This window comes from Argopecten irradians, chromosome 8 (assembly GCF_041381155.1).
Source record: "Argopecten irradians isolate NY chromosome 8, Ai_NY, whole genome shotgun sequence".
Taxonomy (NCBI): Eukaryota; Metazoa; Mollusca; class Bivalvia; order Pectinida; family Pectinidae; genus Argopecten; species Argopecten irradians.
In genome coordinates this window covers 32,258,704-32,371,972 of record NC_091141.1, presented here as the reverse complement: position 1 = coordinate 32,371,972, position 113,269 = coordinate 32,258,704, and the positions used below count along the sequence as shown (strand labels likewise).

Below are 113,269 nucleotides of genomic sequence, written 5' to 3'. Positions count from 1 at the left end.
CAGCTGTTGTCATATATTACGCAGGAAATCTTGCATATGTTTGGTGTTGTAACCTCATCTTAGGCCATCGATATGTATTTTCTGATGTTATTAATGTTTTTAATAAACCTTTATATTTTGCTCCGGAAAGGTAGTGGGCCTTTAAACATCATACTTTCAAAAAAAAAAAAACAACAAAAAAAACGTAAATGTAAGTATTCTTTCCAATATTAATGTCGAACACGTATTGTATAGGAAATTTATTACGCTGGCCAAAAATCGTCGCGATTTTTCCTGAAACGCGGATAATTAATCTTAACATCATTGAATTTTCGTGTTCGAGCGTTGATGGTATATTTGTGTAAATCCTTTCTCAATATTTTGCGCATCACATTTTCGCGATCATATCATCTCGAAAAGATCATCCCCGCGATCGTAGTTGGTTACATGGTATATACAATAAAACATCATACAGTTTATTGATTTCCCTTTTTCCTTTTCGTTTTTTTTGTTTTTTGTTTTTGTTGTTATGTTATCCAAAAAGGACATATGTAATAAATAGCCTTTTAGGCCTGTGTACGCATTATAAAATCTAGTAACATATACTTTTATTCTGATTAGCTAACTATTTTACGTTACTCATTTTTATCCTTTGAACCACGGATACCTGTTTTATATAAAATTTCTTGACATCTACCTTCCCTCTCTCTTTCACTCTCTATTTCCCCTTATTTTCCCTTTACAATAACAGATATTTCATGCTGTTAAATTTTGTTGTTCATGGAATGTTTGTGTTATGTGTTTAAGGAAATAACTAAACACACGGTGTCTGACCGGGTGGTGTAGTACAACTCGCCTTTCGCCCAGCTGGCCGGGGTCCGATCCCTGGTACGTTCATGGAAAGGTCAGGGGTCACTTGCCGATCACGTAGATTTTCTCTGGACACTTCGGTTTTCTCCCACTCTAAGACCCCTCGCGCACTTACATCCGGGCCATCGAAAGTAATTTATATAAGTTTTATAACTTGTTTCGCAGTCGAATTGAAATAAATAAAATTTATTATTATAACTATATCAGAAATGCTAGATATTTGTTTGTACTACATAAACATGTTTCATTAATAATATTAATTGCTCCGTAACTCTATTTTCCGTACAAGTCCCTTCAATATCAGATGTAATAGTTAAGTGGTTTCTGTTATAATTACTGATTCCTCTAACAACAGATATTTTCCCTCTTTCTAAAAATAGTTCTAGTTATATGAAGGAGGCACTCAAAATATGCATGTTATGCCAGATGAATCTTATAGAGAAAGTTTTAACTATTGTGGAATGTTTTAGAAATAATTGAGAGCTATGATTCACGGAGCTTCACATATTTTGGTGTTGAGTTTTTGGTTTTCGACTGTCGGTACAATACTGATTTTAATCCGTTAGATTTTAAACTTTGAAAATAAACACTAATTTTACCACACCAAGCACGGTCTAATAACAGCCAACACATCTGGGGTGTCTGTTCGTGATAGCGAGGAATCACAAAGTCTCACACCATACTTATTTCCTTGTACCGGGTAAACTGCATCATCAACACAGCAATTCATTTCAGAAACAAGTCGCAGATGATAACTGTCTGTTTTAAATGTAGAATAGAATAAGAATCGAAATTCAGGCCAATAGAATAAAACAACAGTTTCCTGTGTGGTAGGCCTATATATTCCTTTACCGCTTCTCCATGAAGATGGTACATACCATTCAACACTCGCCGAATCGTCTGTCGAGCGGTGCATACCATCATAACAAAACGGGGGTGAAGAGGGAAACAGTTTGTAAAGTTTCGAAAGCCTAACTCGCGAAGTCTCAGGTTTCGGTACACTTCTCGCGATCTCGCAACTACACAGGAGCCTATACCGCAGTTGTCTATAAAAGGTAAGCGGGGCTTAGGTCGTTCACGAAAAGCGAGAACTTTCGGGATTTGTGCGTATGTGTCGTCCACTGCTTCTGTGAATACTGGGCTCTGAAGTTAGCGCAGCAATAGAAGGGTTTCCTCTTCGTCGCAGTGGTATGTAGTTGTATTGCCGGCTTTTTGGCTTTTACTTTGAATATTTTCTACTAAAAATTGCTTCTTTTCGCTTTGCTTTTTTGTGATAATATGTTTTAATAATTGTTTTTCATAGGTTAATGCATTCACATATTTTAAACTGAAATATTATATTTTCATATGTATTTGATAATTGCTTTTTTATAAGGAAGCATTTATACTGAGGCGTATTTATTTATAAGTTTAGCATATTTCTGATCCTGGAATCACATTTTAGCATTTAGAATTTTATGAAGAAATCTTAATGTGCATTTAATGTTGCCGTTGCTATTATATATGCCAGACATTTAGGTGGTTTTTATTCCATTAATTTGATGTTTATGGTTTTGGTATGCGGGTAAACGTTGCATATGTCGAAGCTCGTTATTTTTGCTTGTGTTTACATCACAATTTCTAGCACTACCTGCTTTCATATTTACACCACTCGTCAAATGTCTATTGAAATAATTTATTATTTATGATTTAAACCTAGACACATGTTTAATCTTTTCACACTTTACATTGAACATATATAGCTTCTAAATGGACTATTGAGCTCTCTATGATATCGTTGATCATGAAAAGATATTTATGTATTACTTGTATAATTTTGCTTCTTATGCTATACAATTCCCTGTCTAAGTGGGAAATAGGGTAATTGTATATTAGCAAATTGCGATGGAATGCGGAAGTCAAGTTTGGGTCAAGGTTAGGTGTCCTAATGTAGGGTGTTATGGTTGATTAACACCAGACAATACTAAGTTATCATTCCAAACAAAAATATCCTCTTCAGTCTTGCCACGGTTCACCACAAAAAACATTTCGACTTTTTACCTACTATACTTAATTACAATAGAGTAACGTCATATGTTATGTATATCGTATACTTTATATGAAGCTCAAAAAGTCTGCAAACTTGAAAAGCTCAGCACAATCGTAAAACTCAATGCTCCAATTTTCAGAATCAGAATTAATGAAATTAATATTATAAAGCTTAATTCGTAAAATGGTTTCACAAATAATGCAGAATTTTAATATTATAATGATGGGAATAGGTAATAATAATTTTTCTTCCTGAGTTGTAGTTATGGTAAAAAGAGGGTTCTAGAATATTTCTACATGTGTAATTATGAATTTTGTTATCATTAATAATTACCATTGACAAAATCACAAAAGATATTGAAGCCGAATTATATTTGCGAAATATTAAGTATTGCGTAAACATTTGTAATTAAGTAATTACTATTACTCATTGTTTCAAACTTTCCATATAAAGAAAAAAAACTTTAAAAACTTAAATAGTTTTTTTAGAATTATTGTACTCCGGATATGTCGACGTTTTTCTATGTTAGACTTCGAGATACTGGAGTACAGTTGTGCTGTGCATTACACCACTTCCGCGTTAGGCGATTAGCGTTTCCTTCCTGCTGATGTTGCACTGTGCACTTGGCGTTGTCTACCACTTCCACGTTGGCTGGAATCTGTGTAATGTGCTAAATACTCTATGCCTGTCAACTCGAGTTATGCAGTTGGTGTACTTGTTGGTTCACATGCTTTAAGCATTGTCTGCTTTTTGTTTTCGTTATTGCAGATTGATATTTTCTATGATATTCAGCAGGATGTGATGAAGTTTAAATACTTATCCATTAATGGAATTCTTTAGGATATAGTACTCTCTCATGGAGTTCATCTATACTACATAATGCTATTATGCAAAATTTAATTAATATCGTTCGCCACAAAGGTACATATCAAATGTATCAAAATGTATAAAAGAGATAATGAATTTGTATCCAATTTCTTAGGACATATTTCTTTCCGAATGATATGCTGTCCTTTCTATATATATACTAAAAAGCTTTATTAGATTTCTCAAATGAAAGAAACCCCTTTGAGTTTGCGAAAAAATCTATCTCGTAATTTTTATACCGTATCGCTATATATTGAAATTTTCTTCCATGTGCTATTTATTTCCGCGTTCAAAGTAAATTCTCGTTAGCCACGAACGAACGTTGGTTTACAGTAGTTGTGATTTGTCGTTGTTTCATTATTAGATTATCACAACAAAAAATAAGCATATATAATATGCATAAATAATAGGCATAAATGATGATCATAAATGATGAGCATAACTAAATGCAAACGTTGCGTGTTGACTCATTAGAAATTTCAAAAAAATATAATACCAAGTCAAACCAAAGCAAAGTTAGAAAGCAAAAGCAAATCTACATTGATGTATATGTAATGTCGATTTAATGAAATATAACAGCTGTAAGGCTTAATAGCCGATAGAATCTTATCATTATAATCATAACTCTTAATGACATATGAGATATTAGCTCCTCTATAAATGTCAAACACCTCTACCGCGACTTCTATAAATAATATGAGATGATGTTAAGACTTCAAGAAATAACACTTGTGATATTAGCATCTCTACAATTGACACTTGTTATATAAGCATATCTATAGATGACACATGCGATATAAGCACTTCTATGTATCACGTGATATCAGCATATCTACACTTAACGTGCTATAAGCAATTTTGTAAATAGTGCATGTAATATTAATTTCTCTTTAAATGACACGCGACGAGGTATCCGTGCCTTTATATTCATTATACGAGATAATAGCACCTGCTTAAAATGAGAGACATCGGCAAGTTCATCAGTAATTTCTAAAGCTAAAGTAGTATCAATGGGCATCGATTAACGTAGACTAAAGTACTAATAAATAAAAAGAACACAACAAGTAGTATATTACACATTACATCTTCCATATCAGATATACGTTTGTCTAACATTCGCTAAACCCAACCATCACGGAACACTAAGATACCAGGCGAATGATGTACAATGATATTTAATGCCTTCATCTTTTTTACAAAATGACTCATACGTTCAAAAATAACTCTTAAGTGTGTTTTCGTGATTTTAAGCAATAGCAATACCTTTGCACCGAAATATCTGTTTTTGAATCGCGATAAATCATCTCAGATTTTTGGCATAATGTAATTTGTGATATAACACTCCTAGCCCACATATTACCACATCTATAAAATTCTCTAACGAGGATATAAAAAATAGACACATTATTCAAGATTTGTGTAACTGTGAACTATGCGATCAACTCACATTTCTATGAGCAAGCATTGCCCATCCTCGAGATTGCAAGGGTTACTATCACTCTCGTAATATCCACCACTGGGATATGTTATATCAAATCTGAAGGCTACCATGAGACAGGTAGTTTGGTACTTGATGTGCATCATAATAATTGAATAACGGGACATAGTGGTTAATTGTGTGACATCAAAGTAAGATGTCGCCCTTTGTAATCTTTAAATGACGTTTCTGCTAGCCTGTGATAGGTCAGTTTTTCTCATGAACTAGCTTCAGTTTTAGATAGTCAAAGGGCGGATATAAGGACAGTTATAGTAACTCCTAGCGTATCGAGGATAGTTTTCACAAAGAAGTGAAAATGCAATCCCATGCCTTTTGTTATTATGGATGTGATATTGAACTAATTGGTTTAAGAGAAATGTATTATAATTGATCGCGGAAATAATCAATTGTGTATGCATGTGTTACACCAATAAAACTCTCGAAACCCCCTCCTCGTAGAAATAACATTCAAATTATCATTAAGTCGTAATTAAAATATATTTCTTAAGATACCATTTTATAAGGATAGGACAGAACAGTCATACCTTTATTATTGTTAAGATATTTTGGCATAATTATGCATCAATGTAAATGTGTAGCAGTAAACTGTAGTGTATTCCGCAAAATAATTTAATGAATTCTATTTTTAGAAATGAAAACCTTACCAAAAACGTCTCGATGGATGAGATTCCATGTTGGCGTCAATAGCAACAACAGACTTTAAAATCAAAAGATAATTAGGTATTTAATGGTGCACCAAGTAATATGCGTTTATATAAGATCCGTTTTAACCATCAATTTCAAAAATGTTTTACTTCTTAATTAAAAAAAAAAAAAAATGCCGGTAATCATATGCTGCTGAGGTCATATGTTTCAATTTTGCTATGTATAAACATGTAAAATGTGTAGAAAATGCATTCATTTATCTAAAAATTGAAAATTATACTCAATTTACACAAAATAGCATTTCCTTCTTTTCCTAAATAATGGATTATGATATCAGATTTATTAAAAGTTGCGTCAAATAAAACTTTCAAATAAATTTAAGATTGGAATTCAAATAAACAGCAGGAACATATGTAGAACTTTTCATTTTATAATGTATAGTGTCTGTATGAGTCATCCTTCGCGCAATGCAAGCGAAAACAGGTATGTTGCCAAGTTCGTATGTAAATAAGGCAAAGCAGAGGAGCTGGAGAGAATAGGTATACGCGAATAGCCTCCTCCACTCTCCTTCCGTCTGCCATGTTTCTCGCTATCTATGATTAGTATATCGAAGAAGCTACTGCTGTTTGTCTAGAGATGTTAATTGCTTCTGAGAGTCCATTACTTGTGTGGAAACAAGGAAGCGCGCTGGGATCCTGTAGATAGTGAAGAGGGAGATTTATGTAGATTAGTGTAGGAGTCTGTCTCTATAGTTCTCTATAGGCTTAATGAAGTTGGTCAGTTTCCGATCTCTATCCCTTTTAATCTTGTATATCAGATAATGTATTTCCTTTGCCACAAGAGTTCAGATGAACATTCTGATCTCTGTATCTTTATGTAATCATTTTACAATTCTTTGTACCTGTTATGTACTCATATTTGCTGACTTAGCATCTACGTAATACCTCACGCGACGGTATATGATGGTAGGAGCCCACAGGGCATGTTTCTTCCCGGTAACGTCAAATATCAGAACTCTGCAAGCGAAGCAAGTTAGATTTGGCAACTCATACGTCTGTAAGAAAAAATCTAAATATGCAAACCAATCAACAGATTCTGTGGTGTTAGGGCTCAAAACTTCTTCAGTGAGAAATAAGACGGTTTCAATTTTGCCTTTGATTCATGTCAATTTTACCTTCAATACCTAAATTGATTTTCGATCACGTTTATAATAAGCAAAGAAGGAAAACAGCTGATACTTTCCTTCCCTTTTACGCGCCTACATAGCTGGGATGTTTCCGATTCGTGGTTTGGTCCTCTCTTGATACAATATGGCATCCGACCAAATATTAAGGCTGAGATAGCAATTATGTCTGTTTCTTAATTACACGAACTACGGAATGGTTTTAAATATCATCCATTTGAAACAGTAACGGTATATTCCTTTAGCTTTTGGAACAAGACTTTATATAATACAAATTCCGTTTTGGCGTCGATAGCAGCAACATACTTATAATCAAGAGAGATTTAGGTATTTCAGTAAATATAGTCTTATATTTAATTCCGTTATTACCGAAATTTTAAAAATATTTTACTTCTAAAACGTTTTTGTAGATGATTCAGTTTCCCTATATACACATGTTAATGTGTGAAACTAGATATTATGTAATATACATGCTTATTGCATATACTCGTACATCATACCTCATATCCTCTTTCTTAATTTGTGTACCATACAATTTTGACACTCAAGAAAGCGATATCATTGGAAGGTGACTACACCTCAACCTTCAAATAGAGGTATGCAGATTATGTCAAACAGTATGTTAAAATGTAAACTTTATTTATTTTACATCGATTGAGAAACAAGTTATACAACTTATGTAAATCACTCTCGATGGTCCGGATGTAAGCGTGATCGGGCAGGTGACCCCTAACCTTTTCACGTCCGTGCCGGGGAGCGAACCCCGGCCGGCTAGGTGAAAGGCGAGCGGCTTAACCACTATACCACCCGATTACCCAACAGTATGTTAACAACTATCTTTTTTAAAATTCAACTCTTCACATGTGGTATTTAAAAAAACATGGAAACTGATATTCAATAAAATAGAATTAAAATTTTTCTTAACATTATTACTGTTCCATTTTTCATGAATCGAATGCAAATTTGCTGTTTTTACTTTAGCCTGAAATACGCATAGACCATATAATACAATTCACGGCTTACCTAAAAGTTGTATACATAATTGTCTTCACTTATATAAAGCAAACATTGTTATTATAATTAAAAACAACAGACAATATAAATATTAATATTAATTAAAAATTGAATAATTTGTATATATAAACCATATTGCATTTCGAACATTTTCGTGAGGATGTTTTCCATGCAACTGTACCACACACGTATGTGTATGCTTTTAACAGCTGCATCATTTTAATCTATGAAACATTGTTTGTATGGCAGCATTCCCAGTGATTGCATAAGTGCAGAGAAAACAACATATCCCATCAAGTCAAAAACACATGGAGGCAAACGATATCCTAATGGCGTAAGATGTATTATGTTTAATGAAAGGACCCTCACTTCTATCTACGAGGTAAATAAATTGGGGCACTTTACAATAAAAAAATGTCAAAGAGACTTTACACTTCCCCACCAGAATTGTGCGCATGAATCTTTCATCTTGTAATGAGTTATCCATACATTGCTAGTAACTTAGAATCATACTATATTACGATGCCAATATATCTCAACTCAATATCCTAAAATAATTATGCAAATACAACTAAACCTGTCTATAAAGACCACCCAAGGGACAGACAAACCTGTCTATAAAGGTCGCCCTAGAGACAAAGAAAAGGTGGTCTTTATACATAGATCAAATTGTGTTATAAATGACTATGTTAGGCCCTAAAAATTGCCTTTATATAGCAGGTGGTCTTTATAAGGTGACTACTAAGGCAGATTTGTCTGTACAGTTAACAATGTCAAGTTTGAACTTACAGAAATATCCAAAACCTTGTATGGGAAATAAATTAACATAGATGAACAAGTAACATTATTTCATTACACTACCGTGGTAGTAACGAATACTTGATGAACATTATGGCCGAGTCGAATTTGAACGGTTGTTCATTTTTAAGATTTTTCCAAGATTCTGATATTAAAGTCAAAATAACTGTATAACAAGGTGAACTTCAAACGTAGATACAATGTATATACAAAATAATGGGTAACTTATACATACTACCATAAAGATACTTTCGTATGAGGTAAAGAGTAGTGATAAAGACAAGATAACACAGCATATTAATCAATAGGAATTAAAAACATATAAGATAAAATGTTTTGTTTCTATATCTTTGGCATATCAAACGTTGCATTATTCAATAGCTAAATATTTTTACTCATTATGTTTTCATTTATATTGTATTAATTTTATTGACATTCAATAATTATTCATTTGTATTGTATATCGTTTGCATTTTATTCCATAATTTAGCATTTGACCAAAAAAAACCAACGTTAAAAAAGCAACAAATTCATGTATAACACAAAGTCACCAGAAAACAAATAAGATTTGGTTCTATAAAACAAATTCACTGAATTAGATTTGTATGCAGCCAAACCGCATACAACATGTGCACATAATTCCAGGTTAAATGCTTACTTTACAAAACATAACACATACTGGCAGACGACCCTAAAAGCATTTCTCCATAGCGTTGTGAAGTTAACGTTCCGTTAGATAAGACAAAAATCAAAGAGATCCTATCGTGTGGTATCGTAGCATCCATTAACAAACAAGATTCTGTTGATAATTAGCATAAAGTTTTTTTTATAGAACATAATGTTTGGAATGCACAATATTTCTTGGATGTAGAATATAGTAATTTGTAACTACATAGGGGAGAAAAGTTGATAATTAGATATACATTGTATCATTAAATAATGAATTAAACGGAATGTTGATAATTGACTTTAAACTTATTAGGTATATTTCATTCTAGACGTTTTGCAGTTAAGACATTGTCCGTTGATTAAACAAAGAAAACTTAAATAATTGGCATATATCTTTGTGGGCGTGTAAACAAGTAAATCAAGACTCTTAATGAATAGTATTTTACAAAAGGCGTTTATTATATCCTTTTTGCTGTATCTTATTTTGATGGGTTAGAGACCGTGATGTTATTCTGCCTTATTTCCAACACAAATGTGATACTCTTATCGTTTGAGCACTTACTGTCTAAAATCAAATATTCGTGAGATAATTATTTTTCAAGATCCTTGTTTTCTTGTTAACTGAAATGAAACTAGTCTAAATGCTTACTGAAAGGAAACTAGTCCAAATGCTTTCATTTTTTCGTTCGGTAGTTTTTGTTTTCTAATGCTAAACTTCACCTAGGACAATGGTTGTTTTTGTTTTCAATATGTTTCAATAAGGAGAATTGAATTAGGATAGGGTGAAATATTGAATGCTTACCAAGTATAAGTCAATGAAAAAATGTATAATTAAATCTATAAAAGGTATTCATTGTATGAAAAATGCTTCAAAGGAAAGTTGTTTGATGAGAAGTTGCGAGAGATGTTTGGCAATGTCAGTTTCGTTTTATGGTTAATAATTGACGGGAACAGAAATACCTATACCTTCTCTAAATGTTGGAAGGAGGCCAGGAAATATGTCTTGAATCAACAAGTTCTTCAGTCGTCTGCAACATCAGACACTTTGTGGGGGAGAGGAGTGGGGGTGGGGGTGGGGATGCAGACTTGATTTGATTTTACCCCCCCCCCCCCCCCTGTTATCAGGAAACACATGTTACATTATCACATTTGAAAGTGTTATGTTTAGACTTTTATGTAGAAATGCTATCACACAGTGTATCTAATTTTATTTTTGTTACTTATTGACACTTTCTGTTGAAGGTATCCGAAACCTATGGATATTTATACGTTGTCTGGAGAAACCTCAACCTCCCGAAACATACTGACACACGCAAAACATTGCATGCATGAGAGACCGTCCTTAAATAATTTGGCTGTTAATGGGGTAGCACAATCAACCTACCAATCAACACAGAAGATATTTGTTTAAATGCTTACAAAATACAATATAAATCCATAGCCTGAATGTGTCACACAAAATGTATTGTAATAATGGAATAGGTAGCGGGCCTTTCATTCATTCATATCTTTATTCCTCCGTAAAGTAGAGTTACACGAACAAATTAGGATACAAACAACATAGGTGCAAGGTACTAAAACAAAAAATGAGATAACATATTGAAGAAAGGGGAGAACACAAGACAAAAAAAGTAAATAAAATCCAGTTCATGTTAATAAGAAATGAACGTTAGCAATGGGAATTTAAGGAATTCGTAATCAGCGATGATTATTTTTATAACCTACGCAGGGTCATTACATCCTGGTAAATGGTAATGTACTATATTGCGGATAATCATTTTTTTTCTATCCGTATTGGTAAAATTAGATTAAACCATTTATCTTAAAATTGTAAGAACGGCACTAACAATATTTTCCGAATCATATTTTTTTGGGCGGGTGAAATCTGATTGATCGAGATTCACTTTGGTAAGCGTCCTATTACCAACAAGAGCCGTAATCCGTTTGCAGTGTTTTTACTTATGTCATCAATACAAGTCACTCAGAGCCATTAACAAGTAATAAAAATTACACAAAACTTTAACTTGCTTTTTATTTGATTTTAAACTTAAAAATAACATTGAACATGAATTTGAATTCTAGATGTTAAAACATGATAATTTTTACAACGCGTACCCTATAAAGGATCATATGAGATTTTTAAGATAAAATAACCACCACTCGCAAAAGCCTTAATTAATGCTCAGAAAAACAAAACTAAGAAGATCAGCCGGCACTTATAATGATGACGTTACCAATGTATTAATTTTATGTGGAAAGACTGAAATCTGTTGTCATGGACTAACTGTTCTGATATGTGTAAAAACTCAATCAAATGTGTATGAATTGTTTATGGATCTGTTTTAGTTTAGAGGTATGCCAATTTTCATGTCGTTCATAACTTCATAAATTAATTTTAAACCCGAAACATGTGACGCACGTGCTAAACGTATTAACAAAAAGTAAAGAGGGTTAACTTCAACATATGTATAATATGAATCAATCATTTCATTTAAATAAAAGAAGAAGCGCTATTTTCTTCACTATTAACAGTAAGCAGAGGGATAGAAAATGACTCAAACATGTGGCACGCGCCTACAGATAGTATGATATTCATACGCGCGCGTGAACACAACCGCGCCGACTCTACCAACAACAAACGATGCAGTATTCATCCTTATCTGCACGTACATACTCCTTATCGCTGACGTATCACATGCGCGTGAAAAAACTGGGAGATAATTTCTTTCAGTCGTCTGCGTAGTTTGTTGGCAACTTTTCTCCTATATGAGTATCACTATCTATTGCAATGCCTGGGTTCACCCCTCTCACATACGATCACCGATAAAAGAATAACATGAAACTCGTGTCTTACTATTAATCCGTTTCCAGGTTTTATCAACTGTTCAATTTTAGTCCCGCAGAGTTCCTAGGTAACTACCGTACTTTATCTACTTTATGTATTTAATACTCTGTTGGCGGTTCTGAGGCTTGTTAACATGCTATATATTGTATCTGTATGCCAAAAAGAAGAAACATTTGAGCAAAGTTTGTTCCAAGAACAAAACATTAAGTAAGAACATTTGAAAACAGCCTGAAGATTAAGGTTTACAGTAAAGAACCTCAGATTGACCCAGTTTCTTAGATTCGTAACTTTAAATACACTCGTACTCTTCCGGGACGCTTGTTCCGTGTTAACTCAGACATTGACATTCTAAAATTCATTAGTATTTGGCGTACTTATATAATTGCAAGCCATCAATAGTTCAAATTTTTAAAAAAATCCGGAATCTTATGCAGTATTGTTTTATGAATCATTCTCGTCGTCCTGGAGTGTAACAAGAAGAATGCGTTCACATTTCGTTTGATGTATATCTGGCATATAATTCGTTTTGATATGGTTTATGTCAATATTCGATGTACCGTATTCTCGCTTTATTTTTATATTAAATACACATAATTGAAAATATAGACAATATTAGATTAAATATGAAAGCAAAATAAAAATAATGACTTTAATTAGCGTTGAGTTGATAAAATGAACACCTGTCTACCCCTAAAAGCATCAGTTGGACTCTCCCATAAGATTTAATAGACAACTGTCTGCCCCATACAACATTAGTTGAACTCATCCATCAGAAGGGCCAGATGAGAAACAGACATTTCTATGTAAATATGTATCTATTTTGGAAGTTCTCGATCACGTCAGCACAGGCATGACTCACGCGCGGCTTTTACACTCAGAAACAGGGCCGAGGACAATTCACTGATGTTTTGTAAACATATTTTCATGTCTGTTCTATTTTTAGATATGCACGTTCATATCTTTTCTGTTTGAGGATTTTGTTGAGTCACGCAAAATCTCTTCAACTTTATCTTTCTGTGACATGTATAGTTTATTGGAATATTAACATTCAGATTAAAAATCAATAAATATATCTTATATACTCTAATGATGTTCTCTTAATAACACATTTACATAAGAAGACAGCTGCAGAAACAACTGTACAAATACACATTATATAATTATTGTATATAGGTAACAAACTTGAAACACTGCAGGTGATATGCAGAAGGAGATACCTGTAATGCAGTTTTTTTAGTGTATGGTGATGTAATGCTGCTTTGCTTCACTTGTTATTGTTGAGCTCGATTGACCTACGCTGAGTTCATTGAACCGTGCCAATTAATTATGAATTAATAACGAGCCAAATCTACCCAACGATTTGATGATAATTGGGTTTTATTTATATCTTTTCAAATCATAAAGAATACTATAAACTATGTATAATAAATTCAAAGAACTACATGTACATTTCACAGTTTTTGAAATGAAATTACATTTTCAAATGAAAAACTCTTTGAATACATTTGTAGTAATTACAAAAAGATTTTCATATATAATATATAAAAAATAAAACAAAACATATTATATAAGCGAATGCGAGTCAGTGGAACTTTCCTATCCCAAGTAAATGAAATTTGTTTTAACCAAACAACGTATTTACAGGTCAAATTTTCGGTTTTCTGCATCCGCAACTGATTTCTTCAATCTATCATCATGAGTACAAGAGCGCAAAAATCTGGAGCCGCATGGGGCATTGAAAAGAAAATGGAGGAAGTAAGCGTACATGTTATCATTGTGGTGTTTCATTTTCTATACACAGGATAAGAACAAAGCAAACCGTCAAGATGAGCACACGAGCAAAAAAATCCGGTGTAGCGTATGACATCGAACGGAAGATGGAGGAAGTAAGAGATAATCTAGGTTGATGATGCGCTTGGGAAATACAGACTTAGTGTTCGTCATATGAATAGTAGAGAAACATTGCAATGACTATGATAGAATTTAATCATTCATTTTTGTATGAACCTTTCCCGCATTAATAATGCAATGCACAAGAAATTCTTTATTTATTCATGCTTATTTGCATTACCAAAATTGCTTTTCAAACATTTTTTGGTCGTTTTCTGTACGTTGTTTTTAACATGAATAAGATCAGGATTAGTTTTAAATACAGTTTAGCATACGGAATTTACTACTGCTAATAACGAAAACACCTCTATTTTCATTGAAGAACACTAAGTTGTATCACGGCATCAATTATAATATAATGAATGCTGTGTTATTTGGTTGAGGATATATGGTATTTTTCAAGCTGTCACACAATTGTGTTCTGTAAAAAATATTTTCTGGAAAAAAATTGTTATAGCAAGATATGTTATAACATTAAAAAAAGATTTTGTACAAATGTTTGAAAAAAGGTGAAAATATTTCTCCAAAAACGTTCTCATCCATATCACGCAGTGTTCATCAATATTATGATATGATTTTCTTGTAGTGACTGCTCGACAACACTCAGGGATGATTGGCACTCTCTAGAGATGCACGTGTTTTGTCTACCCTAATCACTCATGCGTGACCTGTGTCTCTGTTCACAGTAACCCCTATCCCTCATCATCCATCATCGTCATCAGCGTAAAGATGTCTTTCAGATCAAATAAGGCCGGCTTTGCTTATGAAGTTCAAAGAAAAATGGAGGCTGTAAGGAAATCTATCAAGTACAATAAGTTGTTTTTAAGACATGCACTTAACATAGTCAGATAGTAGTACGAATAAATTATTCAATCTTTGCATATAGAGTTACCTCCCTTGAAGGTAGGTATAAATTTAGACTGGTTCCTTATCTTAGTTCCCTACTCTCCTCCAGACGGCGCTCTGCTCAGTGAAGCGTACGCAAAGGAGGTAAATATAAATGAGGTGGGAACCAGTCTATTATGCATTGAAACGTCAATATCTTGGGAGCGAAACTTCCGTTGTTTTCTTTGACGGTAGTATGACGGTACTTTCGCAAACACATGACGTCACAATCCATATCTAACCGAAAGAGCAGATAACTCTATAAAATGCAAATACAGAATAGTGTAATAGTAAGAGCATGAATTATAGCTATTTATCACGTAGAGTTAGATCACTGTTTTTAGATACCATCTCAATATACACCCAGTATAGATATTGATTTACGTTTTTATTTAAAATACTTACGTCTATTATTATTCTTATTTGTCCGTTACATATTCAAATTGCGCTTTAATTTCGAATATCTGAAGTTGTCCAATATATTTGTACATAATAGATAAACTAAAAACACTAGAACATCTCGTTACCCCAAAAAGATTTTCGACACTTTGATATAACAATACAAGGTGTCTGATTTTTTGGAGTCGATATAGATATTGTCATTAGTTTTTTTCCCTAAAATATTATATATTATAAATATTGCTCAAAATAGTAATGCAATAAAATTTTATACAATTATAACAAAATATTCCTGATAATCATATACAGCTCTCGGAGATGGTAGAGGAAAGGTTGTAGTATATATGTTGAATAAAGTACACGTAGAGATTGAGTTAAATGCATGTTAAATGTATAAAAATAATCAAATATAGTTTTGAATTCTTGGAAAAGTATACTTTTTTCATATATGTATCACGCACACTTTTTAATGTTTTTTCATGAAATCACCTTTATAATAATACCCTTTTTGAAATGCAGTTCTTATTTCTTGTTTCTTCTGGGACCTTTGGGTCCTTTTCCCATATCAATGTAAAAATTGGAACATTTTTGCATTATATGATTACGATGGAAAATCAATTTTCCATACAATATCATATAAAAAATATTGATAGACATCCTTGATCAGCCATTTTCTCATTTTATAAGCAAGTGCACTGGTGGAATATATTCACGGAACGACTTGATTTCAAAAGTTATATGTATACATGCAGTAGTAATCACATCATGTGCTATATGTTATCATTGATGTTTCGAAGATAAGTATGCAAATTAAATCCCTTGTGGTATTTCCATTGCTATTTGATTTCGTTGCACTTCTGAAAGCATCTTATGTTCACACAGCATGCGCGTTCACCATTCATGAGGTATGTTGCATACCTTTCACAATCTATTTTCCAAACCGTGACGCATCTTTGATCAACATTACTTGACTTTAATTAGCAAACTCTATCACATTCGACTTCTGAAAAAAAACCCGAAGAAAATAAAGTAAAGGGACATGACGTTAATCTACAAAAAATGAAATACAACTTTTAACATATTGTTCATGTGGATATTTACGCGAGGAAAAATGTTCAGCTAATTACCCGATGTTCGCCATTTCTCCCGCATGTATCACTTTGTTTAAAATGAACTGTATAGCTAAGAGTCTGAAGGTATATCAATCGCGAAGATAATAGCCGAATCGCTAAAATAATTAACTCTCGAAAATATCCACATTTAACATTTCTTATTTACTTGAAAAGGGATAATTTATTTGGATTTTGGCAGTCCTTATTATTTTGACATATTTGTATGTGACACAAACAGATAATTGTCTCATTCCAACCCTGAAATTCCAGAATTACCGACCTAATTCAAAAGTTCGTAAACTCTTGATATCGAAGGTGGCCATATATTCAATTTGCAACTGTAGATATGGAATATAGCAGTGTTTCCTTAATATGCATATACTGTATGTTATATATATATATATATATATTCTGTACGTTTAGTTAATCTAGAAACTGGCGGAAAAGCATAATTCAGTTTACAATGGAGTTACTTTTACTCCACTATTGCATATTTATGCTTCTTCGCTATACCGTACCCTTAGTCATATTACCATCCTTTGTGTCCCTCTCATTTACTAATTGTTTACCACAACTTACACATATATATAATTATATATAATTGTGATAGATATGTGGTTTTGTGTGTTGCACTGCAAATATGTTATTGGGAACGTTATAATTTATGCAAAATATAAAGCATCCAAATTAACAAAAAAAAACTAAAAAAAAAATAATAAAAAATAATAAAAAAGCGTGATGTCCTGACTTCAAGGAAATTGATTGTAACTCAAATTTAATACCTTCTGAAATATACTATTTGCAGTGTAACTATGATTTGATTTTGAAAATATATTTACATTTAAGGCTAAACTTGTCGTGATTGGTGATCTAAAACGGTTTGAGCATTTTTTATTACTGTAATCATATGAATCCCAACCCATTTTCTTTCATAATGTCAGCCTTTTTAACAATTTCTTTCTTCAAAATAACTTATCATACAATACTTTATTCATTTTATTATGTTTTTAAATTAAGAAAAATTATATTGAATAGATGTATACATTTACATATTAAGTATCCATTGAATAATTAGTTGCATTGTTTTTTATGTTTAGAACATTAGAATTGTTATACTATAATTCCGTTTTGTGATCTTCAGAACATGAACAGCTTTATTAAGGGTTTAAGTTACAAGTAAGTCAGGGACGGAGTTGAAATTTTGATTTATCTGCTCTAATGAAAGTTGGAATAATGTTTAACAAAACGACCCCCGTAGCAGTGCGAAAACTAGTTCGCATTCTACCGTAACACATTGGTGGTATTGACCGTTGTAGGTCGATTCTGAACCCATGCCATCGAGTAAAAGCAAAAGTAAAATTACTCATATCTCTCTTACAGTAGCGTATTTTATCTTTTAAGATGCATGATAATGTGTGAAAAATCATTTACTTTTACAAAAGAGCCAATTAGCAGCTCACATGTATGTTGTCTTTGTCGTATTGCTTAACCAAATTGTCCCTTTATTATTATACAATTATTCAATATTGTACAAAATCATATAGAAGACTTGGTCACCACCAAAAGAATGGAAATTGCGGTAAAAAGTTTGACCGCACCAAAGTTTTTCGTTCGGAGACTTCGATTTATATCAAGATTTAGGCCGAAGATATCCATACAGCCATTCAAAACCTGCAATGCATTACAGTTTGGAATTGGTTAGGAATTTCGGAATTATGCAATAATATAATATTTTAATGTAATACCATGTTTAACTTAATCTTGTAATTTTCGGCAATTAGTTTTAAGATGATGATGTTCCGCTGATAAGCCCCCTATTGTTTATGTACAGAACTACGATCGAGAGGAAGCACAGGGAACACCGAAAAAAATCATGACATGGATCAACGAAGTGATGTCATCCAACGATAAAGACTACAAACCATTAGTAAGCAAATTTTGATTCAAGTTTGGGTAGAAATAGTTTGTGTTGGTCATCAAGCAAGGGATATAATCGCTTGGCTTCGCTTTAAATCTTTCACATTCCCTCCAAATATTTTGATAAACAATTAGTCATGAATTCTCAATAGTCAATTGAATCATGAAATGTTTATTCCTCACGGTTTTTATGCGTAAATATACGATGCAAAAAGAATAAAATCAGCGCTTGACTTCGATGATGTCTCTCTGATATGTTTTTATAATGATTTGAACGTTGAATTTGAATTTGAACTGAATCATTGAACTTGAAGTCATCGCGATTTTGGCATGTAAAAATACTTTCGTCTTTGCCACCATATTTTCAACTTCTTGATGAAAATAGTGTGCTTACAAATAATCAAAACCGCAAAATTGAATGCACGCGAAATCAGTATAATTTATGATACATCTGATAAACATTTTATTAGCTTAATAATGGGCAAGTTTGACATTTTGTACATATTTTTTTACTCATTTTTAAAAAGTTCTTTAGACATATATGTGTATTGTCTTTATAACATTTTCTGAATTTTGAGACAAAAACAAGACGTAGGCAATTTTGGGAAAAAATACCTCGCAAGTTATTTTGGAAGATTTTTTTTAAAAACATTATTGAATTGTATGACTATTCTTCTGAATCCGTTATATATATATACATGTATACACATTGTCTGTATCCCCTGCTGCATAGCTTTTGTCAAACGTTTGTATAAGAGAACACTAATCTACTGTTAAAGTGGAATTTTTCTTGACACTGATATTTTCGCCCTATATGTTTTCATTAAATTTCCGTGAAAATGGCAACACCCAAACATATTATTAAATTAATTGTTTTCAAATGGGTCGCAGCACAAAAATAATTGCGAACTATTTAATGTATTAGCGCAAAAAATCCATACGCGAAAATTTCCACATTTACAGTATGTGTTCCTATGTGCGCGACAATTCACTATCTTTATGTTGATTTGTATGATAATTTCTCTACAGCCACTAGGTTTGTATGGAGAAACATGAGAGCCAGTTGTACCAGTGCGCAGGTATACATAATTTGATTCGACCACCACAAGAGTGCATTTTGGAACACCACTATTATCCAATATTTTATCTGATACCCCCAAAGTCTCAAACCAGTCCATATACCCATGTAGATGCTTGTGGGCCTTAATGATACGCCATCTGTGTTTAAATGTTAAATTTGCCATGACAACAGGACGTAGTTTCGTATTTTCTCAGCGGAAGAAAATGTCATGTTTCCAGTTGTAGTTACTATTATCAAAATATTATCTGATGGTCTCATTTATCTTGCAAAATAGCCAAATATCTTAATAAACTTTAATTAATCTATGTAAAATTGCTTGCTGTTTAGTCAATTTGAACGTAACGCGTTTTCATAATAATTCATACGCTAAAAGTTCACTAGTAACAGTAAATATATATACGACTTTTAGTGCAATTTTTATTTCATTACAAATCGATAAGTAAATATAAGTATGATTTATATTTGGATTTTGTCTACATAATCATGATTATATTTTCCATTTAATACACACTGGCGTGTTGTTATCCATTTTCCATCCAGAAACAACTTCCAAAACCTTACGTTGACACTAGGATACGATCATACCTTTCCTCTCTCTAACATGTGAACGAAAAAAAAAGTTTCATTCTATTAAATAAAGGGACTATGTTTAGTTCTTAAAACCATTAGGTAAACATGTACAAAGTTGCTTCACTACAAACATTTTAGACATCAAACTGATTGCTAATGTTTTACTATTGTCTATAGCTCATCTATACTGTTAAATTTGAAATATGGTATGGGAATTTACAAATCGTATATAAGATATGTTTACCTCACATGAAATATTATAAGACTGTTTCATATGTGGATATTAGGGATAGTGATATTCTACCCTTAGCACACCTATGGCTTGCCGAGGGTTTCACAACATTTTGTTATTCTGCGAGTAGAATACCCCTACCTTTCATATCCACACATGAAAGAGTATTTTTCTCTCTCTCATATTTCGACGTTTTATTTCAATTTTACAACTATGATATTTCATCATTTTTAAATAAATAAGAAGAAAACCGCGACTACAAGTCAACTCTCCATACATGAAAATTACGTGACACTTTCAGCGCAAGTACCATAGATAGATTGCATCTATTATAGTAAACCCAGTATAGTTTCTGAAAAATAAATTGTACCGAGAAAATAGAAATTTTGTTGACGATGTGACGTCAGGATGCTGTATTGCATAGGTAGCCATGCAATACAGTCTCAGACGACTTCAGTGTATTGCCCGAGACCAGCCAGTATTATACCTGTAGGTATGAGAGAAATTTGTTTCTGTACACTTATATCACCAACCTTCTCCTTTCCATGTGGTCATTCACATCTGCGTTTGGATTTTTTTGTTTTGAGTGAACTGTGGATTTATTTTTCAGTGAACCCCCGTTACCCAATGTGATTAAGACAATGCATTATAGTATTCATCACTCATGTAAATACGGGAGCTGGAAGCTAAATGTCTGTCAAGTCATTTTTGACATTAACTTAAAGATGTTCCACCGCTGACAGAGTATAAATGATATTCATTATTTGAACAATAATTAGTGTTTATTCTTGTATACATAAGTCTAATTAACACAAAAAATAATATAAAATAATTTCTTTTGCCTTTGGGTCATGCGCAATACTTCATTCCATATCGGATATAGTGCCACCGACTTTTTTCGGGATGTAATTGATCATTTTTTTATATTTTTAACTTGAAGTAAAATTAGAAGCTCAAACTTTTCAACGGCGGTAATGATGTAAAGTACGTAACTTTTGTTATTGAAGAAAAATGCTAAATCGTCTGCTGCTGTTTTTGGATAGTGAAAAAATACCATTTGTCAGCGGTGGAGCATCTTTAACATTCAAATTTGGTGATTTCATTTTTGTAAAAATGAGATGACTAAAAATGATAAAAAAGGATATTGAAAACAATAAATAAAATAAAATAAAATAAAAATGCATAAATGAAAGAAAGAAAAGAAAAATCTCTTTTTTTTTACAATTTGGCAAAAAACTAATATTATTTTAATATCATATTAATAAATGAGTGGTTTATCATTCGACTTTAAAAGTAGAAACGTATATACAAAGTCTATCGAATTATGTGTTTTAATCTACAAGAATCAGGCATATAGCTTTCCAATCCGATCATGCCTTCCTTAAGTTTATAATGTATAATATCAATACCCATATAAATCAATGTATGGTTTGAATATAATTAACCGCTTGGAACAACCCTCCCTTCACACCTCATAACCTGATATTTATTTTTTAGGATGAGAAAGAGTTTGACTGGAAATCGATCTGTACCTTTTTAAGAGATGGTGTCGTGTTATGCAAGTAAGTTTGACATCATCTGTAAAAATAGGTAGTGCAGGGTCTTTCTGTTGCTTGCATTGCATGACTTCCACATCCTGATTAATGCTTAATATAACCTAGCTTCTGGATCATAAAAACTCTTTGGCCTAGCCAACCAACACTCATGTAACGTTTTGTAACGTCATCAGTGATTGGCTAAATGAATTTGACTTATCATTCACCATCACAGTCGAAAAAATAATTCCTTCTGATTCGTTGGCTGGAATTTTCATTATGAAATTTCGATGTAAATTGGGTAAAATACTGACGTCGCTGGTAAGATCTGACAAATAAATCAAGTCCTGTATCCGTTTGATTTAACGATTATATTTCAAACGAACTAACATTATCGTCAACGTTTGTACTCGTATTTTTACATATAACCTAATAATCATAGTCGCCGCTTTCAATACCTTGAAAATTAATGCTAATGTTTAGATAGCTTGCCGTCTTTTCTTAGTCTGAACTTCAGTTATTGAGACTCATCTTTGTGTGAACTATTGAGAAAAAAAATGAAAATAGTATATTTGTTTCACAACACCGACGTTTTATACTAAAATACTTCTCTCACTATAAATAAGAGACAATGATCTGTGCTTTTAGTGAGTACATTTCCCATTTTGTATTTTAATTTTACACCGCTGAATGATAGCTAGAGGTGTAATACTTTTGATTCGAAAAAGCAACTAGAATAGGCTCAGCCCGAGGCTGATGAAATTATTGCTGGTTTTCCTATATATATTCTAATATGACGGATAATGAATGTCAGATTTTATTTATCATATGACTAATATTTGCCTTGGTGTCTTCCCGTTTGGAGTTTGCTCCTAATTGATCAAATAATCGATCAGTTGAGATTGATCGTAGTGAAAAGAAAGTAGTTTCCCACACTTGAAGTGCCTACCATTTACGAAATCAACCAATCACAATGCAGATAAGATATATTACGCGTGTATAACCCAAAAAGAAATATGAAATCAGGGATTCGGCATTGGTTTATAGTAACAACCTATTAAATATCTCTATTAAATTTATATAATAGTGACTTTACGGATATATATAACACTTCTATTGACATAGTTTAGATATACAATGAAGAGTCTGTAGACATCTTAATTCCTCTATATTCTTTTATTGTAATTAAGATTAATGAGTTATCTTTAAAGGCCCCCTACGTTTCCGAAGCTGTAAAAGAGACATTTAGAAATGTCAGCAAATGATATTGTATAACATCTTTCAAGTCTATTTGAAAACATAATAATCAAAAATGTGTTGACAAAACCATCAAACTTTACATTTCTTCGTGTTTTATTTTAGATTCCTCAATGTTTTAATGGAAAAAGCTGGTTGTGGCAAGGTATCCTTCTCGAAGAAAGTAGCAAACAATTTCGCTGCTATGACAAACATTGAAAACTTCAACAAAGGCTGTGAACAATACGGCCTCGCCAGAGAGTTCTCCTTCCAGAGTGGAGACTTATGGGAACTCCGCAAAGGGCCATTCTATAACGTCATTAACTGCTTACACAGCCTAGGGTTCGTGGTAAGTGGCAGATTGAGTATCTGGAACGTAGGCTTCAATAAATGAAATTATAAACATTAGGTTACACGAAGGTTAGTTTTCATACCATCCCAGACATTCCAGGGGTTACTATCACTGTCATGATATCCGACTCTAGACTATGTTATAGCGAAATCGAATGCATTTTAGGGAAACAATTCTGACCAATTAGAGACGCTACAGAGAGTGGCGCCTAATTTCAAAACGCTATACAATGTACCGTTCTCATCTGTTGCCACACACAAAACCTTTAGTTTTGCTATGACATAGTCTATTGGTTGATATGACGACAGTGATAGTAACTCCAGGATTATCGAGGATGTCTTCATAACTAACGTTAGTTTAATTAAAAATCAAGGTTGCTATAACTTGAATATTCTATTAAAAAATAAAATGCATAACATTCCATTTGACATCGTAACTAAAATATAAATATTGCTGAAATAAATCAATATTTTTTGTGATAAAAAATGTTAAATTTATTGTTAAGAGATAATTAAGTGTTTTTAGGGGTTTATTTCGCTGTCGAAGTTCCATAATCAAGTATTATTGATTTTATTGTAAGGTGGGAGATACATGTACTTACCTGCTATTTTCTATTTTCAGGCCAATTCCAGATCCTTTATTCCAGGGTATACCGGGGAAGTCACGAAATACATGGATAGGGATTAAACGCAGGAATCAGCTACATGACGTCACCACGTACTGCCATACATTTAGAAAATTTATAATTTCAACTATCCGAGTACGAAAGAAAAGAAACTTAAAATGATGACTTTTAATGTGAATAAGTCCATTTTGTGAACATAACTACTTCATGGAATCCTGGGAAAATAACAAAAATGGCATTTCTGTGACAAACGTCATGGCGCCACGTCATCAAATTGCAATGTGAACTTCTGTTTATTATTTTTTTTCTGTTTTCTTGGCTTTTTTGTCTGTGTCGATGTAGGCCAGAAGGATATATACGTTTGTTGTTGTAAATTATTGTCGGGAAACATTTGTCTTTCCGATGAAAAACAAAAGTATTGTGAAATTATGTAGAGAGAAGTGATGGTTCTGGGAGCCCGGTATATCGAATCGCTGGTTAATCAGGAATTGTGAAAATGATTGCGGAAGAACCAAGCCGTGAGCTAACTAAATACACAAACTACAACGGACGTTGTTTGGTCAGGTGGAACAGTTCCAGGATAAATCTCGGACAACATAAATAGTGATGTTGTAAACTGGACATCTATTGTAACTTTTGACTGAATTACAAGATCAAAAAGAGAACGGAGACCGATTTTAATGAGGTTTATTCTTCATCTGACATCGTTCTTGTTGATATCAACACGGGAGTAAGTATCCAATACATCATATAGATTAGACAATGGAAATCGTCTATATCATTATTTATACAATGAAACTTGCTTATGAAAATAAATATATCATTATTGTTTTACTGTGTTGATTTATTATTTGATGAAATGAATGGTAGATATTTAAAGATGCCGTACCGCCGACAGAGCATAAACGATACCCATCATTTTAACAATAAATGGTATTTAATCGTGTATATATAGGTCAAACTAACACAAAAAGTAATATCATTTTTTTTCACTTCTGGTGCATGTGCAAGATGTAATTCATTCCATATAGGTCATAGTGCCGTGGATTTTTTCGGGATGCAATTAATTATTTTTGATATTTGCATCTTGAAGTAAAATTAGAAGCTCAAACTTTCAATGGTGGTGATAGTGTAAAGTAAGAAACTTTTGTACCTGGAGAAAAATACTAAATCGTTTGTTCCTGCTTTTGATAGAGAAAAAAAAACAATCGACAGCGGTGAAGCATCTTTAATGGATAGAACTCAATTTCCTTCAAAAGTAACATACTGAAAAAGGCCAGCTAAACTTTTGACCCAACGTGACATACATTTTCAACTAAATGAGCAATACAAAAATGTATACCAATCATTTTCAATAGAGAATTAGTTGTTCGCTTCTATAATTCATGAATAAAGGAAAACTTCTTGGTGTCTTCGACGCACTATAAAAAGGGCAAGATGACACAACACGAATATACCGCAGCCTCCCAATTGACACACCACGCACTCATACACGCATATATGGGACGTCGTCCTTACATGACCCTGGCTGTTAATAGAACGTTAATTAATCACGCAACCAAATAATAACAAAGGAAAAATCGAATCGTTTTGATGTATGAATTATCTTAAAGTGGACAGTCGGGCAAGGAAGGCTAAAGTCGGTAAAAATGGTCTGAATGTATCGAGTATAATTTCTTATGGAATAGAAAAATAAACTTTCTCATCAAAATCTGTCTGCGTACGTAGAAATTAATTTAAAGTATAGGAATCCTAAAACGTCCTCCCGGCTGACTATGTCCGTGGTTACATTTCCACGCAGCCTCGTTTCAATGGTTTAATCTGTTTTAGTTCAACGGTCAGAACTGGGAAACGTAAGCAGATCTTGACCGTCGTATTATTATGTGAGAACTGTGGGAAGGCCAATGAACGCATTTAGATTGGTTTTCTTTGCCCGACTATTCACTTTAAGACATCCCTATATCTATCCTTACCTAATCATATGATCAAAATCAAGAATAAATTTTAAAATGTTAGTACATGAACAAAATAGGAATTATACACGTAATCTTCATTGCGCTTTAGAACATTTTCTGAGCCTGTGGTAGAATATCCCTATCCTTAATATCCATATACTAAAGAGTCAGATAATGATTGAAATTTTATTTTTGATATGACATATAAAAGTTAAATTGGACAAGTAAAGAGAAGTAACTCTTTAATACTTGCATATTTTTACATCCTCAAACAAAAAGATATATATACAATATTTATAATATTTTGTTATTTTTTTACACCTTTTTCTACAGAGATTGGAAGACAATTTTTTCAGAATTTTGAATATTGTAACAAAACAATGGAAATTGCCTCAAACATAATTAATACGACATATCATGTGACTGAACTGAACGTCACACCAACTTCAGTGTGTGTGGTTCCTAACCACAGTAAGGATTGCAGAAGGCAACACGTGCACATCGTCGATAGAAAGCGTCCCGATGTTACAATTTTTGAAAGAACAATAAAAATTCTCTGTTTTAAGAAGTCGATACAAAATTTTCACATTTCTTAATCTAAAATCCTGTAAATTGTTATTTGAGAAATCAAATGTTAATTTTTTACCCAACAAGGTATTACATAAATCAAGTTATTTATCTGGTATTGTGTCATCGAAAGCAGTCGTAAGGTAATGGATCTTGATTGGTTTTATTTGAAATTCAGATGTAGCTAGTAGTTACGTAATACACAACCATGCATAACGAGACAGTAATTAGCTTACCTTTTTATGTTCAAACATGAGATCTTCACAAAAACACCAGCAGGTATATCTAAACGTGTTTGTACAGGGTTGTTATGAAGTCACATTTAATGGGATCCAACATGTGTTTGTTTTTTCTGTGAAGTAGTTTGCTATATGCGTAATATATAATTTATTATTTATAATATTTTTAATATGAATTATGTCATAGGATACATATCTGATACACACATTTATATCCTTGGGAACTAAATGCAAAGACACACCAAATGCAAATATAATATTTTAACGAAAATCAGTCAAGTCTCATTCAGAATGTTGCTCGTTCACAATCCGGATGCAGTATATTACAGCGCGGTATTAAAACATGTCGGTTTTTTTAGTTACATATTTCACAGCACAGATGAATACAACACTTGTTCTCTTAATTTCCCAGGCAGTTCAGTCTGATGCCTTTGGAAGCTATATGGGTTTTTTTTCAAATGACGAAGTGTAGGTTACGTGTTATCATTTCAATTTGATGATTATAACCTGTTAGATCCTTTATCCATTTGCAGATGTAAAATCACTCGATAGTTTTAAACACCGTTCAGATTTATACTGTATAATGGATCCATTATAAAAGTTTAAAACAACCCAAAAAGAAATCAAACTTTTTCAATAGCATGTTTAAGTCTAACGAATAGAATTGAGAAACTATCAAAGGGGGAAACCAACATTAAAACATGAAATACGATCTGTTTCAACAACGCCCACCTGCCTAATTATGTTAGCTGTATATAATATTTATGTATTTCTGTACAAATATAAATCCAAACATTGCAAATGTCTAAATGATCTTCTCTGTTGAAAGAAAGGTTACATTATGGTGTGCATGAATGATTGTAACTCAAAGTTAGCCATTTTACACATTGTGCAAATTAACCAGAATTTTACTGTCATGACCAAACACACGACAATCTTTAATATCCATTACCTTTCCGCAACAAAAAACAGAAGTTTCCGAAAAACAATAAGAATATGGAAATATATAAATACCACTTAATATAATGCACACGTTAAAAATAATATTCAAAATCGATTGTTTAAATATAAAAACTTTGCAGTGACGTTAAATATAATAGATATATGTCGTGTAATGGTTCTGAACACGCGATTCATCGTTTAAATAAAAAACATCAATTAAAGCAATCCGACAATGGCTTAAGTTTGCTGAAATCAGTGAAACCTCGACACGAGACATTTATCTTGTGTCCTTGACAACAGTCGTGAGGTAATGGCTTTTGTTTGGTTTTATTTGGCATTCATAAGTAGCCAGTTGTTACGTAATACACAGCCATGCATGACGAGACAGTTATAAGCTTTTTATTTTCAAATAGGTGGGCTTCACAAAATCACCAGCAGGTATTTCTTAATGTGTTTGTAGTCTGATATGATATTTTAAATTATATTATCAAATTATAACTTAGGCGGATAAGTACAAAGATTTTGCACTTTTGAATAGAATTGTGACACTTCGCATACATGTAAAAATCTAACAACATTCAACTATCTACTTTCTTTCTTATATGTGTTGTGCCAAAATCTGCTAGATAATCACCAGTATAGGGAGTGGTTACCAATTCATAGTGCAATTATGATTTAACATCAAACAAAAATATGCTTCAGAATATATAATGGAATTACATATGGTCACCATGTATATTTAAAATTACAAAAGTCCCTACTTCGATAGCCATTGCTACAGGTTGGGAACGTGTTTTTCCTATAAATGTATAGATCTGCTAAAATAGAAACACAATTAACGTTTTTATGAATATCAAACTAAAAGGCTGTTTTTAAAGACGCAATTATGGTAGGTAATACAGAACCCAATAGGTCAAAGTTCGAACACGAAAAACACATTGAAGCGTAAGGACGTCATTTACCTGACCCAAAAATATTTGATATGTCAAATAGTATATTTGCCACTAATCAGACAATAATTCCGTTAATAAAAAAAGATAATTGAGAAGCAGTATTATTGTTTTTGAACATGCGATTCATCGCTTAGATAAAAGTATCAATTAAAACAATTAGCCCTTTATTCATGATTTCCGAAATTAGAGAAGCCTCAAAGCAAGACGACTGACTACTATCTTTGTCTTCAGGTGTGATATCGTCGGTTTTGTTTACCTTTTATCTGGTTTTTAGAATGTTGTCAGTATAATCATACATGTCAGGGCAGTAGTTATGTCATACCTTTTCATTCACAAACAGCCGGTCTATACGAATACATCTGCAGGTGTCACTGATCATGTCTGTGCATGGTTGATATAAGATATTCGGTAATTATGTAATTTAAAATGTACGAATGCTCCCAAACTGAAAGGAAAATGACTTTTAAATGTCAAAGCTCTGCTGCACGTTTTGTATCATGTATCTCACGAACCAACGATTTAGAGCCTATTTAATCTTGTATACACCATCGAGATCGCATATTTACACCGATTTTATAAACTGTAACATATATAAAATTTTAATGTCAAAATTTGCCACGCAGGCATGAAAAGAAAATAGATGATGATATTGCTAAGATCTGGTATGGTGTTGTCGGTTCATTGTTATTAACCCTCTGTTTTAAGTTCCATATATGATTTTTGATTGACTTAAAAGAGAAGGTTTAGCAAGACACCAGATGAAATATTTAATTTAATTAATAACTTTTAACTTTAACACAAGATTAAACAAAGCAAAGATGAAAGGGAAATCCTGTATTTATCATATAATTGATCATTGGAAGTTAAAAAATAAAAGAATACATCAAAATAAATATACTGAAAGTATTATTCTCTCATACCTACCGGCGTAATACGGGTTTATCCCTAGACTGTTAGGGTCTGGTGGCCAGTCTAGTTTATCCCATGCCATATTCTCATGTCGCGTGATGCTGTATTACATGGCTACCCATGGAATACAACCTCGCCATTTTTCTGGGTCAACGAAACTATTACTTTTTTGTGAATTTTTACGTTATTATTTAAAAGAACTATGTCCGTTTTACTATAAAATATGCAAAGAACAGGATTTGGAGGGCTATCATAATTGTAAAATTGTAATAAAACTTTGAGGTAGGAGAGAAAAATACTCTTTTATAAGTGGATATGAAGGATAGGAATATTCTACCCTCTGTAGATTGTGTGACCTTCGGGTAGAATATCCCTATCTTTCATATCCGCACATGAGAGAGTCTGGTTGTATTTGACCACAATGTAACTACGCATAACCTACATACAAAGCTTAAAGCATTGTGTGTTATGACAAACAAGCAATGAACTCAATTACTTTATAATTACTAAGCAAATTAATGTATGTTAGATATAACGATAATATATATAATGTGTCGCTGTTTTTTCTGGAAATTTGAAATATTTTTGTGTGAAACTTTCTCATGGTAACGCTGTTTCAGCTGTTCTTTGCCTCAGATTTGATTCTGGTCTGATTTACGTAGTCGTCATGATTACTAAATCTGAGAGTTAGTTATTATGTTGTTAATTCGTATGACCTTGTGATAACAAGATGTTTCCTTCCTTTGAAAAAATGCCGCCGTTAGTAAAATGACACCAGTTTGTGTATCGTTTTAGTCCCTTCGGTAGCAAACTATTAGTGATTTTATACGTTATAGTGGTTGTTGTGAAAGTTACACGACCCGCGTTATAAATATTATCTGATCTTTATTGTATTTATTTTAATCAAATTGTTCCGAAGGTGATGCTAAGAGTGGAATTCACGTTTAATGTTATAAAATTAATAGTCTAGTTTCCAGGAGGCATTATTGAAAGGTAGTGGGCCTTTAAACAATATCTTTCAATCGCAAATTTGTTGTCTGATAAGTATGCCTGTTTGGAGAATTTTGGCAAAGCATGTGTTTTCTGATGTAATAATTATACTCAATGGACCCATTCTATTTCCACAGAATAGAAGCATAAATATATTACCCCTATCCTCAATATTTTGAGGATCACAATGCCGCATTGTTCTCTATTTTTGACAGTTTCAATGCTTCATACAAAAAGTTATGATGACTTATAATGAACATTTTGCGACATAAAATGTTTGTATTTAATTTCAAAAAGCTATCACTGCATAACAACTTAATATAATGTGCACGTTAAAAAATAATATTCAAACTCAATTGTTTAAATTATATAAAAACTTTGCAGTGACATTAAATGAAATAGAGATATGTCGTGTATTGGTTCTGAACATGCGATTCATCGTTTAAATAAAACATCAATTAAAATGATCCGACAATGGCTTACGTTTGCTGAAATCAGCGAAACCTCGACACAAAATATTTATCTTGTGTCCTTGCCAGCAGTCGTGAGGTAATGGCTCTTGTTTGGTTTTATTTGGCATTCATAAGTAGCCAGTTGTTACGTAATACACATCCATGCATGACGAGACAGTTATTAGCTTACCTTTTTATTTTCAAACAGATGGGCTTCACAAAAAGACCAACAGGTATTTCTAAATGTGTTTGAAGTGTTATATGATATTTTAAATTATATAACCATGTACTACTTAGGTGGATCATCACAAAGATGTTGCACTTTTGAATAGAATTGTGACACTTCGCATACATGTAGTACATTGTTCCTGATCATTAGTCATATATAGATTCATTCACTAAACGTCATTTAAGCCACCATCTTGAAATCCAATTAAAATCTAACATTATTCAACCATCTACCTTCTTTCAAATATGTGTTGTGCCAAAATCTACTAGAAAGCCACCACTATAGGTAGTGGTTACCAATTCATAATTCTATTATGATTTAAATACGAACAAAAATATGTTTCAGAATATATAATGGAATTAAAGATGTTATCATGGATATTTAGAATTACAAAAGTCCACACTTCGATAGTCATTGTTACTGGTTGCGAACGTGTTTTTCCTATTAATGTGTATATCTGCTAAAATAGAAACACAATTAACGTTTATAAGAATTATCAAACTAAAGGACTGTTTTCAAAGCCGCAATTATGGTAGGTTACACAGAACCCAATAGGTCAAAGTTCGAACACGAAAAACACATTGAAGGACAAGGACGCAATTTACCTGACCCTACATGTTATACAGGATAAACGCATGATCAATATTCACTGTATCAATTTTCGAGTCTATTTTGTGTGTGTTTTGAGTTACAAATTTAATCTAAAGAATAGGAAAAAATGTCCAGATATTTGAAAATGACATGTGTGTACTGATTTTGAATGCCTTAATAAGTAAAACAAAATATACACGAACATCATGTTATCGAACATTAATGGAAGGCATGATAGGATGCACCGTTAATGACATGAAATAATCGACACTAATATACATTTCATAATTTTTCTGAATGCATATTATGTAGAAAAAATAGCAAAAAATATTTGATCTGTCATACAGTGTTTTTGCCACTACGTTAAATATAATCCTATCAATAATCCCGTCAATAAAAAAGAAAATTGAGAAGCAGTATTATTGTTTTTGAACATGCGATCCATCGCTTACATAAAAGTATCAATTAAAAAAATTAGCCCTTTATTCATGATTTCCGAAATTAGAGAAGCCTCAAAGCAAGACGACTGACTACCTGTTATCTTTGGCTTCAGGTGTGATATCGTCGGTTTTGTTTACCTTTTATCTGGTTTTTAGAATGTAGTCAGTATAATCATACATGTCAGGGCAGTAGTTATGTCATACCTTTTCATTCACAAACAGCCGGTCTATACGAATACATCTGCAGGTGTCACTGATCATGTCTGTGCATGGTTGATATAAGATATTCGGTAATTATGTAATTTAAAATGTACGAATGCTCCCAAACTGAAAGGAAAATGACTTTTAAATGTCAAAGCTCTGCTGCACGTTTTGTATCATGTATCTCACGAACCAACGATTTAGAGCCTATTTAATCTTGTATACACCATCGAGATCGCATATCTAAACCGATTTTATAAACTGTAACATATATAAAATTTTAATGTCAAAATTTGCCACGCAGGCATGAAAGGAAAATGGATGATGATATTGCTAAGATCTGGTATGGTGTTGTCGGTTCATTGTTATTAACCCTCTGTTTTAAGTTCCATATATGATTTTTGATTGACTTAAAAGAGAAGGTTTAGCAAGACACCAGATGAAATATGTAATTTAATTAATAACATAACTTTAACATAAGGTTAAACAAAGCAAAAATGATAGGGAAATCCTGTATTTATCATATAATTGATCATTGTAAATTAAAAAATAAAAGAATACATCAAAATAAATATACTGAAAGTATTATTCTCTCATACCTACCGGCGTAATACGGGTTTATCCCTAGACTGTTAGGGTCTGGTGGCCAGTCTAGTTTATCCCATGCCATATTCTCATGTCGCGTGATGCTGTATTACATGGTTACCATGGAATACAACCTCGCCATTTTTCTGGGTCAACGAAACTATTACTTTTTTGTGAATTTTTACGTTATTATTTAAAAGAACTCTGCCCGTTTTACTATAAAATATGCAAAGAACAGGATTTGGAGGGCTATCATAATTGTAAAATTGTAATAAAACTTTGAGGTAGGAGAGAAAAATACTCTTTTATAAGTGGATATGAAGGATAGGAATATTCTACCCTCTGTAGATTGTGTGACCTTCGGGTAGATTATCCCTATCTTTCATATCCGCACATGAGAGAGTCTGGTTGTATTTGACCACAATGTAACTACGCATAACCTACATACAAAGCTTAAAGCATTGTGTGTTATGACAAACAAGCAATGAACTCAATTACTTTATAATTACTAAGCAAATTAATGTATGTTAGATATAACGATAATATATATAATGTGTCGCTGTTTTTTCTGGAAATTTGAAATATTTTTGTGTGAAATTTTCTCATGGTAACACTGTTTCAGCTGTTCTTTGCCTCAGATTTGATTCTGGTCTGATTTACATAGTCGTCACGATTACTAAATCTGAGAGTTAGTTATTATGTTGTTTATTCGTATGACCTTTGATAACAAGATGTTTCCCTCCTTTGAAAAAATGCCGCCGTTAGTAAAATGACACCAGTTTGTGTATCGTTTTAGTACCTTCGGTAGCAAACTATTAGTGATTTTATACGTTATAGTGGTTGTTGTGAAAGTTACACGACACGCGTTATAAATATTATCTGATCTTTATTGTATTTATTTTAATCAAATTGTTCTGAAGGTGATGCTAAGAGTGGTATTCACGTTTAATGTTATAAAATTAATAGTCTAGTTTCCAGGAGGCATTATGGAAAGGTAGTGGGCCTTTAAACAATATCTTTCAATCGCAAATTGGTTGTCTGATAAGTATGCCTGTTTGGAGAATTTTGGCAAAGCATGTGTTTTCTGACGTAATAATTATACTCAGTGGACCCATTCTATTCCCTCAGAATAGAAGCATAAATATATTACCCCTATCCTCAATATTTTGAGGATCACAATGCCGCATTGTTCTCTATTTTTGACAGTTTCAATGCTTCATACAAAAAGTTATGATGACTTATAATGAACATTTTGCGACATAAAATGTTTGTATTTAATTTCAAAAAGCTATCACTGCATAACAACGACACTACCACTTATGATTTCATACTTAATATAATGTGCACGTTAAAAAATAATATTCAAAATCAATTGTTTAAATATAAAAACTTTGCAGTGACATTAAATGTAATAGAGATATGTCGTGTATTGGTTCTGAACATGCGATTCATCGTTTAAATAAAACATCAATTAAAATGATCCGACAATGGCTTACGTGTGCTGAAATCAGCAAAACCTCGACACGAAACATTTATCTTGTGTCCTTGCCAGCAGTCGTGAGGTAATGGCTCTTGTTTGGTTTTATTTGGCATTCATAAGTAGCCAGTTGTTACGTAATACACATCCATGCATGACGAGACAGTTATTAGCTTACCTTTTTATTTTCAAACAGATGGCCTTCACAAAAAGACCAACAGGTATTTCTAAATGTGTTTGAAGTGTTATATGATATTTTAAATTATATAACCATGTACTACTTAGGTGGATCATCACAAAGATGTAGCACTTTTGAATAGAATTGTGGCACTTCGCATACATGTGGTACATTGTTCCTGATCATTACTCATATATAGTTTAATTCAATAGAATATCATTTAAGTCGCCGTCTTGAATTCCAATTAAAATCTAACAATATTCAACCATCTACTTTCTTTCAAATATGTGTTGTGCCAAAATCTGCTAGATAGCCACCACTTTAGGTAGTGGTTACCAATTCATAATTATATTATGATTTAAATACAAACAAAAATATGTTTCAGAATATATAATGGAATTAAAGATGTTATCATGGATATTTAGAATTACAAAAGTCCACACTTCGATAGCCATTGTTACTGGTTGCGAACGTGTTTTTCCTATTAATGTGTATATCTGCTAAAATAGAAACACAATTAACGTTTATAAGAATTATCAAACTAAAGGACTGTTTTCAAAGCCGCAATTATGGTAGGTTACACAGAACCCAATAGGTCAAAGTTCGAACACGAAAAACACATTGAAGCGCAAGGACGCAATTTACCTGACCCTACATGTTATACAGGATAAACGCATGATCAATATTCACTGTATCAATTTTCGAGTCTATTTTTTGTGTGATTCGAGTTACAAATTTAATCTAAAGAATAGGAAAAAATATCCAGATATTTGAAAACGACATGTGTGTACTGATTTTGAATGCCTTAATAAGTAATACAAAATATACACGAACATCATGTTATCGAACATTAATGGAAGGCGTGATAGGATGCACCATTAATGACATGAAATAATCGACACTAATATATATTTCATAATTTTTCTGAATGCATATTATGTAGAAAAAATAGCAAAAACATATTTGATCTGTCATACAGTGTTTTTGCCACTACGTTAAATATAATCCGATCAATAATCCCGTCAATAAAAAAGATAATTGAGAAGCAGTATTATTGTTTTTGAACATGCGATTCATCGCTTAGATAAAAGTATCAATTAAAACAATTAGCCCTTTATTCATGATTTCCGAAATTAGAGAAGCCTCAAAGCAAGACGACTGACTACTATCTTTGTCTTCAGGTGTGATATCGTCGGTTTTGTTTACCTTTTATCTGGTTTTTAGAATGTAGTCAGTATAATCATACATGTCAGGGCAGTAGTTATGTCATACCTTTTCATTCACAAACAGCCGGTCTATACGAATACATCTGCAGGTGTCACTGATCATGTCTGTGCATGGTTGATATAAGATATTCGGTAATTATGTAATTTAAAATGTACGAATGCTCCCAAACTGAAAGGAAAATGACTTTTAAATGTCAAAGCTCTGCTGCACGTTTTGTATCATATATCTCACGAACCAACGATTTAGAGCCTATTTAATCTTGTATACACCATCGAGATCACATATCTAAACCGATTTTATAAACTGTAACATATATAAAATTTTAATGTCAAAATTTGCCACGCAGGCATGAAAGGAAAATAGATGATGATATTGCTAAGATCTGGTATGGTGTTGTCGGTTCATTGTTATTAACCCTCTGTTTTAAGTTCCATATATGATTTTTGATTGACTTAAAAGAGAAGGTTTAGCAAGACACCAGATGAAATATTTAATTTAATTAATAACTTTTAACTTTAACACAAGATTAAACAAAGCAAAGATGAAAGGGAAATCCTGTATTTATCATATAATTGATCATTGGAAGTTAAAAATTAAAAGAATACATTAAAATAAATATACTGAAAGTATTATTCTCTCATACCTACCGGCGTAATACGGGTTTATCCCTAGACTGTTAGGGTCTGGTGGCCAGTCTAGTTTATCCCATGCCATATTCTCATGTCGCGTGATGCTGTATAACATGGTTACCATGGAATACAACCTCGCCATTTTTCTGGGTCAACGAAACTATTACTTTTTTGTGAATTTTTACGTTATTATTTAAAAGAACTCTGCCCGTTTTACTATAAAATATGCAAAGAACAGGATTTGGAAGGCTATCATAATTGTAAAATTGTAATAAAACTTTGAGGTAGGAGAGAAAAATACTCTTTTATAAGTGGATATGAAGGATAGGAATATTCTACCCTCTGTAGATTGTGTGACCTTCGGGTAGAATATCCCTATCTTTCATATCCGCACATAAAGGAGTCTGGTTATATTTGACCACAATGTAACTACGCATAACCTACATACAAAGCTTAAAGCATTGTGTGTTATGGCAAACAAGCAATGAACTCAATTACTTTATAATTACTAAGCAAATTTATATATGTTAGATATTACGATACTATATATAATACGTCCCTGTTTTTACTGGTAATTTGAAATATTTTTGTGTGAAATTTTCTCGTGGTAACGCTGTTTCAGCTGTTCTTTGCCTCAGATTTGATTCTGGTCTGATTTACATAATCGTCACGATTACTAAATCTGAGAGTTAGTTATTATGTTGTTAATTCGTATGACCTTGTGATAACAAGATGTTTCCTTCCTTTGAAAAAATGCCGCCGTTAGTAAACTGACACAAGTTTGTGTATCGTTTTAGTACCTTCGGTAGCAAACTGTTAGTGATTTTATACGTTATAGTGGTTGTTGTGAAAGTTACACGACCCGCGTCATAAATATTATCTGATCTGATTTTAATGCCTTAATACGCAATACAAAGTTAAAAACTACTTACCAACATCATCCTATCGAACATTAATGGAAGTCATGATAGGATACACCGTTAATGACATGAAATAATCAAAATAATATACATTCCATAATTTTTCTGAATGAATATTATGTAAAAAAATGGCAAAAATATTTGATATGTCAAATAGTATATTTGCTACTAATCAGACAATAATCCCGTCAATAAAAAAGAAAATTGAGAAGCAGTATTATTGTTTTGAACATGCGATTCATCGCTTACATAAAAGTATCAATTAAAAAAATTAGCCCTTTATTCATGATTTCGGAAATTAGAGAAGTCTCAAAGCAAGACGACTGACTACATGTTATCTTTGTCTTCAGGTGTGATATCGTCGGTTTTGTTTACCTTTTATCTGGTTTTTAGAATGTAGTCAGTATAATCATACATGTCAGGGCAGTAGTTATGTCATACCTTTTCATTCACAAACAGCCGGTCTATACGAATACATCTGCAGGTGTCACTGATCATGTCTGTGCATGGTTGATATAAGATATTCGGTAATTATGTAATTTAAAATGTACGAATGCTCCCAAACTGAAAGGAAAATGACTTTTAAATGTCAAAGCTCTGCTGAACGTTTTGTATCATGTATCTCACGAACCAACGACTTAGAGCCTATTTAATCTTGTATACACCATCGAGATCGCATATTTACACCGATTTTATAAACTGTAACATATATAAAATTTTAATGTCAAAATTTGCCACGCAGGCATGAAAGGAAAATAGATGATGATATTGCTAAGATCTGGTATGGTGTTGTCGGTTCATTGTTATTAACCCTCTGTTTTAAGTTCCATATATGATTTTTGATTGACTTAAAAGAGAAGGTTTAGCAAGACACCAGATGAAATATTTAATTTAATTAATAACTTTTAACTTTAACACAAGATTAAACAAAGCAAAGATGAAAGGGAAATCCTGTATTTATCATATAATTGATCATTGGAAGTTAAAAATTAAAAGAATACATTAAAATAAATATACTGAAAGTATTATTCTCTCATACCTACCGGCGTAATACGGGTTTATCCCTAGACTGTTAGGGTCTGGTGGCCAGTCTAGTTTATCCCATGCCATATTCTCATGTCGCGTGATGCTGTATTACATGGCTACACATGGAATACAACCTCGCCATTTCTCTGGGTCAACGAAACTATTACTTTTTTGTGAATTTTTACGTTATTATTTAAAAGAACTCTGCCCGTTTTACTATAAAATATGCAAAGAACAGGATTTGGAGGGCTATCATAATTGTAAAATTGTAATAAAACTTTGAGGTAGGAGAGAAAAATACTCTTTTATAAGTGGATATGAAGGATAGGAATATTCTACCCTCTGTAGATTGTGTGACCTTCGGGTAGAATATCCCTATCTTTCATATCCGCACATGAGAGAGTCTGGTTGTATTTGACCACAATGTAACTACGCATAACCTACATACAAAGCTTAAAGCATTGTGTGTTATGACAAACAAGCAATGAACTCAATTATTTTATAATTACTAAGCAAATCAATGTATGTTAGATATAACGATAATATATATAATGTGTCGCTACTTTTTCTGGAAATTTGAAATATTTTTGTGTGAAATTTTCTCATGGTAACACTGTTTCAGCTGTTCTTTGCCTCAGATTTGATTCTGGTCTGATTTACATAGTCGTCACGATTACTAAATCTGAGAGTTAGTTATTATGTTGTTAATTCGTATGACCTTGTGATAACAAGATGTTTCCTTCCTTTGAAAAAATGCCGCCGTTAGTAAACTGACACCAGTTTGTGTATCGTTTTAGTCCCTTCGGTAGCAAACTATTAGTGATTTTATACGTTATAGTGGTTGTTGTGAAAGTTACACGACACGCGTTATAAATATTATCTGATCTTTATTGTATTTATTTTAATCAAATTGTTCCGAAGGTGATGCTAAGAGTGGTATTCACGTTTAATGTTATAAAATTAATAGTCTAGTTTCCAGGAGGCATTATGGAAAGGTAGTGGGCCTTTAAACAATATCTTTCAATCGCAAATTGGTTGTCTGATAAGTATACCTTTTTGGAGAATTTTGGCAAACATGTGTTTTCTGACGTAATAATTATACTCAGTGGACCCATTCTATTCCCTCAGAATAGAAGCATATATATATTACCCCTATCCTCAATATTTTGAGGATCACAATGCCGCATTGTTCTCTATTTTTGACAGTTTCAATGTTTCATACAAAAAGTTATGATGACTTATAATGAACATTTTGCGACATAAAATGTTTGTATTTAATTTCAAAAAGCTATCACTGCATAACAACGACACTACCACTTACGATTTCATACTTAATATAATGTGCACGTTAAAAATAATATTCAAAAACAATTGTTTAAATATAAAAACTTTGCAGTGACATTAAATGTAATAGAGATATGTCGTGTATTGGTTCTGAACATGCGATTCATCGTTTAAATAAAACATCAATTAAAATGATCCGACAATGGCTTACGTGTGCTGAAATCAGCAAAACCTCGACACGAAACATTTATCTTGTGTCCTTGCCAGCAGTCGTGAGGTAATGGCTCTTGTTTGGTTTTATTTGGCATTCATAAGTAGCCAGTTGTTACGTAATACACATCCATGCATGACGAGACAGTTATTAGCTTACCTTTTTATTTTCAAACAGATGGCCTTCACAAAAAGACCAACAGGTATTTCTAAATGTGTTTGAAGTGTTATATGATATTTTAAATTATATAACCATGTACTACTTAGGTGGATCATCACAAAGATGTAGCACTTTTGAATAGAATTGTGGCACTTCGCATACATGTGGTACATTGTTCCTGATCATTACTCATATATAGTTTAATTCAATAGAATATCATTTAAGTCGCCGTCTTGAATTCCAATTAAAATCTAACAATATTCAACCATCTACTTTCTTTCAAATATGTGTTGTGCCAAAATCTGCTAGATAGCCACCACTATAGGTAGTGGTTACCAATTCATAATTCTATTATTATTTAAATACAAACAAAAATATGCTTCAGAATATATAATGGAATTAAAGATGTTATCATGGATATTTAGAATTACAAAAGTCCACACTTCGATAGCCATTGTTACTGGTTGCGAACGTGTTTTTCCTATTAATGTGTATATCTGCTAAAATAGAAACACAATTAACGTTTATAAGAATTATCAAACTAAAGGACTGTTTTCAAAGCCGCAATTATGGTAGGTTACACAGAACCCAATAGGTCAAAGTTCGAACACGAAAAACACATTGAAGCGCAAGGACGCAATTTACCTGACCCTACATGTTATACAGGATAAATGCATGATCAATATTCACTGTATCAATTTTCGAGTCTATTTTTTGTGTGTTTCGAGTTACAAATTTAATCTAAAGAATAGGAAAAAATATCCAGATATTTGAAAATGACATGTGTGTACTGATTTTGAATGCCTTAATAAGTAATACAAAATATACACGAACATCATGTTATCGAACATTAATGGAAGGCATGATAGGATGCACCGTTAATGACATGAAATAATCGACACTAATATACATTTCATAATTTTTCTGAATGCATATTATGTAGAAAAAATAGCAAAAACATATTTGATCTGTCATACAGTGTTTTTGCCACTACGTTAAATATAATCCGATCAATAATACCGTCAATAAAAAAGAAAATTGAGAAGCAGTATTATTGTTTTTTAACATGCGATTCATCGCTTACATAAAAGTATCAATTAAAACAATTAGCCCTTTATTCATGATTTCCGAAATTAGAGAAGCCTCAAAGCAAGACGACTGACTACCTGTTATCTTTGGCTTCAGGTGTGATATCGTCGGTTTTGTTTACCTTTTATCTGGTTTTTAGAATGTAGTCAGTATAATCATACATGTCAGGGCAGTAGTTATGTCATACCTTTTCATTCACAAACAGCCGGTCTATACGAATACATCTGCAGGTGTCACTGATCATGTCTGTGCATGGTTGATATAAGATATTCGGTAATTATGTAATTTAACATGTACGAATGCTCCCAAACTGAAGGAAAATGACTTTTAAATGTCAAAGCTCTGCTGCACGTTTTGTATCATGTATCTCACGAACCAAGGATTTAGAGCCTATTTAATCTTGTATACACCATTGAGATCGCATATCTAAACCGATTTTATAAACTGTAACATATATAAAATTTTAATGTCAAAATTTGCCACGCAGGCATGAAAGGAAAATAGATGATGATATTGCTAAGATCTGGTATGGTGTTGTCGGTTCATTGTTATTAACCCTCTGTTTTAAGTTCCATATATGATTTTTGATTGACTTAAAAGAGAAGGTTTAGCAAGACACCAGATGAAATATGTAATTTAATTAATAACTTTAACTTTAACACAAGATTAAACAAAGCAAAGATGAAAGGGAAATCCTGTATTTATCATATAATTGATCATTGGAAGTTAAAAAAATAAAAGAATACATCATAATAAATATACTGAAAGTATTATTCTCTCATACCTACCGGCGTAATACGGGTTTATCCCTAGACTGTTAGGGTCTGGTGGCCAGTCTAGTTTATCCCATGCCATATTCTCATGTCGCGTGATGCTGTATTACATGGTTACCCATGGAATACAACCTCGCCATTTTTCTGGGTCAACGAAACTATTACTTTTTTGTGAATTTTTACGTTATTATTTAAAAGAGCTATGCCCGTTTTACTATAAAATATGCAAAGAACAGGATTTGGAGGGCTATCATAATTGTAAAATTGTAATAAAACTTTGAGGTAGGAGAGAAAAATACTCTTTTATAAGTGGATATGAAGGATAGGAATATTCTACCCTTTGTAGATTGTGTGACCTTCGGGTAGAATATCCCTATCTTTCATATCCGCATGTAACTACGCATAACCTACATCAAGGACGTCTCACTTGTAAATCCTTGTCTACATAAAAAGCTTAAAACATTGTGTGTTATGACAAACAAGCGATGAACTCCACTACTGTAAGCAAATAAATGTATGTTAGATATAACGATAATATATATAATTTGTCGTTGTTTTTACTGGTAATTTGAAATACTTTTTGTATGAAACTTTCTTGTGGTAGCACTGTTTCAGCTATTCTTTGCCTCAGATTTGATTCCGGTCTGGTCTACATGGTCGTTACGATTACTAAATCTGAGAGATAGTTATCATGATGTTAATTCGTAGGCCCTTGTGATAACATTAAATTTCCTTTCATTGATAAACAGCCGCCGTTAGTACAATGACACCAGTTTGTGTGTCGTTTTTATTAATATAAACAATTTGTTTTAGCAAACTATTACTAATATAATACGTTATGGTAGTTGTTGTAAAAGATCCACGGAACAAAACTTAATGCCATATATATACTGGATAAATATTTTGAATCTGTCAAGTAGCATTTTTTTTACAATTCGAGATTGACCAGCGATTCGATATACCGGGCTCCCAGAATCATTATTCTACAGAATTTCACAATACTTTTTTCATCGGAAAGACAATAATCTACAACAACAAACGTATATATCCTTCTGGCCTACATCGACACAGACAAAAAAAAGCAAAGGAAACAGAAAAAAAATAAACAGAAGTTCACATTGCAATTTGATGACGTGGCACCATGACGTTTGTCACAGAAATGCCATTTTAGTTAATTTCCAGGATTCTATGAAGTTGTTATGTTCACAAAATGGACTTATTCACATTAAAAGTCATCATTATAAGTTTCTTTTTCATTGGTACTCGGATAGTTGCAATTATCAATTTTCTAAATGTATGACAGTACGTGGTGACGTCATGTAGCTGATTCCTGCGTTAAATCCCTATCCATTTAGTTTGTGACTTCCCCGGTATACTTTGGAATAAAGGATCTGGAATTGGCCTGGAAATAGAAAAGAGCAGGTAAGTATCTCCCAACTTACAATAAGATCAATAATACTTGAGGATTATGGAACCTTGACAGCGAAATAAACCGTAAACAACACTTATTCTTAGCAATAAATTTATGATTTTTATCACAAAAATATTGATTTATTTCAGCTTCTTTGGTATTGGATAGGTATTGCAATATTTATATTTTAGGTGAGATTACATATGGAAAATTATGCATTTTGTTTTTTAATATAATATTAAAGTTATAGCAACCTTGATTTTTAATTAAACTCGCGTTATATATTAAGACATCATTGATGTTCCATGGGTTACTATCACTGTCGCCATGTCATGTATGCCGTTTTGAAATTAGGCGGCTTCTCTATATCGTCTCTGATTGGTCAGAATTGTTTTCATAAATTGCATTTAGTTTCTCTATAACCTAGTTCAGAGCAGGATATCACGACAGTGATAGTAACTCCTGGAATGTCGAGGATGGTACATTTGGATAAAGACCGACCTACATTTAACCTAATGTTCATGATTTCATTCATTAAAGCCAGATACACAATTTCCCACTTACCAATAACCCTAAGTTGTGTAAGCAGTTAATGACGTTACAGAATGACCCTTTGCGGAGTTCCCATAAGTCTTCACTCCGGAGGAAGTACTTTCTGTCGAGGCCGTATTGTTCACAGCCTTTGTTGAAGCTTTCGATGTTTGTCATAATAGCGAACATGCTTGTTGGATTTTTCTGACATTTCACTGTTTCCTTTTCTGCTGCCTCTAATAGGATATTTATGAATCTAAAATAAAAAAAAAATCGAAATTAATATAAGAGTAAGTCCGTGTTTTTAAAACAATATTGATCACTATTCGCATACGTGATTTTCTGAAATATTTGGATATTTGGAAATGAGCTATATTGGTGGACAATTGCCAGTCAAAATGTTGACGCTAAATATGAGATGAGGGGTACATGAGGGTTAGATTATGTGTGTAAGTAAGGCCAGACATTGTCTTCAAGTTAACGCCGTATTTCTTCAAATCGTGAATCAAAAAGTGCTTTTAATATGTTATTTACCACCAAAATATTTTGAGAATAACACTACCCAATGTATTTTTAATACATACGCTGTGTCTTTGAAGCCAAGTAAGAGCTTGAAATAAATTTTGGCAGTATTCCCAACAAAAATAATATTTATGTCGACAGTGCAATGACAGGAGTACAGATTTTCACAGTAAGAATCTGAGTTGTGGTCTACAATTTCATTTTACATTTTAGTGTATTTTTTATTCTTCTTCTTGAAATATGTTTTCATCTAAAAAGCTTAAGAAACCAGCACTGTTACATTGCACCAATTCTGTGTTATTGCAAATGTTTATAAAGTATTTGGTTTATTTGTCCGTGTCTTTGATTCTATTTTAATTGATGATGGTTTTCAATAAGAAATTGCCCAGATATGGCACATAAATCTTGATGTTGATGGTACCACACACTACTGAAAAAATGTCAGTTGGCACACAATAGATGGTTTGATTTTTGAAAAGGATCAAGTGTTGAAGACAAACATGAACGGTTTAGTGGTGAAAACATGAATTTGAAAACTTGATTATCACGTAATATTACCCTGACATCCTTCGGAAACTAAAACCAACAACAATAAGTATATGCTGCTTTGTTCTTGTAAATTTTTCAACTTGCCTGCATAGCACGTGTCCATCTTTTAAAAGACTGCATAGCGTTTTCCAGTCAAAGGATTTCTCCTATAACAATAATAATAATAATAAACAAAAACAAACAGGAGATCCCAGAGGGATCTTGGCGCCCACTAAATAATGATCTACGTCTGACAATGAAAAGAGGGATCGTTTCTCTGCTTTTTAAAATTTGACTACATACTACATATGAAATTTGAGAAACATCACTTCAGTACTTTATGATAAAAAGCGGTCTTTAATTATCAAAATCCAAAATGACGCTCTGTCGGCCATCTTGTTCACTGATCGGTTTCAAAATAAAATAAGCACAACTAGAACGGTAGGGGAATCTGCATAGGAAATTTGAGACAGCTCCCCTCAGTTCGTTTTAGAAATAGCAGAAAAAAGAATTGTTGAAGTCCTATAATGTTTTTATGATTGTTCCACAAACTAAACATCGATGATCCTTATGAATTTATCTCAATTTAATTTTGTTCAAGTATGTACGGTTTCGACAGAAATGCATTTTAGAAATATATATAGATATAACACGTAAATGTATTTGTCTGAAAATAGGTTTGTACGTACCCGGATGATTATTCAATGTTTTACAACATGCATCCTTATAAAAATAGTTGTTCAAAACACACTACTTCAGTAGAACTATGTTATCCATTCTGACGACTTTAAACACGCTTTTGAACGCAAACACTACAAAAAAACGAAGTATTACTAATACCCATTCACACTGTGCGAAGACCGCGCTACGACCTAGAAAATAATAGACAAATATGTCGATTTCTGCCATATTTATAGAGAAGTTTTGGTTCATACAGACGCATTACAAACGCTGAACTCAATATGCATTCGCTATAAATTATTTTGATTCGTGATGTTAACGTGATAGGTACATGTACGCTATATATTCGTTTTACACACTGTCCCAGTTCGCTATAAAGCCGCAAAACCCTGTCAGTTGCGAATAACAGCGGATATACAGCGCATATAAAAAGTATGCATTGAGTATAAATTTTGTGCAGTTCAAAAATCCTGGGAACGGCAAAACACGCCATTGCGGATAATTGCGGACGTGTACGGATGTTGGGCGACAGATACAAGTACGATTTACGAAAATTGCGTATGTTCAGCGAATATTAGTCAGTTTTGTGCGCAATGTTTTCGCAAATCTTCCTAAACGTCAGAGGGACTTGATGATATCGTAGTTCAAGCGATCGTAGTTCAAACGCCAGACCAGCGTACGGAGAGTTGCATCCTAGTTTTGACGACCAAGCCACGTGAGTCCTACGTGTCTACTACTCTGCATCCGCTGCCAATACGCTTCGACCTTGTACGATGTCACTATGACCCTTAGCCACCACGACCTCGCTACGTAAATTTTGAGCATGTACAAAATAGTCGTAGCACAACCACTCTATCGCGCGCAATGACGAAATACCTACGTTGCTAATACGCTCCAATAGACCTCTCCTCGATCTAAATGAATTTCTATGTCTTCGCCCAGACAGTTAGGGGACTAATAACTGCAGGAACGTATTGGAATAATGAATATTACTGAGATTTTCCCTTAGATTAGTCGCGGATGCCGAGTGTTCCGACGTACTACCACAGACCCTCTTCCTCTTGGTTGCAAGGTCGAATCCCATATGGGTCATAAGATATTACAGAAACCTACTCAGAATGAATAAAATATCACACATTTTTTATCTGTATTACTTCCACAATTTTTTTTAAAAATAAATCTTATGCAAAAAAGCTTAAAATTCTCTATAAAAATCTTTGTGATGTTTGAAAATTCTCATATGAATACTTACTGATGGAGTATATGCGCCGTTCTCATCGATCTCCATAGTACCATTCATCCAGACCATAATATGTTTCGGGATTCCCTTTGCTTCCAGTTTATCATATTGCTATACAAGTAAAACGATATACTATACAAGTAAAACGATATACTGTATACGTGTTGAAGTGCGCGATTTGTATGCAATATTATACTGGAAATATGTAGTTAGGTATATATACGAAAAACGTTGCTACATTCACTCGCTATGTTTAAATCACCAAAAAACTGTAATTCCATATTTTTATTTTGAAACTAATTGACTATACACAGAAAATGTTCTGAAATGATTTTCTAATCCATGATAAAGTTTTGGACACACCTTTTAAAAGGATCACTATTTCATTTTCGTTTTTCTCAAAAAGTGTTACTTTTTGTAAACATTTGGACATTGACCACATTTGGAATATGGAGCCTGCATATGGAACCCGTACTTACAATCACAAATAAACGAGAAAATGTACAAAGAAGAGCAACAAAACAAATACCGGGAATGAAAGATTTAACCTATGAAAACAGACTGAGGATCCTGAAGTTACCTACACTAACACACAGAAGGCTTAGAGGAGACATGATCCAAGTATATAAATTGATACATGGAGGATATGATCGAGTCGTCGTAGAGGGATTTTTAATTCAAAATAACAACAAAAGAACTAGGGGCCACTCTTTGACATTGTTAAAACGACGAAGTCGTCTAAATTTGAGAAAGTATTCATTCAAGGAGCGGATCATCAATCACTGGAACTCTCTTCCCGAAGCCGTGGTTACGTCACCATCAATAAAAATTTGAATCTCGCTTGGATACATGTAAGCATTGGGGGCAGCCCGAATGCTACTTTAATCATGAGATAGATAATACTGAACTTATTAATAGTCGGGATGTATAGTATGATTAGCGATCTGGATATATAGGCATTATGCCTGCGTCCAGTATTATTATTATTATATTATTATTATTATTATTATTTGTTAAAAAAGAGTATTATTTCAAACAAAATCTTCCATTAAAAATCTAAAAGAAATAGCTAAGATATAACGTATGCGATCTACTCCAATAATTGATGAATATATAGGAAAGGACTCCCATTTCGGCATATTTATGCAGGTAGTTTCAAGCAGTCTCTAGAACATCTTTTATATCTATAGATATTCCACAGAAAATTAAAAAAGATGATAAGAAAAATTCAATACATTTGAAGGAACTTTCCTTTATGTAATATTCTGATATTTACATGTAAAACAACTTTTACTAGTTGCGCGACACCTGAAGGAGTGTCGCGGATGAAATGAAGAGAAGAGAAATGGGAGATAACTCTTGTTGTTATTCTTAAAAGGGACCAATTTCATAAGGTTATGGAAAATATACCAGAGTTTGAAGTCATATCAGGATTTTAGTCTATTTGACCCGTGTGACCTTGAATAAAGGTCAAGGTTATTTATTTTTAAAAACCTTGGTAGTTCATTATATAATAACCTGAAAGATACATTTTAATTGATTTTCTATAAAAACACCAACAAAGGAAGATAATTAAAAATGAAAAATCCTTTAAGCTACATCCTCAATACTCCATGAGTTATCACTGACATAATATCCACCTCTTGACTATCTCATAGTAAAATTGGAACCACTTCAGGAGAAAAAACTGACCAATCACAGGCTTGCAAAAAATATTTTGGCTGCATCCTAAATACTCCAGGGGTTACTATCACTGACGCAATATCCACCCATGGACTAATATCTAATATAGTAAAATTGGAGGCAGTCCAAAAGAAATTAAGAGGCCCAAGAAGCCTTGACGGTCACCTGAGAACTGATACAGAACATTGCAAAGTTGGTTCAAATCTTGAAATAACATTTTGGACCCACTCCTCAGGCCCCTGTGGGTCAGTCATGGAAAATATGTTAATAGGATTCAATGACCATATCATATTGATAATTCTGACAAAATTTGACTCATTTTCTACTACAAATGACCAAATAATGTTCAAAAATGTGTTTTCCCTATCAAAACTATAGTAAAATCGACTCCTTCCCCAGGAGGAACCATGAGACTCCAGGGTCATAGAATTAAGATAATTTCAAATTTTTTGTGAAGGACCTTAAGACCTTTCAATCTATGAAGAGTATTTCCAGAATTTAAGAAGAAGGTTTTTGAAGTTTTAGCCTATTCTATTTGACCCCTTTTAGCCCCACCCCTCAGGTCCCTTAGGGTCAGTCATGAAAAAAATTGTTAATAGGATTCAATGGCCATCTCATACTGATACTTCTGACAACATTTGACTCATTTTCTATTACAAATGACCAAATAATGCTCAAAAATGTGTTTTACCTATAAATTATAGTAAACTTGACCCCCTCCCCAGGGGGATACGTGAATCCATCTGTGAAGAGTATTTGATTCCACTATTTCTGGAATTTTAGAAGAAGATTGTTGAAGTTTTAGCCTAATTGACCCCTTTTGGCCCCAACCCTCAGGTCCCTAGGAGACCATATAATTCACAATTTTGATTGACCTTTGGCCATGAAAGGTCTCTGCAAAATTAGATTAGGTCACTGGAGACTTCATCTCAGGTGACCTCAAAACTGAGTCCTGCATAGACTTCCTTTCAACATAACAGAGAAAGTGGCACCCAACTTCAAACCAACACATATGTACAGTGAACCACATTATACAATTCCTTTGATGTACGTTAAATGATCTAATTACCTGTGTCTTCTGTTGCCTGCAGTTTCATTGACCGATTTGCCAGGTGTAATATAGCCACGCCTCTACCCGCAAACACACATGTTTCTATTCAATGTCAGAACAAACAATGCGGTTTGATTGACAGCTGGCGATCAGTTAATTATGAAATAGTGCAATATATCAGTGATAGTAACCCCTGGCGTATGGAGAATAATTTGGTTATTACTCTGCTATTTTCTTAAATAAAGGGATTTCTTAAATAAAGGGAGACTTATTTAAAACTTGAATGTGGCATTTTCTTATTGTCCCTATGACATACAATTAAGCAAGGAGTTCATCATAATTGCTATTGCTGCCTGGAATATGCATTTTCATGAATAATTATGTAAAAGTCTCTGCTAGCTTCCCCCATTTTATCGAAAAATAAGTAAAAAAAATGTAATAATAGACAATATCGCCTAGCTGGACACTCATTCTCTTACAAATACATACATTTTAGAGAACAAGAAATGTTAAACAGTTTTTTACAGAGAAAAAAAAATAAAACTACTGCTATAATCAAGTTAAAATAACCAGAATTCATTTAATATGGACTATATCGTTTTATAGTGACACGGCATCAAAGATTTGAAAAATATCATGTACTTATACATGTACATCATGAATAATCATGTAAAAGTCTCTGCTACCCCCATTTTATCAATTAGAAACTGTTTTTCCTCATGTAGATAAAAAAAATTGTCATAATATAGACAATATTGGTCTGTCCGAATACTCAATCCATAACAAAACATACATTTCTCTGTTTTCGCAAATTCTTTTAGTGATATTGAGCATTTTGCTAGAAAATAAACCTTAAAAAATAAACAAATAGGCCAATTACCTCCCTTTATCCAATCCCAATGAAAACTGTTCATGTGAACATTTAAAGAATATCAAGTTTTTAGTTCAAAACCCACGTACCCTTTTAAGTCAGTTGTCATTTTCAACCCTTGATGGTATACATGCATCTGATCATAGAAGTTTACATAAGATATTTAACAATATAATATGCTTTAATCAAGAAATGCCTTGGAAATGTATAATGCTAATTGGAATTTCATGTTGGGCAATTAGGGTAATGGGTTATAAAAGGTGCCAATCTTTCTAATTAACATAACATTTATGAGACCTTTTGTGAGAACTCTATTCGTGGGGCCACGGTGGCCGAGTGGTAAAGATGTCCCGACATATTACCACATGCCGTCCACCTCTGGGTCACAAGTTCGAATCCGATGTGGAGAATTTGCCAGGTACTGACAGCTAGTTGGTGGTTTTTCTCCGGGTTCTCCGGCTTTCCTCCACCATCAAACCCGGCACATCCTTAAATGACCCTGGCTGTTAATAGGATGTTAAACTAATAAAAAAGAGAACTCTATTCTACATTCGAATTGGAACACATATGGTACCAGGTAATTAAATTATTTTAGATCCTTGATACTGCTGAAGGATATGAAAGTCAGTTGAATAAATCATCACAATAAGGATCTATTTGTAGCTTTTATACATACGCAGAAATGAATTACCTGGTATACCTTTCATGCTTCTCTTTTGTTTTATTAATCATTTACATCAATAGATAACACAGCATATTTATTTTTTATATTGAGGAAGATTACCTCAGATAAACAGTCTGAAGAGCTCCCTTGAATGGGGCGAAAGCGCTCACTAGTCAGTCGTTATTGTTTTTATTTCTTATAGATTTCGTCCGTAAGGATTTTTCTTTAAATTTATCATATATATATATATATATACATGTACATGTAGGTACTAGTATTTAAAATAGTTACTGTTTCCAAGTGTTATTCATTACAGATGAAAAAAATATCAAGAGCAAGCAAATCATATATTTAAAAGTCTATACCTTAACCGAAATGGCTTTCAATTTATTATTTTTTTTTAAATTTTGTTTTTGATTTAGAAAAATTTGAAAACATTTATCAAATTCAAAAATTATCTGGTTTCTAAAATGCGTAAACCGGATGAGGCTGTTACAAGTTTGACATTCACTACTGTATAGTGAGTGTTATAACTACAGTGTAGGTCTCCTTTTACCTAGATACTGTACGATATTAAAAAAACCCCAGAAAAACTATTGTTATTTTGGAAATAAAATGTCAAAATATCCTTAAAGGCTCGTGGTATATCAAATTTTATAAATTTAAGTTTATTAATTTCAAATGATGTAGCCATGAGTGTAAGATTCTATTTATCACATAACTAGTATTAATCAAAACATAGTCAAAACTTTAGTAATTCTTACAGGAAAAAGGGCATCCATGGTGCTTAGTTTAAAGCGCACCTTGACCTCAATAAATGTATTGAATGACCACCAGATCAGAGTACTGGGGCACCAAGAAGATATCAACAACTTCCTTTCCAAGGAAAAATCTTACAAATTTTCTTGAACATTGTTTATTTAATTCTAGATCTATTGAATCCTTGAGAGAATAGCCAGGGCTTAAGCTCTGGGTCAAAATTTGGATTACTTTCAATTCTGTTTGATGTAAGAGTGGGGAAATCAGGCTTTGATTCAACCGAGAAGGGTCATGGCATATCAAATTATTGAACTCGTTTGATAAATTTGAAATCATATAGTCACACATGTAAGATCCTCTATTTGTATAGAATTTTCTGCAGCAGATAGGCAGATAATTAAATTCATTTTAGACATACGTGTATTAGTACAATAGTAAATAATGTTTCTTACTTCCTCCATCTTTGCTTCACTTTGATCTGCAGCTCCTGTTTCTGTGCTCACAATGATGGCCATCATTAACGGCAGTGCACGTGATATGAAAAACATGACTTTTGAAAAAATCCATTAGTTACAGTTTATCAAATCTTGCAAATTTTCGTGAATCCGTAAATTAAGCTAAATTTTAATCTCACGAATATTAACAATTATGTAATAAATATATTCTTTCTTCATTTCGTATGAATAAGTTAAATTAATGATCCGCCGCTGACAAAATGGTATTTTTCTCTATTAAAAACAGGAGCAGGCGAATTAGTATTTTTCTTCAGTTTCAAAAGTTACTTACACTATTGTCACCAATGAAAAGTTTGAACTTCTAATCTGACTTCCTTTTAAAAACAATATTAAAACTAATTAATTGCAACCCGGGAAAATTCTGTGTTAATTAAACTTACACAGTAAATACACAATTAAACACCAATTATTGTTAATATGATGAGTATCGCTTAATACTCTGTCGGCGGCTAAGCATCTTTAACGCCCATTATTCAAATTCAAATTCAAATTCTTTATTTGCATTAAGTTTTTCAACTTATTTGCTTTTTACAAAGAATAATATCAAAATACAATTTGCATACATACAGGATAAGTGGAGAATGGACAAAGCATTACATTAATGACTTTCTCAAAATAGTTACATTATAAATATATTTACTAAGTAGATTTAATTCTTTTATATTTGTAGTACTCAAAAGTTTGGTTAATTTAAATACAGATGGTTTTTCCCAATAACGTCTTTTATACATCTCTTTCTAATATCTTGATAAATTGGACAAATGAGAATAAAATGATATTCGTCCTCAATATCACGATGAGGGTCACAAAACTTACAAACACGCTCACTTCTATCTAAATTTGAAAAACGTCCAGATTCAATGCACAAGTTATGTGCCGATAACCTTATTTTTGTCAATACAATACGATTTTTGTTTGGAATATACTTTGTCAAATAAGTTTGTAAAACAACTTGATTCACCAGGTGACGATATAAATAGCACTTAGAAGAGTTTTCTAATATAGATGACAACTCTTGAAAAGCTATATCATTAATTCTTTGTTTGATTATTGGTAAAATATTTGAAGGAACAACTTTATGCTGGTTTACCCAAACATCACCAAAACCATGACTGTACAATATATCTTTAACACATTCTACCCAATTAAATACATTGTTCGATTTTGGGAAATTCAATAAAACATTATAAGCAGTTTTTAAAATACAGTTATTAGAATTCATAATTTTCAACCAGTATTTTATCATTCGATACTTTCTTGTGTAAAAAAAGAGGAAAACGCCCAGGTTCAAAATAAACCATTACATTGCATGTGGTTTTTTTAACATGTAATACCTTTTTACAGAATTCAAGCTGTATCTTTTCAATATCTGGAGCTTTACAGCCACCCCAGACTTCCGATACATAGCTTAAAACATTGTTAACATATGTATCAAATAAATTTAAAAGAGTAACAAAATTCATTTGCATAGATTTACATTTTGAAAACAAAGCAAACACAGCCTTTCGCCCTTGTTCTGACAACTTTTTTTTGTAATGCATTAAACTTATTATTAAATTTAAAAACAACTCCCAAATACGTAAATTGGTGTACAACTTCCAACTGTTTGTCATCATAAAACCAACAATCTTCTTTACGTAACTTGCCACTTTTTCTAAAAACCATTATTTTAGTTTTTTCAACATTCACAGTTAGATTCCACGTTTCACAATAATTATGTAGGCTGTTCAGCATGTTTTGTAAACCTCTGGCAGATTCCGCAAACAAAACTAAATCATCAGCATACACCATGAGAAAAAGGCTTAACTCACCAAATTGGTAATCATTTACTCCATGTTCTATAAAATAGTTTTCAAAGTCATTAACATACAACGAAAACATTATCGGTGACATAATTTCTCCTTGAGCAAGGCCCATATTGTTTACAAAAAAAATCTGAACATCTCCCATTTACAGTTACACAAGATTTTACTTGGCTATACATTGATTTAATAGTTTTGAGTAAGTTTCCTCTAATTCCAAGTTGAGATAATTTAAACCACTATTTGCGTCTATCTATAGAGTCGAAAGCTCTTTTAAAATCCACAAAACAGCAAAATAATCTTTTATTATCATTAAGAGATTTAGTAATAATAGAATGGAGCACAAAAATAGCATCAACTGTACTTAATCCACGGCGAAACCCAAATTGGGCATCAGTAACAACACTGTTTGATTCCGACCATTGTATAAGACGATTATTTAAAATTGATGTAAAAAGTTTTGCCATACAGCTAAAAAGACTAATACCTCTATAATTGGCAGGGTCACTACGGTCTCCTTTCTTATAAACTGGTATAATTACAGCAGTTGACCAAGCTTCAGGGAAAAAACCTGAGTTCAAAACATTATTGAAAATTTTATTAAGAACAGGATTCAAGATGCATGGTACCGTGATTGCATAGAAAAAGGTTAGAAAAAGGTTATAGATTGCATTGAGCGATTGCATAGAAAAAGGTTATAGAAAACCGAAAAGTATTATCTGTTAATACAGTGTTTGTTTGAACAGTATATAGTATGAACTTATAAATAATAAACATATTCCACAGCAATTTATAGATATGACAGGGGAATTAGAATATCAATATGACAGAAAACATATTTAATGACAAATAGGCATTACAGAAGTTAAGAAAAGATCCTCAATTAAAGTGTTTTACCTTCAGTAATGCTTTGTATAATATAATGGAAATTAAAGATGCTTCACCGTTGATAAATTGGTTTTTTTCTTATCAAAAATTGCAGCAGACGATTGAGTAGTTTTCTTCATTTACAAAAGTTAATTTACACCATTACCACAATTCAAAAGTTTGAGCTTCTTATGTTATGTGAAGATTAAAATGTTAAATGATAATTAATTGCATCCAGAAAAAATCAATGACACTATTTACTATATGGAGTGAAGTACTGATTGCGCATGCACCGAAAGCAAAATGAGTTATTTTATATTATGTTTTTTGTTAATTAAATTTACATAAACACAATTGAACACCAATTACTGTTTAAATAATGAGTGTCATTTAGCTCTGTCGCCGGCGAAGCATCTTTGAAGGAGTTTTGAGGAAACTGGGCTCTCCGTTATGGCAAAATAAATATATGAAAATGCGAAAAATAACTCAAACAAAGGATCTCAGATGTAATATATTATGTAAGCAATAAAAGGCATGTCTCTAAGATATGTACATTTTCGTTTCAGTACGATATATACCTAGACAGAAAAGGATTTTGAAGTATCTTTTCGTATCTTTTATATCACATTGATTTGTAATTTATATCAACCGGAAGTAGATATAAAAAATAAGTAAAATGTTTGACTACTTATGTTTATCATGTTTTCCTGAGTTATCCGTATCTATCTTATAATAGCAACGATATCATTGATAACTCTGTAGCCAAATTTTATAGACTATAAGTTCCTGAATAATTAAAACAAACAATTAAAAGTTAATTCCGCTGAACATCTTAAGTTCCCAGTGTCATCCTAATTACAACACAAAAGTCCACCATCTCTAATCTTACACTATATATTCGCCAACACAATCAACGGAACTGTATTGCTTCTAGTCAATTTTTACAGATTTATGCGTTTGGTCCGGCGGTGTAATTTTATTTCAGTCTATTGGAATAGGTATTCCGACCTTATAAGTTTTTTTTCTAAAATAACCCAGTTGTTTACTTAAAAATGTACCTTTATTCCCTCTGAGGTCTATGTCTGATATGGTGAGATCTTAGCCTTCTACGTGGATAATAGGAACGTTGTCAGTAGTTACGCAATACACAACCAAGCATGACATGGCAGTGATTAACATACCCTGTCATTCAGTCGATCTAAACATTTATGGAAAATGGGGCAGGTCGAAAAATAGCTCTACAGCTTTGTGAAAAATAACACTTAAATCTAGAATTAGATTTGGAATAAAATTTTGTTTGAAACTGCATTCTGATTACTTAAACAAACGAGAAATGTATACAGGATCACAAACGCTTATCACCAAATAATGTAACGTTTTACGGGTCCGTATCAGTCACAAATGATGACCTATACTGTTCTATTAAAGCTACTGAGTACAGATATATACAGATATAAACAGCTGTCCTTATAGAAATCATATATTACAACTATCCCTAAATACTCTACACATGATATTACAATGTCAGTGTTTATGTAATATAAAACTTAAATATACAGAAAGATACAATCCTTTAGATCATTTGTCAAGAAATGGGGTGTTATTATCCAAAAACACAAGACTGTGGTGACGACACAAATTACAAATCTTACTTGAGCATTGGCATCGCAATAATGCCATGAATATATATGTTTTCTTCAGGTCATAACATAGCTTCGTTTACGTTATGATCATATTAAAGACAAGAATTCATCAGCCAATACAGGTAAATATATCGTACATGTTTACAGCAGTAAACACCCACTTTATTTGAAAAAAAAACAATAAGAAAAATTGGATTATATTAATGAGTTATTGATGAACTAATTACTAAACCGTAGAACCAACCCGACTCACAATTCAACGAACAACAAGTCTACAGATGACAGAAAACGACGGAACAATGCGCACAACTACGGCGGCGTATTAGGGCCACTATATAATTTAATTTATCTTGTACGTACAAGTTAGTATCTTGTACGTACAAGTTAGTATCTTGTACGTACAAGATAGTATCTTGTACGTACAACTTAGTATCTTGTACGTACAAGTTAGTATCTTGTACGTACAACTTAGTATCTTGTACGTACAAGATAGTATCTTGTACGTACAAGTTAGTATCTTGTACGTACAAGATAGTATCCTGTACGTACAAGTTAGTATCTTGTACGTACAACTTAGTATCTTGTACGTACAAGTTAGTATCTTGTACGTACAAGATAGTATCTTGTACGTACAAGTTAGTATCTTGTACGTACAAGTTAGTATCTTGTACGTACAACTTAGTATCTTGTACGTACAAGATAGTATCTTGTACGTACAAGTTACTATCTTGTACGTACAAGATAGTATAATGTTGAAACTCTCGGTATTAAAGGCTGTGGCTGATTTACTGTCACCATGGTATCGCATGAAGCTATACGTATATTACGTACCCTTTGTATAAGCCAAAGGGAAAAAAGAATACCTTGCGACATGTTGTGGAGTTGTAATGCTGTGATAAGTTTCCGAACATATAGATGTAAATGTTTATAACAGAGTATTAACTATGATCATCATTTTGACAATAATTGATGTGTGTATATATGTCTAATAAACACAAAAACATATATGAAATAATTTGTTTTGCTTTTGTTGTCTGTGCAATCAGTAAATCATTCGAATTAGGGCATATTGCCTAAAATTGTTTTCGGAGACAGTTAATTATTTTCAATACTACTATTCTGAAGTAAAATAAATGCTCAAACTTTTCCAATAATGGCACAAGTGTGAAGTATTTAACTTTTATTACTGAAGAAAATTACGAATTTGTTTGCTCCTCTTTTTAATAGATAAAACTTATCATTCATCGGAGATGTATCATATCCATTTTATCACTAAATGGATCTTGTTATAAAACAAGCGACTATACAGTTTCCTGGGAAGGAACTATACAGTGTCAGTTTCAAAATAATGCAAGTGACTATACAGTTTCAACTCATAATCCGGCAATTTCATATTACGATTGTGAAAAAGATATTGTCCTCATTAATATATATCTATATTTTTAATATTGTCAAATAAGTTAATAAACCTGTGATCGTACTTGAAGCAATGCAAATTAGACCGACTATCTTTAATTACGAAAAATATCAGGCGGGTGACTCAATTCTGCGGTGATGAACAGCAGTTCAACTCAACTTGTATGTACAAAATACTAAGTTGTACGTACAAGATACTATCTTGTACGTACAAGATACTAAGTTGTACGTACAAGATACTATCTTGTACGTACAAGATAATAACTTGTACGTACAAGATAAATAAAATTTTGTAGTGGCCCTAATACGCCGCCGTACACAACAACGCTGATTTTGATAATATAATAAATGTAAATAATAATTAAAGACATACAATTAAACTGGTTACTAAGCTACTTACAACGTATCTAGTAACTAAGGACTTGTAATGAAACTAGTAACAAACGACTTACAATGTATCTAGTAACTAAGGGCTTATAATGAAACTAGTAACAAACGACTTTCACTGTATCTAGTAACCAAGGACTTGTAATGAAACTAGAAACAAACCACTTACAATGTATCTAGTAACTAAGGACTTGTAATGAAACTAGTAACAAACGACTTTCACTGTATCTAGTAACCAAGGACTTATAATGAAACTAGAAACAAACCACTTACAATGTATCTAGTAACTAAGGTCTTGTAATGAAACTAGAAACAAACCACTTACAATGTATCTAGTAACTAAGGACTTGTAATGAAACGAGTAACAAACCACTTACAATGTATCTAGTAACTAAGGACTTGTAATGAAACGAGTAACAAACCACTTACAATGTATCTAGTAACTAAGGACTTGTAATGAAACTGGTAACAAACGACTTTCACTGTATCTAGTAAATAAGGACTTGTAATGAAATGGTAACAAACGACTTACAATGTATCTAGTAACTAAGGACTTGTAATGAAACGAGTAACAAACGACTTACAATGTATCTAGTAACTAAGAGCTTATAATGAAATGGTAACAAACGACTTACAATTTATCTAGTAACTAAGAGCTTATAATGAAATGGTAACAAACGACTCGCAATGTATCTAGTAACTAAGGACTTGTAATGAAACGAGTAACAAACGACTTTCACTGTATCTAGTAACTAAGGACTTGTAATGAAACGAGTAACAAACGACTTACAATGTATCTAGTAACTAAGGCCTTACAATGTATCCAGAAACTAAGGACTTGTATTGAAACTAGTAACAAACTAATTGCAATTTATCTAGTAACTAAGGACTTGTAATGAAACTAGTAACAAACGACTTACAATGTATCCAGTAACTAAGGACTTGTAATGAAACTAGTAACAAACGACTAACAATGTATCTAGTAACCATGATGGAATATTATGAAACTAGTTCTTAAGCGATTTACAATGTAACGAGTAAGTTTATTCGGCTGGATATATTAAGGTCCCTGTGTAATCCTAATCACAACTCACACTAGAACGAATATATGTACCCGGCCTACTATTCATTTCGGCCGGGTAGGAAATGGTGTCTGTGTGTCCTAATGGCGCTGCCTCAGAAAATACTTGGACACAATTTTCTGCACATTTTCGTATGCGTCCAATTATTTTATGCGTATAAATCAGTTACGTATTACCTTTGTCAAAACAAACATACGTAACGACCATTCTTATATCTACCGCACAGCTCACAAGACATCATGTTCAACATTTGTAGACTTGCCGTATAATTTTCGTTTGAAAAGACCTTCAGATTTATATGTGTAAAAATAAAATATTCATGTGAATAATATATTTTATACGGTTTAAATTTATTGCCCAGTAGATATGTGATATAAAACAAGTACGATAAATTACATACGTACGTTTTAATAATGAATTGCATAATTATTGCTCTGCTCCATTAGCAGAAATAGGCACCAATTGTCGCTCTAAAGACGACACCTTTATCTGTCTAAAAGCCTTTTGAGCAACAATATTGCAGCTAAACACACGCCATCTTTTGGTTACACTATTCGGCAACACAATAAACTAAAATGTCATTGCTTCCTTTTATACAGATTCATACATTTGTTCGGTGTTGTAATATCATTTCAGGCCATTTATACAGATATTCTGACCTTATAGTTGTTTTATTCTAAAATAACGCAGTTCTTTACTTACCTTTAATAAAATCAGAGAAATCAGAGAAACCTCCAACCAGGTCTGCAGTCTATGTCTAATATGGTGAGATCTTAGCCTCCTACGTGGATAATAGGACCGTTGTCAGTAGCTACGCAATACACAACCAAGCATGACATGGCAGTAATTAACATACCCTGTCATTAAGTCGATCTAAACATTTATGGAAAATGGGACAGGTCGAAAAATAGCTCTACAGCTTTGTGAAAAATAACAGTTAAATCAAGAATAAAATTTAGAATTATATTTTGTTTGAAACTGCATACTGATTACTCAAACAAAACAGAAATGTATACAGGATCACAACCGCTTACCACCAAAACGTTTACACGGGTGTGTATCAGTCACAAATGATGAGCTATACGGTATCTATATCAATGTACGTACAGTTCTAATAAAGCTTCTTATTTTAAACATATACAGATATAAACAGCTGTCCTTGTAGTGATCATATACTACAACTATCCCTAAATACTCTACACATGATATAACAATGATAACTCAGTGATTATGTAATATAAAAATTAAATATACAGAAAGATACAATCCTTTAGATCATTTGTCAAGGAACGGGATGTTATTATCCAGCAATCCAAGATTGTGGTGACGTCACAAATCTAACGCCGGAAAGACTTGAGCATTATATTGGTGCCTAAATAATGCCCTGAATATTTTCCCATTCTGGCCATATCACATGTTCGTTTACGTTATGATCATGTTGAAGACAAGATTTTATCAGCCAATCAAAATGAATATGGCGTACATGTTTTACACAGCAGTAAACGTCCACTCTACTTGAAACAAAAACAATAACAAAAATTGGGGTTTATGAATGAATTTTTGATCAACTACCTACTAATCCGTCCTTGATCCAATGTATTAAATATGCATTCAACCTTAAATAAAAACGATGGAACCAACCCGATGTCTCACACACCATTCAACGAACAACTCTACAGATTACAGAAAACGACGAGACAATGCGCAAAACAAAGCTGATGTTTGATAATATAATAAATATAGATAATAATTAAATGACTTACAATTAAACTAGTTACTGAGCTAATAACAACATAACTAGTAACTAAGGACTTATTATGAAACTAGTTACTAAGTGAATTATAATATATCTAGTAACTAAGGGCGAATTATGAAACTAGTTACTAAGTGAATTATAATATATCTAGTAACTAAGGGCGAATTATGAAACTAGTTTCTAGGCAACTTACAACGTAACTAGTAACTAAGGGCTCATAATGAAACCTGTTACTAAGCGACTTTTAATGTAACTGGTAGCCAAGTGATTCACAATGTAAAGTTACTAAGTGACTTGCAATGTAATTAATATTTAAATGACTTCCAATCCCACATATAAATAATCGACCTAAACCTAACGTGTAAAAAGGCGACTTTCAATGTAAATAGTAACTAAGTGAATTAAAATCCAAAGTGTAAATAAGTGACTTAAAATCCAACATGTAAATAGCTGAATAGGTGACTTGCAATGTAACTAGTAACTAAGGGTCTTAAAGTGTATTTCAGAATTTACAGAATTTCACGAGTGTCAGACGCGTAGAGTAATGGATGAAAACTTAGCATTGGATATAACTTGCACTAAAATACTTTTGATAACAAAATTTATTATTGCTCTAGCGTTAAATGGTATTAAAAGCATTTAAATACAATTTGCTGTTGTGGAAGGGATACAACTCGCGCTAACCACCATGACTAACTACTCAAACGTATATTTAAGCATTGAACGTCTTTCAGATGGCATTCATAGCCAATATATGCCAAATGAGACAACCTCATGTTGGATTGGCCTCTGTCCAGTTGGCTTTCATATTGGCTATGAATGCCAACCGAAAGACGTTCAATGCTTATATTTACATTTGGTTGCAATATTATGTTGAAATACTTAGAGATTTTGCATCTACAATGAATTAATCATTCGTTTTCGTCAAGAATGGAACAGACATTTGAACATCCGTTTCGTGATCGCTGGCACGACAATTCTGACGTCACGATGATAATGACGTCATAAAAAGTGATTAAAGCTCATAGTCTATATGACTAAACTGCACTTGGCAAGGTCACATATTGGGAGTGCAGTGAAAATGTAAATATTCACAAATAAAAAATGTGGAAGGCAGAAGTTAAGTTCTACGAAACATGTTGAGTGAAGTTATATATAACCAGTAAGAACAGATTAATATGTTAGTGAAGTTTTGTACCCTTTACAATACGAATCAACAAGCCAAAATGTCCAAAATTGTTTGCAAAAACGAAGGTATTCAAAGTACTTAAGAGCTGATATTTAAGAAAAGTTTTAATCATAATGTAAAAATGAGGTTCTTACAAAATATTGTATATCACCATACGCCATGACAAAAACAGGTCATAAAATATTCAAACATTCTGCAAGGACGTATATGAGAAGGATAAGTCACACTGGGTTTTGGGGAAGTCCAAGGCAGGCGCTTTTGTGTTTGTGCACTGACCGTGACGTTGGGCGACGACTGATTTTCCTTTGATATCCGCCGGCGCAGCCTTTGATGTAGCTTGCGGGTGCGAGGGTTACCGGGAAGCGGTGCTGTCATTTAATGAGCTGTCGATTTTTTTTAACGAAAATTTAAGACATATCCCCTAAACATTCCGTCTTTAAAGCAAGTTATAAACGTCGTGAAATTTAATAAACTTTACAATGGTGTTTCGTTTAGCTCGATAAGACAAGTATTTGTTGAGAAAAACGGTTTTTATTCCCGGTTCATAAGCGTCTCGCGTGGTGTTTAGTAATGTAAAGAGACAGACACGAATCCTTCTCACTTATAAATCCTTGCATTCTGTAATAAAGCCAGCGAGTAAAAAGTGATTCAAGGTTTTTTGGCCATATCCGAAGGAGAAGGTTTTGAAAACCTTTTTCGTGCTACCCTTTAGGTCTTTGATGTCAATGCCAGCCGTTTTTTTAATGATGTATCACTGCTATTTGTATTCAATTCTTCCTACCGAGATAAAACCTAGCAACTTCAGAGACATAAGTTAACAATTTTGAGAGTTCCAATTCTACCTTATCTAAGAGTAAAAAGATATATAAAAGAGTGACCTTGGTCTCCTTTGGCCCTGCTTTATTGACTCTGGGAATGGGAACCATACTAGAATTCAGAGTTTTATTAACCTGTGCCATGAAGTGTTTCCCAGTTTGCTTTGAATTTGTTCCGATGGTGTTAAAGTAGAAAATGTCTTTGAAAGCAGGAAGGACGACACACTATGACGGCAAACAGGGAGCTATTAGGTATTTCTCAAATAGCGATTGCTTATAGACTTCTATTTGCTAATCATATATAATTAACCAACATACCTATGAATATGGGCAAAAATTGTTGGGTATGTGCTCATATTTCTTTCGCTGAGACGCTCTATACATTGATCAAGTTAACTAACAGTAATGTATAGCTAAAATGCGAAATTAGCCTAAGCATTAAAAGCGCACTACCTTTCCGAAACAAAAATCTGAAGTTTCTTCAAAATAACAATAACAGACGGAAAAGTGTACATCAATGGCCTGGTGTGAGGTAACAACATCAAATACATATAAGACTCCCTGTATAATCCATGTTAACAAAGAAGATTCACTTCGCTGTTTTGACGTTGGGGCAGTGATAGTCAACTAGCACGCGGTCATTAGAACCATCAATCGACCCGCGTTATGAAAATAAGCATTAAATTTATTGTAATAAATATGTTCAGAAGGTGATGATGAGTGTAGTATTAACGGTAGGCTACTAATGTTTACGCCTATAAAAAGTGTTCACAAAGTTGAAATTGACATACGCAACTGAAAGTATTGTTTTACTATCAACAAACAGCTTGAATTTTAAATTCGGGTTTTCACTCGAACCAACCATTTACCGGCGATAGACTTTCGCAATAAAGACTTATGCGGTTCTAATATAACTATATCAAATCCCAACACTTTTCCTCCCACGTGCATCCTTCTGGCTTGATCATGGTCCATGATTCTACATGATGTTGTTAATATTACATGTATGTATCTGAAAGAAAGAAAGAATATTCACTGCGATAGACTTTCGCAATAAAGACTTATGCGGTTCTAATATAACTATATCAAATCCCAACACTTTTCCTCCCACGTGCTTCCTTCTGGCATGTTCATGGTCCATGAATCTACATGATGTTGTTAATATTACATGTATGTATCTGAAAGAAAGAAAGAATATTCACTGCGATTAAATTTTGCGATTCCCTATCGCCCGCTAAATATGCAAAATTTGCGCGTAAAAAATTAACAGTATCACAACAGCAACAATTTCGACTTAAGTAACGTATTGATATAAAACTACATTTTATTGTTTATTATAACGTTTAATCTTTGTTTAATTTTAAAATATTAAATATGCTCTGATTTTCAGCAATTTTCATCGGCTAATACATTGTCTCGTGCAAGTTCAATATATAGAAGATTTACCGGTATTTCCATTTTTGGAAACACCGAGTCAATATTCCTTTGTGAACTTCATTGCACAAACGCTGCATTCTTCTTTGAACATATTTTATTCTTATAATAAATATGCACATCCGAGATTATTTTGACATTTTTTGATGAAATGACATATTTTATATAAAAAAATTAAGGACCTTTGTTTCAGTCAATGTGGGGTTATATCGCCCTGTTGAATTTAAAATATGTAAAAATAGTAACTATACAATGTAAATGATGTATCTGAGCAGTATATGATTTGGTCTAACTCCTTATTACCTGAGCCAGTGTAAATACCCCCATCAACCCCAATTTTTACCCTCATAAATTGGGTATCAGTCTTTTTACGTTAGCCCTCTGGATTTCACAAGCTATTTTATTCATAGCTGTTTACCTTTAAACATGTAAACTTGGTGTGTTTGATTGACGGAAAATGATAATAATGGTCCTCATTTCTTTTGTCTGACAAAGTTCAACTTCGCTAGCCAAGGAAAGAGAACCGGACTTAATACCCTTGGCTAGCGAAGTTGCACAAAGTTCACCTTACCTTTTTTCAAGACAAGTTCATCTTACCTTTCTAAGACTTTTAATATGATAAACTATGATGCGTAATTGTATAATCCTGTGAAATAAAAATTGATGACCTAGTATGTATAACCCTCACACTAAGTATAAGCCATTCAGAGTAATACAATCTGTATAGCCCCCTATATTTCCCAGCGTTCAATGATAACGTATAGGTCAATTCAATTCATTTCATGTATTTAGGACCCGTGTGACGTTCATTATTCATTACCTGCCACGGCTAATTGGTTAAATGACCATTCTTCAAAATAAGGCATTGAAACGTTCAATAGTGCCACTCTATAAATTCTGAACAACTAACGAATACTATTTGTAAAGGTGATGTATATTGTAATGAACTACAGTGAACATTTATTCAACAATACATGATCATTTCATAAGGCCTGTTCTCATAAAAAATACTACTCCAGCCGTGGAGTCGACTGTTTGTCTAAGATAAAACATAAATATGATACATACATAAATGAAAAATATTGTACCCTCTGCTTGTCAGAACAATCGTCCGTCCGTCTGACTGATAGTATGTTCTTTCGTCCGTCCAACGTCCGCCCATCCGCACGTACGCCTGTCCACCGCTGGAAATGTTAGATTACGATCTAGACCCAGTTTTAACTAGTGCTATTTGTGTGTCAGTTAACTATATATCACGTCTTAGGTATCCTTGAACATAACTTTGTTGATAGAAAGTGTTTATGCATCAGACCTTACCTTAGGTAAAACCATTGACTCGAAGATTTCTGATTAGTTTGTAAATTTTGTAAAATATACAAAAAAAAAAAAAAAAATACATTGCAGTTCAGAAAGTCCATAGGGTTCGGTTCCTGCTTCTGTCATCAAATAATCATGCCATTATATTTAATTGTTTGTTTGGATTCGACTTTACAAAGGTATACGCATCGAGTCCCTTTTGACCTTGTCACAACAAATGGCGGCTGTAGATTATATCATGCAAATATATCATAGAGGAAGTCATTTCAATCATATCAAATACTTCTATCATATACTTTTAGGAACACTGAACATGAAAAAAGACAAAATGTTCAACTGCTGTATTCGAGGCAAAACAAGCAGAATTGTGGAAATGCACTTAGATTCTTAAATCATCACGAATTCAGCGAACATATTCCGACAGCAATGACTCTGGTCACGCACTGGACCGTATCGCTAGAATAATTCCAGCTATTTCGAGGTCGTGGTCGATGACGTGTATCTATTTCTTTTGCAGCAGTGAACCTGTGACGTAGCAGCATTATGGTCTAAAATCGTCTTACGCACGTAACATGTGTAAGAATTTCTGAACAGTTCTAATGTGCACATTCCATGGCATGGTTTTGCCGCGAAGTGTGTTGTCCTAGTAATGGGTAACATTTTGTGTTGTAATTGGGACGGGAAGTAGTCTGCTAATCCTGCCTATATTATTAGGCTTTTTTGTTGCTGTTTTTTCATCTAATAATATATTCATTTTTAGCATACTACATAGACGACCACTTCATTTACTATTTTTCAAATGTTCATGACAATTGATCAGATTACAGTCGATATATTCACTGTATTGTCAAACCGTAATGCTGTTTGAATGTGATCATTAAATTAAGGATGAAAAACAACTCCTTCCAGTTTTGTCATATTATAAAACTCATTATTAGTATAAACTTGTATATATTATAAGACTCTTTCATACGTGGATATGAAGCATAGGGATATTCTACCCGAGTGTCACAAAATGTTGTAAAAAGGCTTGCTGGGTCAACTACCCGTGACATATAAAAACTTGAATAAGTCACAGTCAGGTGTGTAGTCTATGAAGGTAACGTGGTGGCACATTTTGTTTCTTTGTATCTACTTATCTTGGGATTTACCACTGAAAGAAGACTGGTAAGTTCTAACAGATAACATTCGACGTTCCCTATCTTTAAATATATACTTTTATATTTTATATTGACTCTGAAACACGTTAACGTGTATATGTATAGCTGCAAAAGTTATTAGCTTACCGTAAATACCACACTTATCATCATATTCTGAACAATTCAATAAAAATAAATAGAAAAATTATCTAAGGCCATCGGTTTGATTTGCTTAGTTTTATGACCTGTCAACTGCTATGACCATGAAACCATCCATGACCATAATTGATCACTGATATAAGTTTTTATGTTATTATTGAATTTTAGAAACATGATTTTTTTTCTAAATGGTAGGGGACCTTTTTAATATGATGTTATGGTCTTTAACTATGAAGGGATTTTTATTTGCTCGTTTGATACTGTTTTCTATAGTAGGAAATGCTTATTATTTTAAATAACGTTTTAATCTATTTAAACGAATATCATACATATCTTTTTAATGATAATATCAATTAATCTATTACAGATACATGCTAAACAAAACGAAATGTTGAGTTTAGTGGTTAGCATGGTTAGAGAAAAAATCTAAATAATTGTCATATCCTGTTGGTTTGTTTTTCAAATTAATAACAACATTACGATTTACTCGCTTTACAAGAATGTCCAAACATGGCATTTCTTTCTCGTTACCATTCATTGTAATAAAATCTTTAATTATTGTTTTTTTTAGAAAATTGTCGGTCTCAAATGAAAACACGTTATCGTCTAAAACCCTGAAAGAATTGGTTTGGAAATATTCACCAAACCTCTTTCCGAACAAATTTTAATTTTTTTTCATAACGTTTTTATTCAAAATACCAAATAAGTGCTGCTTATGTTCACAGTGGTCTTACTACACTCGTGTGAGCTCTGTATGTCTTCTAGAAATAGCGATCGCCGAAGCGAAGTTCAAGAGAAGTGAAAATATGTTTGAATTAACGTCTAATGAGTAAGATATTTCAATAAATTATCGAGATAGCCGGCCGCACGATATAATTATCACACTAAATCGAATGTTTCATGTGTCAATAAGCTTTGTTATTGCAATATTATCGTTTTTATTAAAGGACGGTCTTCAGATACATTTAAGTTGCTACACTGCTGACCAGTGGTATTGTTCCTCTATCAGTAACAAGAGTCGGCGAACTAGTATTTCTTCAATCAAAATTTTACTTACTTTACACCTTAACTACCATTGAAAAGTTTGGGTTTCTAATTTAACTTCTAGAAAAAAAATATAAAAAATAATTTTCGTCCCGAATACAGGCCATGGCACTCTATACGTATATGGAATTGCGTACAGAGTGTACATCCACCAAAAGCAAAACAAATTATTTTATATATATTTTTTTCGTGTTAATTAGACATACAATTATATGAGCAAACACCAATTATTGTTCAAATGATGAGGATAGTTTATGCACCTTTAATAATCTACACAGTCTGCATATCAATAACAATGTGTTACAATTATGACCTTGATTTGTGCTACTTTGTCAAATACGATTTCTCGCTTCGGCGATCGCTATTTACTGAATCCATACAGAGCAGTTCGACCGATGTGATGTTGGGCAAGTTTTTGTACACATGGCTCTCTCTACTTTTTCATAGTTGAAGTCACCCAAATGAACTTTCCCGACAATGAACTGTATACCGATAGTTAATGGAGTTTATTTCGACTCACCACATCATGACGAAGTGTATAAATACACCAAAACAGTTCGCAAGTAGACCGTAAACGTAAAACTTACATTTACATCATTGGACACAGTAATGTGGTCATATAGCAATGTTAGGGTATAGACCAATAGGTGAAATTACATGAGAGCGTTATGAATGACACACTGATTTGTTAACTATTTAAAATACTGATAAGTGATATATGATACAATAGAAGATAGTAATATAAAGATCTTAAGTGAGAGTTCATTTCATGTACTATTTCATGACACGAGTGTAATTTGGTTAAAACATTTAACTACAATCATACTGAAATAGATTAACATGTTACGCTCGTCCATCATAGCAAATACCAGTTGACATCTTGATCATATTGCAAACAAGATCACTTAAAGATGCTCCACCGCCGACAGAACATATATGATACCCATCATTTAAACAATAACCGAATTTTAATCGTGTTTATTTGTGTCTAACTAACACAGAAATACTTATAAAATAATTCATTTTGCTTTTTGTGTAAGCGCAATCAGTACTTAATTTCATATAGAGCATAGTGCATTGGAATTATTTTCGGGATTCTCATAATAATTTTAATATCTTTACTTTGAAATAAAATAAGAAGCACAAACATTTCAATGGTGGTAATGGTGTAAAGTAAGTAACATTTGCAACTGAAGAAAAAGATTAATCCGTCTGCTCTTGATTTAGATAGGGGGAAAATACCATTCGTCAGCGGTTGAGCATCTTTAATTTATACCAATGCATATTTTTGTCACTGATATATGTACTAAATACATCATTTATGATATTTTCTATTCATTTTTTATTTTTATTATTCAAATAAGCTCAATGAAGTATCTCTTTTTGAAAACTAATTTTCCTACAATTCTCAACATGAAGCTATGCTATCTAGATAATCAAATTGCAGCCATTGGCATGCTGTTCTGTAACTCGCACCGTACTTCGTTGAATCAAAAATGGAAAATGGCTTCTCTTATCGAATTATTTGTCTCAAATGTTATAAAAGTCAAAACTCAAAGGTCGATAGTCAAAAGTCTAAAGGTCGCCTTAAGGCTAAAGGACATTGCTGTGTTCGCAAAAATCGATTCGCGACATAATGAGAAATTATTGAATCATAAATACAATGTACCTTGAAATCCAATTCGCGAAAATCAAAACCCGCTAAAATTTAAAGTTATCTTCTTGATTTAAAAATTGCACTTTTTTCTTTTAATTTTCTCGGTCTAAGCTGTCAATGGATTTCATTCATTTTGGCTTATATGTTCTGTTATGAACTCTTTGCAAGAACCGCTCTTTTAGCAAAGCAAAATTGTTCCTTTGTCATTTTAGTAAAACAACACACTACACAAATGAGATTTAAAAAACAAAAACATTTTTTTTACCGAAAAGGGTACGTGATAAACTTCATTACGCTAAATGTTTTAAAAGATATTACTATTAAAGGTTTATAAGGCATTGACCAAATTTCCATTGGTTTTTTCCCGTAGATTGTAGATGTGAAGCAGATGCACTTCAGATTACGTTGTTTTTGTAATTGTTGTTGATGTTGCTGATGAAAATGATGATGTTGTTGATGTTGTTGATGATGATGTTGTTTTGATGATGCATTTTAATGTCGTGACGGCCTATCCGTTGACGGTGAAAATGGCGTACTCGCCGCGCAACCTTTCTGATACCTATTGCATACTGGGTTACAATATAATGCTAGACGCAAGTTGATTGGTTGCTGGGCGTGGCTTCTATCGTGTGAAAGGCCTATGTGTGACCCACGTGTGATAGATCCATCCTGAACTCATTGGGTATTACCGTTTCTTAGAAATGCAGGGTGAGTCCATACTATCTATTACCTGCAGTTCTTACAACAGACGCTTCTTCACAAAACTGCAATTGTTGTGAAATGAAATCCATAGCTTAAGCAATAGATGCGGTAACGCGATTTTCATGAACTGCTATCCGTGTTTCAACCGGGAAAGTCTAGTTAAATGTTCGCGTCATCGCTAGCCTAATTCATGGCAGGGAATATACGTCACAAACGTTACTAAGAGAACAACGTAATCGCTTCCGTGAGGCCCGCCTCACGGTAAGTTTATCTCTGTTTGTATCTTTATCAATTAACTTAATAATTATCAATGCCGTCTAAAGTACGATTAATTCACTCCAGATTCATCGACAACCTCCTCTCGTAACAACAGTTTTTTTTACTTATCTCATGAAAAGATAATCCTTTATAATGAGGATCAAGTATTTCACGACGAAGTTTATCGTCCGTTAGTACCCCGTTAGCATAAGATTTTCCGCACGCGTTTTTCTTATCAGGCGCAGCCATTTTGCCTATCAAACTATGTAAACACCGCCCTTCCAACCACTAGACCAGATGATAAAATCTGTCGCTCAACATACCGAGGTATTACATCATTTATTTTGTCAACGGTTAGGCCGACACGGCAGTAATCAGGAATTTAACATTAAGATCCGTTTTTGTGTTCAATCTACAGACTAATCCAATGCAAGGGAAAACATTCAGCTAGCAGCTGCAATATGGGAAACACATGTACAGGTCAACCTAAAACCATAATCATCCGCCGTGGGTCTCAATATCCTGTTAAAGTTTCGATTCACCGCCAAACAAAGTCTAACAAACAGCGGATATCAAAAGCATCTTTCATAATTTCCTCGCATGGGATACACGAGATAAGAAATTACGGTACCAATCGCTGCTGGTTAAGGTGTTTCAATGAAAACGTGTTGAGACTTACTGACAATAAAGGCCGTGTTCTCAAACAAATTGCTATAAATCAGGCCATTGACGGGTTCTCGTTGTACGGGGACTATATACTACTGTGCTATCTGGACAGCTCTGTTCGAATGATACATATTCCAAGTAGAAAGGAGACGTTTCTGTTCAGTACACAGCCATTATGTCCGCTACACATATCTAATATGCCGAATGGAGACATCCTCCTTTCACTATGTGACGAGGAGACAATGACTGTAAACTCAAATAGCCAACGAGTTGTGATACAGTATGATCTGAAAGGGAACGAGTTGAACAGAGCACAGAACACAAAAAATGGACATAACATATTTGTTGTCCCACGACGACTCTGTACAAATATATCTGGTACCAATATAGCTGTTACTAATAAAACGGCTGACTTCTCCGCTCATCTTGTACTTCTTAACGAGAATTTGGAACTAACCCTTCGCTATGTCGGTCATGGCAGAGTAATATATGGGGACGCAGACTTCAGGAACCAAGAGGAAAAGTTTTGTGTCAATGATGTGAAATTCACCTTCAGTGGAAATATACTAATAGCCGAAAACTGGTCAAAATCTGTACAGCTTCTCTCACCAGTCTGTTGTCCTCTCTGGGTAGTACACCATGGTGTTGTGTCTCCGACATCAGTTTCTATACAGAACAATGGCCATATCTGGGTCGGGAACCTTGATGGATCTGTACTAGATATATGTTCTAGTTAGAAAATGAACACCATGAAAATGACTGTTTTCTTGGTTACAATTAATGGAAAGTGAAACAGCAGGCTGGTACACGAGTATACGTACCCGGCCTATTGTGTTTTTCTAATGAAAGGAACATTCTTTGTCTAAAAGTCTTTAGAGCCACAATATTGCAGCTAGTATTACTTGTTTCAATTTCATTAGAACCACCTGCTCATAGCTACGCTATCTAATTTTATTATATTATTATATTATTTGTCGCTGATAAGGCAATGAAGGTAAGACAGCAGCCACGTACAGATGATATTTTTTCTAATTTTGAAATAATACGATGGAGAAAATATAAAACTTGAAAAAGAATAGCTCTCTTTTCCACTGTCGAATTTTGAATCAAACTCTTTCAAATCGTCACAATTGTTAGCGACGACCAGAAAGAGTTACAATGTCAAGTTCAAATTTCCAAGTCAAACATCGAACAATACAGAAAACGTTTTAAAGAACTAATTAAGACAGAAGTACGACTGCAATGCAAATTCTAGATATGTAAGAATGTTTTTGAAAAGATATCATGATGGGAATTGAAAGAAATTACAAGGCTCGAAATATTTGATAATGATGATGACTAAATGAATATCAGACGAGAAAGAAGCCCGAGATACCTGACACCAGACTTAGACATTTTGACAGATACATAGATGTCTGGTGTAGGACCAGGGCGTTCATAAAAACGTGGAACTCGCCGACACCGTTTGGTATCGGGCCAGAGCATAAACGTTACTCATCATTTTAACAACATTCGGTGTTTAATCATGTTTATATATGTCCAATTAACACCAAACAAATACAACATAATTAGGGATTTCCATTTACGGATGGAAATCCCTATTGTTATTGTTATGTTTTTTCTTATTATTTTTCTTTTTTTTTCTTATTTCCACAAGGTACGACGCTCAACTTTGGACGCGTTATGAACGTACATAAGATCTTGAAATGTACGTTCGATTTTTTACAATAATGGTCAAGGTCAAGGTCACAGACGTAAAAAACAACTTTTTTCGACCAAACTTTAATCGTTCATAACTTCATAACCGTACGCTGTTCAACGTGTGCATTTCGTTATTTAGGTAGATCGCGATATTGAACGTTTTTTTCTTACTACATGTTATCAGAGATTATGTCTAGATCAAGAGTTCGCTAGAGGGTCAAATGAGGTCAAACAAAGGTCAAAAATGAACTTTATCATATAAATGTTTTGAAAGGCGCATATGAAAGAACATGCTCCCAAGCACATAAAATGACCAATTTCAAGGTCATATGATTCAAAATGGCGGAGATATTGGACATTAAAAATCGAAATTTTTATTTTTATTTGTCCTTGCGGCAGACGTTTCAGCGCCTTTAAACATGTATGTACAATGTTGACTTTTCATATCTATCTTGTATGAACTTTTGTCTTCAAAAGTTATGGATTTTAAAGGGGTTATAAAGAAAAATGGCGGAAATATAGCTCTCCAAATATGGCAATTTGTTCCATTTCCTTATTTTTTCCCATAATTTGTGAGCTCATAGGGCCTTTGTCATTTAATGTAGGGTGTTGATTTTTTGTAAATAAAGACATTGGCATATTGTCTGTACAGGGTTATTATTTCAAGGTAATGAATTTGAAAATGGCGGAAATATAGCCCTCCAAACATGGCGTTTCATTCATTTTTAAATGTAAATTTCACCGTATTTTATGAAATTTCAAAGAGAAATGTTTTGAATTGAATGTTAAAGAGCATGCTCTCAGACACATATAATGACTAATTTCATGGTTATATTATTCAAAATGGCGGAGATATAGGACATCAAAAATCGAAATTTCTATTTATTTTGTCCTTGCGACAGTTGTGTCAGCGACTTTAAACCTATATATACAGTGTTAATTTTTCGTACCTATGTTGCATGAACTTTTGTCTTCAAACATTATGAATTCCAATGGGTTATATAGAAAAATGGCGGAAATATAGCTCTCCAAATATGGCAATTTGTTCCATTTCCATCTTTAATTCAGTAATTTGTGAGTTTGTAGGGCCTTTATTATTTAATGTAGGGTGTTGATTTTTTGGAAATTGAGACTTTGGCATATTGTCTCTACAGGGTTATAATTTCGAAATCATGAATTCGAAAATGGCGGAAATATAGCCCTCCAAATATGGCAATTCAAATCCCATTAAAATTGGGAATTTGTTTTTCTCACCAGACTCCCGCTGATTGGATCAGCAAATTGAAATCGTATATCGTGCGTGTCCGCCTGTTCATCCCTCCATCCATCATTCAGTCCGTCTGTCTGTCCATTCGTTCATTCGTGGGTTTGTTTTGTTTGTCTATCTGACTTAATGAAATATATCTCAAAGTATGTGCGTGCTGTACGCAGTGTGTGTCCTGTCATTTCGTACGAGCAGACAGATTAATAGGCTGTCTATTGAGACGAAACAAAATACCAACCACTTAGATTTGTTATAGTGAAATCACGGTCGACATACACGACATGCTGTCAAGCATTCAAATTGAACACGGCGGCGGTACCGCATCTACATGTAGCTCACTACAGGCCTACACATGGCTGGCATTTTATTTACCTCTCAACTACACGTGGCTTTTTAAATATAAAACCGGAAACGATGGTGATTTGCTGCCGTTTACTCAACTAAATGTGTAGTCGGCGGCCATTACAAATGTGTGAAATAGAAGGGTTTCAGAAGTATTTCATTGTGCAGAGTTGTTTAATTTCACAAATGAGATATACCATGGGGGCAGCGGGATATGGACGATGCATTAGAAAATATGCCGCTGACGTAGCGTAGGCCAAATCTTTCCTACGATTTCACGTTTTAAGAGGTATCGCGAGCTAACTATATATTAGGCAAAAACACATTTTAAAAGCCTAATAATATAGGCAGGTTTAGCGAACTGACACGCGCAGTGTTGCGTGTTAATAATCACATAAAATTGGTTGTTAAAATGTGGCGGCTTCATTTCACATACATCACACAAAATGAGATTTCATTTAAAAATATAGTATATATCTTTAACTAGTTGGGCGACACCTGAAGGAGTGTCGCGGATGAAATGAAGAGAAGAGAAAGGGAATATAACTCTTGTTGTTACCCTTAAACGGGACCAATTCCATTAGGTTATGAACGAGAGGCCGATGGGCCTTAACGGTCATCTGACTATTGGCACAATACAACACCTCAAAGAATAAAGAAGTGGAACACAGTTATAAGGCAATCCAAAAAAACTCATTTATTAGAAGAAGTGCAGGTCCTGATATATTTAATGAATTAGACCATGAATGAAGGTCCCTTGATCCCCACCATGCTGCAAATCCAATTCCAGTCTCAAGGTATTCATTCATGTTACAGGCTCAATATCAGGTCTCTATAGGCCTTTAAGTTATTCACACGAAGTCGTTAAAATTTTTTAGCCTATTTGACCTGATGAAGGTCAAGATAATTTATTTGAACAAACTTTATAGCCCTTCATCCAAGCATGCCGCAGACCCTATATGAGTACCCTGGGACTTTTGGTTCTTGAGAAGAAGTCGTTTAAAGATTTTAGCATTTTTGACCCCTGTGACCTTGAGTGAAGGTCAAGGTCCTTCATTTGAACAAACTTGGTAGCCATTCATTCTAGCATGCGACAGACCCAATATCAGATCTCTAGGCCTCTTGGTTATTCATAAGAGGTCATTTAAAGATTTTACCCTATTTCACCCCTGTGAACTTGAATGAAGGTCATTGTCCTTCATTTGAACAAAGTTGGTAGCCATTCATCTGTGCGTGTCACAGGCCCAATATCAGGTCTCTAGGCTACTTATTTATTCACATGAAGTCGTTTAAAGATTTTAGCCTATTTGACCCCTGTGACCTTGAATGAAAGTCAAGGTCATCTGTTTGAACAAATTTGGTAGCCATTTATTCTAGCATGCCACAGACCCAATATCAGATCTCTAGGCCTCTTAGTTATTCACAAGAGGTCATTTAAAGATTTTACCCTATTTGACCCCTGTGACCTTGAATGAAGGTCATTGCCCTTCATTTGAACAAAGTTGGTAGCCATTCATCTCTGCATGTCACAGGCCCAATATCAGGTCTCTAGGCTACTTATTTATTCACATGAAGTCATTTAAAGATTTTAGTCTATTTGACCCCTGTGACCTTGAATAAAGGTCAAGGTTATTTATTTAAACAAACTTGGTAGTTCATTGTATAATATATACTGGCAGTTAACCTGAAAGATACAATATAATTGATTGTCTATAAAAACACCAATAAAGGAATGTAATTAAAAAATGAAAAAATCCTTTTAAGCTACATCCTCAATACTAACTCCATGGGTAACTATCACCGTAATATCCACTCTTGGAATATCTCATAGTAACTTGGAGCCACTTCAGAAGAAACAAACTGACCAATCACAGGCTTGCAGAAATCATTTTTGGCTACATCCTCAATACTCCAGGGGTTACTATCACTGACGTAATATCCACCCATGGACAAATATCTCTTAGTAAAATTGGATGCAGTTCAGGAGAAAACAAGAGGCCCAAGAGGCCTTGATGGTCACCTGAGTGCTGATACAGAAAGAACATTGCAAAGTTGGTTCAAATCTTTAAAAAGCATTTATGAATTAAAAGAAACCCCTTTTGGACCCAATCCTCAGGCCCCTGGGGGTCAGTCATGGAAAATTTGTTAATAGGATTCAATGGCCATATCATACTGATAATTCTGACAACATTTGACTCATTTTCTATTACAAATGACCAAATAATGTTCAAAAATGTGTTTTCCCTATAAAAACTACAGTAAACTTGACCCCTCCCTCCCCAAGGCTCATATATAATTCATAATTATTGTAAAGGACCTTAAGACCTTTCCATCTATGAAGAGTATTTGATTCTACCATTTCCACAATTTTAGATGAAGGTTTTTGAAGTTTAAGCCTATCCTATTTGACCCATTTTAGCCCCACCCCTCAGGCCCCTGGGGGTCAGTTATGGGAAATATGTTAATATGATTCATTGACCATTTCATACTGATAATTCTGATTCACTTTCTATTACAAATGACCAAATAATGCTCAAAAATGTGTTTTACCTAAATAAACTATAGTAAACTTGACCCCCTCCCCACGTGATTCCATCTATGAAGAGTATTTGATTCCACTATTTCTTGAATTTTAGAAGAAGATTGTTGAAGTTTTAGCCTAATTGACCCCTTTTGGCCCCAACCCTCAGGTTCCAAGGGGACCATATAATTCACAATTTTGATTGACCTTTGGCCTTGAAAGGTCTCTGCAAAATTAGATTAGGTCACTGGAGACTTCATCTCAGGTGACCTCAAAACTGAGTCCTGCATAGACTTCCTTTCAAGATTACAGAGAAAGTGACACCCAACTTCAAACCAACCCCTGAGTGATAGTAACCCCTGGCGTATGGAGAAGGATTAGGCTATTACTCTGCTATTTTCTTAAATAAAGGGAGACTTAAAACTTGAATGTGGCATTTTATAATTGTCCCTATGACATACAATTAAGCAAGGAGTTCATCATAATTGCTATTGCTGCCTGGAATATGCATTTTCATGAATAATCATGCAAAAGTCTCTGCTAGCTACCCCCATTTTATCGAAAAAAAAAGTAAAAAAAATGGTAATAATAGACAATATCGCCTGGCTGGCACTCAATCTCTTACAAATACATACATTTTAGAGAACAAGAAATGTTAAACAGTTTTTTACAGAGAAAAAAAAAGCCAAAATAAAACTACTGCTATAATCAACTTAAAATAACCAGAAAATGTATAAATCTATGTAATAGATGTATAAATGTATGTATGTACTTCATATGATTGCAATTACTATACATACATGTATAATGTATATGGTATGTCAGAGTGATTGTGTATATGCCTGTATTATGTAATGTACTATAAAATGTCTTGAAAAATAAAAAAAAATATAAAAAAAATAAAAATAACCAGAATTCATTTAATATGGATTATATCGTTTCATAATGACACGGCATCAAAGATTTGAAAAATATCATGTAATTATACATGTACATCACGAATAATCATGTAAAAGTCTCTGCTACCCCCATTTTATCAATAAGAAACTGTTTTTCCACATGTAGATAAAAAAAATGTCAAAATATAGACAATATTGGTCTGACCGAATACTCAATCCAAAACTAAACATACATTTCTCTGTTTTTGCAATTCTTTTAATGATATTGAGCATTTTGCTAGAAAATATACCTTAAAAAATAATAAGCCAATTACCTCCCTTTATCCAATCCCAATGAAAACTGTTCATATGAACATTTAAAGAATATAAAGTTTTTAATTTAAAACCCACGTACCCTTTTACAAGTAAGTCAGTTGTTTGATGGTATACATGCATCTGATCACACATGTACTTGCATAAGATATTTAACAGTATAGTGCTTTAATCAAGAAATGCCTTGGAAATATATAATGCTAATTCGAATTTCATGTTGGGCAATTAGGGTAATGAGTTATATTAGGTGCCAATCTTTCTAATTATCATAACATTTATGTGACCTTTTATGAGAACTCTATTCGTGGGGCCACAGTGACCAAGTGGTAAAGTTGTCCCAACATATTACCCCAAGCCGTCCACCTCTGGGTCACAAGTTCGAATCCTATGTGGAGAATTTGCCAGGTACTGACAGCTGGTCGGTGATTTTTCTCCGGGTTCTCCGGCTTTCCTCCACCATCAAACCTGGCACGTCCTTAAATGACCCTGCATGGCTGTTAATAGGACGTTAAACTAATAAAAAAAGAGAACTCTATTCTATATCCGAATTGTACATCCTAATTGGAACACATATGGTACCAGGTAATTAAATTATTTTAAATCCTTGATACTGCTGAATGATATGAAAATCAGTTAAATAAATCATCACATTAAAGGATCTATTTGTAGCTTTTATTCATACGCAGAAATGAATTACTTAATTGGTACATCTTTCATACTTCAGTCTTTTGTTTTATTAATCATATTGAATTTTTTATATTGAGGAAGATTACCTACATACATATATATATAGGTACTAGTATTTAAAATAGTTACCGTTTCCAAGTGTTATTCATCACAGATGAAAAAAATGTCAACAGCAAGCAAATCATATATTTAAAAGTCTATACCTTAACCAAAATGGCTTTCAATGTATCAATTTTTTTTTTTAAATTGTTTTTTTGATTTAGAAACATTTTGAAAACCTTTCTCAAGCTGATGAGGCTGTTACAAGTTTGACATTATCTACTGTATAGTGAGTGTTATAACCAGGTCTCCTTTTACCTAGATACTGTATGATATTTTAAAAAAAAAACAGAAAACTGTTGTTATTTTGGAAATAAAATGTCAAAATATCCTTAAAGGCTCGTGGTATTTCAAATTTTATAAATTTAAGTTTAATAAATTTCAAATGATGTAGCCATGAGTGTAAGATTCTATTTATCACATAACTAGTATTAATCAAAACATAGTCAAATCTTCAGTGATTCTGACAGGACAGTGGCGTAGGAAGATGAATCGTAGTGGGGGGGGGGGGGGCAAAGGTCCTCAATATTTCATAATTTCATAACACCCCCCCCCCCCCCCCCCCCCCGCGCCCCGCACCCACAGGAGATACTTGATTTACTTTTTTCATATATCATTACATATTTATTGGGGGTCCGATGGATTTGAACATACCGGATTCACACTATCGGCACATTGTTGTGTAACTCAAAATAATAATCAACTGATTGTCTTGCTAAGACATATAAACATATAAATCTTTTAAGAAGCATTTTTTGTAATAGTATAATTCCTTGATGGACATTTTTAGTCTAGTTCGTGTGTATTGAATTTTCATTATTAAAGGTTTGAACATTACATGCTTGAATGTTTTAGGAAACGCGCAGCGAAATATTTTCTAAAAAGTTCAAAAATGTGTAGGAGGACCCTTTTTTCTTTCAAATGTGAATTTTTAGAACATTTCACTCGGCGAAAATGGGGGGGGGGGCAAAAAGACATGCCCCCCCCCCCCCGCCCCATGACCATATATAACATTGCTAAATGGGTCAGAGTGATATTATATATGTATGCTAATTTTCACAACACGGGTCAATCTGATGATTCCTGTCGGCATCCTACATTGTAATTATTACGCAGTAGTTGTCTATCACTATACACAACACAGCAAAATTGTGAAATGAATTTTCATTAATATTATTGCCCTCACCCACCCAGTCTGTACAGTAACTTAAGCCTAAGCAATTATTATGTGTCATGTAAAACTGCAGTGCATACAAATGTCCATATCTACATGTAATAATGTTGATCATATCCATTGTCAAACTACATGTACATTGTTACCATTTTTTTTTCTTTCTGGTTCGTTTTCTTTAGTTGTCTAATATTCAGATTACTCAAAGACGTTTCGGTACCTCCTGAAAGTCATTTCGCCCTGTTCACTTTATGATACCGAAAAGACTTCCGCATGTACCGAAATGACATGTAACGAAGCTAACGTTACGTACGTTACATGTGAGCCTACGCACTACCGAAACGATATACATGTGTATATGTGCATGACTTTATGGTTTAACTACTAGCAATTTAATCATATGCTCAAACAATATATTAGGAGATACATATATTCAAACGGCATCTGCCTCAAAGTCGGTACAGTTGTCAGTTTACGTGCTGTTAAGCCACGATTTAGAACACATGCATGGTTCTGTTGTCAGACAGTCACTCGCGATGGTGATCATAATATAAACAGACTGTAAACAGTACCTAACGTTATATTTGCAGACCTACAAAAAGAATTAAATATATCTGATAATACTAATATCCACCGATAATGATATTGATGTCTATAACAAGTAAAATGAACAATTACTTACCTGATAATGCCGGATTTAACTTGAACATCAAGGCGGCTTCAACGTTTTTACTCAACCGGATACAAACAATACACATTCCTTATAGGGGGCGCGATAGTCTGCGCCATGATTTTGTGCGTTCGAGACAGTACAAATAGATTCATTTCACTGTTGCACTTGTTGGACGCATTTTGTAACCTAAATCTGATGATTAGTGCATACATTATTTACTTATTTTATAATGTTTAGTCACTTCTACAGAAAATTTCAAAAATATCACTCATTTTGAAACGGTACATTTGCCGGTCCAATCGTTCAGAATAGCTCAGAAGGAAGGCGCCTGGGACCCCGAAATATCTCGTCTGTTGTGGAAATTTACCGAGAACCTGCGAAATACCACCTTTATTCATGGCTGTATTGTGGCCGTTGTATATAACATTTCCAAAAGTAAGAACTACCGTTTTGTTCAGAATTACAAGGACTTTTTATATGTAGAGTTCTAGCTTCTCAGCTTTATTAATTTATTTACTAGGATAGATTAAACAGAAATCAGTGGTCAAAATGCCGATTTTGGGGGTTTTACACCAAAATATCTCGTCGTTTTGAATTTTCACAGCTAAGGTGATTATATCAATCGATAGATCACGCCGTGATTAGCTTACATTCAAAATTTCAGCAAAATATATCGTTGGATTTCCTTATTACTCAAATCGCGGTTATAAGCGGGTTGATAGCTAAAAGTTGTCGTGTTAAAGATGCTCCACCGCCGACAGAGCATAAATGATATTCATCATTTGAACAATAATTGGTGTTTAATCGTGTATATGTATGTCTAATTAACACAAAACATAATATAAAATAATTTGTTTTGCTTTTGGTGCACGCGCAATCAGTAATTCATTCCATATAGGATATAGTGCCAGGGAATTTTTTCGGGATGCAATTAATTACTAGTTGGGCGACACCTGAAGGAGTGTCGCGGATGAAATGAAGAGAAGAGAAAGGGAAGATAAATCTTGTTGTTACCCTTAAACGGGACCAATTCCATTAGGTTATGAACGAGAGGCCGATGGGCCTTAACGGTCATCTGACTATTGGCACAATACAACACCTCAAAGAATAAAGAAGTGGCACACAGTTATAAGGCAATCCAAAAAAACTCATTTATTAGAAGAAGTGCAGGTCCTGATATATTTAATGAATTAGACCATGAATGAAGGTCCCTTGATCCCCACCATGCTGCAAATCCAATTTCCATTCTCAAGGTATTCATTCATGTTACAGGCTCAATATCAGGTCTCTATAGGCCTTTAAGTTATTCACACGAAGTCGTTAAATTTTTTTAGCCTATTTGACCTGATGAAGGTCAAGATAATTTATTTGAACAAACTTTATAGCCCTTCATCCAAGCATGCCGCAGACCCTATATGAGTACCCTGGAACTTTTGGTTCTTGAGAAGAAGTCGTTTAAAGATTTTAGCATTTTTGACCCCTGTGACCTTGAGTGAAGGTCAAGGTCCTTCATTTGAACAAACTTGGTAGCCATTCATTCTAGCATGCGACAGACCCAATATCAGATCTCTAGGCCTCTTGGTTATTCATAAGAGGTCATTTAAAGATTTTACCCTATTTCACCCCTGTGACCTTGAATGAAGGTCATTGTCCTTCATTTGAACAAAGTTGGTAGCCATTCATCTGTGCGTGTCACAGGCCCAATATCAGGTCTCTAGGCTACTTATTTATTCACATGAAGTCGTTTAAAGATTTTAGCCTATTTGACCCCTGTGACCTTGAATGAAAGTCAAGGTCATCTGTTTGAACAAATTTGGTAGCCATTTATTCTAGCATGCCACAGACCCAATATCAGATCTCTAGGCCTCTTAGTTATTCACAAGAGGTCATTTAAAGATTTTACCCTATTTGACCCCTGTGACCTTGAATGAAGGTCATTGCCCTTCATTTGAACAAAAATGGTAGCCATTCATCTCTGCATGTCACAGGCCCAATATCAGGTCTCTAGGCTACTTATTTATTCACATGAAGTCATTTAAAGATTTTAGTCTATTTGACCCCTGTGACCTTGAATAAAGGTCAAGGTTATTTATTTAAACAAACTTGGTAGTTCATTGTATAATATATACTGGCAGTTAACCTGAAAGATACAATATAATTGATTGTCTATAAAAACACCAATAAAGGAATGTAATTAAAAAATGAAAAAATCCTTTTAAGCTACATCCTCAATACTAACTCCATGGGTAACTATCACCGTAATATCCACTCTTGGAATATCTCATAGTAACTTGGAGCCACTTCAGAAGAAACAAACTGACCAATCACAGGCTTGCAGAAATCATTTTTGGCTACATCCTCAATACTCCAGGGGTTACTATCACTGACGTAATATCCACCCATGGACAAATATCTCTTAGTAAAATTGGATGCAGTTCAGAAGAAAACAAGAGGCCCAAGAGGCCTTGATGGTCACCTGAGTGCTGATACAGAAAGAACATTGCAAAGTTGGTTCAAATCTTTAAAAAGCATTTATGAATTAAAAGAAACCCCTTTTGGACCCAATCCTCAGGCCCCTGGGGGTCAGTCATGGAAAATTTGTTAATAGGATTCAATGGCCATATCATACTGATAATTCTGACAACATTTGACTCATTTTCTATTACAAATGACCAAATAATGTTCAAAAATGTGTTTTCCCTATAAAAACTACAGTAAACTTGACCCCTCCCTCCCCAAGGCTCATATATAATTCATAATTATTGTAAAGGACCTTAAGACCTTTCCATCTATGAAGAGTATTTGATTCTACCATTTCCACAATTTTAGATGAAGGTTTTTGAAGTTTAAGCCTATCCTATTTGACCCATTTTAGCCCCACCCCTCAGGCCCCTGGGGGTCAGTTATGGGAAATATGTTAATATGATTCATTGACCATTTCATACTGATAATTCTGATTCATTTTCTATTACAAATGACCAAATAATGCTCAAAAATGTGTTTTACCTAAATAAACTATAGTAAACTTGACCCCCTCCCCACGTGATTCCATCTATGAAGAGTATTTGATTCCACTTTTTTTTGAATTTTAGAAGAAGATTGTTGAAGTTTTAGCCTAATTGACCCCTTTTGGCCCCAACCCTCAGGTTCCTAGGGGACCATATAATTCACAATTTTGATTGACCTTTGGCCTTGAAAGGTCTCTGCAAAATTAGATTAGGTCACTGGAGACTTCATCTCAGGTGACCTCAAAACTGAGTCCTGCATAGACTTCCTTTCAAGATTACAGAGAAAGTGACACCCAACTTCAAACCAACCCCTGAGTGATAGTAACCCCTGGCGTATGGAGAAGGATTAGGCTATTACTCTGCTATTTTCTTAAATAAAGGGAGACTTAAAACTTGAATGTGGCATTTTATAATTGTCCCTATGACATACAATTAAGCAAGGAGTTCATCATAATTGCTATTGCTGCCTGGAATATGCATTTTCATGAATAATCATGCAAAAGTCTCTGCTAGCTACCCCCATTTTATCGAAAAAAAAAGTAAAAAAAAATGGTAATAATAGACAATATCGCCTGGCTGGCACTCAATCTCTTACAAATACATACATTTTAGAGAACAAGAAATGTTAAACAGTTTTTTACAGAGAAAAAAAAACCAAAATAAAACTACTGCTATAATCAAGTTAAAATAACCAGAAAATGTATAAATCTATGTAATAGATGTATAAATGTATGTATGTACTTCATATGATTGCAATTACTATACATACATGTATAATGTATATATGGTATGTCGGAGTGAATGTGTATATGCCTGTATTATGTAATGTACTATAAAATGTCTTGAAAAATAAAAAAAAATTATAAAAAAAAATAAAAATAACCAGAATTCATTTAATATGGATTATATCGTTTCATAATGACACGGCATCAAAGATTTGAAAAATATCATGTAATTATACATGTACATCACGAATAATCATGTAAAAGTCTCTGCTACCCCCATTTTATCAATAAGAAACTGTTTTTCCACATGTAGATAAAAAAAAATGTCAAAATATTGACAATATTGGTCTGACCGAATACTCAATCCAAAACTAAACATACATTTCTCTGTTTTTGCAATTCTTTTAGTGATATTGAGCATTTTGCTAGAAAATATACCTTAAAAAATAATAAGCCAATTACCTCCCTTTATCCAATCCCAATGAAAACTGTTCATATGAACATTTAAAGAATATAAAGTTTTTAATTTAAAACCCACGTACCCTTTTACAAGTAAGTCAGTTGTTTGATGGTATACATGCATCTGATCATACATGCACTTGCATAAGATATTTAACAGTATAGTGCTTTAATCAAGAAATGCCTTGGAAATGTATAATGCTAATTCGAATTTCATGTTGGGCAATTAGGGTAATGAGTTATATTAGGTGCCAATCTTTCTAATTATCATAACATTTATGTGACCTTTTATGAGAACTCTATTCGTGGGGTCACAGTGACCAAGTGGTAAAGTTGTCCCAACATGATATTACCCCAAGCCGTCCACCTCTGGGTCACAAGTTCGAATCCTATGTGGAGAATTTGCCAGGTACTGACAGCTGGTCGGGGATTTTTCTCCTGGTTCTCCGGCTTTCCTCCACCATCAAACCTGGCACGTCCTTAAATGACCCTGCATGGCTGTTAATAGGACGTTAAACTAATAAAAAAAGAGAACTCTATTCTATATCCGAATTGTACATCCTAATTGGAACACATATGGTACCAGGTAAATAAATTATTTTAAATCCTTGATACTGCTGAATGATATGAAAATCAGTTAAATAAATCATCACATTAAAGGATCTATTTGTAGCTTTTATTCAAACGCAGAAATGAATTACTTAATTGGTATATCTTTCATACTTCAGTCTTTTGTTTTATTAATCATATTGAATTTTTATATTGAGGAAGATTACCTACATATATATATATATAGGTACTAGTATTTAAAATAGTTACCGTTTCCAAGTGTTATTCATCACAGATGAAAAAAATGTCAACAGCAAGCAAATCATATATTTGAAAGTCTATACCTTAACCGAAATGGCTTTCAATGTATCAATTTTTTTTTAATTGTTTTTTTGATTTAGAAACATTTTGAAAACCTTTCTCAAGCTGATGAGGCTGTTACAAGTTTGACATTATCTACTGTATAGTGAGTGTTATAACCAGGTCTCCTTTTACCTAGATACTGTATGATATTTTTTAAAAAAACCAGAAAACTGTTGTTATTTTGGAAATAAAATGTCAAAATATCCTTAAAGGCTCGTGGTATTTCAAATTTTATAAATTTAAGTTTAATAAATTTCAAATGATGTAGCCATGAGTGTAAGATTCTATTTATCACATAACTAGTATTAATCAAAACATAGTCAAATCTTCAGTGATTCTCACAGGACAGTGGCGTAGGAAGATGAAACGTAGTGGGGGGGGGGGGGCAAAGGTCCTCAATATTTCATAATTTCATAACACCCCCCCCCCCCCCCCCCCCCCCCCCCCACCCACAGGAGATACTTGATTTACTTTTTTTCATATATCATTACATATTTATTGGGGGTCCGAGGGATTTGAACATACCGGATTCACACCATCGGCACATTGTTGTGTAACTCAAAATAATAATCAACTGATTGTCTTGCTAAGACATATAAACATATAAATCTTTTTTGTAATAGTATAATTCCTTGATGGACATTTTTAGTCTAGTTCGTGTGTATTGAATTTTCATTATTAAAGGTTTGAACATTACATGCTTGAATGTTTAGGAAACGCGCAGCGAAATATTTTCTAAAAAGTTCAAAAATGTGTAGGAGGAGGACCCTTTTTTCTTTCAAATGTGAATTTTTAGAACATTTCACTGCAGGAAAAAGGGCATCCATGGTGCTTAGTTTAAAGTGCACCTTGACCTCAATAAATGACCACCAGATCAGAGTCCAGGGGCACCAAGAAGATATCAACAACTTCCTTTACAAGGAAAAATCTTACAAATTTTCTTGAACATTGTTTATTTAATTCTAGATCTATTGAATACTTGAGAGAATAGCCAGGGCTTAAGCTCTGGGTCAAAATTGGGATTACTTTGTTTAGTTTCAATTCTGTTTTATGTAAGAGTGGCGAATCAGGCTTGGATTCGATGTGTCAACCGAGATAATCCTACAACATCACAGACGTTATTAATATCTATATGACGCCACAATAACGTTCGTCTTACAACATTTATGACATGACCGTATATAACATTGCTAAATGGGTCAGAGTGATATTATATATGTATGCTAATTTTCACAACACGGGTCAATCTGATGATTCCTGTCGGCATCCTACATTGTAATTATTACGCAGTAGTTGTCTATCACTATACACAACACAGCAAAATTGTGAAATGAATTTTCATTAATATTATTGCCCTCACCCACCCAGTCTGTACAGTAACTTAAGCCTAAGCAATTATTATGTGTCATGTAAAATTGCAGTGCATACAAATGTCCATATCTACATGTAATAATGTTGATCATATCCATTGTCAAACTACATGTACATTGTTACCATTTTTTTTTCTGGTTCGTTTTCTTTAGTTGTCTAATATTCAGATTACTCAAAGACGTTTCGGTACCTCCTGAAAGTCATTTCGCCCTGTATCGGGCATGTGGCTGCCCGTGAGCATCAACACTGTTCAAAGGACCGATCGCTAAAATGTAGGTCACATGCCTGTTAATCAAACAGATAGAATCAAAATAAATCCAACTTCTACCCATTTAACTGTAGATTCATCGTTGTTGATTAAATTCTGAATTTGTCATAATTAGTTTAATTCTAGAAACCTTGATAATTTGACAATATCCAATTCTGACCTTCTTTTACAAACCGCGTGAGTTACGTGATAACAATGTATGATCCATACATGTATTATATTGTATACTTAAAATTTGCCTGCTCGAAAGGTAGACCCCTAGGCTAGGACTGCAGTTGCCATGGTCACTTGGACTTCATACTGTTCCATCAACCACACAGGTATGATAATCTAAATTACCTAACATTGGTCATAGTGGGGTCAAGGGCCTGGGGCCTTCCTTGGGCACCCTTCAATATGTTCAGTCAAGTGTATCACATACTTACAACACCTGTATATATGTAGTACCTTGTCCCAACCCCAGGGGGTCCATTTATAGCATGCTGTACCTAGGTGGCAGCCTCTTTACATACATACATTGTACTCATCACACAAATACGTACAGTTATACAACAATGCTAGTCAATAGGGATATGTGTTTTAACTGGTAGTGCATTTTAATTTATTTGATAATGAAGCTTTATAAATTAAAATTAAAAATAATCTAAATACCAAGTGTATAATTAACTAAAACATTTATTTCAAGATTATTGGAATATCATATTTCATCCGATATCTTCTCATTAATTTAATTTTTTTACACTGGCTTTTTACATATATCAGAAACCTGATTATCATGACTATGTATATAAAATACCATATTACAATGTTGAATAAGTACCTAATCTAAATTAATTTTGATTATAATATATACATGTATACATTATTGGTAAATTCAAGGTTGTGACAGACATGCTTGATTTACGCATTGTACAGCTCCCGTCAGCTCCACTTCACGGCTGCCTATCATGACAATAATTGAGGTGAATTCAGCATCACTTACTATATGTTTTGGCAGCTAGTTTTTACCTCATCCCAAATCCCTAATTGATTATAATATATACATGTATTATTGGTAAATTCAAGGTTGTGACAGACATGCTTGATTTATGCATTGTACAGCTTCCATCAGCTCCATTTCATGGCTGCCTGTCATGACAATAATTGTGACAATAATTGAGGTGTATTCAGCATCACTTACTATATGTTTTTGCAGCTAGATTTTACCTCATCCCAATCCCCCAATCTACCCCCCCCCCCCTCGGGAAACGGTGTACATGTTTACCCAGGCTCTACAACAAGCATGTACATGTATCTAATAAGAATGGTACTTATGTGTTTCAAACTCATGAACCTATATGATTTTTAAACGGTTAAGTATATTTGTTTGTCTTAACAAACTTCCATAGAAACAATTCTAAAATCACATATTATATAAAGATACTGCCCCCATTCTCATAAAGCCGTGCAAACACAGAAGGCAACGATTCTGCCCTCTGGCCATCTATCGATGGTCACCTTGAGGCACCTGTATAGCTGGATACTGTGGGTTACCTGTATGCTTGACAAGTTATAATTATTGGACCATGACGCAATATACGGTCAAGATAACTTGCGGGGTTGGGATCATAAACATATTGTGTGTACCGGTAATTAAGAATCAAAACAAGCTGAATTGGGTAATTGTAGGTAGACTAGCCACCAATTAGTGGAGGACGTCATATAGTTTGAAGTGTATTTAATTCTGCATGATCTTTTAAAGATGTTCAATTTTTAATCAAAGTACTGAAAGTACTGAGAGCTTAAGGCAAATGAAGAAATTTAATTTGCAGGTATCAGATGAGTAGACATAAAAAACAAGTGTTAGCTACCCAAAAAGCTAAGAAGGCTACCATACAGTATTGTTTATTAGGAAGCAATGATAGGAAAGCTTGACAAATTGTTCTTTTCACAGTTACCTAGGGTAGCTGCCATAGTTCTTATTCTCGTTTTTGAATAATGATAATTCAAATGCTTTCACATTCAATGTAAAAGATTATCAACTTCATGATATTCATGAAAGGGCCACTAGGCTACCTTTCCGAAACAAAAAATTAAAAATCTTTTTATAACAATTATAATACAATAAATTGGAGTTTTGCCTTGTGGCGCAGAAATGGTCAACTAACCCATTGTAATTATGACGACGCCAGGAACATAATACAACCTGCGATATGAAACTTAACCTTTTATTTATTTCAATAAAGTTGTTCATAATGTGAAGAGGGCCTTTTCCTTATGCTAACAAGTTTTCCGTCAAATATACACTATACTGATATACATTTACATGTACTTGGACAAGTTGGTGAAATACATAGTATACAAGCATAACTTTTTGGTTAAAACTGTACTTTACTTTAGCGCATACAGATCCACAAATATCCCCTAAGTAAAGCCTAACTTTGTTTCAGCATCTCCCATGTACCGACAGTTTTTACAAGTAGGTCATGGCCATCTAGCGTGCAGTACCAGTTAGGCTATATCTAGATGCTCCACGTGCTCCCGGCAATGTTTCTATTCAGTACGTGTAGCGACGCCTTATGTGATTTCTGAGAATAATGTCCAACAACCAGAAAAAACATTCAGACTTCTCTGGGTTTATCTAATGATAATTTGTTTGCAATGATTTCCCCACAGGTACCCCTTACACACATGAAATCTTCAACAACAAGTAACCAATTTTTTGTTGGCCCTGCAAGTAGGGCGTTAGAATTGTACCTGCTGCCCTTATTGCATGATCGTAAAAGGTGACTAAATTTAGGATCTTATCTTTTCTATTCTTCCTAACTTACTTTATCTTTCCCAATGCCTCCATTGGCACCGCCTCACTTTTGGCCTTGAGATGAGCGTTCGCCCCTGTAAGGAAGGCTCTGGGTTCTGTCCCCTGGCCGAGACAGACCAAAGTCTATAAAAGTTGTAGTTTCCGCTCCTGCTTAGCGTTCAGCATAAGGGGAGTGGGACGACCGGTTTGCCCGTTGTCAGTATAATGTGACCGGGTGGGGAGTGTTGTTTGGTGTCTTCAGTTGCATGCTTCAGTGATATAGCACTATAAAAAGGGCAACAGTTCCACTATACAAGAAGACACAACATGAATTTACTGCAGTCTCCCAAAACACGAACCTCGCACAACATTCACACAACACACTGCATACATAGGAGGCCATAGCTGTTAATAGGACGTTAATTAATCAAACAAACAACACACGTAAATCATTTGGGAAAGCCAATCAAAGTGCAGTGATAGGGAAGGCCACGCGCCCTGCCCCATACGCGCATTTGTTGGATAAATGACGCATCAAAAAACATACTTAGACATTTTGATTGATCATCAGTAAGATATTATGGTTTTTGAGACGGACCCCGGTTTCTAAACACGATGACGTAAGGTCTTTTTTTATTGGTTCCCCACCCGCTGATTTGTCAAATGTATACAGAGGTTATATGACATGTATTACAAACCACTAATGCATTGAAATATCGAGTTTTGTTTATCGTTTTTTTAAGAAAATGTAACTATTTATCGTGTTCTGCCTTCGAGTGTAAGCGTTTTTCATCTAAATAAGCGACTTGTCACGTGACACTCAGCAATGGTATAAGCGGTCCGATGTAAACAAAGATGTCATAACGCAAAATCTGATACTGTTCAGGAAGTTCCCTGCGTTAGAACCTAGATGTAAATCTGATACTGTACTTGCTGGTCGAAATCATCTATGAGAGATAATTTCCATTCTTTTCACTCAACAGCTTGAAAGCGACAGAGACAATTTCTTTAGCATCCCCCCGATGTGGTCGATCACATTCACGTAACTTTATCTGAAGAACACCTGAACAACGCAACCACGTGCATTACGCTAGTAATCTTCAACATCCCTTCCGTATTTGGAGACAGAAACAGTAAAATTCGTAAGCGTTCATTTCGTTTTGTTTCTACATTAAATAAATTGGTCTTTGGGTCGGTATATGAACTACATACCACTTATGTTTCTGATTTTGTATTTGACAAACAATGACGCATGAAGTGAACTAGGTAACATGTCTGTGTATTTCTGCTAACATACATATAATCAATGTTTTGTTTTACAACAAGAAAAAAAAAGTTTAATATTACTTTAAATTTTGAAGCAGTTTCTGGTTAAATTATCAGTTAACAAATTCATCTGCTAGCATTATTTACTTATTTGCTGAATCAACAGTACACTGACTAATGAGTGACTAATAAAACATTGATGATACATGCTGATGTTAATTTTTGTTTTCGCCTCAATGTCCCTAGAAAATGTTGTTTTGGCGCATTGTCTGATCAAATGTCCCATCGAAATTTTATTTCAAGGGGACATAGTCGCATAGTAACAAATCTTCTTCCCTATCACTGAAGTGAACTGTGTTTAATTATGTTTATTCAAAAATACTTGAATAAAATAACATAGCATAACATAACAAAACATTATTTTTATTTTACTCTTTAGTGATACATGTCCATCTGAACGTATGCTTTTTGATATGTTTTTTACATACCGTAAATCTGTTCAATTGCAAATTTACTTGAAACCTGCAGTCCGCTAATTATGTCATGTTCATCATTAGATGTTTTGCAACACTACGGTCAATTAGACAGAATTGTAACCCTAGATCTGACGACAAAGTTGTCTAGAGCTTTATATATCTGCCATTGCAGCTAGTTAATATATGCCCGGTATTATTTCACTGCTTCTTGATAATCTCAATTCTTCAACATTTTGAGTCTGCTGTGGATGACTAGCAAAATATTGGGTCCTGTTATTTTAGAATTTAACAAAATATGCAATAATTTCAATAAAAAAGTTATAGAGTCCTCTAACATTAACTTTAAAAAGAATTTTGTTAAGTTCAAGTCAGTTGTGGAGTCTTGTTTACAAGTAATTTGAGTTAATATATTAGCATCATTTTTAATCTTTTTATTTTTAATTTTTATCAATATTTTAAGCTCATGTTTCCAGTTTTTAAATCAGAGATAATAATTGTCTTAATAAAATCTAGCCTTATTAGTGATTACACTTGTCTCTTAAACTTCATATACACACATGTATATTACATGTATGTACAAATGTATTGTGTATGCATGATTGTGTAACAGGAGAGGAGAAAATGTAGCGGCCAGACCGGGATTCAAACCCGGGACCCTCAGAACACTAGCCAAGTGCTCTACCGACTGAGCTACCTGGTCTCCGATGATTGACCCCGTCCAATCCTGCTACACTCCTCCCTCCTTTCTCAAAGTCTTCACCCTCGAAGACATACGAGAATCTTCCAAATACCACCAACGTGGGTTATTTAGTTGGGCGCCAATTTTGTAACAGGAGAGGAGAAAATGTAGCGGCCAGACCGGGATTCAAATCCGGGACCCTCAGAACACTAGCCGAGTGCTCTACCGACTGAGCTACCTGGTCACCAATGATCGACCCAGTCCAATCCCGCTACAATTGTATCTCTATATTGATTAGCTACTGTTGTAGCAGAGTCAGTCAGAAGGTGATATCTTTTCCTCTACAACAGTAGCTATATATTAATTGATTACATCAATATGCTTATTCATTGTCATGTATGTTACACACTATACAAAATCCTACATACTGTTATGTTTTGTGATGTGACACTCCATTAACACGGTATCAATATGGACAATTTGGCAAATTAAATCTGTTACACCTACTGAATTAAATGCATTAAATTGTATGTCATAAAATTAGAAAATAATGCTAGCAGTTAATTTTTGTCAACTTCGAATTTGAAAAGGAAACTGCTCCAAAATATAAAGTAATGTTCTTGTTCTTGTAATAAAATAAAACATCTATATCACATACGTTAGCAGAAATACACAGAGACACTAAGTTCACTTCATGTGTAATTTATTTACTGTAGACAGGTATAAGCAAAACGAAATGAACACTTACGATTTTTGCTGTTTCTGTGTCCAAATACGAATGGAATGTTGTAGGCCTTGATTATTGCCACACGGGTCGTGTTGGGGAAGTACCCGGGTACCCGTCAAAATACACGTAGGAACCATGTGTAGGCTTCCCGGCCGGGCATCCGTCAAAATACTGACGAAACATAGTGATACTGAGTGTTAGATGTCTGTGTAAACGTAAAATTCAGTAACAAGAAGTACAAAATAGCACTCTTTTGTTCTATTTTACTCACAAAGGATGACACTTCATCTGCTAACGACATGTTCACAAGCAACACTGTTGCAATTCTTATTGAATGGCGCATATGTTTACTTTCACTATCGGTATGCTGTATATGACAACACCAGAGGCTATCCGAATGAAGACTACGTCACTATTTTGTACTTCCTGTTGCGCATGTGCGGTAAACAACATCTGTCACGGACATTCTGGGCTCTGTCTGCTTGTTACATTAAGATTGTATGATGTTACCGATTGATATTAAATTGATATACCAATGCCATTTGCAGTATTGGAGAATAAATCTCTCACATTTCATTATGATTACATTGAAATTTGCTCCATCTGCAGATCGCCCCAAACAACATCGGTAAATTGTACCACTAAGCTAACTCACGAAGTTGATACGTTCACATAGGAATACGTTCACATACTGTAGGAATACATGTCGAGTATCTAGGTACGGATCGGATACTTAAATTCGGGTACACGAGGACAAAATTAAGTACCCATACCAACCCTACTTATACATACTTAAATCCTGTCAATTCCTTTATTTAGTGTTATCTAAACTAGAAGTTCATCCTATATGCAAATGATTGGCGAGAATTTAGGTCATCGATCGCTATCATTCATGCAAATTATTCTCACTATTTTCCATTAATAGACAATGATATTATAGCTTTGGACACATTTTTGAAACTATAACACTTATGGAAATACTACAGATTTTTTTCATGCAATCATAATTACACCATGACAGCATATTTGCTTTAGAAAGCGGATTTTTTGGACCTGAGGTGTAGTACTTTTTCACGCTAGGTGGTGTCGTAGTCGAAAAGGCATTTCCAGTATTTCCGGTATCGCAGGCAATGACAATACGCTGTAAGGCTATATAGCCTTAAGCGTAATAAAAAATATGTAATTAAGCTATTTTTACGTACAATACTTTTAGAACTTAAAATAGCAAGAAAAATATTATAAAAGTGTATATATACATATTTAATGAAAGACGATCTACAAGGGTATCGCTAGATAACTGATTGATAGGCACCAAATCTTTTTATTTAAAAGCTATGTATTACCCGGTATATGATTGTATTACTGATAGCTTATCATAAAAAAGTGTCTCAAAAGCACATTAGGACTGGTTTTTGCTGCAATTTAAAGTTGTTTTTGACTTGTGAAAATGCTTGTATTTACTATTTCATGTAAATGATATATATATATATATTTTTGCCTTGTTTGCATGACACAGAAGATACCTAATCCACCTCAATGCTGTGAAGCTCTGTTTGCGAGTAAAAATAATAAAATCAAACACTTATATGGCGGAAATTGGCACACTTAAAGTGGCCTTTATGATTTATTTTTCATTAAGATATGTTTTTTTTTTAAAAATTCCAGAATACTTATTAGAAAATACATGATGTGGACCGCAAAGGTATATATTTAATGCAATTTACCCATAAAACATTTACTTTTGAAAACGTAATATAGAAAATTTAAGATATGAAATGGAAACTACTGATATAAAATTAAATAGACATATACTTAATGAATATAAATTAATCTTTATTACTTTTGCAGTGAAAAGATTTTATTTGTGTATACTAAAAAAATATCGTATTATATAGTTATGTATACTGTACATTAAATTGTAGATGTTGTAATAAAAAAAAAATAAACACTTAAAAATTATAATTATGTATTATTTCAAATTGAAGAACTTATTCTTCCCCGATCCCTAACTGTAACACATCACCTTGTCTGTCTAGGTCTCAATGTACCTGGACACGATGTCCACCTGTACATGTAGTGGACACCGTGTTCACATGTAGTGCACTCCGTGTCTACCTGTAGTCTAAATCTTGTGCACTCCGTGTCTACCTGTAGTCTAAACCTCGTGCACTCCGTGTCTACCTGTAGTCTAAACCTCGTGCACTCCGTGTCTACCTGTAGTCTAAACCTCGTGCACTCCGTGTGCACAAGGGTGTAACCTTTAGTCTACTACCAACTGTACGTTACATGTGAGCCTACGCACTACCGAAACGATATACATGTGTAAGCTTATATGTGCATGACTTTATGGTTTAACTACTAGCAATTTAATCATATGCTCAAACAATATATTAGGAGATACATATATTCAAACGGCATCTGCCTCAAAGTCGGTACAGTTGTCAGTTTACGTGCTGTTAAGCCACGATTTAGAACACATGCATGGTTCTGTTGTCAGACAGTCACTCGCGATGGTGATCATAAACAGACTGTAAACAGTACCTAACGTTATATTTGCAGGCCTACAAAAACAATCAAATATATCTGATAATACTAATATCCACCGATAATGATATTGATGTCTATAACAAGTAAAATGAACAATTACTTACCTGATAATGCCGGATTTAACTTGAACATCAAGGCGGCTTCAACGTTTTTACTCAACCGGATACAAACAATACACATTCCTTATAGGGGGCGCGATAGTCTGCGCCATGATTTTGTGCGTTCGAGACAGTACAAATAGATTCATTTCATTGTTGCACTTGTTGGACGCATTTTGTAACCTAAATCTGATGATTAGTGCATACATTATTTACTTATTTTATAATGTTTAGTCACTTCTACAGAAAATTTCAAAAATATCACTCATTTTTAAATGGTACATTTGCCGGTCCAATCGTTCAGAATAGCTCAGAAGGAAGGCGCCTGGGACCCCGAAATATCTCGTCTGTTGTGGAAATTTACCGAGAACCTGCGAAATACCACCTTAATTCATGGCTGTATTGTGGCCGTTGTATATAACATTTCCAAAAGTAAGAACTACCGTTTTGTTCAGAATTACAAGGACTTTTTATATGTAGAGTTCTAGCTTCTCAGCTTTATTAATTTATTTACTAGGATAGATTAAACAGAAATCAGTGGTCAAAATGCCGATTTTGGGGGTTTTACACCAAAATATCTCGTCGTTTTGAATTTTCACAGCTAAGGTGATTATATCAATCGATAGATCACGCCGTGATTAGCTTACATTCAAAATTTCAGCAAAATATATCGTTGGATTTCCTTATTACTCAAATCGCGGTTATAAGCGGGTTGATAGCTAAAAGTTGTCGTGTTAACATTTCGTTCCGAAGGAACGATAACAGTTGTTATCGTACCTTACGTCTCTTCATTTCATATTTTTTATATTTTAAACTTTAAGTAAAATTAGAAGCTCAAACTTTTCAATGGTGGTAATGGTGTGAAGTAAGTAACTTTTGTAACTGAAGAAAAATACCAAATCGTCTGCTCCTGTTTTTGATAGTGAACAAATACCATTTGTCAACGGTGGAGCATCTTTAACATTTCGTTCCGAAGGAACGATAACAGTTGTTATCGTACCTTACGTCTCTTCATTTCATATATCCCATCATAGGCAGTGATTCGTTCAATACACATGTATGTTTCACACGACAGGCAGTGATCCATTCAGTTGATTTTATTGCATGAGTCCCATAAAATTGTAATTTGAAAACAAAATTTCAAAACTTAAAAACTTTTTAGGTGATAACATCAACTAAACCACAAGTAGGTGCATTATCTAGACAGTTTATGCGTCGAAGTCTATATGAAGAACTTTTTAAGATAGTCCCTTCATCTTCAACTAATTGAGATTTTACTGTGTATCTTTACAGCAGGCAAAAAATATGCCACTTCATGTATGTGTTATTTATGTGTATATTTATTTCATCGTAATGCGTTCTAACTTTCAACTTTTTCAGCGCTGTTTGTTAGTCCATGTGTGCAAATTGTTTGTTTGTTTGTTTGTTTGAGTTTTACGGCCCATCGACAACTAAGGTCATTTAGGCCCAAACTACAAGTCATGCATTAATATCAGGATAAAAGATCAGGGTAACAAAAGGCAGGTAAGGACTAAAACACAGATTGTAAACGTTTATTTGATAAAAAAAGGTTTGCATGGGATAAAATAGTTTTGACTAAAACACATGAGAAAACTCATGCACAAAGTTGATGAAACGATGAAATGTTGAGTTGATACGATGATATGATATGATGAGAAAACGTTCATATTTTGTTTAAAATTCCGATTTCTTTGAGATAATTAAAAATACGATTATGTCTCATGGCATGAAACAAAGTGTACATGTCGGAGACCTCGTAGTACTTATCTCGTATGTGCTTAAAATCAATACAGTGCACTAAAATATGTTCCACTGTGAGAGGAGAATCACATGCATGGCATGTGGGAGGATCCTCCCCTCTCAATAGATAGGAATGTGTAAAATATGTGTGTCCAGTTCGGAGCCGAGAGAGAACAACTTCCTCTCTGCGGTCTCTCCGGCTGGACAGTTTAGGATTAAGTGTAGGTTGAATTTTAAACAGTTTATTGTTTGTTTCGGTAGACCACCTTTGTTGCCAATGGTGTTTGATGGCTGATTGAATTGAAGGTTTGATGTCGGTGTATGGTAGTTTCAAATCTGTTTGTGCTAGGCGAAGAGCAGTCTTAGCTGCTTTATCAGTCTGTTCATTCCCCTTTATACTGGGAATCCAGAGATAAGTAATTTGAGTTTTAGAAGATAATCGAAATGTTCGGATTAAAAGATTTTGAATTAGAGTATGTCTAGGGCATCTTGATTTCAAAGCCTGAAGAACCGAAAGAGAGTCTGAACAGATGATTGCCTTTTCAATGCGGTGTTCTTCGATGTGGTCAAGAGCCAGACCGATAGCACACGATTCCGCAGAGAAAATGGAGGCAACATCTGGAAGTCGGATAGTGGAACAGTGATTAGATGTACAGCATGCTGCCGCAACTTTATCACCATCTTTTGAGCCGTCAGTGTAGATCTTAACATGATCAGGGAAAGCTCTGATGCACTCCCGAAAGGAGGATTTATGTTCTTCGGGTAATGCACTGGATTTTGCCCTCTCATGTAAAGATAAATTGATATCAGGTGTTTGAATGAGCCATGGTGGTACATCCGATATGGTGTACTCGTCAATGGTGTCGAAATTTATATTTAGTTCCTGCAAAAACTTTGAAATTCTGATGCCAAATGTTGGTATGAGCTTTTGATTTTGTCTGAATATGTCCTGGTGTTGTGGATTAAATACAAGATCGAATGCGGGGTTTTTGGGATTGGATTTCAGTTGAGCAGCATACTGTAAGGATAATTTCTTTCGTCGATCGTCTAGAGATGGCTCATTAGCTTCCACATGGAGACTCTTCACAGGTGTTGTTCGAAAAGCTCCAAGTGCCAGACGCAGTCCCTGATTCTGGATAGGGTCAAGCATCTGTAGATAGGAGCTGCGAGCCGATCCATAGACAATCGAGCCATAGTCAAGTTTTGATCTAATAAGTTCCCCGTAGATACGCAGAAGCATTTCACGGTCTGCACCCCAATCAGAATGGGACAGAACACGTAGAATGTTCAGCACCTTCGAGCACTTATCCTTCAGATGTTTTATGTGTGGCACAAAGGACAGTTTCGAATCAAATATTAATCCAAGAAATTTAGTTTGTTCAACTACTGGAATTTTAATTCCATTGAGTGTGAGGTCTGGATCGTTGTGTGGTTTTCGTTTTTGACAGAAATGCATGCAGACAGTTTTTGATCTTGAAAATCTAAAGCCATTTTCGTCAGCCAAATTTTGTAATTTGCCTAAACATTGTTGTAGTTGTCGTTCAATAGTGTGCATATTCCTTGATCTGTAGCAGATCAAGAAATAATCCACAAACAGAGACCCTTCTATAGATTGACCAAGACATTTGGTTATGCTATTAATTTTTAAGCCAAAAAGTGTGACAGACAGGATACCACCCTGAGGGACACCCCTCTCCTGTTTTTGTGCTTCTGAATAAGTTGAACCCGTTCGAACTTTGAAATGCCTGTCAGATATAAAATTTGAAATAAACCCTGGCAAATTACCACGTATACCGATATCATGGAGAACGTTCATGATTCCATATTGCCAAGTTGTGTCGTGTGCCTTTTCAAGGTCAAATAATACGGCCACAAGATGTTCTTTCTTGGCAAAGGCTTCTCGTATAAATGTTTCTAGTCTAACTAAATGGTCTACCGTTCCCCTGCGGTTTCTAAAGCCGCTTTGCAAAGGACTTAATATATTGTTTGATTCCAGGAACCAAACTAATCTAGTATTTATCATACGTTCAAGAGTTTTACAAATGCAGCTCGTCAGTGAGATAGGACGATAGTTATTGGCATCAGTAGCATCCTTCCCGGGCTTCGGAAGGGGTATAATTGTAGATTCCTTCCAAGACTCGGGAATTTTGCCAGAAAAATAGACTTGGTTAAATATAGTTAAAAGACAGTTAAGTGAAGCGTCTGGTAATTGTTTTAAAAACATATATGGAATTTCGTCTGGTCCAGCTGCCGAGTCCTTTGATTTCTCGAGGGACTCGAGCAGTTCTGGTAGCTCGAATGGCCTATTGTAACTTTCAGTATTTGAGGATTTAAAATGTAGACGTCTCTTTTTCTTCTCTTTTTTTAAATTTTTGGAATTTTTTGAAATGATTTTTGACCGATGAATGTTCAGCGAAATTTTTAGCAAAGGCGTCGGCTATTTCGGATTTTGTAGAAAAGATTTTATTTTGGTTAATGAGGTGGGAGGATGGTGTTGTTTTTCTTTTCCCACTAATTTTGCCAATCATTTCCCAAACTTTCTTCGAAGATGTATTGCAATTAATTTTTGAGACGTACTCTTTCCAAGTACTTTTCTTGTCGGACTTAATAGACCTTAGAGCTAAAGCTTTAGCTCTCCATATTTTAAAATTGTTATAGTTTGAGACGGTTGGCGAAGCCAAGTACCGCCTCAGAGCTGCATTTCTACCAGATCTATTGATAAATGAATCATTTGACAGAAGGAACTTTGTATGTTTTGGAAAGGATTTTGGTATGGTTTTTGTAGCGATAGAACTGAGCGCTTCTGTGGAATTTTTTATGGGGTCATCGAGGTTCAAAAAATTATCCTCGATGAGCTCCTCGGCGCATAAGGTTTTAAACTGAGCCCAATCCGCCACAACCACAAAGATCATCGTTGACCCTCCAATCATAATCCAGAAGAATTGATGGATGGCACAACGATAGATCAATGTGGGTAAGCGAGCCAGAGGCAGGGTGTAAATATAAAGACATAAGCTGTTTTTATCAATAAACTCTTCGATACGTCTACCTCTATCATCAGTACCTGGGGAACCCCAGAGGCTATTATGACCGTTAAAGTCACCCATGATAATATATGGCACTGGTAGTTGCGATACGAGGTTACTTAGTTGATCACAACTAAATGGATTATTTGGAGGTAAATATATAGAACAGATTGTTATTTTTCTGTGAAGAGTTGCACTTACGGCAGGTATTGAGCGGGATGTGTCTGTGAGGGACGTTTTTATGCACCACCACCGCCACACCACCTGATACCCGGCCGCCTGTTGTTGGTGTATAATGTAAATTGTCTGAGATTGATGGTGTCTTTCAGCATTATTTCTTGGAGGCAGAATATGGATGGGTTCTTAGCTTGTACAAGATGTTTCAGTTCTTCTATGTTCGCTTTAAATCCGCGTATGTTCCATTGTATTTGTGATTGTGTTTGTCATGATGCTCCCTGAGGATAGTTTGTCGGACTGACAGGACTACTTACAGTAGGTTGTTTGGCGATAGTAGATGTGCTGTCGCCAAACTCGCTGTCGTCCGAGAGAACATCATAGATGTTCCGACTATGAACAGGGTCATCTGATCCCTTACTTGGTTTATTATTTATTGCTGGGAGCTTCGGCAGCTTTACCTTGGTGGCTTTGGTCCGCCGTTGCTCCTGTGGTGGTGTTGTTGCTGGTCGCTTGGAGTTACCAGCAAGCTTTTTTAAGTCAATAGACGGTTGTGATACTGTACGTCTATGACGGGCCACGTTTCGAATAGCTTGTTTTGTTCGTGTTTGAGGTGCTGGGCTTGTTTGTTTGTTATCAGGCAGGGCAGAATCGACTGGCGATGTTGTGCTACCAGTAGCAACCCTACCTGATTTGAACCGGGATGGTGATCCGAAAAGAATCTTGTCATTCTTTTCATCATACAATGGAAGTGCCTCCGAACAGAATGCTGGTTTGTCAAAGTATGCTTGTACTGTTGCATCGCTAACGGTTATGGTGCTGTGTTGCTTGGGTTTTGTTACAGATGCATAGGACAATGCTGTAGGGTCAGTACTCTCGACTATCCTCCTGGCTTCAGGAAAGGGAATGTTTCGGGTATATTTCACCCGAACAATCTCCCTCTCTTTCTTCCAGGAAGGACAGTCGCGAGATGAAGCAGCATGAGTGCCCTTGCAATTAGCACAATGTTTGCCTACTATGTCATAATCGTCAGGATCGTTATGACCCTCACGTCCACAGTGCTCACAAACCTCCTTGCGCCTGCATCGATCCTCATGATGACCATATCTCTGGCAGAGATCTCGTAGAGGATTTGGTATATATGGAGAGATGTTGCAGCGCAAGTACCCTACCATTACTGATGATGGGAGGTTGGGCACTGCGAACGTAAGTACAAAGGTGTTTGTTTTGACAGTTTGACGCTTTATCAGTATCCGTCTCACCTCCGAGACCGGGATATTCTCTGATTTGAAGAACTGCAAGATATCGGCATCAGTATCATTCTGCAAGGCAGGGCATCTGATTACCCCCTTGCAGAAATTAAGGGATTGATGTGCCCTAACATGTACACCAACACCGAAGAAATCTTTTAACTTCAACAAGTTTTCCGATTGTGTCTTTCGGAAGACTTCTACAAGGAGGTCTCCCTATCTCAGGGACTTGACGGATTTTGCTGTCCCTATGCAACCTTGGATGACATTTTTAATTACAATAGGTGAGAGCGATGCAACTTTTTTCCCAGATTCTTTAGATGTTATCAGAAGAAACTGGGGAAAAGATGTGTCTGTATTGGTACTGCTATCAGGGTTTGTTTGTTCTTTTTGTTTATTACTGGAAGCCATCTGTAGAGTTTGGTATTGTTCACTATCTGTGCCCCCACCCACCACGGAGTCCAACATGGGGACACTATTAATGACACGGATATCCAGTGTCAAAGTGCCAGGGATACACATGATAGTATACTCAGGAGAATATTCCGAACTAAAAATGTGTGCAAATTGTGATCACTGTATCGTGATTATCCAATCTGTCTGTTCATTAATTCATGTGTTCGTGTGTTTGTTTGTCTGAGTTAATAAAATCAAATATGGAAGTATGTTCGTGGCATATGTCTGTTACCGGACGTGTGCACAGTCCGATTAAAAGACGGATGGAATGAAGGACACGTTGATACCCGTGTTCAACTAAATACATTGTGTATGTAATCATTATATTCGTTCTTTCTTTTGTTGTTCGTTTGTTATTTTTGTTCGATAGTTATTGTTTTCTTTCTTTCACTCAGGTGTGCGTTTGTTCGTTCTTTCGACCGTTTGTTCGCTCATTACAGATAGTTCGATTTTATGCAAAGAGAAAATTATCAAAACGATCATCTGATCGATAACATGATTATTTGCTGGATGGAAATCCCGTGTTTTGATCGCGATCAAATCTAGTTTATTTTACTTTTGGTGCATGCGCAATGAGTACTTTATTCCATATAGGATACATGAATAGTGGCACAATTTTTTTCGGTACCCACTTAATTATTTTTTTAATATTTTTATCTTTAAGTACATCAGAAGCTCAAACTTTTCAATGGTGGCAATGGTGTAAAGTAAGTAACCTTTGTCACTGAAGACAAATACTATTTCATCTGCTCCTGTTGTTGATAAAGAAAAAATATCATTCGTCAGATGTGTAACATCTTTGAAATATTATTTTTTGTGGAAAATCTGGCAATTATTACATTTTTGATAACTAAAGAACCATTTTACTGATTGACATTCAACACAGGGTGACGTTTATTCAAGACTAGCGATGATATGATCACTATGAATACTAATCCCTGTTGCTAAGCAATATTATTTCACAAAAGTTTCCTTATTTCTAATTTTCATAGTATGTTTTCATTAATATGTTTGGTATTTCGCAGCTTGTTTCAATTCATCTTTTTTAAGATTCGTGCAATATAGAATTTCAAACCTGTGATGATATATATTTTTGTAATGAATCTATATATTATTGTATTCTTATAACTTTATCCAAATGATTTGTGAGATATTGGAACCCAATCATCTGCCTTTTGAATGACTTTCTGATTTCTATTCTATTATAATATTTTAATTTATATCAATTGAATTAGGTCTAACTGTGCAGGTGTTTGAGATATATGTTTATTGTATAATTCGCCTGATATCCAGTGATTTCGCACACGTATTCTAATATTATTACATATGTCACTAGTGTAATATGACCCGGAGCACTTTTCATTTGCTGTATCCTAATTTTAACGTCATAACTTAACGTCACTAGTGTAATATGACCTGGAGCACTTTTCATTGGCTGTATCCTAATTTTAACGTCAAGACTTAACGTCACTAGTGTAATATGACCTGGAGCACTTTTCATTGGCTGTATCCTAATTTTAACGTCAAGACTTAACGTCACTAGTGTAATATGACCTGGAGCACTTTTCATTGGCTGTATCCTAATTTTAACGTCATGACTTAACGTCACTAGTATAATATGACCTAATATCACGTCAGTTGTGTATATGACCTAATATCCATTGGATGTGCCAGGCAATAAATTCATTGTAATACCATAACAGTAGCAATAATGTGACTTCAGAAAAAATGAAGTGACACCAGGATTTCGACAACGGCGGCTTCCGTTTGATTGAGTCTAAGGCTCGTGAAATTAAGAATTCCTAGACTTATAAACTCATATGAAATGAGCACTCATGTAAGATCCAATATATATATGCATGTATATTGTTCATCATAGTACTGTTGATTATATATAATTACTCATTTACTTTTATGTACATGTATTTTGTTTACTTGCCATGGGTTTTTGTTTTGTTAATTTTACAACAGTTTGTCGTGCTAATGTTAATTATGTACATATACGCGAATATATACTTACAATGTCTTGTATCTTGTCATAAACAAATTAAGTTCTAAAAATTACTGCGAATATTTTTTCGCATGGAGAAGAGTAGAACTTCGATAAGTCGAAATGAAATGATTAATTATTTATGTTATTAACATATCTTTCTCTACTTATTTTATCTCGTATAATACTGCTAATGAAACGAAGTTTTGTGAGTCGTTTTATTCGAAAAGTTGAAGTAACTTGGACCGTCCATTTTTAGCAATCGAGCGGTAGATTACTACCTATGAGTCGAAACAAATATATACTTACAATGTCTTGTATCTTGTTATAAACAAATTGAGTTCTAAAAATTACTGCGAATGTTGTTTCGCATGGAGAAGAGTAGAACTTCGATAAGTCGAAATGAAATGATTAATTATTTATGTAACTAACATATCTTTCTCTACTTATTTTATCTCGTATAATACTACTAATGAAACGAAGTTTTGTGAGTCGTTTTATTCGAAAAGTTGAAGTAACTTGGACCGTCCATTTTTAGCAATCGAGCGGTAGATTACTACCTATGAGTCGAAACAAATATATACTTACAATGTCTTGTATCTTGTTATAAACAAATTAAGTTCTAAAAATTACTGCGAATGTTGTTTCGCATGGAGAAGAGTAGAACTTCGATAAGTCGAAATGAAATGATTAATTATTTATGTAACTAACATATCTTTCTCTACTTATTTTATCTCGTATAATACTGCTAATGAAACGAAGTTTTGTGAGTCGTTTTATTCGAAAAGTTGAAGTAACTTGGACCGTCCATTTTTAGCAATCGAGCGGTAGATTACTACCTATGAGTCGAAACAAATATATACTTACAATGTCTTGTATCTTGTTATAAACAAATTGAGTTCTAAAAATTACTGCGAATGTTGTTTCGCATGGAGAAGAGTAGAACTTCGATAAGTCGAAATGAAATGATTAATTATTTATGTAACTAACATATCTTTCTCTACTTATTTTATCTCGTATAATACTACTAATGAAACGAAGTTTTGTGAGTCGTTTTATTCGAAAAGTTGAAGTAACTTGGACCGTCCATTTTTAGCAATCGAGCGGTAGATTACTACCTATGAGTCGAAACAAATATATACTTACAATGTCTTGTATCTTGTTATAAACAAATTAAGTTCTAAAAATTACTGCGAATGTTGTTTCGCATGGAGAAGAGTAGAACTTCGATAAGTCGAAATGAAATGATTAATTATTTATGTAACTAACATATCTTTCTCTACTTATTTTATCTCGTATAATACTACTAATGAAACGAGGTTTTGTGAGTCGTTTTATTCGAAAAGTTGAAGTAAATTGGACCGTCAATTTTTAGCAATCGAGCGGTAGATTACTACCTATGAGTCGAACAAATGATGTTGCTCTCGAGTCAACTTTTTTCAGGTTTCGGGTCAACTTGTTTTCAAGTTTCGAGTTGGATTTTTTTTATTGAGTTATTTTTCCATTTTTCGTAATATCACATACATATCGTTGTATATATGTACATGTTTAACTAAGAATTACGGCAGAAATGCCCAACATTCATACATGGAATATATATATATATATATATTACCTTGTTTCATTTTTTATATTCTTATATTTTGATTTCTTTTGTTACAATAATATTTATCGGTTAGCTCTTTGAGGTTATTTTTCCATAAACCGAAATTATTGTTCATCGAGTATTATGATGTCGAACATACAGAACGTTTTCGCGGGAAATTTTTAAAGCGGCACAGTCACATTGGCCAAACTGAACTATCGGATCAATGCGCCACAACAATAGAAAGTAAAAAAACGGAAATTAATGTCTAATTAGTACCTCATTAAGTTATTCAAAAAAATATTTCAACATGATAAACGCGGATTGTCCTTCCGTTTGTCGTCTATGACTTCATAAACACAAAAGATATTCAGACTGAGTCTAAACAAAACATATAGACGCAATGCAATAATGTATATTTAGATATCGTGTTCGTATTTAAATAAACTTCTCCGAAAAATAAGTTTCTACATCAGATAGTTAAACATAGTTTGATATATCTATGTAATATGAAATATTAACTCAAGAATAAAAATAATGTAAAAATTGCTTTTATATCTTAATAAGTCAGAATGCGTTGGAAAGATGATCATTTGCGTTTGTGATCTTCAAATAAATGTCGTCATGACATTGTTCATAACACCATATAGATTTATTATAAAGAAATAGCCAATTTCGTTGAGAATTTTTTTTTCTGTCTTATATGTAAGGTATTGAGTAATATCCATAAACTTTAATAGAATATTTCCTTATTTGGCAACGAGTTTCGAGACAATTCTTTGCAGTTTCAAGTTAACATTTTCAAGTTTTTGAATTAACATTTTCGAGTTTGTGTTTTCACAACATTAACAGATGTATATCATGTGATGTTAGACCTGGCCGCCACTGCGACGCTCGATGTTACGTAAAACATTCAAAACACGTTTCGTCTTCACTAACAAGTCCGTAGGGTCATTTTTTATATACAAAAGTGGCTGTTTTTCCTCATTAATCACACAAAGTGACAAGATTTTCTTTATAGAAATGGTATAGTTTAATAATCCACCACATTCCATCTAAGGCAGCGATCCATTTAGTTGATTTTATTGCAAATGTTCCAATAAATTGATTTTAATCACCAAAGATGATGTGAACAAAAGCGTTGGAATATTGCCAGAAAGCTATCTCTCGTAAAGGTCTTGTCACAATCATCGAAATTTAGTATGATTCGTCAACTCACTTTTTCCCAAAAATCCTTAACATCGTCACAGAAAAGAAACAATGCGTAATAAATATCCAGAACTGTTACTGGCAAACTTATTTCCGATGATTGGAATTTGGCTAGTTCATAAGAAGGAAACAAAAAAGAAAAAAAAATCATTTACGTGACAATTTTTTAGGTACAGTTAATGGGAATCTGATACCTTACATATCCTATATTGTTTTCAATGGAAAAAAGTACAAAATCATACGTAACTTTTGCACAAGCTCTAAGTATTTGCATTGCATGCATATCTAGTAGGAAAAGAATCGTAGTATCGAGGTTGTTGTTGGAGAATTCCGGTTCCATTCCGGTTTTATAAATAAGAATCCAATCCAACCCCCCTCCTACTGCTTGGATGCTGGTTATTCCAGGCAGACGATCGGCCTTTTCGCAGATGGCTGCTTTTTTGTTTTACATATATATACAACCATGGACGGCCAGGTTTTCTGACCATGAAGGCAAATTCTACTCTCGGGTTTATGAAAGAAACCCAGTTGTCCTGCGACTTGCAGGAAAGCAGCGTTTCTAGAACTTGTGCTCTCAACCCTGGAATAGAGTTCAGTCCAACGTAATGCAGCAAGAGTCTATGTGTGTTACTTTACATCTAGAGACCTAGGATACATTACATAGAATGCTTAAAGTGGTATGGTCTATCATTTTCGCTCTTTTTTGTCGTAAAGAAAACTGTTTAATTAAGCATTATACATATATTTCTCCGTCTGTTTTAAACTTTCTAATTTTACCACTATTATAAAGCTGCAGCACTGGGAGTATTTTTAATTATAAAAGTAAAAAATCTTTTTTAATTTGGTCACGTATTTGTGGACATATACCAGCACGATTTGCTCATATTAGCCAGCAGGAAATCGTAAACAAACACATGTGCCCGTACGATCGTTACCTGGATTACCATGTGCAGGTCGTGTCGGACGTCAGTCGTGGGATATGATTCGGAATTCCGACAAACCCCGAAGGTACAGTACTGAACATGGCGGTGATTAAAGGCGCTTTATTCAAAACCAGGAATATATGATCCCTAGATTTCGACTCTGTCATAGGCCGACATATGTTTTTATGTGACTTTTTCATTGTTTACCAAATTATTGAATTATAAAGAAAATCCAACTTTTCCTAATGTCACATGTATAATTAATAGCTAATTTCACTGTAACGATATGTCACTTAAACATTTGATATTTGAATATTGACATGTAACTTGATGATTTAGCTCTTCAAAAGCATATGTCGGCCAATAAAAGAACCCAAATCTAGGGATCATATATTCAGAGATTTTAATATAGCGCCTTCAATCACCGCTTTTCCCAATCGTATCACGTGACTGACGTTCGACACGACCTGCACGTGATGAGCCAGGTAACTACGGTAGCGTAAGCACACATGTGTTTGTTTACGTTTTCCTTCTGGCTAATATGAGCAAATCGTGCTGGTATATGTCCACAGAGCGAGTATTTGAAACATCCAATTTACACATTGCCGTAAAAAATTGTGTGTATCAAATATTGCAATGTGCGAGCAGTAATTTCTTTGTATATCCAGTCGGCTGAAGTCGACCAATTGTTTTGTTTAATGAAAAAATGTTGACATTTTCTCTTGGACGGTGTGGTATTAGATATTTCACATAATTTTTTTTTTTTTATAAAAGTGCAGGATCTGATTGCCATATCACTGAGCAGCAACCTCATTTATAGTAAAACATTTAACCAACCTATCATGTTTACTCATTCTTCTTAACCTATATTTAGTGTCTTTCCGGCCTCTAAAACGTTTGAACAATTAAAGGTTGATTTTCAATAGCGCTCGTCGGCTGCACATTTTCCCGGTAGGTGGCGCGCGTGCTCTACTTGGTACGTTCTGGAAAGACTGAATAGGAGATTTCAGAAAAGATGGCGATGACGTCACACAAAGGTACATCCGGGCGCTCAAAGGTACAACTCCTATATCTGTACACATAAACATTGAGGGAACACAGCCGCTTGCGATGTTTGTTTACATTTTATTGTAATAAATAGTACGACAATCCGAGAACTATTGCGTTATTTACATTTCGAAAAGTGTAAATAAAAATATTTTACAATAATTTACAATTTTAAACATATGGTATTCATATATTTTACTCTGTTTATACTCCATTTTCGACCGCCACGACAAAACACGGTCGCCATTACGTATAAACATTGTCAGATATATTGCAAATATCAACTTGAAATTACAAATTAAATTCAAAGTCCCCCAAAATATAATTATAAGCAATAACTGTTTTCGAAGGGTTTCTTGATAAAACACCTTACGATGTGTGATTAGTACAAAATTAAACATTTGCTTTTGTAGATATCCCCCAAGCCCACGGCACCCATTACAGTACAACCGAGAACCCGAATTTCGCCCGTTTTCAGTGTCATAAAATTACGTATTCTGGTTAATATTTTTGTCATAAATTTTGGGATTTAGTTTATAACATACAAATGAGTCAGTTTGTAGGTTCATTATATCATATTTTTAAACAAAATTTTGAGTATTTAGGATTCTCGAAGCCGTGCGCAATGTATCCTGGTCGGCATTTACGTACAGTACTACGATCTATAATTTATATCAATTTAAATGAAGTCTACCTAATATGTATTCAAATTATATAAAATTAATACCATTTCAATTGGAGACTTAACACAGCAGTCCATGGCATAAAAGCGGCTGAAAATGAAATATCAAAAATGAAATATGCAGCATGAAAACTGAACGATTTCACCATATATTATTTTTCGAGATCGGCAGCCATACGTGTACGTGTAACACAGTAGTTAATACAAGGGCATTCCATTAAAACAACATGTACATATTAAATAACGAAATATATATATATATCTTAAACACGTACCTTTTGAGATAAAAGTGTTGGTAATTATTCATATGATTTATTTCCCCAACAATGCTTTGGCCTGCGGTGATCTACAAGCGATGAAGCCATACCCGAGCAGCCGTGGTCTGGTCAGGTGGTTCACGTTTTGTTTATATCATATCGTGTTGTGAACAGCATTTTCATTTTTAACAGAAACATGATACATTGAAATAAATCATTTATTCATAAACACTTTTTCATAACCTCAATTTATACGTATGAACAAAATCGGGTACGTGTGATGGCCCGGCAGCGCTTCGATAGGTGGCTTCGACACTAAATCTACACTTGTTATATTTAGCAATAAACAAATGAAAATATAAAAATGTTAACATCCGTAACCAGTGAAACAATAAGAAACCATTTCAAAATCAGAATTTGCAAGTATGAAAGTGTAAACTTTTGTCAAAGTATCGATTATGAAGCAGGGATGTACGTATCTGTTATTGTTTTTATCAGTCGCCATACTGTGTTTGTACCTTTGAGGACCCGGATGTAAACTTTCTGTGACGTCACGCCATCTTTTCTGAAATCTCCTATAGTTGCAATACATACATGTACATGTACGTTGGTAGCTAATATCAAGAAAACACTATTCATACGTTTACATCAACCTATTCGGTATGACCGACATTTTAATAATTTTATCGAGCTATGCTAGAGAGTAAAGACTACCAATGTGCAGGATTCGAAATTTTACATCACTATCGGTTTATATCGCACCTCGGACAGAAATGTCCCCAAATGATTGGCGCAGAGCCGTCACGTGGTGACCCCCTAACACTTTTTAGGGGGGTCAGTAAATTTTTATTATGGTGCAATATGGCGGCTGTCGCCCTCGCTTCAAAATTTTAACACATTCTCTTCAACTAAATATACCATTTCTTTACCGTAAAAATATATTTTACTTATTATCTTTTATGTAAAATTCATTTAAAATCGTTTTAATACTTCAAATTAAATGAAACGCATTTTTTAAATACGAGTTGCTTCCCCTACGCCAGTTTGAATGTTGATGACGCGGTGAAAGTCAAACGTAAGAATTCAAGCGTTTTCTTGACTGCGACCATAAGCAAATGGAGGGGTTCGTATCTTTAGATCTATCAACCCTCACTCTACAGCTAATTTATCGGCATTACTTTAAGTGATTATCTCAGCGAGAATGCAGAGAGATGATCATGAGTCTCCGCTATAAATGTTGGATGGATGTTTGTGTCACTTTTGTTTGTGATGCTTTCAATACAACAAGTCTGATGTCGCATTGAGGTAGGCCTATTGTGCACTAGGAATGTCGAATTATTGTTGATTTATGAATTACTCAGTATTGTTCTTCAGGTTCCTTATACAGTTATTTGCAGATTCCGGAAAGAAATACATACATGTAAATAAATACGTAGGCCTACTGTAGGCCAAATATTTAAAAATGCGGCGATTGTTGTATACTTCGCAATCATGGTTCAGGTTTGATATCGGATTCTTGAGAAAAACAAATAGGAAACAAAGATCTAATGAAACAAATAAAAGGTCCTCATTTTATAATGTTTAGTCACTTCTACAGAAATTCAAAAATATTCACTAATTTTGAAACGGGTACATTTGCCGGTCCAATCGTTCCAGAATAGCCTCAGAAGGAAGGCGCCTGGGACCCCGAAATTATCTCGTGTATTGTTGTGGAAAAATTTACCGGGAAACCCTGCGAAATTACCACCTTTATTATTGGCCTGTATTCGTGGCCGTTGTATCTATAACCATTTCCAAAAGTAAGAACTACCGTTTTTGTTAAGAATTACAAGGATTTTTTTTATGTTAGTGTTCTACGCTGTTCTCGAGAGTTATTAAT

General features: G+C 33.9%; 3 protein-coding genes and 1 long non-coding RNA gene across 7 annotated transcripts; 2 read left to right on the top strand and 2 right to left on the bottom strand.

The window, feature by feature from the left end:
• Nucleotides 1–1,883: 1,883 nt before the first annotated feature.
• On the top strand, nt 1,884–25,062 carry LOC138330118 (transgelin-3-like). 4 transcript variants are annotated; one of them, XM_069277491.1, is made up of 6 exons: nt 1,884–1,904; nt 14,199–14,283; nt 18,515–18,610; nt 21,981–22,045; nt 23,381–23,603; nt 24,228–25,062. In XM_069277491.1, exons 2-6 carry the CDS (start codon nt 14,224–14,226, stop codon nt 24,291–24,293), a joined length of 510 nt encoding a protein of 169 aa, XP_069133592.1. In that variant the 5' UTR covers nt 1,884–1,904; nt 14,199–14,223; the 3' UTR covers nt 24,294–25,062. The 4 variants fall into 4 exon arrangements, with proteins under 4 accessions (XP_069133592.1, XP_069133590.1, XP_069133591.1 ...); XM_069277489.1 differs by having other exon boundaries at nt 1,899–2,037; XM_069277490.1 differs by lacking the exon at nt 14,199–14,283 and adding an exon at nt 14,042–14,152 and having other exon boundaries at nt 1,900–2,037.
• A 16,392-nt stretch (nt 25,063–41,454) lies between these two features.
• Nucleotides 41,455–60,727, bottom strand: LOC138330117 (transgelin-2-like). Its single transcript, XM_069277488.1, has 6 exons — nt 60,613–60,727; nt 52,651–52,748; nt 47,183–47,281; nt 45,355–45,416; nt 44,233–44,455; nt 41,455–43,659 (listed from the first exon to the last, which is right to left on the bottom strand). The coding sequence occupies exons 2-6, from the start codon at nt 52,744–52,746 to the stop codon at nt 43,609–43,611; spliced, it is 531 nt and encodes a 176-aa protein (XP_069133589.1). The 5' UTR covers nt 52,747–52,748; nt 60,613–60,727; the 3' UTR covers nt 41,455–43,608.
• Nucleotides 60,728–71,841: 11,114 nt separating this feature from the next.
• On the top strand, nt 71,842–72,783 carry LOC138329846 (uncharacterized). Its single transcript, XM_069277134.1, has one exon. It carries the CDS (start codon nt 71,842–71,844, stop codon nt 72,781–72,783), a length of 942 nt encoding a protein of 313 aa, XP_069133235.1.
• A 37,277-nt stretch (nt 72,784–110,060) lies between these two features.
• LOC138328910 (uncharacterized) lies at nt 110,061–111,980 on the bottom strand. Its single transcript, XR_011209375.1, has 3 exons — nt 111,909–111,980; nt 111,179–111,224; nt 110,061–110,476 (listed from the first exon to the last, which is right to left on the bottom strand). It is a non-coding gene; the product is annotated as an uncharacterized lncRNA (long non-coding RNA).
• Nucleotides 111,981–113,269: the final 1,289 nt, after the last annotated feature.

Excerpts from the sequence above, each read along its gene's own strand:
- LOC138329846 (XM_069277134.1), top strand. The coding sequence starts at position 71,842 with ATGGGAAACACATGTACAGGTCAACCTAAAACCATAATCATCCGCCGT.
- LOC138330118 (XM_069277491.1), top strand. The coding sequence starts at position 14,224 with ATGAGCACACGAGCAAAAAAATCCGGTGTAGCGTATGACATCGAACGG. Across the intron at positions 14,284-18,514 it reads TCGAACGGAAGATGGAGGAA|AACTACGATCGAGAGGAAGC; the intron begins GTAAGAGATAAT and ends GTTTATGTACAG. Across the intron at positions 23,604-24,227 it reads TACACAGCCTAGGGTTCGTG|GCCAATTCCAGATCCTTTAT; the intron begins GTAAGTGGCAGA and ends TTCTATTTTCAG.
- LOC138330117 (XM_069277488.1), bottom strand. The coding sequence starts at position 52,746 with ATGTTTTTCATATCACGTGCACTGCCGTTAATGATGGCCATCATTGTG. Across the intron at positions 47,282-52,650 it reads GTGAAGCAAAGATGGAGGAA|CAATATGATAAACTGGAAGC; the intron begins GTAAGAAACATT and ends TTACTTGTATAG. Across the intron at positions 45,417-47,182 it reads ACGGCGCATATACTCCATCA|GAGAAATCCTTTGACTGGAA; the intron begins GTAAGTATTCAT and ends TTATTGTTATAG.